General features: G+C 48.3%; 2 protein-coding genes, 1 long non-coding RNA gene and 1 pseudogene across 15 annotated transcripts; all 4 read left to right on the top strand.

Annotated features, from left to right (window-relative positions):
• Positions 1 to 5,872: 5,872 nt before the first annotated feature.
• LOC144175488 (uncharacterized) lies at positions 5,873 to 8,030 on the top strand (annotated as a pseudogene).
• A 23,545-nt stretch (positions 8,031 to 31,575) lies between these two features.
• On the top strand, positions 31,576 to 47,261 carry LOC144175150 (uncharacterized). 3 transcript variants are annotated; one of them, XM_077704236.1, is made up of 12 exons: positions 31,576 to 31,805; positions 31,920 to 32,028; positions 32,362 to 32,467; positions 33,625 to 33,802; positions 35,377 to 35,427; positions 35,667 to 35,735; positions 37,001 to 37,133; positions 38,371 to 38,606; positions 40,692 to 40,734; positions 42,827 to 42,970; positions 45,171 to 45,260; positions 46,466 to 47,261. In XM_077704236.1, exons 2-12 carry the CDS (start codon positions 31,941 to 31,943, stop codon positions 46,543 to 46,545), a joined length of 1,218 nt encoding a protein of 405 aa, XP_077560362.1. In that variant the 5' UTR covers positions 31,576 to 31,805; positions 31,920 to 31,940; the 3' UTR covers positions 46,546 to 47,261. The 3 variants fall into 3 exon arrangements, with proteins under 3 accessions (XP_077560362.1, XP_077560363.1, XP_077560361.1); XM_077704237.1 differs by having other exon boundaries at positions 31,577 to 31,769; positions 42,827 to 42,887; XM_077704235.1 differs by having other exon boundaries at positions 31,577 to 31,769.
• Positions 47,262 to 54,729: 7,468 nt separating this feature from the next.
• LOC144175148 (uncharacterized) lies at positions 54,730 to 126,521 on the top strand. 10 transcript variants are annotated; one of them, XM_077704227.1, is made up of 23 exons: positions 54,730 to 54,884; positions 55,284 to 55,392; positions 55,486 to 55,611; positions 61,494 to 61,599; positions 62,346 to 62,448; positions 66,166 to 66,274; positions 72,016 to 72,209; positions 73,328 to 73,754; positions 79,082 to 79,813; positions 81,695 to 81,949; positions 83,289 to 83,365; positions 91,134 to 91,264; positions 94,918 to 94,996; positions 96,646 to 96,813; positions 99,822 to 99,986; positions 105,361 to 105,456; positions 109,164 to 109,276; positions 113,445 to 113,673; positions 114,073 to 114,192; positions 116,456 to 116,560; positions 117,632 to 117,745; positions 121,503 to 121,692; positions 125,483 to 126,521. In XM_077704227.1, exons 3-22 carry the CDS (start codon positions 55,521 to 55,523, stop codon positions 121,659 to 121,661), a joined length of 3,573 nt encoding a protein of 1,190 aa, XP_077560353.1. In that variant the 5' UTR covers positions 54,730 to 54,884; positions 55,284 to 55,392; positions 55,486 to 55,520; the 3' UTR covers positions 121,662 to 121,692; positions 125,483 to 126,521. The 10 variants fall into 10 exon arrangements, with proteins under 10 accessions (XP_077560353.1, XP_077560360.1, XP_077560359.1 ...); XM_077704234.1 differs by having other exon boundaries at positions 55,284 to 55,397; positions 73,328 to 73,625; XM_077704233.1 differs by having other exon boundaries at positions 55,284 to 55,397; positions 94,942 to 94,996.
• A 6,602-nt stretch (positions 126,522 to 133,123) lies between these two features.
• LOC144173476 (uncharacterized) lies at positions 133,124 to 133,760 on the top strand. Of its 2 annotated transcripts, XR_013323288.1 has the most exons (3): positions 133,124 to 133,344; positions 133,450 to 133,528; positions 133,641 to 133,760. It is a non-coding gene; the product is annotated as an uncharacterized LOC144173476 (long non-coding RNA). The 2 variants fall into 2 exon arrangements; XR_013323287.1 differs by lacking the exon at positions 133,124 to 133,344 and having other exon boundaries at positions 133,363 to 133,528.
• Positions 133,761 to 142,578: the final 8,818 nt, after the last annotated feature.

Genomic DNA, 142,578 nt, shown 5'->3' with positions numbered 1-142,578 from the left:
GGTAGAGACCACAGTGCTTATATGTTGAACCAAGTTTACAGGGACTCCGGAAAAAAATGGGAATTTTGCCTAAAGTTTTGATATCTAGTTATACTTTGTACATCAGGGCATGAGCTGCGTCACAAATATTATCATGTGCCTATGCATAACTGTTTTGTGTGCTGGAATTTGCTTTTTTTTACTGATGTTCGCATGGTTTCTGTAGATACACGATTGTACTCTACCAGTAATACTTAGTTGCACTTGTTCCTGTCATCCTTTGTCTCTTGTCAAAATTTTGCCTGTATATATGCGAGTGTATCTTACCAATAAATCCTGGTTGGAAGTAGCACTTGGTCATGTCATTCTTCTTTGTCTCATCCAAATTTTGCACTTTACAAGTGTGAAGTCGCCCAAAAGTTCACGTCGGTCAGCTACGTGAGAGATCGAGTACATCACCCACTAAAAGTCTGCATGGCTTCACCTAATAATTAGGCCGTAAGCTACAAGTTAGACTAACACTAGCCATTCAGAGTTAACATCTACGGAGAAAAAGCGAGTAATATAATGCAAAAAAGAAATTGGAAAATATACGAGGCTGTTTGGGCACAACTTTTTATTGCAATTGAATTTCCTGGAAAAAAAGTCAGTGTTGGGTGCAACAGGGCCTCAGAACACAAGTTGGCTTCAATGTTTGTTTCAGTGAAACTTTTTCAGAGCCGACATCACAAGCACAGAGTTAGGTAACGGCACTGTATATCAAAACTATCATGCATGGTGGTGTGGCTCCTATACTCACTAAAGTGCAAAGGCTTTATTAGAAGACAAAAACTGCATGCAGTGCCCGTAGAGAAAGTAAATATCTTCATTCAGTGGCTTCTGCTTCATCTAATGGGAATGCACTGTCCCCTTATAACTGCTGAAGGTGGCACAAAAACAATTCAGCTATTACCAACACACCCACTGAAAAGAAAGTGCTGGTTATCCCTTTTACATTCCTGTGTCTGGCGTGTTTGAGGTGTTTGCAGCACATTGTGGCACATTTTAATTTTTGTCCCCAGTGCAAATTACAAAAGGCACAAATTGCGGCTCGTTGAATGCTATGTGGTACTTTTGAATGGACTATGTATTAGGGGTGGGCGATTGATCGATCAACTTTCGATTAATGCTTTAGTTGCGATTAATTTTTTAGTCGGTAAAAGTCATGTAAGCAAACCGAAACAGGAGTGCCGCGTTGAAAGTGTGTGCATGCCGAGGACCATATTTGCGTTCAAATAACCGGCCTGACGTTACAACAGAAAACAATGCAAGTATGCTCAGAGATGATAGCAATTAAAACTGTTGGGACAGAGAAGCATTTTATTATTATTATTATTGTTGTATGGATTCTATTAAAATACTATTGGTCCTTTTGGTCATTTTTCTTTCGAAACCAACACTACCGAATAATTGATTAATTAACAGATTAAATCTAGCCAGTTAATCGGATTAAAACTTTTAACCGACGCCCAGCCCTACTATGTATGCAACCTACATCTTGGCTTTATTCAAAAGGTCAGACAGTGTACATCATTACTACAATATTGTTACTACACTACCACCACACAGGAATTAGAATACCCACGGGTAGATTTCACAAACAGGCAGCGATAATGCAAAGGAAGCCAAGTAAACCAGGGGAGGCCATCCACTTATTAAACAGCTATCGGTTCCGTTCTTGTGCAAGATGGATAAAACCTGCCACTTGACCTTACTTCAACTGTGGTATCAAAACAGCTTGTCCGAGTTACTGCTGCTGCTTCCTTTTTTACTGCCATGCTATAGGCACTCGGTACGAAATGAAATATTTGCTACCACTACAAAATGTCGGAACTAAAAGTCCGCAACCCTCCTAGTTGTATTTCTTATAGGAGCTTCTGTAGAGACCAGGGCTGCGAGGATATGAAATTCTGCTTTTAAAGCTGTTTTATTGGAATAGTTTTTAACAGGAACAAATATTTTTAAATAAAGTGCTCTCCTAAAGCACCTTTCTCTTCGAAACGTGTTTTGGTTGAGTTGGTCTATGATATTGACAAATTAAAATAAAAAAATTATTACCGCTACAATAACAGCGTATGAAAAGAACGGACGACAAATATGCCAGCTGCTTGCCTTTCTCGTCCGTTGTTCTTGTAGCGCTCATATTTTTTCAACTCCTTCCTTCTGTCCTTCAGCCGCACGTCACAGGTGCATTGCGGCAAAGCCTGTCGGCGCTAGCGGTGAAAGCGGCGCTAGTTAACGGTGGTCGATCGGTCATCCAAACTTTTTATGGGCCTGGTACTGGTACTACAGCGGAGTTATGGTGGAGTCAGTGACTGTCAAACAGGCAACATGAGCTACACGCTTAAAGCAGATACGCGGCACGTTCATCAACCAACAGCTCGACGCTACACTTGACAATATATCATGTAAGCAACCGTCAACGACGGTGACCCGCGGCTACGTTGACACATCTCAGGCACAAACTTGACACAAACTCGGGCACAAACTTGCACCACTCCTGCTTGGGCTTCATGCCTGCAGTATTTTGTAAATAAAATAAAAATAAATAAATAAACGCCAAAGCGAACCTACCGCTGCGGAATGGCGCATGTATACCTGCGCAATAGTGATAAAAAAAAACACCTTACCGCAGTGCATAGCTTCTTGATGCTATGCGCAGTGCCTTCGCGATAAAAGTAAAAAAAAAAGCCCATGGTCCAGGAAGTGACGAAAATGACTTTATCACGTGACTTTTGGCTGTGACGTCATGACCTCAATCTGTTGTTGGCCAGACCATATGGGCCGGACAGAGCGTCCCTACTATAGTGAACTAGAATACTTCTAGTTCACTCTAGTCCCTACGCTGGACTCTAGTCCCTACGCTGGATTCCTGCGATGTCGCTAACGTTGCTGCTGCTGCTGCTGTTGCTTTGCTTGCTGTGCGTTTCTTCATTGTGAAGTGAAGCGAAATTCTTCTCAGCTAAGACGTAGCGCCCACCGCCGTGCTGTACGGACCCAAACACTGCTCCCGTCGTCTGCGTTCGCTTTCGCGAGCCGCCTGTATCGCGAAGCTGTTATCAAACCGGAAACAGCAAAGGATGATGGGAAAGAGTGCTGGGCTCAGTGGGCTCAAGTCATGGCGGGACTCGGCCACTCGGCTTCACAAATGTGACGGCAGGGCCCCTCCTAACCTTTTCTTTCCTCCATAGTCGGGACCAACGTTTGTCGGGACAGTTGTAGCGGTTGTTGTCTTTCTTTCGTTGAGTGAGGTACTACGCCACCTATGAAAAAGTGCTTGTTTAACCCGGACTGGGTTAACGCCGAAGTTTCCGAGTACGCGTCGTGGATTAGAGCAGTGGCGAACGACGCAGGTAGGCCAGGCGCAGCAAAAGAGACGAGGACTGGTCTTCTTATCTTGATTACGCCAAATTTTGTAAGAAACTTATTGAAGAAGCCAAAAATAGATTCTTAACTTATTGAAGAAGCCAAAAATAGATTATTTAATGTTAACCTGTCCAATTTTATAAAAACCAACCCCAAAAAATTCTGGAAAGTTATTTCTCCGTCGCCCTTGGAGGAAATGCCTCAGCTTGTCTCGGAATCGGGTTCGGATCGTCGACAAGTGTCTGAGGCTTTCAATTCCTATTTTTGTAGTGTTTTTGAACAAGAGAGTCCAATGCCATCTATAACCGTTTCCACTACCCTTGACTCCCTCATGCCTTGTATTGTGTTAAACTCCGAGGGAATCATGAAAGCTATCGAGCGATTGCCCTGATGATTGGAAACTAGCCCATGTAGTTCAGATATTCAAATCAGGCGATAAAAACAAGTTCAGCAACTACAGACCAATACCCTTAAAGGAGCCATGAAGACAAAATACAAGTTGGGTTTATTAGAAAGACTGCTTAGTCCCGATAACAATGATGCCAATATCATCGCAATCTTCGAACAAATAGCGGAGATATCGAAGAAAACGTGTGCAGCAGTCGCGACCCCCTAGCCAATTTCCCGCAACTTTTCTATGACGTCACGGAACCTTGTTTGTGCGATTGGCGGCCGCCTAACTGACCTGTCGCGACGACACATGACTGGACGTCTGTAATGGGGCCTCTAGTTCCATTTGGCCGCATCACTTGAATGCTAATGTGCAGTTAACGCACTGAAAATTATTTTTTATTGTTGGCCCGTATGACGTCATTCTTGCTCATAACACGTCACTGTGGCGCAAAATTTGAAAGTTTTTAAATTCTTCTTGCTTTTTTTGTTAAAAAAAAACATCTTTTGGGGCTGTAATGGAGCTGAGTGAGATACTGAATCCTAGTTCTTTCAAATTACACCAAGTTGTATTTTCTCTTCATGGCTCCTTTAACTTCCGTCGTATGTAAGCTTTTTGAACACATTCTGTCATCACAATTAAATAATGAAATACCTAACGAGTAACAACATTTTATACCCAAATCAACATGGTTTCCAGCGCGGCACTTTTGCGAGACTCAACTGTTCGAGCTAACAACTGTTATTCACGACTCTACACAAACTTCAACAGGTTGATGCTATTTTTATGGATTTTGCCAAAACGTTCGATCGTGTACTTCATAATCGCCTTATACAGAAAATGGAAAATATTAAGATAGAAAGGCATGTTATCAGGTGGGTTAAGGAATACCTAACTAATAGACACCAAGCAGTTATTATAGATGACGTACAGTCCTCATTCTAAGTAGTAAAATCTGGGGTTCCTCAAGGGTCAGCGCTTGGCCCCACTCTCTTTTTTAATTTACATAAATGGCATAGCTGTTGACATTAATTCATCTGTTAGGTTATTCGCAGATGACTGTGTACTTTACCGGCTTGGAACTAACCAGTATAGTTGTATTGAACTTCAAAATGACCTACGTAAATGGGAAAAGTGGTGTGCTGACTGACAAATGTGTATTAATACTAAAAAACTAAAGTTATGCGCTTTACCACGCGAAATGAAGTAATATTGTTCAACTATACCCTTAATAGCATAAACATTGAGCCTGTAAATTCATTTAAATACTTAGGGGTTCACCTTACCAGCAACCTTTCCTGGAAAACGCACATTGACTTTATTTTAGCAGATACCTACAGAACACTTGGTTTTCTCCGTCTTTCTTCACGCCACGCCAATAAGGACACTAAACTGATCGCATACACGTCCATTGCAAGATCAAAAGTTGAATATTGCGCAATAATTTGGGACCTTTATCAATCATACTTGACCAAAAAGCTTGGACCATTGCAAAACAAGAGTGCTCGGTTCATATCAGGTCAGTACACACCACATTCAAGCATTACATTGATAAAAAGTAACCTCGGCCTCCAACTTCTGGAAACAAGGCGCAAAATTTCCCGGCTTATATTCTTCCATAAACTTTATCACAACCCTAATCATTTTACTGTCTCAAGAATAAAACCCGCACAACACATATCTCTGCGTATCGACCACCCCAACAAAGTGTAGCCGGAATTTTCCCGTACTGACCTACCCCACCTTTCCTTTCTGCCTTCAACAATTAGTGACTGGAATGCCCTCCCAAAACATATTGCTGTCATCACAAACCCTGAAAAATTTGCCGGAGAACTTACAAAATTGTTTTTGTGAGTGTAACAAAAAGATGGTAGTATGTGCCTGCGGTATATTGGTAGAACCTATGTAATCTTATTTTTGTGGCTAACTTTGTGTTGTTTGGTTATTAATGTGGTGTTCTGCTGTTTTTACTGCACTGTATTTTGCACACGGAGTTTTCTGTTTCATTGTAACATTTTGTTTAAATTCAATCTAAACAGATATTTAGCATCTGTATTTTTTCTGGACACTTAAGTGTACCATGTGATTTTCTTCCGAATGCCCGGAAGGGCCTTTAGGGTAATAAAAATTAAAAAAGAAAAAAGTGCACCTGCCAAGCCCGTGGTTGTTGTGCCTGACGGAAAGGCATCTTTGAGTGGTTTTCTTGTGAAAAAAGGTGCCACAAAGGCAGAAATTCTTTGGCATGTATCATTTCGTTCAGCAGCAGCGTCAGCAGCCCTTTTTCCAATCATGTTTGCCACGCGTGATATCGCGAAGAAGTTGCAACTTGAAAAGGACAAAGACGGCTACACAATTTGTTACAGTACTGCCCCGTACTTCCGAAGCAGGCTGCTGACAAAGCTAGGTGGTGTGCCACACGTGGTCGTGGCTCTTGACGAGTCTCTGAACAAAATTGCCCAGAAAGAGCAAATGGGCGTTTTGATCAGGTTTTGGGACCCTGAAGACGACGTGAAAACGCGCTACCTGACGTCGTGTTTTTTTGGGCCATACTCTCGCAGAAGATTTAGCTGCTTCACTCAGAAAGGCTACAGAGAATATTGAGCAGGCCAAGATGCTACAAATTTCTATGGAAGGCCCCAACGTCTTGAAGCTGTTGAGATCCTTGAAGCAGGAGTTTGCTGCATCTGATGGCCTTGTTGAGAAATGCTTGAGATAGGAAGCTGTGTATTGCACGCTGTGAACGGTGCACTTAAAACAGGCCACAATGTGACAAACTGGCACACTGTAGTGTTTCTTCGAAGCATCTACAACTTGTTCAAGAATGTTCCCGCACGTCGAGCCGATCACGTCAGCTTCACTGGAAGCAAACTTTTTCCACTTACCTTCTGCTCAGTGTGTTGGCTGCAGAATAGCAAGGGCTCTTCAAGTTCTTCAAGATCTTCAGGCTCTTCAAGATCTAGGGCTCTTCAAGTTCTCCCTAACTTGGTCACATATGTTGACCACTCAGTAATCTGCAGCAGTTATGCCGCTCTCAAGAAAGCTGTGGCTGACCAGATGCTGCCAGTGAAGCTGGCCTTTATGCTTTCAGTTTCGGAAGAACTCGAACAGTTTTTGGCTGAGTTCCAGTCAGAAAAACCAATGCTTCCTTTTCTTGCATCAGCACTGGATTGCCTGTTGCGCTCCCTGCTGAGTCGGATAGTATTGAAAGAAAAGCTGAACGCTGCTGACACGTCCTCGAAACTATTGAACATTGACCTTGACAACTCCGACAACATGATTGCTGTAGCTGCCTTCGACATAGGACAATTGCTGCAAAAAGTGTGCTTCCAAAGTTGCCTAAACCATCGTACATTGCGGTGGTGAATTTCAAGAGAGAATGTATTTCGTTTGTTAAGGCGTGTTCAAAAAAGATAATTGAAAGGTCACCTTTAAAGTACAAGCTGACTAGGGGCACCAACTGCTTGAACCCTGCGGTTTGTGCTACATCAGTTGGAGCTGGCCAGAGCAGCTTAACATTGCACTTGAAGTGCTTATAGAGCACGGGTGGCTCTCAGGGCTATAAGCGGAGAGGGCCACCGCACAGGCTCTCATGCAAAACTTTGATCGCACAAGGCAGCGCCTGGAAACGCTATGGGTTGAACTCTGCGCAAGTGCTCACAACGAACTACAGCAGGATGGAAAGTTGGGCGAGTTGGTAGGTCGACATGATGTAAAAACAGCGCGGTAGGACGAAATACACTGTTTTTACGTCATCATCGACCTACCAACTCGCCCAACTTTCCATCCTGCTTCAGCGCTCGTCCTGTCTGGTTCCTTTCCTCGTGTATTTCGTCCTACCGCGCTGTTTTTACATCATGACAAAGAACTACTTCTGTTTGTTAAGATTGTGCTTTGCCTTTCGCTTGGCAATTCTTCTGTGGAGCGCAGATTTTCAGTGAACAAGGAATGTCTCGTGGCAAACATGAAGGAAGGGTCGCTTGTAGTGCACAGGTTAGTCTATGATGAAGTGTCCGCAGCAGGAGGTGTTGCAAAAGTTGATGTAACAGACAACATGGTCCGTTCAGCTAACATCAGATGGAAAGAAGAATTAGAAGGGAAGAAGCACGAGTGGTTGCAGTTGTCGGATGTTGAGAGAAAGAAGAAAAGAACTGCTGCTTTTGTGAAGAAACTCCAACTGAAGGAGCAAAAGATCATGCAAGATGCTGAACATCGGGCTTCAATGCTGCAACAAGAAATTGAATCGCTGAAAAAGTGAAAGGTGCTCGGTTTTTAACCCTTTGAGGGTCGAATTTTTCCGCCAAATGCAACCCCCCAGGGTCGATTTTTGTTATTTCTGATTTAAATTCTTCAGATAAATCTATTTCGAGAAAAAAATTTTTAGGGTGACCATAAAGTGACAAAAAAATCGTGTTTGTTGTTAAATGTGGTTTATTTATGAGCAACACAAGAAAAATTCTAAATAAAAACCTTATACTACTTTTACAAAATGATGCATTGTGCATCGATACATCGAAATCAGATAGACATCAGTTTTGAGGGTGCGAAAAGCGAGAAGCGCCCGGAGGACGATACCGAAACCGGCCGTTGCGCGTGCGAGCGCAGCCGGATGTGCGAGCGATAGACGGCGCACCTGTCCTATTAAATACAAAAAAGCAGAAAAGAGCCTCATCAGTTTCGCAGGCACCCGGTAGGCGATACCCAGCGCGCCCCCTCGTTACCGGATGCGCAAGCGATAGCCGGAGCGCCGCTGAAGTAAATCATTAAAAAATGGAAAGAAGAGCCATCGGCGCAAGAAAATAATTTGACATATTTCCGCAGTGTGGCAGCACATGCGAAGCAAAAGAAGTTAGCGAAAAAGGCGCGCTTTTTAAACATACATACATACATACATACATACATACATACATACATACATACATACATACATACATACATACATACATACATACATACATACATACATACATACATACATATGCATCCCATGCGCAAGATGGGACGTTGCTCACACTGCAAAAGTGTATTGCCTCAACATTACAGCCAAGATCCCACCGCCTACTACCCAGACGCTGCCGCACAAAGCACACACTTTTCACACGGCATCACAAGATAGCAGCACCCCTACAGATGTCATACTATACGTAATTGACGATTTTGAAGGTGTTTACAGAGGACGTATATGTACGTCCGTGACCCTGAAATGGGGGTTAAATGCACAAAAATTATTGTGTATTTTTTATATTGCATAATCTAAAATAATCTTTTCAGATGATGGGTCGTGTAGAGGTCGCCACCTTTCAGCCCTTTACTTAGGCTGCCACTAGCGTGTGGCACCACTTATTTTGTATATATTCTGCCCCCAATAAAGTGTGGGGCTTCTTTTACCAGCTGATCAGCTGTCATGAGCATCGGCTCTTTCTGCGGGCTCGGACCGCTCGTGCTCCCGCACGCTCGAGCGGCACCAGCCACGGGACAGGTTGTTATAAAGGAGTTTCTTTTTGCAGTTGTGCAAGTGCCCTGTCTTTTTTACCGCTAGATGTTTCACTTTCTGTGCACAGTGTCTGCTAAACAGGCCTGTAAGTCAGGGAATATGCTTAGAATAGTCAGGGAAAACCTGGAAAAGTCAGCAAATTTCGAGAAGTAGAATTGATAGACACCATGAATTTATTGCCACCAGCACTCGATGTCCAGGCCGTAGTAAGAAGTCCGTAATCAGTGCTTGACGTTTTTTGGCCAGGGTGGGCTTTACGTGGCGCTCGTATGTTGACAGCGCTACCAAGGATTCTTCTAAACGTTCGCCTGCACAACGCTGTGCCTCCGCAGAACGTCAATGGCATCCATCACTGAAATGGCTGTCGATGTCACCGGCACTGATTGCATTTGACTTTCACTGATCGCACTGATCGCATTTAACTTTGTGTTTGCACCAAATTTTGTGTTTCATCCTGTGCACCACCGCTATGCCACCATACCACCGCTTAAGGCCATTGGCTGTTGGTGGGCACGTAGAAAAAAAGATGATGATGATGATGATGCATTAAAGTGTCCGTGCTGCTTACAAGACTCACCTAATGATGCACGAACAAAATAATAATGTGGTTATCAGCGAGCACAACCTGAGCAGCGGCACCATATTGTCACGGGAAAAATGAAACAGGAGAGTTTAATGGTGTAGACACACCGGAAGAAAACACACTAGGCCGCGATGCAGTAGCACTGGCAAAACAGGCAGAACGCGTCTCGATCCTCTTCCTCGTCTTCCTTTCAGTCCTTTCATGCCGGCGCTATGACGCATACCCCGATGGGGGGATTGCACTGCGGCATTGCCCCCTCCCCTGAAAGGCATCGTCCCGATGCTTTAAAAACAGGTCCTATAGAAGGAAAAACAAGAGAAATGACAGTTTTACGCAACACCACAGTTGTCCGAGGTTGAGTTCAACGAGCGTGATAAGGTTTCATCCGTGCAACATGGACAACCTCAGCTCGCATAGGGGCCCGCGGGGGAACGCACTGTTCCTTCAGGAATAACCTCATAATTCACGTCACTCACCCGGTGCAAGACTGTGTATGGTCCGAAGTAGCGTCGCAGTAACTTCTCGGAGTGGCCTCGTCGACGAACCGGGGTCCACACCCACACTTGTTCTCCTGGCCGGTAAGTGACTTCTCTGTGCCGGAGGTTGTACCGCCGCGCATCATGGGTTTGCTGGTGTCGAATGCGCTGACGTGCTAGCTGGCGTGAGGCTTCTGCGCGCTGAACGATTTCTTCAGCACCACAAGTGACATTGGCGCACCCTTCAGGAAGAAGCATCGAGTCGAGCATTGTGATGACATCCCGACCATATACTAAGCGGAAAGGAGAAAAGCGCGTAGTTTCTTGTTCCGCCGTATTGTAGGCGAACGTCACATATGGAAGGATGTCATCCCAGTTACGGTGGTCTATGTCTACGTACATTGAAAGCATATCTGCTAGTGTCTTGTTTAACCGTTCTGTAAGACCATTAGACTGAGGGTGGTACGCAGTTGTTTTACGGTGGCTGGTGCAGCTAAGCTTCAGGACTTCGTCAAGCAGTTGCGCAGTGAAAGCAGTTCCTCTGTCTGTGATGACTACCGTCGGGGCACCATGGCGAAGTACTATGTTTTCAACGAAGAACTTCGCAACCTCTGTGGCAGTGCCCCGGGAAATAGCTTTGGTCTCACAATAACGAGTCAAATAATCAGTGGCAACAATGATCCACTTGTTGCCAGACGAGGACAGAGGAAAAGGACCCAAAAGGTCCATCCCCACTTGTTGGAAGGGTACTTCTGGGGGATCTATGGGCTGCAGAAATCCCGCTGGCTTTGTCGGTGGCATCTTGCGCCTCTGACATTCACGACAGGTTCTAACATACCGCTTCACGCTCTCAGTCAGCTTCGGCCAGTAATACTTGAGGCGTATGCGCGCCAAGGTGCGGGAGAAGCCGAGATGACCGGAGGACGGCTCGTCGTGACAGGCTTCGAGGATCTCCTCGCGGAGTGTTTTGGGAGCGACGAGTAGGTACGTTGTTTGCGTGGGACCAAAATTCTTCTTGTACAGGACGTTGTTGAGGAGACTAAACGATGTACGGCAGCGTGCGAAAATCGGAGGTAACCGAGAGGTTTGCCCTTCGAGGTAATCAATTAGGGGACTGAGCTCTGAATCATCTCGCTGCTCTTGAGCCAGAGCCATTGGGTTTATGGCACCGAGGAAGCCGCCATCATCGTCTGCATCGGTTGAGTCCTGAGCAACAGGGGCCCGAGACAAGCAGTCTGCGTCGCTGTGCTTGCGGCCCGACTTGTACACTATCGTGACGTCGAACTCCTGTAATCGGAGGCTCCAGCGGGCTAGACGCCCTCAAGGATCTTTCAGGTTCGCCAGCCAACACAGGGATTGATGATCTGTTGCCACTTTGAAAGGTCGCCCGTATAAATATGGCCGGAATTTGGTGACCGCCCACACGACTGCCAAGCATTCTTTCTCTGTTGGGGAGTAGTTGCCTTCGGCGCGTGAAAGAGTTCGGCTGGCGTATGCTATTACACGCTCGACACCATCTTGCCACTGTACAAGTACCGCTCCTAGGCCGATATTGCTTGCATCGGTGTGTATTTCCGTTTCTGCATCTTCATCTAAGTGGCCAAGGACAGGCGCGCTCTGTAACCGATTTTTGAGTTCGCCAAATGCTCCGGACTCCTCCGGGCCCCAACTGAAGGGGACGTCATTTCTCGTCAAACGGGTTAAAGGCTCCGCTATTTTAGAAAAATTCGGCACAAAGCGCCGATAGTATGCACAGAGGCCCAAAAAGCGGCGGACAGCTTCTTTGTCAGTAGGAACGGCAAATGCGGCTACGGCAGCTGTTTTCTCTGGATCGGGGCGGATGCCTTCACCACTGACAACATGGCCTAAAAATTTCAGTTCCTTGTACCCAAAGTGGCACTTTTCTGGTTTGAGAGAAAGTTGCGCAGAACGAATGGCTTTCGGAACTGAACGGAGTCGCGCTAAGTGCTCTTCGAAAGTTTCAGAAAACACCACCACGTCGTCTAGATAGACAAAGCATGTCTGCCATTTGAGGCCGGCTAAAACAGCGTCCATCATCCTCTGGAACGTGGCAGGAGCGGTACACAAGCCGAATGGGAGCATTCGTAGAGCCCGTCTGGAGTAATGAATGCGGTTTTCTCGCGGTCTCGTTCGTCAACCTCGATTTGCCAATATCCACTGCGTAAGTCAATCGATGAGAAGAACGTAGCATGGCGGAGGCGATCTAAAGAGTCGTCGATACGCGGGAGAGGGTACACATCTTTTTTTGTCACCTTGTTCAGTTTCCTGCAATCCACACAGAAACGGAGCGTACCGTCTTTCTTTTCTACGAGGACCACAGGTGATGCCCACGGACTCGTTGATGGTTGTATTACGTCGTCGGCGAGCATTTCTTTCACCTGCCGGCGAATAGCATCCTGTTCCTTTGCCGAAACTCGGTAAGGGCGCTGGTGTATGGGTCGCTCGTTTTCGTCGGTAATGATACGATGTTTTGTTATGCTGGTCTGCCGCACTTTTGATGACGTAGCAAAGCAATCGCTAAAAGAGTCTACAATCTCGAGAAGCTGCCGCTGTTGTTGTGCTGTCAGGTTGGGGTTCACGTCAACCTTTGTAGTTCTTGAGACATGAGTTGAGGTGGATGACTCCGCTAAACTGTGCAGCTTGGGACCGTCGCTGACTTCTTCGAAGTAGGCGACGGCTGTATGGAATGGCAGATGCTGGTGTTCTGCGCAGAAATTCGTCAAGAGAATTTCGGTTCGCCCGTTAATAAGGTCAACCAGGCCACGGGCGGCGCAAACTTGCCGAGCGAGGAGAAACGAAACGTTTTGCTCCACGATGCCACAATTTGCCGGTGCCCGCTGGCATTCAACGGTGACAAACATGCTGGCTTGAGGCGACAGCGTCACGTTGTCTTCGCAGATGCGGAGTGCCGATCTTGACTGAGCCTTCTCGTCGTACCGTGTTTGTGGGGCGGAAAATGTCACGACCAGCTCCCGTAGGTTTATTATTGCGCCGTACTCGCGAAGGAAGTCCAGGCCGAGTATAAGCTGCTTTGAGCATTCATGCAGCACAACGAAACAACCGGTAAAGGTCACACCGTGAATTTCGATCCTCGCAGTACACATGCCAATGGGCACCACGAGGTGGCCGCCCGCTGTACGGATTGGCGAGCCATTCCAGGGTGTTGTAACCTTCCGAAGCTTTGCTGCGAGGGAGCCATTTATGACGGAATAATCGGCACCAGTATCGACTAGAGCGGTTACTGGGTGATTATCGACGAATACTGGAATGTCGGCGGAAATTATTTCGTTTTCATCAAAGTTCGTTATCTGGGTCGGGTGAGCTAAAGGAGTTCGTCGCGTCGATGGAGGCTCTGGACCTTGATACGCAGCGGCCTTGCCCCCGGAGGTCGCAGGCTTCAGTTTCCCCGACGTGGGCTCGGGGACCTGTTCCGAGTATGGTCAGAACTGAGGGGACGGCCAGGTGAGGAGTAGCGTCGGGGTGAGGGAGACCTGGATTGGTGCACTACTCGAGGTGTTGAGGGTAGCTCGTTCACGGCCAGGAACTCCTGAATTTCTCGTGGTCGTTCTCCATAGCGCGGTCGCGGCGCATCCGGCGAAAACCCACGGAGCCCCATTCGGCGATAAGGGCAGTGGCGGACTACATGACCGTCTTCTCTACAATGGTAGCACAGGGGCCGGTTGTCAGAAGTGCGCCACAAGGCCGCTTTACGTTCCAGGCGTCTTGGTTCGTAGCGGGTCGCAGGGTTCAAGACGCGCTGAAATGGCTGTGGGGCAGCAGGCCGAAACACAGGCGCTGCAGGAGCAGGAGTGCGGACCACATCAGTATAAGCTGACACTGGACGTGTCACGGGAGCTGCGGTGCGCAGCACATCCGTGTAAGTTGGAACCGACCGTTCGACTTCAGATGTTGGTGGTTCCACCGCTCGGCGCACTTCTTCACGGATAACATCGGCAATGGTAGCGACGGTTGGCTGGTTGCGTCCTCCCTGTAGCAGCTGCAGTTCTTCGCGAAGAACGCTACGCACAAGTTCCCGGAGGGATCTCATGTCGTCAAATGGTGATCCGCAAGCGGCAATATTCACTTGACGTCCATACTGCGTGGCGCGTTGCCGCAGCGAGCGTTCCATTGTGGATGCCTCTCGTACGAATTCGGTTACTGTCGTAGGAGGGCTTCGAGCAAGTTGGCTAGGGGGCCGCATGATGCGAAGGCATTCCTCATCGGCTCCGCTTTTGGACCCCTGTCTTGCCGTTTGACACCTATTCACGCTGCCAGTTTGTGCACCACGTGAACCGGCAAGTCACAAGGATTCCGAGGACACCAACATCCTGGCCGTAAGCCACCCCAACGGTCAGTTACAAACATTCGGAAATCCGCCACGCTACCTGCTTCGCTAGGCCTGACAGGCCTAGGGAAGTCGCCATCGCTGCCGGCGCAACACCTGCAAGCGGCCGCGCCAGCTTCGGCGCATCGCCGCTCAGCGCAATAACCAGCATGGAAAACGCCGTAGAAGGAGTGGATATCGACCCCGAGGAACTACAGCAGCCTGGCTGGGCTACAGTTCGTCACCGGCAACACGCCTTGCACGACCAAGCACGTGCGTCGGCTGTAGCCACGAGCACCTCGAGCGCCGCGCGTGCACCGAAGCAAGAGAAACGTTCCCCGCGTCGCCCGCCACCGGCTTCGCCTTTACCAGAGAGAGAGAGAGAGAGAAAACTTTATTTTATACATTCTGGGTTACTGAGGTGTGGTGACCGACAGCTGTATCTTGCCGGTGACCTCGGCCGCTCGTTCCGTTAGATTCTTCTGAACCTGCAGGTCTGAGCTGCCCAGCGCCTCCTCCCAGTGCTCGCCAGTGGGTATTAAGGGAAAAGGGTCTTTGGGGCAATTCCACATAAGATGTGTGATGGTCTCGTGTGCACCACATGCAGGGCAATTGGGTGAGGGGTACACAGTAGGGTAAATTAAATTCAGCCTGGCTCGACATGACAAAGTGTTAGTTTGCATGAGGCGCCAGAGTCGCTCCTCGGCGTTAGTTCCGGGTGAGCAGGCGGGTATCGACGGCGGGTGAGGCGGTAATGCGCAGTGACATCGTGGTAGCTCAATAGGCTGTCGCGAGCCGACTGGGCTCCATGGAGGGGGACAAGAGTAGGTCCTGCTCGGATGGTAAGCTCTCGAGCTGCTGTGTGGACCGCTTCATTGCCCCCCAGCCCTGTGTGGGCAGGAGTCCAGATCAGCTCCACCTGGGAGGTTGGAGGATTTTGAAGGAGAATTTTGAGCGCCAGGGGAGAAATATTCCCCTTGGCAAAATTTTTGATGGCCGTTTTCGAATCAGAAATTATAATTGCCGGGGTCGGCCGATGTGATATAGCCAGCGCAATAGCCGCCTCTTCCGCCGATGACGCGTGGCGCGTACGTATGGTGAGAGAATTGAGGGGGGGTGCCATGGGGTCATATATAGCCGTCACTGCATATGCTGTAACTAGCAGCGTCTACATATACCGTATTTGGCCTGATGGGGTACTTTTTAGCCAATGCCCGTGCACGCTGTTCTCTCCGCTTCTGATTGTGCACTGGGTGCATATTGCGCGGGAGTGGGCGCACACGTAGCAATCCGTGAATTTCTTGGGGAATGGGGACACGCGCGTCACTTATTATTGGGGCTTTGATGCCTATCCTGTTCATAATGTGTCGGCCGGTAGGTGTTTCCGACAGGCGAGAGTACTGGCTAAGCAGGTGAGCTTCGATTAGCTCTTCCGCGGTATTATAGACTCCGAGCTGTTCCAGTCGGGCAGTGGAAGTACTATGAGGTATCTGGAGAGCAGTTTTATAAATTTTCCGAATCAGACAATTGATTTTAGATAATTCACATGGAGAGGGATTAAGATATGGCAAGGAGTAAGTAATGCGGCTAATTACAAAAGCTTGAATTAGCTGTATTCGCTCGGCCTCTTTTAGCCCCTTGTTGCGGACAGTAATGCGGCGTATGAGGCCTATCGTTTGGTTGACCTGAGAAGTTAGTTGTGCTATGTAACGAGTGTTGGCTCGGTTACTCTGTATAGTGAGCCCTAGGATTTTTATGCTCGGTACTGACGGTACGTTTGTGTGGCTCATAAGGATTTTTATTGAGGTGTTTGACGGAGAAGTTCGTTTCGCTGGAAGTACAAGAAGTTCGGACTTTTCTGGGGAGCATTCAAGGCCTGCCTTAGTGGCTTCTGCAATTACTATGTCAGCCCCGGTTTGAAGAACATCTTCTATTTGTGCGTCGCTGCCTCCCGACGTCCAAAGGGTTATGTCATCAGCATAAATACTATGCTGAAGATGAGGAATCCGAGCAAGCTGCTGAGGAAGATTGGGCAGGGTCAAGTTAAAAAGCAGGGGGGAGAGTACAGCCCCTTGAGGAGTGCCTATTGAAGGAAGGGGTATGGTGTCGGTTACAATATCCTCAATTTGTAGCACTGCAGTGCGGGCGGTTAAGAAGTTCTTTACATAGTTGTACGTGCGTTGGCCTGGAGCTATTGATTCTAAATTTTGGAAATTTTGGAGTATGGTTGTATGGGATACTCGGTCGAAAGCTTTTTTGAGATCAAGTGCAAGAATGGCTGCCGCGTCCACTTTGGAGGGAGGTGTGATGACCTCGTGTTGTAGTTGTAGAAGTATGTCTTGGGTAGATAACCCATGCCGGAATCCTATCATAGTATGCGGAAATGCCCCGGTTCGATCAATATATTTTACCAGACGCGCGTGGACAACGTGCTCCAAGACTTTTCCCACACATGACGTAATAGAAATTGGACGAAGGTGTTCAAGGCTGAGCGGTTTTCCAGGCTTAGGTATTAGGGAAATTTTGGCGTGTTTCCACGTAGGAGGTAGGATTCCATTGGTCCAGTAGTAATTATAGTATTGGGTCAATACTGTGATGGAGTTGTCATCAAGGTTGCGGAGCAGTTTGTTTGTTACGCCATCCAGACCTGGTGCTGACCCAGGCCGGATGGTAAGGAGTGCCGCTCTGACCTCGGCTTCGGTTATATCTTTATCGAGCTCCTCGTTGTCCGTTCCTTGATAAGGCGGAAGCGATATCGTGCTCCCCTGGGCTATGTATAGTGCTTGGAGGCGTTCTAGAAGTTCTTGGTTAGTTCCAGGGAATGTCTGGATTATTTTTGTGAGGCGATGGTTGTTGGCTGTTCGGGAGTGACCGGGATCGAGCATATGGCGCAATATGGCCCAAGTGCGACGCATGCCAAGGTTGCCTTTCATCTGGTCACAAAACTGCCCCCATTGCGCGCGGGTCAACTCGGCTGTGTATGCTTCTATTGCTTTACTAACGTTTGCTAGCTTAAGGCGAAGGCGTCTATTATGTTTCTGGTGCCTCCATCTGCGCTGTAAGCTTTTGTACGCGTCCCACAGGTGCTGTAGGCGAGTGTCCACCGTTTCAGCGGGAATATCTGGGTCTATTAGCTGATCGTACTGCCGTTTTGTGTCTATCAGTTCGTTAACCCACTCCTGAAGTGTAGCGGCATTGACCTCGGGGGGAGAGTTCTGCTCGCAAGCACGTCTGAAGGCGTCCCAATCGGTGAGATATTGTTGTCGAAGGCGTGGTGTTAACGTGGAAGCAAACTGAATGTCAAGTTGAATGATAAAGTGGTCGCTGCCCAAAGTGTGGGTCGTGCAGCTCCATTTTGCCACATCTATCCGGCGTGTAAAAGAGAGGTCTGGCGAAGTGTCCTTTTGTGCACTATTACCTATCCGCGTGGGGATTGAAGGATCTGACTCAACAGTGAGCCGTTGAGATTGTACCAATTCCCATAAGAGGCGGCCTTTTCGTGTGGATTGGCTGTAGCCCCACGCCGTGTGAGGGGCATTGAAATCACCTAGCACAACTAGTGGGTGCTGTTGCGCGGCTCGTGAGGCAAGAGCGAATAGTTGAGTAAAGCTGTGGGCGTGTTCTCGAGGGCTGCTATACACATTCAGTATATAAAGTCGGGAGGCAGCGCGTTTTGGAGGATATAATACGACAAAATCATGAGGTATGTCGATGCTATCGAATTGCTGACGTTCCGCGGGGATGTTTCGTTGCACTAGCGTAGCTGTATACGGATTATTGCTAGACTGAAATGTTTGGTACCCTGTGAGTTTTACCTTGAGGCCAGGTTCCTGTAAGGCTATAATTGAAGGTGTTTCTGATTCCGTTGAAAGAAGCATCTCCAGGTTGGGGCGTTTTCGGATAAAGCCCCTGCAATTCCACTGCCAGACTTTAATTGGCTTATGACGCTTGTCCATTGGCGGGATTGAAAGGTGGGATGGGAATATTTTGTGCAAGGATTGGGGCAGTATTGCTGGCTACCAGTCCTTGTATGAAGTTATGCATTTCAGCACGTAGCGCTTCAATGTTAGCTTGCATCGTGGATTGGTTAGTTAAGAGGATTTGATGAAGATTAATATATTCCTCTTTTTGTTCAGCCAGTGCATTTCTGCATGCATTTTCGATGGATGCAAGTCGTTCTTCCAAAATGGGGGAAATAGTTGTAGGAGTGGCGTCGGCCGAGACTGCTTTTCGTTTTGGCGGTGGTTCGAGGGGAGTTCCGTTATCATTTTCAGTATCAGGGCTATTTTGTGAAGGTTCCACAGGTCGAGAGTTCATCTGCTGTCTTAAGGCATTATTTTCGCGTTTCAACGCCGCGTTCTCCTGACGTAACATAGTGATTTCTGAACGGATAGCTTGTAGTTCTTTAAAAACATCAAGGTGAGGGGTAGATGTCAAAGAAGGGTGGTTCGGGGATTGAGGCGAGCTACTGGATGGCGCGCTTGGGCAGCTCACCTGGTTTCCGACTGGGTCTTCTTTTCTGGGCTTGCCGCGTTGTGGCATGCTCTTGGAAGGAATATTCTTGTTGGGGGGTGAGTTTGAGGACTCTTGCTGCTCGTTGCCCGGCAAGGGAGGGAAGTCTTCTTTTGTCGGTGTCGTGTTCTGGGTCGCCGCCTGCGCGTATGACTTCGGGTGGCGGCGTGGTTGGTACCGTTTAGGGCATTCCACAGTTCCGGTAAGATGGGGACCTCCACAGACAATGCACTTTGGTACACACGGGTGGTCCTCGGGAGCAGTCACCAGTCCGCAGGTGGGGCATCTTGGAGGTGCTTGTGCGTTGGGGCAAACGTCCCGGCGATGTCCAGGTTGCCAGCATGCCGTACATGCTTCAGATTTCCTGCGGAAAGGCTTACAACGGTAAGTTGCAGCCCGGTATCGGATCCAATAGGGAACTTTGGTTCCATCAAAAAGGATTTGTGCAATATTAGAGGAATTGAGCCGCTTGGCGTCCAGTATTCGGAGGCCAGGGTTGTATTGACAAACACTGTTGAGGATTTGTTCTGGTGTGTCATCCTCGGGAATGTTAAAAATCACTCCCGTCACAGTGTTTGCTGGGGCCGACACGTGCGTGGAGATTTCGTATTGATGGCCTTTCAGCACAAGAGAAGTGATTTTTTCATATTGTCGAGCGCGAGCTTCCGAGGGTGTGCTCACGACGATGAAATTCGATGTAGCTTGAATACGGACCTGATCGGCGCTGTAGACGGACCTGATCAGACGGACCTGATCGGACCTGATCAAGACCCGCTTGTTTTTGAACATTGTCTGCTAGCGTGGCTAGAGAGATGGCCGTGAGCGCCAGGCCACCATGCGGGCGCAGGATTATCTTAATGTCATCTTCTGGTAGAGGCTCAGCGGGAGGCTTGCGCTTTGCAGTGCGACGCGCACTCTTGCGTGGGGGATTATTGGTGTGGTGTTTTCCACTTGCCTGAAGGGCAGCTTGTTCCGCTGCCTTGAGAGCTTGTTGCTTTCGGCGGACTTCGGCCCAACCTGGGCGGGCGAGCTCCGCCGGGTCGATGTCTTCGCCTTCGACGATAGTTTCCATCGGGCTTACGTGGCAGTTCCGACGAACCGCAGCTGGCGGGCCGGCGGTGCCGGCGTCGGGGTGGGTCGGTGGCGTGCTATGCCTGGTTAGGCCTAGAATCTGATGTCAAAATCGTCCTGCGCCCCCGAGGAGGACTTGCACTTTCGTCGGTAGCACAAGCCACCCTGGCCGACGCAATACAGGCCCAAGCGGGAGTGGCGCCTAACCGTGAAGATCAGATTAGGATACATAACGTGGCGAATTATCTCCTTATAAGCACACCTTCAGAAGACCGTGCGACCCGATACGCCGAAATGAAGTTTCTTGTTCTTCGAGGTCAACGTTACGAAATAGCTGCCCATGTGTCCGCGCCAGCTAATACCACCACAGGAGTCATCTTCAATGTTCCCGAGGACGACAGCCCGGAACAAGTGTTGGACAGTATTTTCAGTTACAACCCGGGATTACCAATTCTTGACGCTAAACGTCTCAACACCTCCAATATGGTTCAAATCTTGTTTGATGGCCACCGAGTCCCTTTCTGGGTGCGATACAGGGCAGCGACGTACCGGTGCAAGCCTTTCCGTCGCAAGACGGAGGCATGCGCGGTCTGCTGGCAAGTCGGGCACCGGCAAGATGTATGCCCGAACATCAGGACCCCACCGCGGTGCTCCAGCTGCGGCGCGACGAATCCTGCTGAGAACCACCCGTGCACCCCCCGGTGCATAGTGTGCGAGGGCCCTCACGTCACGGGATCCGCGGACTGCCCCCGACGCTTCCAGCCCCGCAAGCGACCCCCCTCGTACGCTCAGGTTGCTTCAGAAGAAAGAAAACTGTCCAAGGCTCCGGACGACGGGCCCCCCGATTTTCCTGGACTCCATCACACAACCAGCCCCGACCACTCCGAGCGCCAGGCTCGGGGCTCAAAGGATCGAGGGAAGCCATCCCGTGATGCAGGGGAACCGGCGAAGACCCGTGCCGAACCCAAGCCTCGGAAGCAGCAGCCCCAGGGCAACGAGCACAAGGTGAGCTACTCGAGCGCCCTCTCACGCTGCTCGTCGCAACCCCCCTCCCCGCCTTTTGTCCCCTCCCCCGACATTCTTAAAGAACTATCCGCCATTCGAGCTTAAATTACCCTTCTTCGCCAAGAAAATGCGACTCTCCGCCAGGAAAATAAATCGCTGAGGCTCCAGATCGCTACACTCGCTGGCGAGCCCTCGTCCGCAAACCCTCCGCCGCCGAAGCGTAAAGCCACATCCGAAGACCCCCATGCGCCACCCTCTAGCGTGGAAGAACAGGCCGAACAGCAATTAGCAAACATCGAAATTAATTGCCAGAAAGCACTGCTGGAGCAAAAATCTGAATACACCAATTTACATCAAATGCTACAGGCTAGCCTAACCGCTCTACAGGCAAACATTGAGGCTGTTCGCTCTGAAATGCGTTCTTCTATTCAAGAAATTGTCCGCAATATAACCAATCCCATCGCATTTGCCCCCACCATGAATCCGCACTATGAATCGCCCATCGAGTAAAGACGCTGAGGTCATTCGCATCTGGCAGTGGAACTGCAGGGGCTACCGCCAGAAACGTGCAAACTTGCAGATGCACACTCAATCGCAGGATACATCGCCGGAAGTTATAGCCCTGCAGGAAACCGGCACGATGGTTAAGCTCCCTGGGTATAAAGCATTTCAAAGTTCTAATGATCCCAAGACGGCAGTCCTAATTCAACGTAATATCCCCGCCGAAAGAATCCAATTCGACAGTGTAGACATCCCACATGATCTAGTTGCTTTATACCCCCCTAAACGAACTGACACTCGACTTTACATTCTCAATGTTTACAGCAGTCCTAAGGCGCACGGACACAATTTCAATCACCTTTTCTCTCTTACCAAAAAGGAAATCGGACACCATGCACTCATCATTGTAGGAGATTTTAATGCACCTCACACAGCGTGGGGCTACTCGCATTGCACAAAAAAGGGCAGACTCCTCTGGGATCAGGTGCAGTCTCATCGACTTACGCTCGAAACAGATCCCCTTACACCCACCAGGGTTGGCAATAGCGTCCAGCGGGACTCCACTCCCGATCTAACCTTCACTTTTAATATCAGAAACGCTCATTGGCACTGCACTGACAATTCACTGGGAAGCGATCACTACCTCATCCAACTTGACCTCACTCTCATCCCCTCCATGAAGCCGCGCCCTAGGCAATCATACATTACTGATTGGGATGACTTTAGACAGATTCGAGAACAGGACACGGCCCTATCTCCCACCGTAAGTGAAGGCAGTCTCCAAGACTGTGTTCATAATATATTATCAGACGCGCGCTCAGCCACTAAGGCGATAGACCCAGATCTTCCCTCGGACACTGCTGACTCGCGCCTACAACATATGTGGGCTGCTTACAAAGGCATACAACGCCGGTGGAGAAAAAACAAACGCAATCGCAAGCTTCGCCGCAAATTAGCCGATTTAGAAACTGCCATACAGGAACACGCCATTCGCCTGTCGTGCGATCAATGGAATCAGGTGTGTGATCAAATGCACGGGAACTTAAGCATGAAAAGAACCTGGTCCCTCTTGAAACACCTGCTAGACCCCAGCCGGTCAAAAACCGAGCAAAATAATCGTCTCACCTCCATCGTTCACAATTTTCCGGGCACGAATGAGGAGTTAATAGACAAACTCAGTTTCCTTTACATCCCCACGGGAGCCAACTATTCTCTCCCACCGTACAAAGGTCCCAAGAACGTAGACCTCGACGCTGACATCACAGAGGCGGAAGAGGAGCCCTCCTCAGACTTCGCCCTGGGTCAGCGCCAGGGCCAGATGGAGTAACAAACAAAATGCTCCGAAATCTTGATGATAATTCTATTTCGACTCTAACAGCGTATTTTAACTACTTCTGGCAGCGCGGCTCATTGCCCTCGTCCTGGAAGTACGCCAAAATTACCCTGATTCCCAAGCCCGGAAAACCAATGTCCATCGAGCACCTCAGACCCATTTCCTTAACTTCATGCATGGGGAAAGTCTTGGAACACATCCTACTATCTCGCCTCACGTCTCATCTAAATTCATCATGCGCACTACCGCATTCCATGATAGGCTTCCGACCTGGACTATCGACCCAAGACATCCTCCTTCAATTATCCCGGGAAATTATAACTCCTCCTCATGCATTAGACACAGCAGCGATCCTGGCCCTTGACTTAACCAAGGCGTTCGACAGGGTCTCGCACACAGCAATACTTCAGGGGTTAGCATCTATCAATCCAGGCGAACGCATGTACAACTACGTCTGTGATTTCTTGACAGATCGCAAGGCTTTCATTCAGATTGGTGATGTTACATGAAATATAATCTCTCTTTCATCCATAGGAACACCACAAGGTGCGGTGCTATCACCATTGCTTTTCAATCTTGCCATAATGAACATTCCGAGAAAGCTCGAACAGATCCCCCACCTGAAATTCAGTCTATACGCGGACGATATTACCCTCTGGGTCGCAGGAGGTAGTGACGCTCTCATTGAAGAAACCCTCCAACTTGGAGCCCAGACAGTCGCGGACGAAGCCAAGCTTGCTGGACTGACCTGTTCGCCTACCAAATCAGAACTACTACTCATGCCACCAAAACGTGGCACTAAAACACCACCCAATATTAGAATCTCCATTGATAATTACCCGATCCCAGAGGTACACACTCTAAAGATACTCGGACTGCTCATACAACAAAATAGGGCAAACACACAATTCCTCACGCAGCTTAGCAAGCACGTCACACAGACTATCGGACTGATAAGACGTATAGCGACTCGGCGTCAGGGCTTACGAGAAAATGAGAGGATACGCTTGATCCAAGCCTTCGTCGTGAGCAGGATCACGTACTCTCTGCCGTACCTCCACGTCAGCGCTACTGAACTTGAAAAAATCAACTGCCTCATTCGAAAAGCTTACAAAGCGGCACTTCAACTGCCCCTGCACACATCCACTGCCAGATTCGAACATCTAGGGGTGCACAACACGGCAGAAGAGCTAGTAGAAGCGCACCTTTCTGCTCAAATAGCCCGTCTAGCGACTACCCCTACAGGATTGCACATTCTTGAAAGAGTTGGCCTTAATATCCCGGCAGGCTTAGACCGGAAAGTCTCCATTCCGCATACCACCCACGCTCAACTCATAGTTCGGCCACTACCCCGCAATATGCATCCAACATATAACGTGGGCCGAAGAACACAAAGGGCACGAGCACTCGAGAGGCGTCTTCCAATCCGCCAAGATATCCACTACGTGGACGCTGCTGAATATCGCCACCATGACGCATATGCGATAGCCGTGATCAACAGGCCCGACTCCCCTCCCATTAACTCCCTCACGGTGAACACCCCTCATCCCGGAGAGGCGGAAGAGGCGGCAATAGCGCTAGCGCTGTCACACAGGCCGACCCCCGCAATTATAATCTCAGATTCCCAAACGGCCGTTCGAAATTTCGCTCGTGGCCTTATTTCGCCACTCGCCCTCAAAATTCTGGCTCAAAATTCCCCAACCTCCCCGGTAGAACAAATTTGGACCCCGGCTCATGCCGGCCTCGGAGGAAATGAGGCAGCCCACGTCGTCGCTCGAGGACTTACAATCCGAGCGGGCCCCAGCCTCGTTCCCTACCATGGGGCCAGATCCGCCAGGGACAGACTGACTACTTACCACGACATTGTCAGTAATTACCGCCTCGCCCGCCGCAAATACCCCCCTGCCCATTCCCAGCTCACCCACGCGCAGGAACGCACATGGCGACTCCTCCAGACTCACACTCTCCCTTGCCGAGCCGTACTTCACCACATCCACCCCTCCCTTTACCCTTCCCCCAATTGTCCTGCCTGTGGCACACGCTCCACTGTACCCCACTCCATGTGGGGCTGCCCTAAAGACCCTTTCCCTCTAATTTCCTCCGACGAGCAGTGGGAGGGGGCTCTGGGTAGCTCTGACCTAGGGACACAACTCTCCCTCGTGGACAGGGCTACGCTAGTCGCCGCCAGGCTGGAGCCTGCGGCCACCCCGACCCCTTAAACCTACTGCAAATAATAAAGTTTTCTCTCTCTCTCTCTCTCGAGCAAGTTCAGCGAAAAGCTGTTCCTTGACACCACGCATGAGGTGGCGCACCTTCACTGCTTCACTCATTTCGGGGTCGGCGCGCCTGAACAAAAACGACATGTCTTCCACAAACATGGCCACGCTCTCATTTGGCTTCTGAGCTTGGGACTGAAGAGCCTGCTCTGCCTTCTCTTTCCGCTCCTCGCTGCCGTAGGTCTTCAGCACCCTACGCCGGAACTCTGGCCAGCTAGTCATCTTGCGCTCATTATTTACGAACCATATTCGAGCGGACTCTTCCAGCGAAAAGTAAACGTGGCGGAGCTTGCGATTGTCGTCCCAGTCGTTAAACTCGGCTGCACGATTGAAATCGTCCAGCCAGTCCTCCACGTCCTCATAGGGTTCTCCGTGAAACGGCCGTGGTGTGCGTGGTGTGTGAAAAACCACCGGCGAGGTGGAACCGCTGCGTTGGGTGGTTTGGCTGGCGGTGCTGGTCATGACGGCCCTTGTTCGAGTTGTAAGACAGCCGAACTCGGGTTCAAGGCCTCGCAGGCGGCGGCTCACCTTGTGGACGGGTGTTGTGTCCACTCCGCTTGGTTTGAAGGCGACGGTTTCTTCGGGGTCGAAGTGCATGGGTTGGTACCCCGCACACTCCACCAAAAATGTCACGGGAAAAATGAAACAGGAGAGTTTAATGGTGTAGACACACCGGAAGAAAACACACTAGGCCGCGATGCAGTAGCACTGGCGGTGGTGGTGGTGGTGGCCCGAAAAATGGCGCATACCCACTTAGGGGGATTGGCCAAGAAGAGTTATGTATTCATTACAATCAATCAAGGCAAAATAATGGAGCAGAAGAAAGAATTTGGTCTAGGTTAACGAGAGAGAGAGAGAGGGAAAACACTGGCAAAACAGGCAGAACGCGTCTCGATCCTCTTCCTCGTCTTCCTTTCAGTCCTTTCATGCCGGCGCTATGACGCATACCCCGATGGGGGGGATTGCACTGCGGCAATATGAGCAAGGAGGCATAGAAAAAAAACGTGAAGTAGGCTTCGGCAGCCTAAGCATTGAAGGTGCTGGCGTAGGCAACGATGGAGACGTCAAAATGGTGGACGCGTTATTTAGCCATCTATGACCGCTGGCAGTTTTAGCAGTTTTTTTTCATTGCTTTTAATTGTTGTCAACCGCAGCTTCCACCATTTTTCTTTCATTTTAGCTATTTAAGAGTTAGTGCGAGTGCTGAATCTTTTCAATGTAGGCTCTGAGAGGCAAAATAAAACGTCCTCGACCGGAATCTCGTTCTTGCTTTCCTGCCGTGACTTCATTAAATCGGAAGTGCCGCACGAAATGACTTCGTAAAATCGAGATAAAAATACACGCATTTAGCGAAATTTTGATAGAAAACTAGGAAAAAATTGTTATATCGTGAATTTCATTAAATTGGGGTTCGTACAATATCGAGGTTCAGCTGTAGTACGTCTTTCCTCAAAGAAAGAACCTTTATCCTTTTCTTTTTAGCGTTGGCTGTGGAGTTAGGCTTAGTTTCACTGTGCTATGCTTAGTTAGCTATGAAGTTAGGCTTAGGTTTAGTTTGGCTTGCAGTGAAGCCAACTTTTCGCCGTGTGTTAATGATTCCCTTGATCTGGTTTTACACAGCGCAGCTCAAGAGGAGGCGAACACCCTAGTCTTTTCCAACCTAGCAGTTTGGCCTGTCTTGGCCTCCTGCCCAGTGCAGCTGGCCCTTCATCCTTGCTGGTGCAAAGTGTGGCCCCTGTTCTGCTGAGATCGCATTGCGTAAACCGATACTGTCATCAGCACAAGTGACCCATTCCATTTTTAAATTTTTTTTATTGAGCCTGATTACCTTTATTACGTCCTTGCTGTTCCTTTCTTAATTTGCTTCATTTAAATTTACGCACCTTTATCTCACCAGCTGGTGCATTTAAACTTGGCTGTTTAAAGTTCCTATTCTCAGGGCGAATTTGTCGGGCGTGTGGAACTTCTGCAAGTGCCAGCTTTGAGTTGGCAGGAATTTTTTCCTGTGGGGTGTGAAGGGGGAAGTAAAGATGGTTGTGTAGTTCGTTTCCCCGAAGTCCGGTGTCGATCGGGAACCCAATCGCCCGGGCTCCGGTTGATTTGGCAGGAGGCTGGCAGGGCGATGGTGTTGAACTTCTTGGAGATGGTGGTCGAATTGACGAACTCGAGGCATTGAGGTTGATTAAATGAACGAAGAGTTTATATACAGCTATATTTACAGTAGAAAAACTGGGTACATGAGTAATGAAAAGAAAAACTTCAAACTTCAGCTAGACGCTAGCTCCAAGTGCGCACAAATCACTTGAGCTTCTCAACTTCGTCTAACTCTCCTATTCTGGAAACGTACACAAACCGCTCGAGAAACGACGGCCGAGACCCTGTCTCGCAGGATCCGTCTAGTTACCCGGTACGGCGCTGCACCCTAAACTTCCGACGCGATCCTAACCTTTATCCTAGGGGGCTCACAAATCCCAACCTAGCTTCAACGGTCGAGACTCCTTGCGCCGCGGGGAACTGCCCAGCTCAGCGCTCAGACAAGAACGATTTCCGACGGCCAAGTTCGGCCTTATAAAACCTCGAGATCACCCTCTCTCGGGAACGCCCCTGTGGCGTTCGTACACGCGCAAGGGAGTGCCCCAATTCACGTAGACAGCTGTCACTCAGCACGCCACGGAATATTCAATGAGGCGCTGCCACCTTTGGGTCAACGGCACGCTCGCAGACGAGCAGGTGCGTGCGACCCCGCGGGCTGAGAGCGAAAGACGGCGACAGTGCACTGTGCCGGCCGCGGCGCGTTAACAACGGTGTCTAGCGCGGCGCGCGCTTCGACGCCGGTAATCCCACCACCTCCACGCGTCGCGCAGCCGGTTCCCGGAATCCGGCGGCGCTGTCTGCTTTCTCAATGGGGGATTATCCCTGTGGTATGCGGTGGGCCAGACGATCCGTCTCCCGTGCGCGCCGTGACGAATTGGCGACGGCTGCAGCGCAGTGTTGGCAGTGCTACATCGCTAGACAGAGTGGCGGGTTCTCACGTACAGCCTGCGCGCCTGGCCACTGACCGCATAAGTGGACCTTACAGGGCACATTGCAAAAGCTAGAACACTGCCTCCTCACACTGTGTGATAATTTAACACTTGTAATATGTTTTTTCAATGGCTTAATTTAAGTATTTGCTTTTGTAGAAATAACCACGCAGAGAAGCCTCAATTAATTCGCAGGTGTTTTCCTTTTTCGTCAGTTTCTCCTCCGATCTTCTTACATTGCACAGATGTGACCAAAGCATGAAGGTTGCTGCGGTACGAGATTTCCTACAAGGTGTCTGGGGTATTGTTGCAGAGTGCAGGCAGCTTTGCATTTGTCCTTTTTTTTGTGTGTGCGGGATGCTAAACTTTGTCGACCATCGTTCCTTAAGCTGTCTTTTACTCACTGTTTTAACTTTATACCTCCTACCTAGTCACACGGCTGTGTTGTGCACTGCAGTGGTGCAAAGTAATACTGTTGCTTTTTTTGTCTTTTGCAAGCTGTACTATATGAGGACAAAGTGAAGATCAAATTCCTTGGCAAAGATCATGTAACAGAACCTGTGTAATTTCAAAGAGCTTTTTTCATTCTTTTGCCAAGATCATTTTCGTAAAAAATTTTAAGGATTGAATGGACGTAACTTACCGTTTGGTGTGCTTTCAAACATTTTTGTACACAAAAGCCAAATGCCTTGTCACAAAACATAGTACCACAAGACCTGAAGCTGTTTTTTAGGTGCTTTTAAATAATTTTTTTTTGCCTTTGACAACACTTTCAGTGTATTGGAGATAATGCTGTTGTGGTTACAAGATTGCAGTTCAGCCGTTTAGCATTCACCCTGTATAGCTGCAAATCTTTTCTAGTTGGTCCCTAGTTTTTTAAAAAAGAATGATGACACCTGAGATCTGAAATATCTTAGTGCCTCTTGAGACATCTTAGTGCCTGTGTGTTGTACTATTTGTGTATTTCTTTTTATTCTCCTTTTTTTGGCGGCTGAGTAATTTATCGTACAAAAACAGCTAATCCATCAGTATTTGATGGATGGTTCTTGGCGTTGAACCTTCCGTTCGAACCTGCTGTTACATTCCTTTTTTACAACAACATTCGACGCCTGGTGCTCTGTACTCTCTCACAGAGGTTGTTGATGAAGCTAGTTGTGTGATTGTGCAAGGACTTCACTTGCACTCTGGCTTGTTACTACTGCATTGCACAGTCTGTTCAAAGAAGAAATAAAGAAATGTTACTGATCTACATATCATAGCATCAACTAGAAGAGTACGCGTGTACTTTATTGCTACAAATAATAAAAGTATATACATTGTTCAAGCTCAGAGTGGCTTATTCTTTCTCTTTTTATTGTTTATGTTGATTCTTGAATTGCACCACTTGGCGTGCTTTAACATTACAAGTGCACAACCTGCAAGTGTTGCATCAGACTTGTGCACCATTATGCAAGTTCGCGTCCTGTGTGTTTCTCGTTAATGTTCCTGTCTTGCTCAAGTGTTTCAGTGTGTAACACACTTGGCTACAATGGTGAGTTGTATTACAACTGGCATGTACCAATAAAGCCTAGGTGCTACGGGTAAGAAACTACCAATTTTATAGACTTTTTATTTCTAGAAAGGGCTCAATTTGCAAGGTTATGGGCATGAGCTTTGGTTTTTCTTTAAGGGGCATGGATTCTAGGATGGTGTGTATGCGGACGCAGGTCGGGCACGAAAAAAAAGAACTGACACGAAGCAATCAATAATTTAATTCCACGCGCTGACTGCTTCATGGTGCAGGTAGATGGATAATCATATTCGGCAACACATAACAACTGATTTCGCTGGAATATCGTAAACTGTTAACAAATGGTCAGAAATTTGACTGTGGTGAACCTTCATGATTAGCTGATCACAGGCAAACACGGAGGTAATGAGACTTTTCAAGGGTATTTAAAAAAAATTACAATTTCTTGGAGAGTCATCGGAGACCAGACCATCTTGGCCCGCCTGGCGTGAAGGGGGGGAGGGGGCTGTCGATACGGGCCCTTGATTAAGGGCCCCTCCTATCTGTACGTCTCCTAATCTCTATCATCCGCCTGCCCTTTGTTCCCTTCACTAGAGTGTAATCTCTCTCCCAACCTCGAATAGTCACGCCGCACACGTCAAGTCACGCGTCTCATATGTAAGCATGTTAGGACAGGACGTGTTTTAAATGCGAATGCATTTCTTAGCCGCAGGTTGTCTTGCGTCGTTGAGCGGCGTGCGCCTAGCAACCGGAGCAGGTGCGGAGTAGCGGAGGGCAAGGGGAGAAGAGGAGCGCGCTCTGCGTGTGCGGGCGCTCGCATCGCGGAGCTCGGGGCGGAGAGAGAGCTCGCGCGCGGGCTGGCGCGGGTCTCTCCAACACCACCTAGACTTGGTCTCTCTCTCCTCTCCGCGTACCCCAGGGAGGGCGCTCGCATCGCGGAGCTCGGGCGGAGTAGCGGAGAGTGAGTGGAGAGGAGGAGCGCGCTCGGCGTGTGAGGGCGCTCGCATCGCGGAGCTCGGGGCGGAGAGAGAGCTCGCGCGCGGGCTGGCGCGGGTCTCTCTCTCCTCTCCGCGTACCCCTCTCCGCTCGCTGCGCATATAAATGCAGGGAGCGCGCGCCTCTCTCCGTGAATCCTCCCTGTTCTGTGCCGTGACTGCTTGCCGACTGGCGCCTTGATAGCGATGGAAGTCGGTGAAGTCGAATCCCTCGCGGCAACGATACCGCAAAGAATTCGGTGCACCCAATGCATTCGCATTCCCCCACGATCCCCTTCGGGGAGGTGGGGAGATTTTTTTGTTTTTAGACAGGCGTATGCTATCGTAATGTTGTTGTAGCAAGTTTGCAAACTCCCATTTACTGGAGGAGGCAAATGGTTTTTAAACCGCTGCCCTGCCCCAGTGTAACACCTCAGAGAGGTGTCCCTCTAAGATAAAAAAAGATGCAGGTAGGCTCTCATCATCATCATCATCGACAAAACTGAGACAAACTGAATGAGGAGCAGCAGCGATTCCTGGTCGTTCTCCACCTTTTAAACTGCATTCAAATTTATTCATTTTATATAAAAGTTACGTAGCAATCAGTAACAATGGCAATTTCGTACATTGGCTTCAATAACCTTTGGTTCCTTCAGCTTTAGCGATCTAGTATACTTTGTCATTTTCATACCTCCATTATTCCCAGTGGTCAGCTTGGCCAGTCACGTGTTCTGTTTTGAGACAAACGCGCGAGTGGCGCGAGCGTACTGTTCTGTGAGCGTACTTCGCGCGGTGCAGTGCTCGCTCATTACCGCTGATAAATTTGCATCGTTACGAGCTGGTTATATCAGCAGTGAAGAGGCTTCCACCCGTCAGCGGCGTTTGTTACCACAGGTTGGTTCTCTCCTCGGCTACACCTCCTAAGCTAAGGTCTTCCTAGGCTTTGTTCCTGCGAAGAAGGCGTTTGCATTAACCGCTACCTAATTTAGGTTGGCTCAGTGCGTTGCAAGCTCGTTTTTTGCTGACGGGTATTTTCATCCCTAGCTCGACGCTTCCCCTGGAGGCATGTCCACCGACCGTGACGACGTGGAAGCAGTCATCGGCTCCATTCTCGCTACGGAGCGGGAAGGACTTTCCTTGCAACGCCTGGACGGTGAGAGCACGGCACGAAGCCTGGGAGTCACGAGTCTGGGCTCTGCGCGGTTATTCTGCCTTTTTTAACCACGAAGCACCACCTCACGATGACAGGGGAATGTCTATTTGACGCTGGTTGGTAGGCCCTTACCTCGACGGCCACTACTCCTATCCGGCCTTTTCCTGCAAGCCTTGTAGTGCTTCAAATGTTTAGCTCGCTTTTAGTTGGTTGATCGGAAAACGCAAACGGCGTGTCGTCAGCGGCGGTTGACCCTAGTCGCTGTGGTAAAAGGCGTAGGCTGCGTCGGTTTTGCGAGCTGTTCATTATCGATTCTTGTTATCGTTTTAACAGGCGAGTACCGGTCGATAGTTGGATACCAGATACCGTTCGGGAGACTGGGACACACCTCGTTGACGGCCTTTCTCAAAAGCATCCCCAATGTCGTTGCCTTACACAGGTAAGTATACGGTTGGCACTCTCTTGCTTAGCTTGTTCCCGGGCCGTAAAATGCGAAATTTTTTTAGGTTGTTGGTGTGGAGGTTTATGCCGATGCTGAAAACAGCTGATTGTCTGTTCCCCAATACATCGGCTCAATGATATATAAATATAATATAGTGACTCTAGACAGCACTTATCCGCTAAGGTGTTGTTCTGCTGATTCCAAGGACATGGTTTCAATCCCGGCCGCAGTGGCTACTTTTATGATGTAGGCGAAAAGCGAAAACACCCGTGTGTTTGAGATTTTGGCGCATGTTAAAGATCCCCAGGTGGTCAAAGTAATCCGGAGCCCTCCACTGCGGCGCGCATCGTAGCGCACGTGTAGCGTCGACGCGTTAAACCTCATAGCCAATCAACCACCAAAACGTTAAAGAATTTCTAGTAAAACCACTCATGCAGAGTGCATTTGTGTTTCGGGGACAGCAAGTGAGATGCTACAGCTGAACGTCGTTATAATGAACACTCGTATCGCAAATTATCGACTATAGCCAGCCAAATGCGAACTTTGGTTGGTCACGCTTCACTCCAGTGACACTTGTTCTTTTATAATGAAACTGAAATTGTGAGATATCGGATATAACGAAGAAATGTTTGACCAGTAGGCTGAGAAGCTACTTGGAATGGAAAAACCCTCCCGTATCCAAAACTGCAGAAGTATAAAGGCCCTTTTGTAGAACGCCACTGCGGAAAACTCCATCCTGCTCAGTGCTGTGAGTAGCCGCCAGCTGAAGATCACATCCTTCCTCAAATAAATACACGCAAGCCTGTTTTGTCAAGTGAACTTTGTTCTGCAGTAATTTCACGTTCTCATGTTCCGGGTCATTGAGCTTGATGGGCAACAATGAGAAAGGTAAGGGTTACCATGTTTATTGTGGTCTCGAAGCCTAAAAAATGCTTTTTTGTATCGAGTATTTTTGCGCGAGCCAGATTGTAGATTAGTTAGAGCCAGTTTTTAGCTCTACCATTGCAACAACTATTAGATATAACAAACTAATTTGCTGTCCTGAGAATCCTTTTTTATAACCAGGTTTGACCGTACGAGTATTCGTCCCAGGTTGAGCAAATGTCCCAGAGCACTTTAACAGTGGTGTCGTCATGTACTCCTCTTGAACCCAGGCATTTGGATGGCACTGTCACGGCGTACGGGGCCCACAACGCTGCCACGGCGCACGTCACAAAGCTGGTGGCCCAACAGAAGCCGAGCAAGAACCGTCGTGGTGCAGGCCCCATGAGGGGTCGCCAGTCTCAGCACGCTCAGCGGCCGTGCCACTGGCAGGTGCATCCGTACCGCAAGGTGTGTTAAGGCGAGCGCTTTCAGTGCCCCAGCCTTGGAAAGCAGCGCCTTTGTTGTCCAGTCAAGAAAATGGCCGCCATTATGAAGAGTGACAACGCTCTACCAACTGTGCTACCCCAACTAGTTGCGAGCAGTAGAACAAAAGTTAGTCGTCGTTCCTTTCTTTGTGGCACATATTTTGCTTGGACGATTGGCCCAGAATCAGAAGGGAGCTTTGAGGGGACATTGTACCCGCTTCACAAAACTGTAAATTGGAAATGTAAAAGTTGTAGAACGGTGTATACTATGTGAGCAGACCAAGTGCGCACCAGCCGCACAGAACCCCGATTCTAGGGAAGCTGTGGCGTGTGCCGGTCGGCTTGCTGACATAGCTTGCGCAGTAAGACGAAGCAACGAAAGCGATGGAAGAGACGCAAATACAATGTAGCAGTAACGAAGCTGGTAACGAGTGTCGCCAGTCTTTCGCCTTCAAAGCACGTAAGCGCGCTTCTGATGCAAAATAATCCTTCTAAGTTCCAAATAAAATAGCGAATTATCATATGCAGCACGATGACGGACAGGTCCTATGCCCTCTCTCTGCATCCTGTTTGCTACTGTGGTGTTCATGACATTTCGCAATGACAGCAGCCAACTAGGCCTATCTTAGCACATCAGCATTGATAGAACAGAGATAGTGTGGAAAGGGTGAGGCTTGAAATACATGTACAGTCGAACCTCATCATTTCGAACTCTAAGGGGATAGAAAATCTGTTAAAATTAGCCGGGATTCGAACTAGCGGTGGTCCCTTGGATTGGCGGTACAGCGCGTGCTACCAGTATCAGAAATGCATGCGCGATAGAGCAGACGGTATTGAATGTCTTTCGGAGTGCACTTTCACTAATTGTGCGCTGCAAAAGTACAAAAAAAAAAAAAGGCAACAAAAAGGACCACGCCTCCACAAGCGTGCAAAGCGAGGCGGCCTGGTTTATGCCAGCTGCCTCAACGTATGCGGTTACAGGATTGGGAGGCTGCGGAGGCCAGTGACGCATCGAACTTTGGCCTTGGGCTTCGAATATCACCTAAAGTAATCTGTGTGGTCAGGAAATATTGTTTGAAATAATTGTGGCACGTGTTTCAGGTTTCAATTAGCGAGAGCTTTCCCCCATTCAAATACACGTCACTTTGCCGGGACCAATGGGCCAGTTTGAATTATCCGTTGGCTCGAATTATGCGACTTCGAATTTGTGAGGTTCGACTGTATGTTGCTGTGTTTGGACAGCGTGGGTGCATCTGTTTTTATGCCCTGTATTATAAAGGTTCACACTTACCGGAAGTGGTGTTGGCAGTGCATGTGTCCCTCATGATCAAACTTTGCGAAGACTTGGTGCAAGGAAGCAATAAGCATCCTGAAAAATTACATTTTAAGGTCGTTACAGGGCTCGCCAAGAAGCTAGGTATACAGGGAGTTGATATGTGTAGGTTGGAACTGCTGTGGTGCCATTCTTGCGGCATTCTTATTGTGCACACTTCATAACCTAATTGAGTTTTTTTCTTTCTTTCTTTCTTTCTTTCTTTCTTCCTTCCTTTGTTCAAGACTGGGCAGCAGAACAGGAACAACTGGAATGCCCAAGGAGCCCAACGCACTGTGAGTTTATACGCTCATTACAGTGTGGAGTGAGCGTTACTCTGTAAAACGGCTGTGCACATCACCACACCAGCTGTTATGGCACATTTCTTGCTCAATTGTACAAGCCTTTAGAAGCTGTTGGGAAAAGTAGTTTTAAACGCAAATTTTTGTGTAGTTCAAGACGACAGATCTATTTGTGCATGTGTTTATATACACTGTCTTCTTTCTTGTTGATGTTATCCATTCTTTTGGTACAGAATTACCAGGTGGGCGCCAACAACCCTCCAGCACTAGCACCTAAAGGGGGTCCCAAGGCATCAGCAAGGGTGAGTCTGAAATGATTGTTTCTCTATCCTCTCCTGCTTCTAACTGTGAGCTCGTCCACCACAGTGGCTCAGTGGTTAAAGTGTCGGGGTAGCTGTGAACGAGGATTCAGGTAAAGTTTCCGACCAATGAGTGGATGATTATTTATTTACTTTTGGATTGAGGCGGAGAACAAGTCCTCTCTACTATTGTGCACATCGTAGTGCAGCTGTAGCCGCAGTGCATAGAGCACCAGTTTGATTCTGTTAAACCTAGTGATTCTTTTGGGCACACCAATGGTCCCAACGTGGCTAGCTAGCTTACTAAGCAACAAAGTACACGGGATTGGACCATAATGGGCTGCAGCGCCATTATTCGCTCACTGCTGCCACCCAATGCAATTCAAATTTCCCGCCTTCGCACTGCTCGCACACCCCCTGCCTGAAACTGCGCCAGCAGGAGTTCTGTTCTTTTTGTGCTTGCTTTTCCTCCTGCACATGCCGGTGTTGCACTGCCACTTTTTTTCGCTTACTATCGTAAAAACCAACCCAACGGGCGTTCCTAACTAAATAAACGCAGGTGCTGCCAGTTAACTACGTATATTTTACCTCAAATTTTCCTGCAGTTTTCTTTGTGCTAAACAACAGGGAGATGTATGACAAGTGCCACTGGTTCACGAGCTTCGAACGCTTGTGACTATATAAACCACTTGGCTTTCGAAGCCTCTGCGGGACGCCACGATGACAGAACGACGTATGGCGCTACTTGGGTCTAGTGAGCGAGCTACGGCGACAAGGCTAGCCCCTAAAGTGCTCTGCGCTTCATACACCCTTGCCGTTTTTTAGGCACTCTTGCAGCTTCACTCCAAGTGTGTACAGGTGGCCAATAAAGCTGTCTGTTGTGTGCACCAGTCAAGGTGGCGGGGTTACTTGTGTGACGAGGAAAGAAGAAATGAAGGAACGAGAAAGAACGGGTGATGCAGGGTGGCGCAGTAGTGGCGTTCTTATTCACTTTCAAAAAAAGTAAAACTCGATTGAAACGCAGCCTAACCAAATTTTCAAAAAGTTTTCTGACTCTCTAGGCTTTCAGGCCCACTGCTGCAATGCGGCATACGAAGCAAATTTCACTGTGCTTTGAACATGGGCAGTATTAAATTGGGGAGAGAATAGAAAGAGTGTACGGATAGACGTGCAAAGAAGGGCAGCTGCTCTTCAGTGTTTGGCTCAAAATGTTCGGGCTGGCTTCTAACTTTGGGCTTGGCTTGGCTTGGATTGTTGTTCCTTTGCAGGCACCACTGCGGGAACTCCCGAGCAACTTCCAAATCCAGGGCAACCCCCTGAGCACCAACACACCGGCCCGCCACCAGGGATTCCAGCCATGCCCTGGGCGTCCCTTTGCCACCAGTTCCGAGCAAGAGCTTGGTAAGTCTCAGGGTTCCATGATACATACCAGTTGCAAAACTCCACTCCAGGTTCAGGGTCCTGCCTGCACCCCTTCTTCACAGTAAATGAACAGCATGTGTACTGGCACACCACCTAAGGGACAAAAAGTGAACTTAGCTGGACGTTTACTTTTGAAAAGGCAACTTGTCTCCAGCAGTACCTGCTGTTCAAACTGGGAAACATTGAGTTAAGGCCCAGGGGTTCTCAAGCATGTTGGTCCCAGGATACCCTGCTAAGCTCTGTTAAGTGCCCAGGAACCGGAACTCCCCACCCCCCCCCCCCCCCGCACTCGCCATTTTTCATTCCATTCACGCTACATTCACGTGCAATAAATTCAAAAGGAAGCAAGCTTGCTTGCTTTTGAATTTATTGCACGTGAATGTCGACTTCACATGAGCGCGTACGCTAGCGGCACCTATCTCCAAACAGGAGAAATGCACTAGGGGGTAATATAAGGCTGAGATTCAAGTGCAATAGCTTAACCACGCGGCCCGTTTTCGGAGTCTGGCTGGCTACAATCTGCTGGCGGGATTTATTGAGCAGCTCGCGCTTTTCTGTTATGCGCTGAGATGTGCTTACTGACAGTCGGGCATGAGTAATGGAGGTTTCTCAGATCGATCGCACCTAGGGTTCGCCATCTAAGTTACTAGGCGCGTTTGGAACCAGGGAAAATTTATCAGTGGCTCGCGGAACCCCGAGGAGGGGCCTGCAGAACCCCTAGGTTCCGTGGAACCCACTTTGAGGAACCACGAATTAAGCAATAACTGTCTTTAGGCCGTGCCCATAATATGTCACTCCTGCTCATATTACATCCCTCTAGCGTGAAATTCGAAAGTTCTTCGATATTTGCTGTGTTTTTACGGTTAAAAACCACCTTTTGTGGCTGGCGTGGAGCTGTGTGAGCTACGCGAGGCTAGTTCTTGTACAGTAAAACGGCGATGATATGTTCTCGGTTCATATGATTTCCCAGTTAGTACTATGCTCTCAAATGCTAACACTAAAAATTTACCACAGTACGTTTCTTACTGCGTAGTACGTTTTCCCACATTGTGTGTTTCTCCCTCGCTTTTTTTTTTTACGTGTCAACGAGGTTCTGCTGTATTTTGTCTTTGTGGCTCCTTCGAACAGGGGTCGTCGTTTCGCCATTGAACTGTGCATTGTGCTTGGCAAAACTGGTAGTTGGGGTAGTTGGCAAGACACTCGGACGATTGCGCAGGCATCCAGCGACCGGATCTGCGCACGTGGCTGACCTTCTTGGCGGGGACCGGGCTGGCTGCATTCAAGGTGCCCATCTACGCCGAAATGCTGCTCCGGCAGGGGGTGGACCCAGGCTGCCTGTGGCTCTTCACGGCCCAGGACATCCGCAGGATGGGCATTGTCGATGCCCAGGATGTGCGTCTCCTGCAGGATCGGGCGCATGCCGTACGCACCGTCCTCGGCCCGGCCGCTGCCGTGAGTTGACGTCATCCCCTCCTCATTTTCTGACCCGCTGTGGTGGCTAAGGCGCTGTGCTGCTGAGCCCAGGGACGCGCCTGCGGCCGCAGTGGCTGCTTTTCTGATGAAGGCGAAAAGCGAAAGCACCTGTGTGCCGAAGGTTTAGCACACGGTTGTTTTCACGGATGTGCTGAGATTTCATTTGTGCTTGGAGAGTAGTCAGGGTGTCTAGCAACTGGGGTAACCGGGAATTGTCAGGGAAATGTTATCTACACGAAAAACCGAGGAATCATCAGAGAATGTTGTCAAAATGCTAACCCAGTCAGGGAAAATGACCAGAAAACTTGATAGAGTTAGAAATAAATAAATTCTACCTAGAGTGGAGCGCAGACTCTGCTCACCCGAATCGATGCAAAGGGAGCAGCCAATGCAGACAAATCCAATCCAAGCCAGTGGGGCAGGTAGGAGCGCCAGAGTTGACAAATTTGGCCCCGGAAAAGTTTGTCCTGAGACCTCATTTGTCTGGCAAACCTTCAGCAGTGTGCGCTGGATATGGTGGGTATACGCGTTTGTTGTTTTTGTGCTCAGTCTTCTGTCTTAACCGTGTTACCTTCCCTCGGTGTTGCGTTTGCATTGTGCTTCCACAAGTGAAGTCTCTTCAGTGACGATGTCAGTGGCAAAAAAGTGCTCCTTTAATCGGGACTGGGCGAACTTAAACGGATTAAGAAGACAGAAATGCAGGTTGAGTCAGATGTTGAGAAAAACAAGAACAGTGTGGCTGCTGTTGTCAAAAGACTAGAAGAAAAGAAGCGAAGGCTGCTTAGATAATCACTAACAGAAGCCAGTCTCCCGCAAAAACTGACACTCTTTAAGGAGTAGTGACGCAAAATTTAAAACCTGAGATAACTCTGTAAAATGCTTCCTTTTTATCCGGAGATACCTGCCAGCAAGTTTCAACAGTAGCCGTTCAGCATAACTTATTTTAAATCCATTTTAATCTCTGCCCGCACGAGAAAGCCCCGAGCGGGCCAGCATGACATCATCTGCTACTTGCCCCAAACTGCCGACGTCAGGGCTCGCGCGACGTAGCTGACGCACTGGCTGCAGCTGGCGTGCGCTGTTGCACCATGTGTACACGCCATGGTTTTGGGACTGACGTAATGCTGCACAGGCGCGCAGGGATGGTGAAGACTACGGCTGGTCTGGGCGCGCGCGTCCAGACTGGCTGCGGTGCGACAAGAATGGTGATGTCACGTGCTACCTCCTGTCATGGCGGCCGCTTGGCGTTTATTTTGTCGAAACCGAAACTAACGCAAATCAACGACGCCGTAAATGATTGTTTACACTGCGATCGACCGTCTAATGTGCCATTCTATGATTAGTGGGATAATAGGCACCCGTAGCAGCGAAAAAAACGTGACACGAAAATTTCGTGTCCGTACTCCTTTAAAAAAGTAAGATGTGTGCTTCGAGAACCCTTGTGAAATGGCTGACGCTCTTATACAGGAAGAACAGATTTGCGTTCGCACAGACCTTGTGCAATGATAGACACTCATGTCAGCAGCTGTAATCTGTGGTGAATAATTTGTGCTTGCGCCCTGTAAATAAAACAATGCTTTGCGTTTTGTGCTAATGGTCTAGAAAATGTCTCCACCTCTACTGCAGTCAGGGAATTTTACCTGAAATTGTCGGGGAAAACCTGGAAAAGTCAGAGAATAATAATTTGCTAGACTCCCTGGTAGTGTAGTGTACTGACGCTAGGACGATGGAAGTTTTGGCAAAGAACTTGGCAATGTTGTCACCAGGCTGTTTGGGCCATGTTTCTAGCAACAGAAGGCAAGAAACAAGGCAGGCTGTGCTTCTTGCATTTTATGATTTGTGAAAGAGTACCATGTCTCCGAGTCTCGTCAGGAGGGTAAAGCATTGCTGGCTGTACTTTTCATAGAACTGCACTGCAAGTTTCGCAACTGCTAGCACACTAGTACATTTTAAAGCAAGGTGCCGTAATTTGTGGGAAAGTAAAATTACTTGATCCAGAATTACTTTATTTGCTTTGGGGTTGCATGTGGAGGTTGTGTGACAGCAGTCTGATTTCCTTTCCAGGACAACCCCTTAGGTGACCCCCCATGTGGAGCCCCCAGTGAGAGTGAGTGCTGTTGCGTTGCTTCTCTGCCCCAGTGGCACAGGGGGGGAGGAGAGCTGCTGTCTCTGCACTTCAGATCGTGACTTTCTTTATAAGAACTAAGTTATATTGTGCCACACGTATCTGAAAAATGACAACTGAGTGCTTAATGCTGTAAGTTTTAATGCCGTTAATTCGCTGCTACGCGCAAAAATCTAATACCATTCGCTCAAATGTCATTTTTGGTTTAAAGGAGTTCCGCACAACTCATTCGCCTTCACGAACACCTTACATCTGCCTACTCTCGAACGCAGTGAGCACCAAATATAATACTAACCAAACTCTCAGCACCAGATTGTTGATGCGGAAAAGTAGCTGAACTTTGAAATAAGATTATTTTTTGTGCACTCTTGGTGCCAAAGTGCTGAAGAAGACGAAGGTCTTTAAAACAGCAGCCAAAGGCAAAACATTGTGTTACCCCCCGTCGTTTTTGAATTTTTCGTATTTAGCCACCACTGGCAGGCGACGGCAGCTGCTGAAGCCACTTTTAGAGATGGCTCACACCGTTTTTTAAAAACCACTATTCCTTAGAATGTTTTCTTTCACAAAAAAAAAACATTTTTAATCCTCGTAAGACATTTTCCTCTACGCTGAAAACGTCTAAAATATGAGTGCATTTCTCTTTTTGGTCATGATCACCATCATGCCCAATGCATTTAATGCCTTTGCGTTTTCACTTGTAGCACGGCCGGCCTAAATAATGTCATTCGGTATTTTAAGGCCTTAAACACATAATGTCAATTTTTCATGTACGCGTGGCGCACGTACAGTTGAAGCTCGTTATAAGAGACACTGATGTAAGAGACAAATGGGTATAAGAGACACTATTCGCCCACATGGTTGGCTGCCCTATCTTTCCCATTAAATTGACCTCTTTTATAACAGACATCGGATGTAGAAGACAGTTGGTTATAAGGGACAAGTCATCCTTGAACTTCAATCAATAATCTCGCTTGTAACAGACATTTTAACTTCAGATGCAGTGCCACCAGTCACTAATTGCAGTTGCTTCCATTGTGGAAACACAGGTGGACGGCAGACACCTTCAGTCAGCTATGAAATGACACTGAGAAGCCCTGCCAATGGGAATGCAACTTACAGAAGTGATTGAAGCTTGCTGCCATCCATTGGAGCGCGACTGCACGTGCGGACTCTCCCACTCGCGTAGCTCCCAATCAAGAAGCATCACAGATGTTGAGTCCTGCCAGCGTAATGAATAGCCTGAGCACACAGCGGAAGAAGCTGCGCACTCTGGCTATTCATCAGGCTTGTGAACTCAACATCTACGATTCATCTTCCACAAACAGTGAAAGGAAAGAAAGCTTGTAGAATCGGTTGTAAAAAACAGTGTAAATACAGTCATGAAGCAAATAAAGATTCAGAACTGTTTCATAAATTCTGGGGGCCAAACATGAATTATAATGAATCTTTTGCAACATGCTACAGCATTCTTTTGAGCTTATTTTAGTCATACGGTGCCCACATTGAACTAGGGTCAGATTAGTAAGTGAAAACATGGTTCCCTGCTTATAAGAGACATCTCGTATAAGAGACAGAAACTGCTCCCCGGTACGTGTCTCTTATAAAGGGGTTCAACTGTATTACTTTCACCTTGCTTTGGTTTGCACTGCAGTATAAGCGTCCAGAGTGGTTTCTTCCTTTGGGCGGGAAAAGTGTATTGGTAAATTTCGAGCAGCACTGTCAATTTCCATTACTACACAAGACAAAATGTAAGTTAGCGTGCACGTCGACTTGAAAAGTTCAAGGGAAGCTAGTAATTTGCCGCACAGCCAACTTTGAGATAGAACAGTCTCGCACACGAGTTTCGCATGTCTCTGAAGGGGCTCGTATGCATGCCAAACAACAAAGTGTTACAGTTCAGTCGTGCAACACATCATGCATTGGTGGGATTAACGTAACTGCGTGTGTAACAAATAAAACTGGAAGGATTGAGCGCGTTGGGGAGCCCAAAGCCAGATTGAGCAGGATAAAAGTCCCCAACCATTGAGGCACATCCTTGCTAAAAAGTCTAGTCGCTTTTGTTGCTCCTTTGCAGGGTGGCAGGGCAACGTTCACGTCGGTAACGTCAACCAGTGGCCAGAACAGCCCAACCAAAGGCAAGTCAGCCATGACCCGCATGCGACTGTCCGCAGTGGATGCTCTTACGGCCAGCCTGGCTGGGGTCGCCACGACCACACAGGTACTAACTAGTAACTTTGTTGTTTAGTGCATGGCTTGCCTAACCAATAGCCAGCACGGTGGCACCGCACAACTATAGTTGTCGGCTGAGCTCGGCCCGAGGAATTTTTGCTAGGCGGTAGACTTTGTTAGGCTGCTCAAATGCAAAAATTCAGTTTCAGTTTATTTTGCATTTCTTACACAGCACGAAAAATATGCAGGGAGAGGGGACAGAAAGCTGATGCTATATCAGCTTGGCGGGGTCCCATCTCCCCTTACAAGGCAGTGAGCTAGGCAGAGTGCAGCTCTTAATGGAATGAAAAAAACACTTTGTTTGGTAGAGTAGCAGACTGTGTAACGTTACTGAAAACAGCAATGATAGAAAATGTCAACTACAGGAATGCAGAAAAAACACGATAAAAACACTGCTAACTTGCATATTTCTAAAAAAAATTACTGCAGTGACACAATTTAGGAGAGAAAGAAAGAAATCAAGTATGCAAAAAAAAAAGAAAAATGAACTAGCCCAAAAATATTGAAACATAAGACAACACTATAATGTGCAAAATACGAACCGTATCATGTTCAACGAGAAATAATGTGACAGCAGCCTACGACTCAGTCAAGTAAAGCTATGAATTGGAAATGGAAAACCGAGCAAAAACACAACAAAATTAGAGCACATACATTTATTCACGTGTCACTATGCTTTTAACCACAATGTTTATGTACAATTCAAGAATGGAAATTTATAAAATAATGCTTTAATGCGGATATGGAAATACTGTCTATGTTAACACTTTCTACAATCATGTCATTTAATAGTCGCGATATACGGTTATCAATGTTATCTAGCCCATGATTGGTTCTAGAGGAAGGAACCGCCCAAGTGGCTTCATTTCAATTGTGGTCTGTCTGCACGTCTGACTGTCCTGCGATTCAGCATCCCGGCCAAAAGTTGAAACAACTTGTCAAGAAAACGTAGGTATTAATACGCAGAACTGTTTGAAACTCCTGAAGTTGCTGGAATCAGTCAAACATGTACCCGTTATGTATCACAAAGGAAACCTCGGGCACATTCGAGGCAAAATGTAAGTTCTTAACCTGTAGTCCCCGCATTCCTTTATTTGGCAATACACGTGGATTGGTTTTTACAAAAGCAAAGAGAGGAAAAATGATGCGTTAGGAAGATGAAAGGAAGCACAAAAAGGACACAACCCTCGCTTGTGCTGTTCCAGGAAGAAGAAACAAAGTCAAGAAAAAGATGAGTGCTGTCCCAACGGAGTGTGTGCGAGCAGTGCAAACGCAGGAATGTTGAATTGCATTCAAGAAACCTTGATTCACTTTGTCATGAGAGTAGCAACTCGAGAGAGGAAAAGTGCGAGGGGCGGGCAGCAGACGATTATTGTCTTTCAATGCCATTTGCAATGAAGCAAGCAGATACACGACTTTTTTTCTATTCTAAACTGTTCATAATTGCAGCATCATCAGGGACTGTAAAAAACAAGATTGACAATGTCCGACGTACACACCAGCAAACGCAATAACTTTGAAACTTTGAAACTTTATTTCAGCTTTTCCACAACAGAAACAAGTTGGAAAAACTGGGGCAGCGGGAAAAAAGCAGTGTTAAGCCACCGCTTGACAGGCCTTGCCACCCGTTTTGTCGGAAGTGGTCACAATTAACAACCAAACTTCGGTACATTAACAAAAAAAAAATATTTAGCATAATCAATAGAAAAAGATACACACATATATACCTAACAGGCACATGTTTTTGAGGGGTGTAACAATGCATCAAGAATCACGAATGAAATGACTACGGAGCATAGAAAAAGGCATATTGGGCAAATCATGACAAAACGCAGTGTTCAGAAATTTAGGCAAAACATATCTTAGCATATACAACCCATAATTCGTTCTACATCGGGGCACCCCGAAAGTGTGGGGATTTCTTGTGGCATAAGGTGTGTCATGTGGCTGGAGTGCAACAAGGCTGGAAAAAAAATTATCATTTTTTTGCGTAGCTCTTTTACAGAAACATGCGAACCTGTAATCTAGAAACCGGTGAACAGGTACAATATTATATTTTAGATAAATTGGCCGTACTATAGTAATATAGTAACCGTACCCAGCATAGCCTCTTTCTTGTTTCAATGGGGACGTCTTGCATTTCCCAATGTTGCTCGTTGTTCATGCCGCACCATGCCATCATGTTTCAGATCTGAACGAGAGCCAGGAGTGGTTGGAGGACGACCGGCTGCATTTGACCCCACCTCTGAGGCGTTCGCGCGCTTTGAGGATCAGGCACGGTATGGCCGAATGGCAGATTGCAGTGCGCGCCTCGTTTCAGTAGTTGGGCTGTTGAAGCATCGTCACTTCTCAGATTGCAGGCTCGGTGCATTGTTGGCTGTTCCACAAAGCTCACAGAAGGAGTACCTTTGTAGTGGCTTTTAAAATGGCTGAGGCTGCAGGGATTTGTTGAATTTACCTCGTGAAGCAATAGTCACTCTTGAAAACGGGCATCGAAAGCTGACAAGATAGCACGGTGTGGGAGCAAGTTGTTAACAATCTGTAGTACCTTAGCATACTGATTTCACAATCATCATTGTGCGTTAGCAGCTGGCATAATTCTAAAAACAAATAGCCACTCTTAAGCTAGCTTAATTAAGCTAAGACAGGCAGAGGAGCTCATCAACGCGAAACATCTATAGGCGAGGCTGTTTGAAGCTGCTGAAGCTGCCGCCATGGTTCATAAACGTCTACATTATTGAAGGCAAAGGAATCCTCAGTTATTCAAGGCGAAGTAAGAGTACTGCACAATTGAGAGTATCAGCGTCCTTTTAATTGAAAAAACAAGTTGGGTTTGTTTTTAGAGCAAGTAGCAAATGGAAAAAAAACAACTCTGAGAAGATGTGAGGGAGTGGTAAGACAAAAGCAACAGAAATGAACAGAAACAGATGGTGCGTGAGTGGTGTGAATGCGAGAAAATTGAATTGAGCAAATCTTCATTGCATATATTGCATGAAGAGTGATATGGGAGGAAAAGAGGGTGAAGGGAGGGCGGAGAGGACAGGCAGTTAGTACATGGTCAAGGCGACAGAAGACAGTCATTTTTCAATGACATCTGGAGCACGGCAGGAAATGTGTGGCCAATTTTTTTTTAGGGGCAAAGCCGCTTAGGGCCTGGGGCTGTTGGCGGCTCCTGTCGTCATCGTAATCATCGTTTCATGTTGTCACAGTACTAAAACACCGGGACGCTCGTTTGCGCCTTGCGCTAAAGAGCTTTGTGCATCAAAGGCAAGAGACTGTTACAGCAAAGCTGTATACCTCTACCCCCACCCCTTTCATCTCCATTGGCAAAAAGTCCAAGGTGCCAAGAATGCACTTTTACACTGCATGCTTCGCCCCTCCCTAGGTTTCATGTTAGTGGAGATGGCCCGGGACTTTTAATAACTGAGGATGTAGTGAGGGCGGCGCAAGTTGCAGATACTAAATGTCGTCCCCCTGTCCACAGGCCTGCAGGTCACTCCTCTGCACCTGACCTCTGTGGTGGAACGAGTGTCAGTGAAGGAGAGGCTCGGTTGGCGGTGCTGAACATGGCGGCCTGGCATCTCGCACAGTCCTCGTTCCTCATGAGCCGCTTAAACAACAAGCCTTGAGCCACACCAGAGACATCTGACTGTCATTTGTGCTTTTAGAAAAAACCTGCACATTAGTAGACGTAGCGATGTTTTATCCTCGTGGATGTTTTACCCTTTTCCTGCTTTTACCTGTTTGTGTGAGTCAGTGTGCCGTTTCCAGGGCCCTTTCCTGTGTTTTAAATAGTGGCGGAGTTTTTTTTTAGCTAAGTCCGGGTAGAATGGCTTTTAGAAAGGCAGCAAGGGCCACTCTTGTGGGAGACATTCTTTTACTTTTTCCACCGATGTGTGGTGCAAGTGCCCTGGTGACAACAGTCAAATGCTATTTTGACCACTTTGGCAGGGACCTGTTAGAAGTTCTAATTTATTGCAAGACAGGGTTGAAAGAAACGAGCGCTTGTTGCCAAGCTAGAGTTTGCAAGGCGTTAGCATCAGTGCCTCCAATGCAGCTTTCAGTGTTACAATGGCTAAGCAAAGAGCTCGCATTGGCTGCCTCTTCCATTGCCATGTTTTGGTGATTGGAGGAACGATTTTATTTCCTTTTCCTTTTAAATTGAAGATAGAGTGTCGCATGTCTTGATGCTGATGAATGCCATGTAAACTTGTATGACGACTACACATTTTTTTTAGAAATAAAGGCACCGCCTTTTGCGGTGCGGCCTATGCACGAAACAGCACCTTTTTTTTTCTCAAGTAGGTGAAAAACTTGCGTTAAACCCTTGTTGCAACAAAGTGTGTGGATGGTGAAAGAATTTGTTATAAGGCAATGATTCAATACACTCTACTGCTGCGTAAGAGCTCAGTAAGTATAGCCGAATTATCTATGACGAATTTGCAGAAGTGGGAAGTGCCAGGTATTCAGTGAAACAAACCCATATTGGGGTACAAGGAAGGCAGTAAGGTGGGGTGATACGTATTCCATTCCAAGCTAGCTACAAGCCAGGCACTTATGGTGTGGTGCAGAACATTGTGTTGCTATCAAGTGCCCAATCTCTAAGCCAATTTAAAAGACACCAAACCACCCTTGTTTACAAAAAGAATGCGTACAATTGACCCCAGAGGACATTTTAGAATAAAAAAAAGTAGTGGGTCTTTAAAAAACATTACTAAGCATTGGTTTTCTACCCTCTAGGCCATTGAGGCTGAACAGTGGAGTTCATTTAGCAGTTAAAAACTGTTTCAGTAGGTGGTGCTGGGTGTACACAGGAAGTGTGTGACTTGTACCCACAGGAAAACAATGTCTTGGGGTCTGTCAGGTGTTTCGGGCTGGAGTGAGGATTAGTGGCTGCTCCAATTTGTCAAGGCACAGCACGAGGTTGTGGGCACCACTCGGGCGCGCTCTACTTTCACAACAGATGGGGGCTCTCCTGTGTCTGTGCCACAGTTTGTATTCGTCAAGGCCCTTGCGAATGATTGGAGGTTGCCGTTTGCCTCTTCGCCGACAATTGTGCGCACACCATCATAGAGCCCTTAAGAGGAGGTGTTTTTTCTCCCTCTTGCACTACCGTGTTGTTGCGCATATAACTCGCACCCCCACTTTCAGCTCACCGGAAAAGAAAAAAAAAATCCTCACATATTGCCCGCGCATTTGATACAGGAAAGGCTGCACCAAAGCTACTGCTCAAGCAACACATCACACGCTATGTAGACATAAAAAGCGTGTATTTAGCCAGTAGAATACACTGACTGCAAGGCGGAAGTCGCAATTCTCTCGGTGTCACTGCTCCCGCTAGAGCAGTCACTTGAGCCGCAGTCCTCGCTGATGTACACAAGGTCATCTTCACGGCACAACACACATTGCCGCGAAGCTGCACTAAAGGAAACACTTCGCGTATTATCTGCACCCCTACTTTGCCACTGAAATTTTGGCATTATTGGTGCAGGTTATACACGCGAAAATACGGTTTATCCTGCCTTGGCACAGCGAGTTATCGGGTCGGAAGCCCTGGGAAAAACAGAAGTGGACATCTATCAAAGAACTTAACAAAACATGGCAACTGTTTGGAAGTTTTTAAGATTGTGAAAGTGAAAGCCTCGTTGGACTTTCTGTTGATCAGCTGTTGAACTTCCTGCTTAAACTTTGTGGCTTTTCGCTTTCTAGGATCTCTGTTTCATGATAAAACAGAGATCCGAGGCTTCCGGCTTCAAATTTAATAGTTGCAAAGTTTTTGAGTTGAAGGGGCTATGATGACGTAATAGTACAAGTTTAGTTCCTTCCAAACATCAAGTTGACCCAGTAACAATGACGTAAACTTTAACGAACTTCCAACAGCTAAGCTGTACATTGGGTGAAACAGCTGAAGCGGGGGCAACTCGCTAATTACTTTCTCGTTGGATCCCTATGATGTTGCAGGGATCTGCACAATTGGCAGCCACTGACCAAACCACCTCAATGCTAACAGGCTGTTAACACGCGGAGAACTCTGTTCCGTGTATTTGCACTATTACATTGCTGCTGAAGACGTGCGAAATTTGGAAGTTCAATATTTCTCGCCTTTTCCTGGCTAAAATATGTCTTTCAAGGCTTTTGTCTTTCTGGCCTCTTTAATTAACCCTTTGATGGACACAACAAGAGAAGAAACGTTATGTTCAAAACCTTCTAGGTTAGCTATTTATCGCTTCTTGATTATAACAAAACAAAAATTCAAAACCTAAGACGCGTTTTATTGCCGAGGAAAAGTGGGACCCGTATGTACCACTGTCCAGTTGGTTCACTTTGCTGAACTGGGACCCAGTTGTGCCGCTGTAATTGGTTGGATTAAACTCGCACACAGTGGGACATTGCATGCTTTCAATGTGTAGTGAGCGTGGACTTCTTTTTGCTGGTTGAGCACTAGCGCCACCACCAGGAGGTTAAGCTCTGATTCATGGGCGCAGGCATGCTAAGGGTCGACGTATTCCAGGGCAGTTCTTCCAGTTACGGTGCTTCTTCAGCGGGGAGATATTTCTCCTTACCCTCATACAAAAATAACATTGCTGCGGTAACAACGGTAAAAATAACAACTCGCAAAATGTAGCTATTTGTGGTTTGTAAGTAGTTACTGTAGTGCAAGAAAGGCAATATTTGCTTACCGGAAATTTTTTTCCTGCTTGGTCGTAGTTCAGAAAAGCGGTAAGAAATTGAAAAAATGGACACGAAAAACCAAAGAATTCTGCTTGTCTTGCAGCGTGCTTCCATTCAGCGGCAACGTTACGAAAGTGCATGTGGAATGCTTTGCTGTAGTCGCTACGTGTAATTAGTGACCCGTACGCAATGACGCGAGGTCTGTCACGGAGCAACAGGGCTGAGAACGTGAAATAGAAAGTGGGACGTATATGTCCTGCTGTCCAACAAAGGGTTAAAAGAATTTGGTGCTTTCACATGGATCCTACAGAAACGATCAAAACTCAAGATACGTTGATGCGGCAGTGTATCCAAGACAAATAAATAAACGAGCCCATACAGTAAGCGTTGTAGACTTCAAAAGTTCCCACCTATCGTCGGCAACAATCAAGACGGGAGACACGGACTCGGCGGAGGAGGCAGCGGTTGCGCTTGCTGTCACCACAGCGCCGGAAACCAAAGAGCGAATCACAGTGCTCACGGACTCGCAAGCGGCGTGCAGGAATTACCAAAAAGGACGAATTTCTACAACGGTGCTTCGAATATTATCCAAGACTTTCCAAGCACGCCGAAACCCAATAGACACATACATCGTGTGGACACCGGGGCACGAGTCCCTAGAGCAGCGGCCGACGCCGTAGCCCGAGACCTTTCACTCCGGGCAGTTGCCTTGGCGGGAACACACATATTGCCCGGGATGCCACACAGCCATCCCATTGCCAAACAAAGCAAAGACATCTTGGAACACCTCAGGCTTACAAGAAGGAAATACCCACCTCCACATCCAAAGCTCACTAGAGAAGAATCAACACAACTACGAAGACTTCAGAAAAATTCTTTTCAACATGCCACACAATTGCATATGATTTACCCCACACTATACAGCTTCGAATGCCAGTTCTGCAGCGGAACGCCCAACACCCTATACCACATGGTGTGGGAGTGTAAGGGCGTCAAGGAACTACCGGAGGTCCTGGCGCCATCACCGGAGCAGTGGGAGGCCGTGCTGACCAGCGTGGTCCTGGAGAACCAGCGTGGTCTGGTGAACCGGGCTCTTCGTGCTGCGGCAGGCCATGGCATCCCGGACTAGGGACGCCAACCAAAGGGGGCGATCACCTCAAGACCAACGCAGGAGATCATCCTCCGCTCCTTTACCATTTGTGGCCAATAAACGTTTATACTACTACAATAGTGGACAAAAGCTATAGCGTTTGAGGAAACTGAAATCCTGGTTTATCAAAATGTCTCCACGTTTATAAATACGTGCACTGCGAGCGTTATGTGTTTTGTCTACGGGCTCGGGTGCCTGTGCTTTTCGGAAAACAAAAATTCATTTCTCTTTGAAAGAAAATTTTTAATTGCCTAACGACCAATTGTCGTGCCTGTAAATTAACAAATAGTTTTACTATCAGCTCAATTTTTTGTTTGTAAACCTATTTGTAAATGCTAAACTATGGGAAAACATAGCAAAACAATTTTTGCACGAAACAAAAATTGCAGGGCTGAAAGAATCCGTAGGGCTTTTTTTCCCCAGCATTGTGTTTGTGCATATTAGCAGAGTCCTTCAATGCTTTGACGGACTCTGATATTAGTGAAGGCAGCTAATCGACAATTCCTACTTCGGAGTTATTGCGATTTATTTATTTCGTGTGGATTACGCTGCGCCTTGATAAGACTTCTTTGAAGACTCTAAGTTGCGCGATTGCAGATGAATCTAGTGAGGACAACTGCTGTTATGAAGTACCAGTTAACTACTAGCAGAGACATAATAAGCTTGTGGAACGTTTGTCACAGAGTCCAAATGAAGTTGGTGCAAGTACAGCCCTTAGCTGTATGCCTGTGCAAGCAGTGATAGCGAAAAGCGTCTGCTTTTATTTTTTCGATACGAACAGTTATATTAGTGATGATGATAAGAAAATAAAAGTAAAATCGCTAACATGCCATCGCGCGAGCCTGCGCAGATTAGGAGGTAAGTAATTCACGTGTTTTGCGCAGAGTTTCGGTCTTCGTTGAGGTAAATATGTCCGATTTATCATTTACTGCAGTTTGATAATAAAACATTCCATATAGGGCAGCCTTCTTGATACCTTTCTACCCTCCCCAAGCTGGTGTTCCTAAATTTCTGCGCAAATGAACTTTGCTTGAAACCTGCAAAAAATATAAGCGAGAAATAAAGAAAGGTGCATTCATTCCTGGCCACTGTTCTCCCCTTTTTAGTGCTGCTACATTCAGTTATGTGTGCCAGAGTTTTTGTAATGTCTTGGTTGCACTCATTGACCTCCACTAAATCAGCTATTGGTTGCTCTGCAGCGGATTCACTCTCGAGCCACCCTCGAAAACAGACGGACCTACTCGAAATCCCTGCTCACAAGTCAACTGGATTTAACAGGTATTCGCCCCGAGCGCGAACAGAGTCGGCCCCTGGCGGCGGCGGGACGAACCGCTCCTAGTGTGGATGGCGCTCTCGCGTCGTCTGCTTTTTCACGTTGCGTGCGGCGCAAGACGCGTGCTGCACACGACAAAACAACCAATATGTGTGCTCGTTTGGCAGTAAGCAATGACATAGTTACCTCTGCTTGCGCATTTCCTCTAGAAACGCAATAATCAGCGGCCGTTGTGGGTTAATGCACTGGTTTAATTCCACGAAACATCTTCGCCGTGGTCACCGCTTGAGTGTGAACATTGCTTCCACACATTGCACTTTTCCTATTGTTGAGTGCAGTCGTCTGCCGTTTCGGGAACGTCGAAGGGTGCTTTTTGAAGGTGGCGTGGTGATTATTTAAAGCCTAAAAGTTTAGTACGCGAAACGGGTAAGAAGCGACAAGACCTGCGTACGCGTGCAAATTCCACACCCTTGTAAAACTGCGCTGTGTCCTTATAGAAAGAAGAAACAAACAAAAACATTTACACTGCACACGACCCCTGAGCTATCGCCCATACATTACCGGACACGTATTTTACACCAGCAAGCGCCTGTATGATCGTGTCCTTCCCGTATATTTCTAACATAAATACCATTTTTGGACAGTCGTTGTTTATACTCAGGAGGAGGAATAAACATTTATTCAGCTGTGTTAAGTTGCTAATTTTACGTATTATTTAAAATACGTTTCGGATGCGCAAGAGTATTTAGGGGGGATTTTTCGGTAAATTAAATTAAGCAGTTGTGAGTTTGCGTCTGTCATGTGGCATTTCGTGTCATTTTCATATATTTCAAATCCGACATGAATCACCTTGTCCAGAAACGTGTCTCTCTCAGCATAACGAAATGCCCAGTATGGTCACGTCTTAACCTCTTAAGGTGGACCTAAGTTTAAAGAAAGAGGAGAAAACGCGTAATATAATGCACGTTGTTGCCCACATGTGTGAGGGGCGTGTGTGCCTTCACTCGCTGATTTTTTTTTTTAATTTTTTTCCCACAATGCTTGCTTTCAATACATTTTTGAAAAAGGCGAGCCACAATTCCTGGACAATCTCGGATCAAAGGGGGGTTAATTAATTTTGAAAATACGTGTTAAAGTACTGCTTTTTCACCGCTACAGAACACAACGCCTAGTGAAGTTTCGATTATAAGTAATACTGATAACCATAGTTTGGCTTTTCGCGTTACGTGCGTTCTGTTCTCTCTGCTCTTGCACCGTTGGCAGGACCTCCCCCCTCTTCACGAAAAAAAAAGGAAATGCACAGAATTTCATTTTTTAACCAATCCTCAAGAAATAAAAGACAAAGGCGATATTCAGTTTACAAAACAAAGTAGTTACCGGGAACCCGTTGCGCTGATTCGCAACGAGAAATAAAAAGGAAATGTTTTACTACATCTGCAACAGCGCAACTTCATTTATTGCCATCTTTAGGGTTCGTAAGCGACCTTATACGCAAGAATGCAAACACATCTCAGTGTTGCAGGCACCTGTTAGGTTTTAAAAGGAACGCAATTGGTCAACAGAGCAGCCGTAACAGAAAATTTGTGCTCACTGTGAGGTCCCAGAAGCTTGGTTTGCACACTGTAAACCTGCTTGTCACTTTGCTAAAACCTAGCTAAACATGAGATGTTGATTGTACTGCGTGCGTTGACAATTCAATTCGCAAGTTCACTTGCGACGAAAGCCGTAAATAAGTGATCCGAAACCGTTATTCATCAAACCTTCCTTCAGAGTCGCTAAAATTTCATTTAAATAACCCGTTAGAGCGGTTACATTTATATCTCTGCGCTGATCAAAATTCAGTAATTTTATGTTGCCTTTTGAACACACAAAAAATATCGTAAGCTCTTAGAAAGAATTTCGGGGCAGTTAAGTAGTGTTACCATTTCAGGGCATCCCACAAATGCAAGAATGCGTCATGCTACCAGTGAAAGCGATTGAGATTGCCGTTGTAAACTGAATTTCAAAGATCGAGGCTTCCTGATTTGTTTCTATTTATGCTGTTATTGAAGGCTCAAAGCCATAGTCGGGAAAGATCGAGCTTGCTACGAGCCACAGCGTACAAGTTCATTGTCACAATTACGGCCATTCTGAGATTCCCGATGAGCCGTCGCTTTTTTTGGCGTAGTAATAAAAACTGACTGCCGCTTCCATGCTATACATTGAACGTTGAGGAACCGAACTACAGCATACCACTCTTGTTTGCACCTTTCGTGCGCTCATACTGCGAGAAAAAAGCACGAAGCGCGCCCACAGTGTGCATTCCTACGGGCCGCTCTGCGGAGCATCCACACTAGCAGCGCGACGGTGGCGCCACCTACATGTCGAGCTCGCGGCGAATACATCCTCTATTAGTGTTTTTCGACTACCCAGAACTTTGAGATTGCTCAAGCGCTCTCTTCTTGTTTTTTTCCTAAATATTTTTCATTGTGACAGTGCCGTGGATTCAAAACTGTTTAGGACTGGCAAACTGAGGATGACTCGCAGCGTCGGGCTTTCCTTTTAAAACTACTATAATTTTAGCGGCTTAATAATGGGTGTTAAGTTTGGGAGGCGATGGTTTGGGCAACGACAAAGATGTGCGTGTCACGTTCGCGTATCACCGATGCGTCGGGCCACCTCGCAGTTTCGATTTCGAATCACCGGCGGCGCTCTGGATCGAGAGTAACTGTGGGCAGCAGCCATTGCTGTTTATTGTATTGTCAAGTCCTTTAAACTGTGGCATGTCCAAGGGGTTGGACGGTACGCAAAGTGGGAACTACTAAAATCGTGAGTTCATTCTCTTCCTGAGTGCCGGTGTATCTTCTTCAATATCGCATGCCACTTTAGGACGCAAGTGGGCGCTTCGGGCGCGTTGAACGATTAGAACGAGGAAGCGAATCGGCATTGGGAGGGTAAGGAGAACGTGTCGGCCGAAGGACCGTGTTTCCCGCCTTTTGTGCGTCCTCTTCGGCTCGCCGCGTGAACCGTTAATTCGTATAGCAGAACTCCCGGAGACTTTATAACAACCGAGATTTTGGAGGGGTTGGCAGGAGCGGTATGTGGGGAGGTTCAGCTGCGTGCTTTTGAGCTGGCGAGCTGGCCACACCGGCCTGTCATTGAACGCTGCTCCGCCGTGCGCGCGGCTCGTTCTCAAACATTGCGTTCGTTCGCTGGGACGCCTTTCAGGTTGCCGCTCCATTCTACCTCCCTGCGTAGCCGTTGGAGAGCGACACCTGTAGGAAGCTGCTTATTTCGTCTGCTCCTGCAAAAGCCTTCGAGAGCGCGGTTACCCACCGTACGGTAATTGTGCGCCAAGTGTTTCGTGTGTTCTGAAGGAGTGTCGTGCCCAGTGCGTCGTCCTCTAGCCCAGTGCTGCAATTTCTCGCAGTGCTCTTTCTGCGGCCGCTCCCCGACTCCGCCAAGATGGGGACCGAATCGCTGGCCGAGGTCGGGACCATCTTGCGTTCCATCTTGACCAGCGAGAAGAACGGCATCCCGCTGCGGAAACTCGACGGTATGTTTTGGCTCCGCACGTAGATTTAAACCCAAAGTCAGCCTCGTTCGGAGCTGGCCTTGCCTTTGTCCGCCCATCAACCGACGCGCACTACGCGTGCGCACCGCTTCAATCGGGCTACATTGTTCCTGCGAAAATGATTGAATTGTGCCGATCGTCAATTTCCCAGTAGCCTGGCGAGACGCCGGGGAGATTGGCGAATGGCGTCCTAGGTAGGCGTCCTTGTGGCTTGCAGTGTGCATAGTTTAGGCGCGTAGTTTAGGTTTTAATCCGGGCACTGCACCTTCCCCTAACCCCCGAATTAGAAAGAAAGGGGAACTGTTGGGTAAGGTAAGTGTGGCGGCGAGCAAGTTGACATAGACTGATAGGATAGATGGTGCAGCATAGCTGTTATGTCTAGTTTAGCCAGAAACAAACTTGCCTAACGTTTTTCAATTCGAATTTCCCGAATAAGAACCTGCTTTTGAAGAATGGTAACTGTAGCACCCTATCTAAGACATAGAATGCACGAAACAAGGGCTTTTTTGTTTTGCTGCTTGTGTGTAGTCGTCGTCTGGGCGCTGCGTCAAGTCTTTTGTTGCGTTTTGTTTCCTCGTATTTTTACAAGTGCGTAAAGAGGTGTTTTCAGGGCAAGTTGACGGAAGGGGAGCTGAATGCTCTTTAGTTTCTTTTCTAATAAGGTAGCTGTGTAGCGATTTAGGAGGTCTTCACTGGCAAACCTTATCACCATCCTGCACTAGAAGTTTGTAGTCTAATCTGTCAAGAAACTGGGTGTGAAGTACAGTCCAAAGCTTTATGAGAGTAACGCAGGAGCGCGTTCCACTCGCTACGTGCAGAGCGGTCTAGCAACGGTCTGCCACACTCCGTTTGTACGTTTAGTGGACACACTCCCTGATAGCGCTTGATCGCATGGCTGTCTGTTGCAGTAGTTACGTCACGATATCTTTGAAACGATTGCAGGAAAGCCGCATGCTGATCAGGCGCTTTTTAGGTAGCCGCAAAAGACAGTAAACATTTACAAATGTTTTGTTTTTTGCTGGCCGATTGGGCCATGAGTGGTCTATTCTCCTCAAGTGCTGATATTTCCATATGCCTTGACAAAACTACCACTGCAGACAATTGCGCAATCCAGTTTTTATTTATTTTTTTTCCCGCCGTGGAGTCTGTTTGCCACATATATGAACTGAGTGTCCCAGCCTCTCACTCTGCACGTACGGAGTGGCACGCACTCCCGTGGTTACCCTTTGATGCCCAAAAGTTTTTTTGCTTAGGATTGTGAAAACATTTCTTATAATCTAATAAAAGAACTTCCAGCATCACAAATATGAAGTAAGAAAAAAAATTTGTTCGTTAATACGGACGCTGCAAACCACTGGGCACTGGCTGCCCATATATCAGTTAAGCAAGGAAGCTACCTCGGTCAGCACGATTTATGGTTCAAGTGAAGACATCGATGTAAAGTTTGTGTTGCTATCATTGGTAATAACAACGAAATTGCACAATTTCTCTTACCTGTCACTAGCCCATCGAGTCCCCTGGCTCGATGCGAGTTAATGTGCATAAACAAAGCTTTTTCTTTAGCACACAGAAGTACGTGCTGCCCTCTGTTTCTTAATTTTTGAAGGCCCGGGAAACTTTGTCTGTTAACAGATGGTGTTAAATGTCGAAAAAACCGCAGTGCGAGAAGAATAATTGTTTGAGTTGTTGCTTTTGAGAAACATTGAACATCAAAGGGTTAACTATCATGAAGTTTTCAATTATACTCGCTAGGTTCCGGTACAAGTGCATTAATGTCATCAGTCCAGACGTCTTGCATGCACTGTTTTCTGTTGTGGCTGGAGAGGCTTGCAGTGTATGAAAGGGTGCTGTGGAGCGGTTGCCGGATCAAGTGAAGCCTTTTGACTTTACCGTTCTATTTGTGGGTGGTAAAGACACAGTGGGAAAAGCAAGTGTGTTACAGTAAAATCTCATTAAAAGAGGCACTCAAGGGACCCAAGGAACGTCTCTTGTAACCAAGGTCTCTTGTATGCAATGTTGCTAACATGGCGAACATACGAAAACCAACCAAACCGCTTTCATTCGAATGTCTCTTCTAACCAAGTGTCTCTTGTAATGAGGTTGTACTGTAGTGGGAAATGTTCTTAGGCTAGCATCCGAACATTGATTGGGGTGGTGAAGCAGCAGAGAAAAAAATATGAGGGATACCACAAGCAACGTTGTTTGTCCAGTGTGTTAACACTCACTGCACATGCGAGCGGAACCATCTAGCTATTGTATCGCGTTCCTAGACTTTTTCACATTGCGGTTCTTGTATCAGAGGGCAGCACTGATCGAAATGTTTTTGTTGGCAACTATCAACATTTTAGTTTGCCATACATTTGGAAAAAAAAAATGGAAAAGGCACATTTTTTCAAACCTTCACATACATCTATACTGAGACGAAGTATTTGTTTCTATTGGAGAAAGTGTGTGCATGTAGATTTTGTGATTAAGTTGGTTGCTTGTTGCTGAAAATCTGCCACTGGTGGCTTGGGTATCTTTGTAGTCTCCAGGGCCGTACCCAGAAATTTTTTTCGGGTGGAGGGGGGGTTATGAATTTAGGGAAGGGGGTAGTTTTGCTGAAAGCAACAGTAAGTATTGCTTACGTGCTGCCTGGAAAAGATTTCGGGAGGGGTTCGAACCCCCAAACCCCCCTCTGGGTACGGCCCTGGTAGCCTCCTAGTAGGAATAAAAGTTGGATGATTAGAATACATAGCTTGCTCATGACGTCATCAGGACTTTTTAGTGCTCCGAAAGATAAGAGCATGAGATAAGTGTGCAGCCTTTCGCCGTGCTTGTGGGTCATAAGTATGGCAGCTACGGTGACGTCAGTGCAAGCCATCTACAGTTAAACCTCTGTGTAACGAATTCCTGGATTCAACAAAGTTTTTCAATTCCCCATTGCCAATACCATAGAAGCCCATGTGTTTCCAATTTCTACGTAACGAAGGCGTACGGGCGTGCAACCTTGAAGTAACGAACTCGCTAAGTTGATCCGTCATTGTTTTTTTTTTTTTGCTCTTTTATTGAAAAATCAGCCGGAAAAATGCACTAGTTTACCGAGTACTAGCCCTACTTTAAGGAGCCAGTAGCTACGAAAACATACAGAATTGTCAAAATCAAAATCTGTCACGATGATAGCGATGAAAGGGGCGGCTAGCGCCATCCTGTGGCTAATGTTGCACGAAGTTAAGGTTTTGCTACGCCTCATTCCTTTTTCGCCCATACCGCAAACTGTTGGTTCGAGACTTAAGTTTTCAGCTGCTAGGCCTTCCTTTGGGCATGCAGTTGCGCGCCTTTACTGCCATTTGTGGTGTCGGTTTTGGCGGTGATGAGTTCTGCTGTTAAAAAACGAAGTGTCCTCTTTTCAAGACAAGCTCACATTTTTAAATGCCGTTGCCGCCCAGTAAAGTATCCCAGCTACCACCCTCTCAACAATTTTCAGTAGGAAAAAGAGCATCAAGATGGCAAAAAGGCGCCCTTTGACCTTAAGTTAGTTTCCAAATGCGTTTCAAGAAAACCAAAGTGTCAAAAGGAAAACGGGATACTTGAGTTGCGTTCGTGTATACGGGGACAAGTGACCTCGCTTCATTGAAGCACTGTGTAGTGCGTACGCTCGTGCAAAAGCAACAGGTGCAAATCATGCAGTTTTTTTACTGTGAAATATATCCTTGAGGGGTGAGTTCCCCTTCACTGATGCTTAGCATTCTGGTTTTGTTTCTGCTTTGTTCACACGAGCCTTAGCTCGAAACCTGCGTGTAACGAAAACCTGTGTGTAACGAAAAATTGCAAACTTTTTTCAACTTAGTTACATAACTCTATTGACTATGAGCGTTCAATAAGTTGTGGCCGGTGTAAAGCTGGTGGTTGTGGCTGTTCTTTAGATCCGGGCAGGTTCAAGGGATTTTTTTTAAAACATGGGCAAGTTTCTGCTTTTGTGGTGTTTGCGAGGTCGAAAATGTTGGACGGTGGATTTGGGGGGACAAACCTCTCAACACTCAACTTTTTGGTCTTTGTTCTGCCAGGGGTGCAACATCTTTCAGTGGGTGGTTCTTGCATTAGCTGCCTGGTCTGTGTTGTTTTATGATGCCTCGCTTTGTGTCGCAAAAAAAAAAAAAAAAATGGAGGTAGGGAAATAAGAATCCTGCTTCTCGGTTACTTTACGCCAAGGGGCACGTTTTGTAGCTGAATATTCAAATGCCGAGGAGCCTGTAGCATGTCAAACCCATGTGTCGAAGCAGCTTCTTCATGTCTTCAAAATTCTTTCACCTGGAGGTGGTGGCTCGTGTATTTTATTTATTTTTATTTATTTTCAATACTGCCAGTCTCGGGCGAGACCATAGCAGGTGGGCATTCGTACAATTTCAGCAGGAGCAACAGCGATGGGCCTAACATTGGCCAACAAGCAAAAACAACAATAAACCGTACAATAAAAGGGTATCACACACTTTCACTTCACGTGCAGAACCGCTGAGTTGTGCAGCATCGTCAATGTTGAGGTTACCCTCAGGGAGCCCTTGCGGGGTGTTACATAAGGGGAAGGTAAAAACAATGGTATAGACGCAACAATGGTGTAGACACAAGTATACAGACAACAATACGGACGTACAGACATGTAAACAATGTAAAGACATAGACATACAAAGTCTTCGCGCACTGTAGACCACCGAAGTTTAGTTACGAAAAGCATCAAATTCCCTCCACCCCGACATCCAGTTCACGCTTCAAAGCGAACGCGATGGCTCCCTTCCCCCCCCCTCCTTCTTATTTGATGTCCAAGTGACGAGTAGACCGAAAGGCCTCAGGTGTGTCCTCCCTATTCCCAGAGCGGCGACTGTGTGTTTCCCGTATTATGCCCGCAAAGAGAGCAGAATCGGGTAATTTCGGACCCAACAACAAGAAAGAAGAAAAAGAGAACCACTCTAAAGGTTTATCTTTTCCGTGTCCGCCGCCGTAAGCAAGAAAGGGCGGCTAACTGCGAGGGGGCATCGACCGTCGGAGCCCTGGAACGCCGAAGCCGGCGCCCGGCGTGCCATGAGCAAGCGAGGCGCCAGACGGCTTATTCAGAAAAGAGGGGTGCAAATCGTCCATAACCATCAACGGTGACGGGCTACCCGATCCCGGCCCCAAAGAGAGCGCCCGGAAGGCAGAAACGAAGTCGGCGGACAGAAGAAAGGACGCAGCGCCGTCGACGAACAATGCGGGACAGGATACCAGGAAGTTGACCTTGCCGGAACGGCCGTCCTCGAAAGGGGAACGAACTGGGGGAAGCAGCCCCTCCCTTTGTTGCCCCACCGGGCCTGAATCATTCGGCTTAGCCCTTAGTAGCAGTCCACGGTGGCCACCTGAAGGAACACTGAGGGGAAACTTGTGTGTTTTTGTGCTTGTGCCACTGTTGGCCCATAAGCCACAAGATGTCTTTTTTTTTATGAACGAACGAATCGGTAGTGATGGATTGCAGGAATGTGCATTGTAATTAGCTTTGTATTTGGCCTTATGAAAAGAATACACAATTGGTTGTTTTGGTGGCAGGTTGTGGGGCTCTAATATTTGTTTTTGCCTTTAACTTGGTGTGTTCCAGCAGGACAGTGCAGCTTGCAAAATTGCTGAGTTACCTATTTTTATTCACTTTTTTTATAAATGTACCAATTAATCAATCCGCGATTCCCGTGGTACATGCCATGCTGACAATCCAAATGCCAACTCTTCCTCAGAGTTTTTTTGCGGTGTTGTGCTGCTTGACTAATTGTTCTGATACCCTGTCAGAAAGGTGCTTTCACACCGGTACAACGTCCAGTCCGTCCTTGGTAACTGGGTTGCACCTCTTCTTGCTCTGTGTGCAGGCGAGTACCGGATGCTTACGGGGAACCGCATCCCCTACCGCCAGTTTGGCTTCAACACCATGGAGGAGTACCTGGAAAGCATACCGGACACCGTGCGCCTGGCCAGGTCAGTGCTGTCTGAGGCGCCAACCTAATTGAAGGGGGCAAAAGCTTGGATCTCGTGGCTGGCATGTGCGATCGAGGCATTCACTTGTGTTCTTTAGGCAAGTGGTTGGGGCACCAGCCAACTCTTGGGTCGGCCTCTGAAGTTCCCCTGCATGTGCTGTGCGGGGGGATGTTAGTTGGGCTGTGGATGTCATCGTGTTTGTGTTTTGGTGCCGTGCCCCGCCAGGTGCCAAAAGGCAATGTTGTTTTCTCTCTGTGTTTGGTCCCCTTGTGTCCTCCTGTTTGGAGCACCAGAGTTACTCAGTTACTCCAACTGTGAAACTCCCCATGGACCCCGTGTATCAAAAACCAGTCTGCGGTTGGCTCCTCCTTCGCTACGGGGCAGGCATGGGGCAAGTTCACTAGCCTGCCATCCGTCGACACAAAGTTGTAGCAGCACACAGGTGCTTGTGGCTGCTGCCGCAAATCACAAGAGGAAAAAACTGTGGAAACATTGGTAGACACTCACTAATTTAATGTTTCCTAATTTGAAAAGCAAGCTCAGCTTCAATGAAGCAGGTGTGCTTGCGGCGCCTGTATTCTTAAGGGGAGTTTCGTGGAAGAACTCTGCTTGGCGCAAGGTGTGGTTACACCTGTGGTGAGAATGAGTCTGAGCTTGTGGGAGTTTGCGGAAAACAGTTGAGGAAGGGAAGGTCGGCATCTTTGGTGCAAACACTCGTGCGTCTCGATGATGGTGTCCGTGTGCAGGGGCTACGATGGTGAGGTGCTGGTGCACGTGGTGGTGACGGAGTCCACCGCGCACGTGGCCCAAATGGTCCGCGGCCAGAAGTCCACCAAGCCCAAGCCAATGGTGAGTGGGCCTTATCCGGAAGGGAGCCGCCCCGGGCGTCGGGCGTAGAGTTCCTCGCAGAAACGTGCTAGACAGGGAGCCGGCGTTGCAGCTGTGCATTATGGTGAGAAGAGTAGGTTTCTACTTGCTTCGTAATTGGCTTGACTTGGCTTGTAAAGAAACGAAGATAAAGATGAAGGAGATGGCACAGGCGGAGGTCTTATCTTTGGCAGTCATGAACCAACTAGCCAGCAGCCAACTCTTTTTGTGGTGTTTTTCTTGCATGGCTATGAAATGAAAATTCACTGGAGCACAGAGAGTGAAATGGTATGCCTGTTCTTACGTTTTCTGTTTTTATAAATAGCACAAGGTGAACTGGAACATTTACTGTGTACAGTCCGTCTTGTGTTTCTGACGGTCAAACCAGCCACTGCAACTTTTAGCTTTTGCAATACCCCCCGAAAACACGCAACACCATTTTTTTTTAGCAATGAAATCATGGGAGCAGTCTGTAAAACTTGTATACATGCCAAGAAACATCTGTGCCTCAGTGGAGCTGTCACTGGCCAGTTGTCCAGTCAGTTCCTAATGCTGGAGAAACTGCATTGGGTGGGCTTGTTTTGATCGCGTCGGGATGGTCTGTAAACCTGTGAATATTTGTACTGCCTGCTGTCAGCGGCTCCTAATTGCGCTGAGCAATATTCCGTGACGTCCTGGAGAAATTGCCCGAAAGTGGCTGGGGACCGTTGCTGCTTTGTTCGTTTCCCTTAATGTGTGCTGTTTGATTAAAATTTGGTATAAAATTGTATCGTTATCAGGACACGGCAGTCTTTGTGGGTGCTGCTTTAAGAATACAGTTTCTGAAGACCCTAGTAAAATAGCCACGTGACACAGTGGAGACAAAATGTTTGGGGTATGCTGGCTGTGTTTAGATGCGTTTGGCGGTCTTGCTGGAGCAAGTGTGTGTATGAGTAGCCACCTGGATCTTCAGTTTGGCTCATCTTTATTGGGGCTGCTGTAAGGAATTTGATTTTCACCTACCGGTGTCTTCCAAATTGGGGCTCGCTCCTGTCGGCGGCTACTCTGCCCCAATAGGGCCGTTTAGCTGCTCTAAATCGTGTCCTTCAAAAGAATGTTTTGTTGAGTGCCTACAGTTAAATTTCTGCGTAAAACGAGTGTGTATCAGAAGCGGAACCTGGTATAAGTGCCTCTGCAAGTCGCACTGTCTGATATTGTTCACTCTTTTTTTTTTCTTTTTAGAGAGAGAGAGAGAGAGAGCATGTAGCTGTTCTAAACAGCGATGTCCATAATCTAAAGATATCGGCTTTGCAAGCCTTCGCACATTAATAGGTTAGTTCCTCTGCGGAAGCGAGCATCACTTGCATTTCATTTGCCGGGCTGTAGTCCCTAGAAATTGGACTAGCCTGCCGTCAAGAGGCCTGCAGCAGGGCCCTTTTCGTGATGACAGCCTCGGACTGACAGCGCACTGGCCGGTTGCAGCGCCTTCTGTGTTTCGGCGCTTTTCACTTCTGAGACATTTTTCTAAAGGCTAAATTGCTTTGGTAGCTTCTCCTGGTGTTGTTATTTCTTTCACCCATTTTCCTTTTTTTTTTCTTCAAAATTTTAAAACTCCGAACAGTACCGTGCCTGCCTCTTATCGTCTGCTCACTGCCAAGTGCAGGCGACCACGGCTAAAAGCAGCAAGCAAGCAGACATCGCTAATGTTTTGCTAGTAAAAATTCTGCAGAAATTCAGAGAATTATGTACTAATGCTTGGCATTCTTATGCCTCTTGCCTTGAGTGTGAGTTTTCTACAGCCACATTTTTTTGGTTTTTCTGAATCCTGTCCGACCAGTTATCTCCATTTGCGCTATTAAAACGATTACAGGTGGAACTTTTGCGATATCTTCATTTTTGTGGAAATGCAGGGCATTACACGGTCCTGGCTGTAGGGGTACTCGGCACAGAATGCTATGCATTAAAATGATTGAGGCAAGAAAAAGTACCAGTATAAATAACTTTACAATAAAGAAGTTATTAGAATAGCACTTTAATTATCAAGGATGTCTCACAGTGGCAAACGCTGTGGGGGTGCTGCGGTCGACCAGTGGGCTGGTTTTCGCGCGCGCTTTCGTCGCTGTGATGACACACCGTTGTTATCCAAAACTAGATGGCATACTAGCCAAATTTCTAGGGGCTACACCAGCACTTTTCACTCCTTTCGTGCTCACCGTCGTCGAAAGGTGACTCTGCATCAGCACAAGCGTGCATGCAAGGTCACTGCCGGCTACGGTGCTTAAAGGAGCCATGAAGACAAAATAGAAAGACTGCCTAGTCCCGATAACAATGATACCAATATCATTGCAATCTTCGAACACATAACGGAGATATGAAAGAAAACGTGTGAAGCAAGTTGCGACCCCCTAGCCAATTTCCCGCAACTTTTCTATGACGTCACGGAACCTTGTTTGTGCGATTGGCGGCCGTCTAACTGACCTGTCGCGATAACACATGACTGGACGTCTGTAATGAGGCCTCTAGTTCCATTTGACCGCATTACTTGAATGCTAACGTGCAGTTAACGCACTGAAATTTGTTGGATTGTTGGCCCGTATGACGTCATTCTTGCTCATAACACGTCACTGTGGCGAAAAATTTGAAAGTTTTTAAATACTTCTTGCTTTTTTTTTTTCGTTAAAAAACATCTCTTGTGGCTGTAATGGAGCTGAGTGAGATACTGAATCCTAGTTCTTTCAAATTAAACGAAGTTGTATTTTCTCTTCATGGCTCCTTTAACAATCCCGTCGTCGAGCCACGACTCTTGATTCATCTTGAACTACCTAGATGCTTTTCGTTAACAACACGTACACTGCAGTGTAGCGGACTAGCGTGTCCATCTTGTATTGAACCCGCCGCAGTGGCTAAGGTGTTGTGCTGCTGAGCCCAAAGGACGAGGGTTCGATCCCGCCTGCGGTGGCTTCATTTCAGACAGAGGCGAAAAGTGAAAACGCCCGTGTGTTGGGATTTCAGCGCTTGTTAAACATTTCTGGGTGGTCGAAGTTAATCCAGAGCCCTCCTCTATGACACGCCTCATAGCCTTGGGTGTGGTTTTGGCACTGTAAACCCCCAAAATCTGAATCCATCTTGTATTTAGATCAGTATGCCCCATTACACATCCAAGCCAGTCTGCATAGTGCCATCTATCAAATGCACCCAGGAGGGAGGGAGGGAGGGAGGGGGAGAGAGATTTATTGGGACAATAGGAAAGGGGTAGGGGATATAAAGCAATGGGCAGTGGGTAGCCATCCTATTTTGGTAGGCACTGTTGCTGCAGCTGCCACCCTCGCCCAAGAGATCAGTGCCTTCCACTCTTTGAGCTGGCATCTTCACAGCACACACTCCCACTGCTCAAGGGAAAAAAAAAAAAAAAATTGATGCTCTCGAGGCTATTGAATCACCGGCTTTAGCCAGTTGAGTATACTGCCGGCTTTGAAATTTTACAGTGAACGAGTTATTAACAGATGAGCTCGCAGCGTCTCGTGAAAGGGTGGTACACGTGGGCTTGTTTCGGAAGTAGCCGTCCCATTTCTCTTGTTTTTGAGGCTGGATGGGCCGCTCAGTTCCACTTGGCTCCTCTTTGGAGGTTGTCATTTGGAGGAAGCACTGGGTTCTTGGAGGTGGCCTCCTCTTGTGTTGCTGTTTGGGGGGCTCACTTTGCGTTTTGTGGTGTGGCTGCAGCGAACAACGTACCGGCGGCCGGTGATGCACCACCAGTCCGGGTACCGGCCGAACCGCATTCTCACCAAGTACTCCTCCACCTACAAGACACCGCCATCAGCCTCGGACGGTGAGTTGCTTTTTTCCCCTCACCTATGAGTTTTGTTTGTCAACAGTTTGCTGCTGGCCAACATTCATTGTGTCAACGCAAATTGGTAGCACAATTGGAACCCCACTGCCAGTAGAAAATCTGTTTAAATGATTTTATTGCCTGTCAGTTCTTTTCTCTCGAGTCACAGTTATCCGGAAAACTGTGGACGTTTGGATTACCGTTCAAATCAATTTAATGTAAATGCTGTTCATCCGTTTTAAAGATGATAGTCTTTCTTGGGCTACTTGAAACCAGAAAATTTGGTATGTCTGTCTGTGACTGAAAGTGAAATGAGGTATGCAGAATAGTCTTATATTCTCAGTCAAATCTGAACGTCTATGTCCGGTTTATATGTTTATACTTGTCAACATTGTTGAACAAGAACAAGACATTACGCAAATGTAAGACAGAAAATTAATACGCAAGTGATATTTGCAGGGTTCCTTTATTTAAAAAATCATGGATGCTTGATTTTTGCAAAATGAAAAAAAAAAAAAAAATCACACTCACTCGCGTCACTAAACCTTCTAGTGGCATTTTAGAAATTCAAGCGGCAACAGTTGCGGATGGTTCCACTAGATATGTTTCATGTTCTTCTTAACGCACGTGGACTAGGGCAGCGCAGGTCTATAAACGTTGAAGTAGGGCGCCTCGATTCACGCGTGTCTCTGCCGTACGGCAGTGCTGGCATCGAGGCACCCGGCCTGGAGCAGTGGAACGCGGTAAACTTAGAATGATTTAAGCAAAACCTTCGGCGTGTTTATCTTGGGATGAGCGCGCCGCAAGAGGGACAACATAAGAGGTGAGCGGCAAAGCGAAGGGAGCCATTTACTTGGCATATGCCGGCAAACACTATCGTCTTTTGTCGACACTTGCGAAGAAAGGAGCAGATACACTGACATTTTTTTTTGACTGCAGAATTTTTTAAACTGAAGTCAGTCAAGCAGTCGAGAAGGAAAGAATCTTTGTGCGCGCCGAGCTGTGCCTGCGCATAGCAAATTGAAAAGCTTTATAATAACTCACTCAGAAATCGGCACTGTTGTTTATCTGTCACATTTTCTGGTTGGATGGAGGGGAGTGTGTGCTTTGCTCATTTGTGCTCCATTTTTTCCACTATGCAGTCTACCGTGTATTTCGTAAGTATTGGCAGTTTTCTTCCCTTTCAAATTGCTTGTTCTACAAAGGGGAAAATAAATTGTGGCTGAAGTAGTATGGCATGTGGTAGGGTTTTCTTTGAGTACGCTGGACTGACTGCTTGTTGAGTGCTGGAAGCACTCAACAAGCAGTCATGTCCAACACGTTTTTACACGTCGCTGGGGTGTCAGAATTTCAGCAAGGGCTAAAAGAACCCTCATTAAACCTGGTATTATTCGTAGCAACCCTCATACAATCAAGTGGGAGAATATCGTTAATATGCACCGCTTGACTTTTGGGTGTTGAGGAAAAAAAAAAAAAAAACATCAACTTTGTGGGGGAACCTTTGCTGTGTCGGGATCCGAGCTTCTGCCATTGACCCAACAATTTCTCTAACAAACTGCACTGCAACCTTACACAAAGTAGGGCTAGTAAAAATTAACTTCAAAAAAGTGAAAGTGGCGCTTTAACTGGATGAATATGCACCATGTTCGAGCGCAACAAACAATGTGCGAGATATAAACATAATTCAGCCAGCTGTTCAGTGCTTCAAAGTGCAGTAATTTTGGGGGACCCAGAGGGCAATCGTCCATCATTGTTCTAAAAATTGCGACATCCTTTATGTTTGCTGCTTCTATTTTGTCTCTGTTGTTGGGAACGTAGTAGTCAGACTGACCAGTTGCTGTGTTGCATTTGCATGGTTGTGTTTGCTGGTGTCGACCGCTGTGCCACAATCAATGCAAAATGGCCAGAAGTAAAATGTTTGTCTCATGGCAAACATAGAATAATATCCGCATGACAGGTTGTATTTTATTGGAGGCATGGAGGAAAGAATACTCAGGAAAAGCCCCGTAGCACCCCAATGCATTGCGAAAAGTGTGGAAGAAGTCGCGTGATTTTTCTTGAGCCCATAGACAATGTTGCTTACTTGTTTACAACTGCGGCGGCCCAATTGGGGCGAATAGAACAGACAAATTTTTAAGGCGCTTGGTATGTGGCTGCCTCGCTACGCTTGCAAACCAGCGCAGTCGCTACGACAAATGTTTTTAGATTAGGCCAGTTTGAAAACTCCGCCGTCGGAGGCGGCCTTAACTCGTACCCCGTCCGCAGCGGCGCTTATGTCGCGTCGAGATTGGCGGAGCGAGCCGCTGCCGCCGCCGGCGACCAGCCGGGAAAATCCTCTTCGCTCAGCGTTGGCGAGAGCCACAGTTCGTTCTTTGCTCACTTTGTGTTTCTTCGTTGTGAAGTGAAGTGAAATTTATCGCTGCTGTGACGTAGCGCGCAAAGACCGCAGTGATGTATCACCCCAAACAATGCTCCCGTCGTCTGCGCTCGCCATCCAGCGAGCCTGTTGCTATGACGACAACAAATGCTACTTTGCCGGTCTTAAGAGCTGAAAAATCGTCCTTCTATCTAAAAAACGAAAGCTGTTTTTCGATTGAAACTTTGGGTGAGGGTTAGAATGGGCAAATTGAAGGCGAAATCAACAGCTTAGAACATGACATCGCACCGAGGAATTAGCGACGAAGCTGTTTTCGCTTCGAAGCGGGAGGGCAGGGCGACGCCATGTTAGTCAAATCAAATCGGAGACAGCAAAGGATGATGGGATAGAGTGCTGGGCTCCGTGGGCTCAAGTCATGGCGGGACTCGGCTTCACAAATGTGACGTCAGGGCCTCTCCTCACCTTTTCTTTCCTCCATGATTGGAGGGGAACATCAATTTAGTTGGCCATTTTTGGCAATCCTAGCTTTGCTGCCTGCAACATTTTCGCCTGTGAATTCCAAACGGAAAAAAAATGAAACTTGAAATGAACTCCCTGTGAAACGAAGGAAAGGCTGGTGGCCTTTTTTTTTCCTTCCCTCCGTTATAAATAACAATTAAATTTCCCTTCAATTCAACTCAGCTTTGGGGTTAGCTTTGCCTAGTGGAGCGTTGTCCAACATTAATTGTGCCTTCTGACGCGCTTTAGTCACGTATAGTCTGCGGCATAATTTCGTCCACTCTCGCAACCCTGTGACAGACAGACAAAGCTGTGTTCAGCTTTTGCACGCACTGAAACCGCTGTTTTATAGAAAAAATGCGAGCAAACGCCTTGTTTTAGGGAATGCCACCGTGGGTTCGAATAACCACTGTCATTTACCGGGCTCGAAGGAAGTCCTGTAATCTGATCTCTTTCAACTCTGCGTGTGAGGTTTGATCTTCGAACGGTAATAACGCAGCGTACTTGCTGGGTAGATAACTCCGCATTTTGTAAACCTCTGGATATAGTACAAGAACTGCATTCTTAGTTCATAGTAGGTTCTACTGCTGGGTAGAACGCCTGAGATAGTAGACAGATAAAAGGAATACTTGGCAGGGATTTGCACAGTGCCATGTAGGGAGATTAGGGAGGCACCATAATGCTGTGAAATGGTGTTACATCTGCTCCACATGGCATTTTTGGCTGCTCCAAACCTGCTCCAGAAATGCCTTTCTGGCTGCTCCAAGCCTGCTACACTTCTGCCTGCACCCAGGACTGCTCCCAAATGTATGGACCCTGTTCCACCCCTGTTATAGTAGGTGTTTTCCTGAAATGAACAGTGCCTAAGTGGTTGAGCCTGTGAAAAGAATGTAAATCAAAGCTTTCCATGAGCTGGCATAGTTTAAAAAACACAGGCAACAGCTTTTTACACTGCAAGGCAGGATGCTTTCCTCACTATTCAGTCGGCCATCATGCTTTCAGTTTTGTTTTCGAAAAGCACTGGAGCGCATTAAGCAAAATCAATAACCTGGCAGTGATGCTACCGCTGCGCCAATTGCGCCAAACTGCGCCCAAGTGCTCTGGCTGCTACATCCTGCTACATTTCCTCTAAATTTGGCGATTCTGCGCCCAACCTGCGCCGAAGGGTGCACGCCGACTTTCAGAAACGAAACTAACTACTTGAGGTTCCCCATTGGAAGCGACATCGCGATGCACCTGTTTTCAGGGCACAATCCGAGCCAAGCCAAGGCAAACTGGCCCTTGTTGCCATAACGGCGATGATGCGTTTTGCGGCTGGCGCCTCGTAGGCGTTGTGAAATCTCCCCCCTCCCCCCTACCATCCCACCCGAGTCTGTTAATTCCGTGCAGTGCGCTTCGCAACTACTGCGCTCGCGAGACTAGCTGCCGCCGTCGCGACCGTCCGCCTCGCGGTCTTCGGGCCGCGATATGCGTCGCGATATGCGTGCCGTACTAGCTCGCCAACGCGCCCCGACAGCGTACGCGTCGACCGGGTACTGGCGGAGTTGTGCTGGAAGAAAATTAGGCAAGAAATGAGGACGCAGGAGTTGTAGTTACAGTGGAATCTCGATGATACGATTCGGGATGATACAAATTTCTTATAAGTTCCGGCGAAATTGCATTGTTTGAAATGGGAAAAATTTGGGCTCTTACGAACGGACCTGCGATGCCCCGCGGATGATAAGAACGAGCCGGCGAGGCGCCCGACTGCTGAGCGAGCAAGCTACGGCGACGTACGGGCTCTCTGCCCTCTTTGTCGCTCTTTTTTCCAGGAACGGCCGGGCTGTTGTTTCCTGCTCGCGAAAATGCACTGTGCACTCCACAAGCTCGCTGACGCCGCCGCGAAACCACCCGCACGCTGCGCGGGGCGCGGCCGGCCGCGGCAACATGGCGGCGGTTTCGGTCGCGAAGTGGTGCGGGGCGCTCAAAAGACCGCTTCTAATCGCTCTTTAAAATGCCGCTCTAAGCACACACGAAGTTTCTTGTGCAGTAAACGAGCTAATAATGTGAGCGAAAACGGTGCTATAAAACGTCATCCGCACCGCTAGTGAAAGCGCCCATGAAATATCTGTCGGGGTGCTAAGCCTAAACATCCCTGGCGGAGCCAGCCGGCTGTCTCGAGAGCTTCGTAACTACCGTCATGAGGCGCACGCCTTCCCATTGGCGCAAGTCGTCAAGCTCCTCCCACTACCGCGCGCGCGTCGCCACGATTTTCTGACCGCGGGCGCCGAATCGCCGACGCGGGCGTGAAAATATAGCGTGCACAACGCAGTGAGTGAACACCCGAGATTCTGCTGGAAATATCCCTGGCAGGAAGCGGCTAAAGTCCCTTCATTTGAAGTGGCAAAACGAACAAGATGCACTCCTGGTGACCTGCCCGAGCTTCCAGTCTCCCACTCTTTGCACACAGATGTTGCTATCGATAAAGCATGTCCTCGCCCGTAAAAGGTACAGAACTTACTGCCGCAGTTTAGCTGACCGATCCGACCTTGCGCTCTTTGATAATCCTTAAAGCGTACGTCGCTCTCCCCTTATGTTTGGGCCAGGGGGAGAGCAGGAAATGACGAATGGCTCCTAAAGCTGATTCGCACAGGTCAGTTTGACCTAGTTTCAGCACACAAAGCTCGCAGGGCCCAATGCAAGGGTTGAGAGAAGAAGCACCGATGGTGAAATTGCACGCACGTGCAATGTGGTGGCTGGGAAACTGCAGTGTCTGCACATCCCAAGCAGCCTGAGCTCTTCCCGCCCCCATTGTGCACCCCCTAGTGTGGTGGTGTCACAGCTGCCCCCCCCCCCCCCCCCCCCCCCCCCTTGTTCCTGTTTGCAGAGAGGCGGCGTCCGGGGTACCAGATCTACCACCCACCTGCCCAGCGCGCTGCTGCGTCACAGGGGCCTCCTCATCCCACGTACTCTGCCCCGCAGCAGCAGCAGCAGCACGGCTCCTCCTCTTCTGCCTTCGGCTGGCCCAAGAAGGGGCCCGCGCTCAGGAGCAGCGTGGGCGCCGCCAAGGTGGAGAGGAAGGTGGGGCCCCGACATCGCATCACTGTTGTGGCAGGCGGTTTCGTTTTATGGCTTCTGCAAAAAGACCAAAAGAGGTTTTTTTTTTTTTTTTTTTAAGCCGCATGTTTGGCGTTGTTTTGTGCTGTGCACATTTGCTGAGTTTCTGTGCCATACATTGTCACAAGGTGCCAAGGGTGTCGCAGCACGTAAGCAATTAAGTTTTGAGACTTACCACTTAAGTGTCGCAACTCTTATCTGCAGTAGTGAACAACAAAAGAAAACGGTGATTTTTGAAGTATCTCTGTAGGAGCTCCCCTGGGCGCACGGCCATCTGATATCCTTATATCGGTGCAGTCGTTGCCTTTGGTTTACCGGCCTCCTCTTTTACCATCGTTCACTATCAAATGCGTGGACGCAAGAAAAGAAGATGGTGAAATCAAGCAATCCGTTGATTCTAAGGCATGATTGGCTCTCTGGGTAAGCATGCTAAAATGGTCATCCTGGTTGGGCTTTCGTGGCCTGAAAGTGGCTGCAATGTAGACCATGTTCATTTTGCTGCCTCAGACAGCTGACCTCCTGTTCAATCATTTTATTTACTGAAGTTACAAAAACGGACATTATTGCGATGCGGATGCCCTAGATGGGGAGCCAGATTATGAGAAGTTATGCGGTTTGACAGAGAGAGTTCATAGTGCAGCAGCTATCCCTGGAGAGTGAAGCGCAGTTTGTGGATCTATAATTGGGGCCCGTTCAGTGAACATTTAGAGTCGTTTCAACGTTACTAGGCGCCGAGTTATTCTCGTGTCTGACAGCAGGTCTTGCGAGCCTTTGGAGATACAACAGTGGATGCATCAAAAGTGCATGCTGCATTCCTGCAACACGTTGGGGCACTGGGTGGTTGCGGAAACAGTCAAGACTGAACGGTATAACTGGTGCCTGTGGGGGGATTTAACGTTGAAAGCAACAGGACGAAGCATGGTACGGTTACCCAAGTTACAGGATGTTGTAATTGTGTTCCGGGACGATAGAACTGGTTGAAGGCGTGCTTTGCTTGCGCAAAACTCGCTACTCTGGCTCCTCTCAGTTGCCCCAAGTGATGGCAGTCTGCGTCCTTCCCGCGTCTTTCCCGCCTTGTGCAGCCACCTGCCAGTGGCAGCTTCAGTTCCTTTGCGGGTGGCTTCCAGCGCTCCTCGTCCTTCGAGAAGCCTCCGCGCTTCCTCAAGCCCTCACAGCGGAGCAGCAGCAGCAGCAGCATCAGCAGCGGCGGCCTCAGCAACGAAGAGCCACCGCCGGGGGCCAGGATGCAGCCGCAGCAGCAGCAGGAGCCGGTCCCCCGGCCGCCGGCTCCGGTGCCACCGGTGGAGAACAGCAGCACCACCGGCTGGCGCCAGCTCGACAGCAGCTGGTCTCGGAGCGCACCTGCGGCGGCTCCAGCAGGTGCGGGTCGCACTACCCGGGGTGACACTGGTGGTGGCGGGGGCGATGCGACCGCCGCCGCAGATGGTTGGGGCGCTGCCGCCTCCAAGAAACCCGCTGCCGCGGAGACGGGCACGATCACCGCTGCAGGTATCGTTGTGCTGGGAGGAAGGGTGGGGGTTCATCGGTGGCGCTAGCTTGGTTCTCGGAATGCAGTGTCTAGAGCGCAGCATTTGCATTTTTGCAGCCAGACTGGTGGAACAGGGCAGAACTATTGCGGGATAGAAGTTGCAGGGGTGAGACAGCTGCGCATATTGCGCCTTTTTGATACAATTCCATTTTCCTGCGCCAAGCTGCTCCAAAAGCATGAAAATTGCGAAAATTGCGCCAAACTGCTGAAAGGCACGGATTTTGATGCTCATGTCAGTTCCGGTGGGGACGAAAGCCTCCCGCATCCCAGTGACCGCTTTTATTGGCGGTCAATTGCAAACACAGAAATGGCAAAAATAGAAAGACTGAAGAAATGAAGCAAACGATAGCTTCTAAAACACGATTGGCTTTCTGTCCGGGTTCGCTGAAACGGCCTTCCCGATTAGGCATCGCTGTGGCTACAAACATGGCCGCCGCCTGATCTGCCTGCTACTGCGCTCACTGCGCATCGCCGATATTTTCCCTGGTTTATTTTACGCTATCAGCTGGGTTCCAGTCTATTCATTCTATCAACTGTGGCCCTGAACAGTGACGTTAACGCGGGGACATGGTTTGAGATTGGTGCGAGATTGCGAGAAGTTGCGCGGCTCGTAAAAAAAGTTTTGAAATGTGGGGCCTACGACTTCGGCGTGGTTTGTCCTTGAGTGCGAAACGCGGTGCGTGCGTCTAAATTCGGGTTCGTGAATTCAACTTTTTGGCTCGTTGTGGTGTTATAAAATGCTGAGGTGTTGCTATGCTTCGAAGCGCGATCGCGAGCCTCGGCCCGGGAGGGAACGGTCGGCACGAAAGTTGCGGGCGGCGCTGCGGCGCCGCGACCTGTCCAGGCAGCTCCCAATAGCTGCAGGACTGCATGGTTGCCATAGCACGCGACTAATAACACTTGATGTATGCGAAGTGAAATTTAATGCCCAGAACTAGGTGGCTAAACAGTAACGCTACTTAAATGATCACCGGGTGGACGTGCGCCCCACGGACTGCAACGGAGAGGCATGCGACCGTTAGCTCGAAGTTGCTCAACTGTTGCCGTGACTACACTCGTTCGTACAACGCAGCCTGGGATTACAAAAATAATAATTTTAGCATTGAAACGGTAAAAAACACGCCACAATTGCAGAGCCCTTAAATTTGATAATGTTAACGGCAGTTTTGTTGTCAGTGTTGCGTACAGCCACAACACGATCTCACCAGTTAGGAAAAAGGTAGTGCAGTTAGAACTTTGTGATACTCTTTAAAAATTCTTTCGCGTAAGGCTGTTTCAGTGTACGTGTATTCAAAACTGATTGGAATGTGTACTTGACCCTTCAAATTGCTGAAATTGTGATTTTTTAAGCTCACAAGACGATGTATTAAATGTCCCTACCTGCTCCAAATCAAGCTGCTTCTGCTCCAAAATCGAAATTTTGCTGCTCTGAAAACTGCTCCCAAATCTCTTTGGGCTGTCTCACCCCTGAAGTTGTGTCTTGGCCTCCTGATACTGTGGTCTGTGGTTCATTCCTAACTCTTGCTTCCTTTCTGTTCCTCGGGTTGTTAGAGCGTGTTACATCGCATTAGGGAGAGCGAAGTAATGCCGGCCGCAGCATTTGTCTTGTGAAATACCGGTGCACGTTGCTTTAGTAGGGCGCTTTTGCTACCATGGCACGGCACTCTGGGTGCAGCCTTTTCGGAAAGGGCTTCTGTCGAATACGAGCGGTAACTGCTGGCAGTCCAGCGGCTCGAGGCTGCTCTGGCCCGGCAAAGGCGAAAAGGTGACCCTCCTTCGAGAGGGGACTCGCCGAGTAGCCTGAACCGGTGCCCAGGCATAGCTTCGGGGTCTGCTTAGTACAGACAGGGGGTGGCGAAGCCCTGCGTGGCCTGACCGGCCTCCCCGCCGGAAATTTTCAATAAATGTCATTTTCTCTCTCTCTCTCTCTCTCTCTCTGTCAAATCCCGCTGCAACAAAGTCTGCTTCAGTGAAGCTCCCTCTGAAGTGAAAGATTTCCCATTTTTCATTCGTAAAAACAGCACCAGACATCTCCGCAACTGCTGTATGAAGGAGCTCACTTGCCTTCCAGTTACAGCGTATGGCCTGAGGCATCTCCAGAACGGCATATCAGCTGCTGGCGAAAGCCCCCACTTCTCTGTAGCGATGCTGATTTGCAGTGTCCCACAGCAACACCAAAAAAAGGAAAAACGAAAGGAAAATGCGAGTGGGTGGTAACTAACATTCGTGGTAGGCGTGGGCTTTGCTGATGCTGCGGCGCTCCTTATTTTCCAACGCATTAGCTGACATTCTCTGCCCTTTACTTGCTGGCATAACGTTGCCCCGCCAGAGGCAACGGCATTTTTGTACAGGTGCCATGAAAAGTAATTGGAACACGGTCTCCTAAATTGACAGGAATGTCTTCTTCCGGAAACTGCCTGACTGCATTGTTGTGCGTTTAAAGGAGTCCTCCATAATAGAAAAAGCTTCCTGTAAACACATAATGGCTGTCACTAGGCCAGTAAGAGAAATATTTTGGTTATCACACGAGTACAAACTGAACGTGAACTAAAGGGTGCCTTTTTTTTTGCGTGGGCGTCGAAGTTAGAGGAGAGCAGGGAGCGCGCACTGGGTCGAATAGCTGTTTTCTTCCTTTCTCTTTATTTTTTTTTCCTTCTTGTGGTTATAAAATGATGCCCCAGGAGCACTGGTCGATCAGCAGGCTTGCGGAAACAACGCACTATAAATGGTGTTGTGCTTCGGCCAACCTCGTTTTAAGCGGCATGCTTATGCGTTGAGAGAAAACTGGTGAGAGGGAACTGGTGGTCAGAAGGACCCACGTTATATCCCGTCCCGCACTATACGTGGCTACATTATATGTACACTGCATTATGCTGTGAGCTCTGCCTTGCAGCAGCTTCGCAGCTCAGCTCTCAGTTTACAAGAAGTGGTTCTCTGCCAGTCATCATTGTGCATGCCTAAGAATGACCAAATCATGCTGATCGCATCCAAAACATCCTGTGGGTTTGCGCATTTTTCTTCTTGGTCCTCAGCACCGAGCATGCCAGTAAGTCCAGCTGCTTTTGTTGACAAACTTTGCTAGACAGCGGCACCTCGTTAGTCCAAATGCCGTTCACAAAACCAAATGATCGTCACTGCTTTGGTGACGTCTGGAAAGGCCACAGCCGTGACTGTTTTTTGTTGTGTTGTGCACGTGGGCCATTAAAGGGTGCGTCCTTGCTTTTCAAAATAGTAGAGTGAGCTGCAGGCGGTTCCAAACTTGTTGGTGCTATCCTCCCTTCCTCTTCCACTTGGGCCACTTGCTTGGGCAATGATGACTGCCTTATCTCGTTGCGATAAAAACTTCTACTTTCGGGCCACTTTCGGGCTGGCAGAGGCATCTTATTGGGAACAAACGTGCCACTTGCCACGTGCACAACGAGTGCGGGCATGCTGTTGAGCGGTAGCCAACGTGCCTAGCCCAAGCCATGCCGCGAGTCACCCTGACCTTCCATGAGCTCACAATTCAGAGGGGCGGAGAATAAGTTGTGTCGCTCCCTGGTGGTGTCACTGCGACGCTGCTTCCATGGCTACCTGCTGCACAGTCTTCTAACAGCAGAGCTGTTTATATGCTTAAGCCTGGTCCATCTGCATTCACAAAAAAAAAAAAAAAAAAAAAAAAAAAAAAAGCACCGAGCGTATGTGAGCGTAGGAGCACCAGCGTAGGCCAGCTCGACCTTTGAGAACAATCTGCCCAGCATTCATTGTGTGATTTCTCGCGTGCTCTTCTACTCGCCAGTTCACGCGCGTTCGCACCTGAAGAGGGAAGCGCAGATGGCAAATTTGCAAAGCCGGTTGCCGCGGGTTCTGGCACGTGCTAACGCTTTGGGAGAGATGTGAAAGCTGCATAAAAAATGATCCGGGCCTGCCAGTCGTGGAGAACTTTCAGCAGCAAGTTCTCGAAAATCCTTGTGAGGTACCCAGGCCTTCGACAAAGGGGGAGGGGTCTGCTTTTTCTCCAGCCTTACACCAGGAGTGCAAGCTGTGCCAATTTTTTTTGTAAACAAATATGGCGATGGCCATGCAAGCGCGCTGTAGCAGAGGTTTATTCAATTTGAGTCCGCAAAAAAATGCATTCCAACGATTTTTGTATGCTGTGGTTAGCTTCAAATGGGTAGACAACATGGCGACTGGACTTCCAGTGAATTTCGTTAATGTGCGATCGCTGTCCAAGAACGTTTTGGGGCCAAGACATACGAAATACATGGGCTTCTATGGATGTTTGCCGGGGATCCGGAAATATTTCATTGCCGCTGGAATTCTGTAATCGTGATATTTTGTTTTCGCGGGGTTTGACTGTAGCGGCATTTGGCTGCTGTCACTTTTTGGCTCCCGAGGGCTTGCAGTGAAGGCATTTGAGGAGCCCACAAAGCCTGTGATCGTATGTCATGGTGACTTTAGCAGTTGTAGAGTTTGTTGAACCTCCGCGCCGTCCAGAATTGAGTCCTAACCTGTGCCTAAGGCATTTTACATAACGTCAAAGCATATTGTAGTACACAGTAAGGTTCAAGTAGCGTTTCTAACACCCACAAGGCTTGGGGAAACGGGATGGGGAATGCACATCGAAAACTTCTGCTTGCAAAAAAAAAAAAAAGGAAGAAGGAAAGATAGCTTTACACAAACAAATTTACTTTTTTTTTTCTCATTAATTTTTATTTTGTTTTTACATAATAATGTTCTGATGAGGAGTGTGAGCAGTGTCGACGAAATAGAAGGTCAAGATGCAGAGGGGACAGAAGGGGAACGCACCGCTCAGAAAATTATTTCAGGGGGTAATCTAACACTGAAACGTCCCCCCTGGCTACAGCCCTGGTGGGAGGACAGTTGTAAGTGTGCCCTTAACGGGCATATGAGTCATTGTGTGGATATGCATGGAAGGAAACCATGATCTTACCAGGCAGTTTTCGCCTTCCTTCCCCTCTTTCTTCTGTTCATTGGCTTCCTCCTTTATTGTTCTGCAAGAAGCGAAGCACCTGTTAAATCTTTGTGTCTGTCCCATTGTCCAAAGCAGTTCAGAGAGAGAAGTTTAATTGTATTTGGCCTTCCCCCTTCTCTCCCCTCCCCCCACCCCCTTGGGGTTAGCACACATTCAAATTGCGGCACTATCTCGAGAGATGAAAAGCATTGCAGAGGCGCAAGGTGAAGGGAATTTCAGTCTGCAGCTCTAAATTGGGTCCCCCTCCCCTCTCAGTGAATTGCCAGCGTGTGGCTGTCATTTTGTGGGCTGACCATTGCTCACTCTCCCCAGGGGACACCGGCTGGCACGACGACCGGCTGGCTACTGATGGCTGGGGCGATCCCGCCCAGCCCGTGGCCACCAGCACAGCCGCCAAGAGCCTGCTCGGCTGGAACGGCCCCCAGCCAGCGGCCAAGCCAGCCACTCCCGTGCAGCGCAAGCCGGTGGCAGCCATCGAACCCGGCCAGCCTAGGGTGGACCCGTTCCGGCCACCGGGCGGCCACCGAATGCCCTGGATGGAGCCGCCAGCAACGACGACGACCTCTCAGCCAGCTGTGGATCCGGCGCCCGTCAAGTTGGCCGGGATCGAGCCGGGGCAGCAGCGGTGCGATCCGTTCGCATCGATCGCACCGGCGCCGCGGCCAGCAAATGCGACCACGTTGGCTGCACTGATGGAGCAGCTGCTGCCGACCAATTCCAATAAGCTTGCGCTGTCAGCAGCCAAGGAGAAGCCACTTGAGGAACCACCGGAGAGGTTTGACCCATTCAGGAGTGGCCTGTGGACGGAACACATCCCGCCGGAGCCGACAAAAGCAGAGGCCCCCAAGCCTCAACTGGGCCTCAACCTGGCCTCGGCACGTGCAGCAGCAGCGCCACAGTCGCCAGTCCTGGCTTCTCCAACAACGCCCGTGGCTGCACCGGCCCTGCAGGCCACTGCCACCACATTCGTACCGCAGTTCTTTCCCGCACGGGTAAAAGAGGAGCGGCCAGAGCCCGTTGATCCTTCAGACAAGCCCACAATACGTGAGTCAGCCCTTCCCCCTCCCCTTTTGGGTGCCAGGAGTTGCTCGATATTTGCCAGTTGCGAAACTTCCCATGGGCATCGTGTATAAAATCCGCTAGCAAGTTCAGTGGCGCCACTGAAGTGCTTGCGGCTGCTGCCGTATGTCTTGTGAGGAAAACCATAACAACATAATAAACATTACTTAATTTAAGGGGAGATGCGGGTCTTAACAATCTCGAAATTTGGCCAAAAGATCGATTTTTTAAAATTGCCATTTTTGGAAAGTAGAGCAGTTTTTCTCCCGGTAAGCCAAATATCCAGACCCAGGAGTACGTAGTTGAGCCATGATAATCAATTTAAGCACCAACGACAGCTAAAATCGGCCAAGATTCGACGCGAAAATAGCATTTTTTTCGACGACTCGCTGCTCGGGTTCTACAGGCACTATGGTGTCCATTTTGGTTTCATTCATAAGTGCATCTCTTCGTTTTCAATTCCCCGCCAGAACCGCTCCGTTTCGTCCGTTGATTGCGAGTAAAACCGGGGTAGAAAAGAGACGGAACGTGCTGCCCAATAATTGGCTACTGACTGCACGTGACCGTAGATCGCAATCTCATTGGCTGGGTGCCATGGGTCGTCTGCTCGGCACACTCATCACAGTGCTACGGCTCGTGTACTCGTCTATGCAAGGACCGGCAAAAGCCCCGCATGGCGTAAAAACAAAGTAAATTAGTCTGACTGCATATCTGAGCAAATTGAATACTATGTGAAAATTTTATACTCGACTGACTTTACCCAGAATGTATGTATACTATAGTGACCGTCGTCTTTATTGTTGTGACAATTGTTTTGTAGGTCTTTTTGGGGGGACACTCCGTCAGAGCCCTGGTTTTTGTGTTTCATATCTTCAAATTCAACATCGAACCACGGAAGCCTCTCATCGTCACTTTAAACGAAACAGTGCCAGATTTGCCACCCTGCTCTCATTTTCCACCCCGTTGAGAAGGTCATGCCAGAAGGCAACGTTTTTAGTTCTTTTCTCTTTTTCCTTTTTCTTTTTCTTTCTCCTTTTTTTTTGCAAGTACAATTGTTGAGCCATAATGGGATTTTTGAGCGATATTAACTTGAACGGCGAGACAGCTTGAGCTCCTAGGCAAGTCAAACTACGTTGGTCAAGCTTAAAATACACCCGTTTTTGAATTGCGCTTAAGGATAGTTTCAAATAATTTAGCGTAATAAATGCCACCAGTAATAGTTTTATTTCAGAGCGTATACCTAAGAGAATTCTTAAACCCAATTCGCATTTCAAGAGGTATTTTCCTAAACGCCGTGTGGCCACTAAAGGGCTGCTGAAGCGGCGGCGGCATCGCAGCCATCTTAAACCACAATTACGATTTACTGACAGCATTCCATGAGATCACGTTTTTAGATTCCAGAGTCATCTTCCCGGTCACTGGTTATAGTATTACTTTCCATACTGGCAAAACAGGACGTTAGTTGAAGCTGCTTTCATGCGTGATGATCCCGGCAGCTCCGAAGGCACTCCGAAGTGGGAGCCGGGTGAGCCGTCACCGATGCGGGACACCCCCGCCGAAAGTACAGGCCGCAACTGGAAACTCCCCAGTCATGCGCTCGCCCATTGCCGACGCACGATTCGGCAGGCCGAACCTTGTTTCCATCGGGCGGCCGTGGTTGAACTGTCGGAGTCGAAGGAAATGGTACGATATATTGGTTATCTACAAACAGTCTTACTTGAGAAGATAACGAGTTGGGCAGGTCACTAACGTAGACAAGAAAAAGTAGAGGACCAAGGACGCTTCCCTGGGGAGTTTCCATCGGTGTTCAGTTTGTGCCACGAGCCAACTAGTCCATCCACGTGCAAACCCTCCCTCCCTTTCCAGAGGAGTACCCCCTCGTGGCACCCACCACCCCCAACTGCCTGCTGGTGCTGGCGTATGCGCGGTGCCGGGGCCTGGAGCCCCTGTACTCAACCAAGCCGCACCGGAGCAAGCGGCGGCCGGACGCGCCCCCCATGTGGCTGTGCACCCTGCGGCTGGGGGACCACAAGTTCCCCTCCTACCCCAACGACCGGCCCACCCCCGAGGAGGCCCACGAGGCAGCCGCCGCCCGCGCTGTCGCCGACCTGCGCATACAGGGTACGGGTGGCGATAAATATCTAATCTCGATTCGATGAGGTAGGTGTTGGCAGGAATTCGTTACAACAAAGTGTCAGAACTGACACAGCTGACCCAGACCCGCCACAAATGGCTCAATGGCTGAGACATTCCGCTGCTGAGTCGTGGGTTCGAACCCGGCTGCGGTGCTCTGCTTTTCTGATAAAGGCGAAAAAAACCTGCATGAATATTTCGGCACATGTTTTGGAAAGAGCACCCCAGGTGGTTGAAATGAATCCAGAGCCCTCCACTACAGCACGCCTCCTAGGTTAAACCCCACAGTCAGTGGAGAAAACTGACCTGGGAGGACTGTCTCACCGTGATTAGGGATGGGCCAGTTGAAAGAGCAGTCCTACAAACACAGCACAGTCTCAAATTTAGACATGAATCAGCAGCATGAAGTCCTGAATTACTTCCAGAGTTTCTTTTCAAGGAGTGCTTAAAACTGGAAATTTGATTTGTATTGTTTGCGCCCGCTGCGTATGAATTTTCATTTGAACGAACTTTATATCTTGTTGAAAAGAGGTGCGGGAAAGGCGTTGACCATGAAAAGAAATACACAGGACGACGCGTGTCGTCCTGTGTATTTCTTTTCATGGTCAACGCCTTTTCCGCGCCTGTTGTCAAGATGAGTCAACACCAACTCGCCCAACTTTCCATTCTGTGTAACTTTATATGACGAAGTAGAAGGCCAATTTTAACTACTCATTATGCAGAGGTCCAAGAAATCTGTTCTGGTGCGAAAGCACTATGGTCTTGTGTTGGCCAATTTTGCGGATGTGTAGATAATCGTTTGCTCCGTTAAGCACCCCTTACTCTGCAAATAACTTGCTTGTGCAACGGTTGATGTGTAGCAGAGGAAGGGGTTGATGTGGAAACGTTGCATCGAAATTGCCGAATCGGTTTTTTGTGTTTGCCGTTTGGCCCAACTTCATGGGGGCTTCTTTCACCTCTCTGGTTTTCACCTGCGTGCACTTTGCTGATTCCTTCTTTTTTATTGGGCGATCCTGTTGAATACCTTCAAGTCAGTGATTGCTTTTTTAGGATTGAGGGGTTGGGAGTGGGTGAATTGCCACATGCCTAGTTAGGCCAGAGAATGCAGGGTTTTGGCAAACTTTTTAGTGAAAAATCTTGACCTATACTCCGACTTATACGGTAGTAACTTTCAAATTAAATATTGAATCCAGCCTCGCTATGTGGGAGGTGTTTTGCTGTTCCCCCAGGGCATGGCAGCACAAGAGGGCCGTGTGTCTGTCTGTGTGGGAGGCCTGGCCCCCGCCGTGTGAGGCTTGACTGTTGCGTGCTCTTGCCCTCCTTGCAGCCACGCCTCCTGCCCGCCCAGTGACGCCGGCGAGCACCCCAGATGAAATATCCATCCTGGTCGCGAGGATAGTTCAGGTGAGGGAGTGTTCGGCATACCGTATTCATTGGGGGCGTGCGAATACCAAATACCAGTTAAAGTCAGAATATAGGTCGAGCCGGAATATAGGTCGCCCCCTTTACCTTGTGGCCAAGAAATAGGAAAAACATTATGCCAATGACCGGTATATAGGTCGAGGGGTGACTTTTTGGCAAACTTTGTAGTGAAAAATCTCGACCTATACTCAAACTTGTATGGTAGTAACTTTCAAATTAAATATTGACTCGAATTTGGAAAAAAAAGCCAAATATACCATATTTACTCGCATAATCCTCGCAACTTTTTTTTTTTTTTCGGAAAAGTCAATGCGAAGTTAAAGGTGCGAAAATTATGCGGGGAAAAAAAATACGGTGCACAGTGTTGCCAATTTGCCTTCTGCCAATCCCGCTAAATGTAGCAGTCGTTTTTTGTATATGCAAGCTCAGTGTTGCCAACAGCAGCTATTTCTTTTTATTTTATAATTTACAACGTAAACAGTATCCCGTCGATCAGCGATCATGAAATTGCCGCCTTTGCTTTCTGGCGCGCGCCCTATCTCGTCATCGTCATGTGTGTGCCCTACTTGTGAAGCTCGACAGTAACGCACGTTGAAAGTTGAAGTAAGGCAACTTTCGCCGCTGCAAAGTTGGGGGTGCGAGGATTATGCGAGGAACCAAAAAATCCAAGTTTTGGTGGCTCACATTAGGGGTGAGAGGATTACGCGAGTGCGAGGATTACGCGAGTAAATACGGTAACTGAAAATATCAAATTGAATATGGATTTTTTTTTTTTTTTTTTCGGGCTTCGATTTCCTAAAGGCTTTTTGTACAAAAACAGGGGCTACTTCGCATGTTTGGTGCGGACGCAAAATGCATTTGGAAAAGAAAAAAGAGTTGCACTGGAGTTTCTGTTCTGCAATCATAGGCAATGACTACACAGCACCTTGTGATTCGTGAATATAACGCGTAAACATGGCCGCACGACCAGAATCATGGGCTGTGATGAGGCACTTCTTTGGAAGCACATGGGGAGCGTGAACGATACGTTGGGGAAGGAAATCTTTCCCTACACTCGCCGTGTATGTGCCTGTGGTATCCGTGGTGGTCTAAAAAAAAAAAAAAAAAGGGCAGTAAACATACACCGACTGCCTTAAAGGAGTACTGACACGAAATTTCAAAGCTGAGATAATTATGTAAAACGCTTCCTTATTATCAGGAGATATCTCCCACCAAGTTTCAGCAGCAACCGTTCAGCGAAACATATTTAAAATCCATTTTAATCTTCGCCCGCACGAGAAAGCCCAGAGCGGACGACATGACATCATGTGCTACTTGCCCCAAACTGCCGATGTCGGGGCTCCCGTGGCGAAGCCGACGCGCTGGCTGTGGTTGGCGCGCGCTGTACACGTCATGGTTTTGGGATTGACGTCATGCTGCCCGGGCCTGTGGGGACGGCGAAGACCTCGGCTGGTCTGGGCGCGCGGGTGCGCTCGCTCGCGCGCGCTTCCAGAGAGGCAGCAATACGGCAAGAATGGTGACGTCACGTGATACATCCTGTCATGGCGGCCGCTCGGCGTTTTTTTTGTCGAAACCGAAACTGGCACGAATAAACGACGCTGTAAATGAATGTTTACGCTGCGCTCGACCGTCTCCGTCTCATCTGTCATTCTATGATTAGTGGGCTGGTAGGCACGCATAGCAGCGAAAAAAATGTAACACGAAAATTTCGTGTCAGTACTCCTTTAACTCTTTCACTACGGCGCCATAGGCCATCGGACGCCGGTGTCCGATGATTTCAAACACCCCGCGAAAGCTAAAAACGGCGCCTGGTGGACAACTAATGCCATCTGGCATATTTATTGACGACTCATTTTTCGATTTTATTATGTTTTGTTGATATTTCGCGTGCAGAGACCGCGCCAAGAGTGAAATTTGAACCTGCTATAGTGGCGAGTTGTGTGAAAATGGTGTCCATCGGACACGCAGTTCCGATGGTTTCAAACATCCCGCGAAAGCAAAAATTGGCGCCTGTCGGACAACTAACGCCATCTGGCGTATTTATTGACAACTCATTTTTCGATTTTCGTATGTTTTGTTGATATTTCGCGTGCAGAGACTGCGCCAAGAGTGAAATTTGAACCCGCGGTAGATGCGAGTTGTGTGAAAACGGTGTCCCGCTGTATTTATAAACAAAACGGGCTTCTTATCTGACGACTGCGGCTTTACATTGATGTGGAGGGTCTGGACAACGTACGGTAGGGATATTTTGACAAATGCGCCGCGTCATATCGCGTTATTACCTTCATGATAGCCTGGCGCTCGTGTCAGATTACCGCTACGGAGTGGCGCGCGACACTTCTCAAGAGCGCTGGATTTTTTTTCTAGTTTTTTACCACTAAAGTGAAAAGGATTTTGTGTCAGAACACAAAAAAGTGTGCTTGGATGCATGACCGACTTACACTCGAGTGGCTTCGAGGAGTGGCGCAGCCGTCAGTTTCGCTAGTTTGACGGGCCCACAAAAATACAAAACTTGGTGGGTGTACAGTGTTGATATATTTATTGAATCATAGCCAGGAAATGTAGGAACAATTTGTATATCTTAGAATTCATAAAATAATTTTTAGGCTCATTACAATCGCCTATATACATTGCGTGTATACTTTTTTGTGCATTTTTTTGTGATTATTTGACTAATAAAATGTAAGTAATTGTACCTTTCACAAAACTGCTGGTATGTGTTTGTATATGAGCTACAATCTATAAGCTACAATTACATGCATTGCAATGCTAAATGTCCACTAGCTCAAGAGAAAAAAATAGTTTTGTGGAAGCACTCAAAATCGTCCGTTTTTCCGCCGTAGCGAAAGAGTTAACGGGGCAGATGGGTCTTTTGGGGCCGCAAAGCGGTCAGAAAATTGTTTCCTGAAAAATGGCCTTTTCGGCATCCACAGCCATTCTTCTATCAGTCTGCAAACATCCTCATCAAAAGGCACCATATGTTATTGTAAATAGCATTTTAAAGTGCACTCTACAGCTCAGTTCACGCATAATTCGATGGTGAAACAACACTTTTCTTGCGACGCTAAGCTAGCATTTTGCCCTCGGATATCTTGGCACCCAGAGCAGGTACAACTAATTTTTTTTGCTTATGATACCTAAATGTGTGGAGCATACAATGTTGGAAACAAGTTTTTCAAATGGAAGCTTTGGAGAATTATTATTGCGTTCAGTTGACGCCACCTGTGAGCCATTTCTGGCAGAGCACGGGAGGGATGAAGTTCAGTGTGTTGTAAAATGACCAGAAATAGCTAGATCAAAAAAGTTCCTCCGACATTGTATTCTTTAGTCATTTGTCTGCCTACCCATGTACCCATGGCCATTCTGTATGAAGTAGTTATATTCTAATTGTGACCCAAAATAATGGCAATTAATCATTAATTGTCTAAAAAATAATCAACTTAGAAAAATCTAATTGCAGATTTGAAATCACCGTAAAAACTCCATATTGCTGTGCAGTTTCATTTAAATTGGTTAGTAAATAAAACAATAGCTCCAAGACCAGTCTGCCCCTTAAAAACAGCCAGAACCGCTATTCATTTTGAAAAAACGGAGGCACTGTTGAAACAACAAAAGCGGTGGCGGCTGTCTTTACCGGAAGCTGCCCTAACATGTAAACATCCGGTCGCAGAATTCACGATGGCGTACAGACTCGGCGGCTATGGCACAAGGAAAAGATCTTAATTGGCGCAATCGCAAATTGCTGTATGCAGTGGGATAAAATTTACGGCCTCTCCAACGTGCGCTCGCTGAAGTCGCGATTTGGATGAAACTTGCCGAGCAAACAGTGTAGCAGCAGTGCGTTAGCGTGTGCTGGCATCTTTCGCTTCGCAGAGTCTGACACATTTGAAAAATCCACTCGACAATTCGAAAAATCGAATATTATATATTCGATTCACGAATCTAATTATTCCTGGGCGTACTATTCGATTTGTATTCAAGTATCCACACACCCCTAATATTTATTGGAATATAAGGTTGGGTTTATTTCTGAAAACCGTGGCCTCATAGTGTACCTGGGTACAGCATTATATTCAACGTAAACAGAATGAGTGTATACAGTTCCCTTTTGCGCCTTTTGAAGGCGGGGATTAAATTTTTCAACTGGTTCTTTTGCCTTATACTAGTGTGAAAACTAGGGGTGTGCGAATATTCGAAACTTCGAATATTCGATTAGAATTTTTTGGTATTCGATTCGATTCGATTCGAATGACACTTTTATTGTTCGAAATATTCGAACCACCCAAAACTAAAAAAAAAATAAATTCAGAGCGTGTCTCAGCAGCAAAGTCGCGAAGCATATACACGGCGAACGGTACGTGCTTTCGCAGACTGTATCGGTGTTTATTCATAGTTACACTGGACTCTCGATGATACGATTCTGGGGGTGCGAATTTCGGGATGATACGAATTTCTGAAAAGTCCCGGCGAAAGTGCATTGATTGCAATGGGAAAAATTTCGGCTGTTAGGAACGGACCTGCGCGGCCCGGCGGCAGATACGAACGAGCCGGCGAGGCACCCGACTGCCGAACGAGCAAGTGACGGCTCTCGCTCCCCTGTTTGTCACTCTTTCTCCAGAAACGGCCGGGCTTTTTCTGCTCGCGAAAACGCTCTGCGCACGCCCAACGCGCGCTGACACCGCCGCGAAACCACACCCACGCTATACATCCTCCCTGTTCTGTGACCATACCCACGCTGCGCGCGGCGCGGCCGGCGGCGTCAACATGGCGTCTGCTCCAGCCGCGAAGTGGCGCGGGCGCTCGAGCGACCGCTTCTAACCGCTCTTTAAAATGCCGCTCAAGGGAGACACGAAGTTGATTGTGCGGTAAAGGAGCTGATAATGCATGCGAAAACGGTACTATAAAACATCATCCGCGCCGCTAGTGAAAGCGCCCATAAAATATTTGTCGGGGTGCTAAGCCTAACCATCTCCGGTGGAGCCAAGCCGGCTGTCTTGATCTCAACGCTACAGTGCCTAGAATATACTATTCTAGGCACTATATCATCGCAAGTAGTCAGGCTCCTCCATTCTGCCGCGCGCGTCGTGCGTCATTTTCTGACCGAGGTAGGCGCTACCGTGGGCGCGAAATCGTCGATGCGGGCGTGAAAATACAGCGCTCGCAGAGCCGAGGCGAGCGAATCGCGTGCAAAAACGCACCATGCGGTTCACGCTTGACTGTTGCGGCCTGTAGCGAGCTTGCGCACAGCGAATGAGGAGACGAGCGCGAAGCTTTACGTGCTCCAGAAAGGACTGCTTTGCGACATGGGGGTTAAAAAAAGCAGAAAAAATCACGAATTTCTTCACGCGAAAGTAAGAAAAGAAATAAACGAAAACTTTTTCCAGCGCCAAATTTTTTGGTCTGTGTTGGTTAATACGAATTTCGGATGATACGAATATTTTTCGCGGTCCCGCGAGATTAACATCATCGAGGTTTTACTGTATGAGCGCGCGGCAATGTGCACGGGCTCGGGCATGCCAGCCACTAGTGTCTCAAGTGAGCGGCTGTTTTCGGTATCTGGTGGAGTCGTGACGAGCAGGAGGTTGTCACTGCTCCCCGAACATGTCGAGCAGTTAACCTTTCTCCATGTTAACATTTAAGTGAGTGCAGACCTTAACCTGTTGAGTGCAATGGTATTGTGTAATTCCTAATTTTACTTTGTGTGATTTGTTGTGCAATAAAGTGCAGTTTTTGTGTTTCTAGATGGTGAAAACTTTAATTTTACAAAAAACAATAAGTATTCGTATTCGAAAAATATTCGAAAAATATTCGATTCGATTCGAACTTTGTTTTTATTATTCGAATTCGATTCCAAATTAAAAAATTGATATTCGCACACCCCTAGTGAAAACCTTTCTTTTTCTTGGATCCTTCAACTTCCCTCTCATTTGATAATTGTGACCATCCCATAATTGAACAAGTACAGTAGTTTAGAGCATGGCTTGGGCTAGGATCACCATTGTTTGCGGAGTTGAGGTACCTCTGAGGCATATGTGTAGACTGTAACCAGAAAGTGCAACTTGAAGTGTGGGCACGAGTTTTGTTCGCAAAAGGGGAGAAGCCTCTGGAGATGCGCTGTGCAGCTTTATTTGGATGTGAGAGAGGACCATCTGTACAGTACTAGCATGCACAGTTAGGTTTTGCTTGGGTGTGTGTTGTGAACGGTTGACGTGTGTTCGCAGTCGTGCTATCTTCGGGCTGACTGCAACGTTTTAGTGGGTTAGTGTGTGCTTGAACTGTATTGGGCACCACACACATCGCATGAGAGCATGGAGGTAGGTTAGAGCTTTACATGACACCTTGTGTGCTGCTCTTGTGGTGGGGTAAAATCTGCGCTAACTTCCGTACTGGAGTGGAGTGCATTATAGTACAGTCGAACCCCGCCACAATGAACTCCGCTTCAATGAAATTTCCACTATAACGAAATATTTCCAATTTCCCCGTCAGCTGCCCATAGAAGTCAATGCAACAGAGCCCTCACCGCAACGAACCATTTGTCAGGCTTGTTTTCGCTTCAATAAAATTTCCACTCGGTGGGGCTGGGGTCGAACGTTTACTTTACAATAAAATTAGCATAATGCCAGCCATCTAACTTTTTATACATTCAGTTCGCCTAGTTTCACCGGAAACGTGCGCCGTGGGCCCACACCACCACCTATAAACAAAAACAAACTCGTACATGGATGCTGTCGTTTGGTGGTGATAACGATGTGGCTGGCCGTCTTTACACGAGGCGCAGGGCCAGTTTGCTACGCCAGACCTGCAGCCAATTCATATCCACACACCGCACGAATGCCGTTTCTGGCGTTTCGCCGTCATGTGTGTGTCGTGAGTAGCTGTCATTGCAGTTTTTCTTCTACCATACTTCAAAGTCAAAAGCAAAAATAATGTTCGTGCATTTAGTCTTGAACCCGTGATATCTTATTTTAGCCGCAAGCGCGCGGTCACGATAAATTCAAGCGCGTGGCTTGCCTGCCTAGTGAGATGCGGTGTGCTCAGTCAGAGGATAAGATAATGGATGCTGCTCCTGCCACCAGTGAGAGGGGGGCAGGCTTGTCACGGCCTAGCAGCTATCTGGAAGTAATCAGCTCGGTAGATGCGCCGTGTTGTAGCAGCAGTGTTTTGCGACTGCATTATTTCTGCCCCCCACCCACCCACCACCGTAACGCGCTCTTTACATCCAAGTAAAACAACAGATGACTGTTGGTACGTTTGTTATCGAATAAATGCGGCATAATTGCACGTCACACCTTTTTCTAACCATTGCATTATGCGGTCAATGATGTGGATAATATATACCGGGCTTTTTTTCTTGCCCTTCCGTGGTACGTCGGGCAGATCTCGCCTCAACGAATTTCCGCTTCAACAAAATTTTTCACATGCCCCGTCAGTTTCATTGTTGCGGAATTCAACTGTAATGCCCGTGTAAGAACCAGCTCGCAATGAGGCTTCAGCCTGACATGTCAGCAGATTGAGACCATGGCAATTCTTACAAACACTGGTAAAGCACAGGGGGAGGGGATCTGTGTGAAGAACGCACTCATCCGATTGCGACGTGTGCCCTCTTGTAACGTGCGTTTTGGTGACCTGAAGAAGAAAACAGAGCTGCTACTGAACAGCAATTGGGCGGGATTTTTTGTTTGCAGTGCTCCAACCGTTTTATTTTTCTCTCCTTCGCTCCTTTTCCCCCTCTCCTCTTTGTCCGCCTCAGCTGGTCCAGAGCAAGCCCAACGGGATCCTGAAGGAAGGCATGGGTGCGGCGTATGAAGAGAAATTTGAGGAACGCCTGCCCCCTTACTGGCTGGAGCACGTCGCCAAGTCGGAGCTGCTCCACATTGAGAGGTGGGTCTCTTTCTTTTTCGTGCGCGGGGGCCTGTAGCAATGCTTTTTTCTTTTGGCTGTATGCGTGAACGGTGTTTTGGCTGGCTGACTTTGGTAGGCAGGACTTTCCCTGGAAATAACCAAACGTGCTCGCTGCCTGAACTAGGGCATTACCGTATCTATTTGATTATGAGGCAGTCGCGATTATGAGGCGGTGTTGCAGTTTGGAGAGTCAAAAACAATCCACATATATATATATATTAATATATATATATATATGTATATGTATACTGAGATTCGAATAACAGGCGGGGTATGACTGAGACTACGGATTTTGGAGAACCTCACCTTGCATTCGAATAAATACAGTGGTTAAGGGCACCACAGCACTGTATGTCATGCGGAATTACATCTTGCCGATTTCTCTTGCTGCCTCGCCACCTTTCAAAGGAAAAGAGAAGAAAAGGCCCTCCTTAGGGCCACTCAGTGAATCCGAGAAGTTTCCTTTGAAACTTGTGTTGAGGTGGGAAGCAGCTTTCCACTTCGTGACCGAAACATCATTTTATTGAAAGCCACATATTCGGGTTGTATGTTTTCCATTCTGTGCGTTTGCAAAGTTTTTCCACCGAAAACTGTCTCAATGTCTCAAAGTTGCATAAAAAAAGTGCTTTTGCCAGCCGCGGTGACAAAATATCAGCGCAAAAGGGCGAAAAAAAAAAAAAGCTGCAATTTTCGGAGTGCTGTTTCTCCACAACGGTGCAAATGGGCACGGCCATTTCGGTACCAATGGATTGGCCGAGCAATTTTCTCTCTGGTTTCAGTTGTCCCTATTCGTTCATTCACAATCTCACAAACAACAGAAAAAAAAAAAAACGCAACTGGCTTTCTTGTTGGAGTGCGCTAAAACGACCTTCCTGATTGGGCATCGCTGCGGCAATGCAAGATGGCGGCCGCCTGAAGTGCATAGTGGGCGTTTCTGAGTTCATTTTCGCTGCTTCACTCGGCCAAGTTTCTGTTCGGTCATTTCTTCTGCTCTGGTATTCAACACGGACATTATTGTGATGGGAATGGCTGAGATCACAAGCCAGATTGCGGGAAGTTGCGTGGCTTGAAAGGCGGAGGTCAACGAACCCTTTGTGGTGCACGTGACTTTGCCCCAGAGGGGGAAACTTGGTGCGCGCGCTTGTGACAGTGGTCCTCAAAGGAAACCTTTAGTCTGATTTGCGATTTTTATTGTTCATTTATTGCTATGTTTGACAGTAGGCTCGCTAGCCTTGGGGAAGAAACTGCTGACACGTCCAAAGCTACAGCATGCACGGCATAGCTGCTGCACATTAGAGCATCACGTGACTATGCAATTGGTTACGTCTGAATGCCTGTAGTTGTAATTAATGCCTGTGACGTTATATTTAATGTTAAAAGTGACCTGACGAGCCATGTCAGGGATAATCAAAGTACGATATGTTGTGGTAACGTGCGCGACGACGCGCGTGAGCCATACTGCCTTGTGTGCGCAAAATTTTCCGTGCACTTCTAGTGATCATGGAAACAGGTCTCAGCTGGGAATAAAAACCTGTTCACGATGTTAAAAGTGTACCTTACGGTCGCAGCATTTTTTTAAAGGAAATTATTAATGGCGCTCTTTGCCTTTGTCAGCCTTGCACCACTAAACCTGAAATTATTAAGGAAATTGTTAATACCAATGCATACGTGTGTAGTTTCCAGGTTTACTCGCTGTAAATTTTTTATTCAAGTAGTCATTCACAGTCCACATGCCTGTTCCACATTCACCTGAAAAAAAAAAAAAAACTGGGAACAAAAAAAATTGTGTTTTAAATTAAAAAAATACCCAAGAATGTCACAACCTTGTTGTCCATTCATATGGGAAAGAAATGCACTTCGAACAGTTTTATGTTTTATAATCCACTCAAGCTTGGTACAAGGTGACCAGAAAGAAAATTTTATAAATAAAGAAGTTTTCAAAATACAGTGGAATCTCGGTGATACGAATTCGGTTGATACGAATTTCGTTGTGATACGAATTTTTAAAATTCCCCGGCGAAAATGCATTGTATGCAGTAAAAAAATTCGGATGATCTGTACGCATTTACCACTCCGGTGCGGGTGATACGAACACGCGAGCCGCGAGCAGACGACTGCGGCGTAAACGGGAGGCGGGAGTGTTGGTGCGGCCGTGCGGCCTTGGTTGCGTGCGGGCACAAAAGCATTGAGCGTGAACCGTATGGAGCGTTTTCTGCTCGCGAAAACGCGCCGCGCACGCCACAGGCGCGCTGACCCTGCCGCGGCGTAACCACCTGCGCGCGCCACGGCCGGCGGCGGCAACATGGTGGCGGCTTCGGCCGCGAAGTGGTGTCGGGAGCTCGAGCGACCGCTTCTAAAATATCGCTCAAGGCACGCACGAAGTTGCTTGAGCGGTAAAGGAGCTTATAATGTAGGTGAAAACGGTACTATAAAACATCATCCACGTCGCTAGTGAAAGCACCCATCCAATATCTGCTGGGGTGTTAGGCTTAAGCATCTCCGGGCTGTCCGGAGCGTTTTCAAACTGCCGCCATGAAGAGCGCACCTCGCCATTGGCGCAAGTCAACAGGCTCCTGTCCACTGCCGTGCGCGTCGGGCGTCATTTTCCGAGCTTGGTAGCATCTGTCGCGGGGGCGAAATCGTCAACGCGGGCGTGAAAATAATGCGCGCGCAACGCCGACGCGCACGAATCGCATGCGGTTCGCGTGCGCACGTTGCGTCGAAGGTGAGCACGCGTTCTTTTGACTCCCGCATTGACGATTCGGGCCGGCACCCCGGCGCCAGCCTCTGCTGGGGTGGTACCTCTGCCCACGGCCGAGCTAGAGCGGCGGCGTGCGCGCGTTGGTATCGACAAAGCGCGCGCCTCCCGCCGCCCTGAGCACGGGCTCGGCCGTGCTCAGCCTCAGTTGCCGCCAACGTTGCCGCGAACGGCAGTGGGAGGAGCCTCATGACTTGTGCCAATGGGGAGACGTGTGCCTCATGGCGGCAATTTCGAAGCGCTCGCAGCAGCTGGCTGGGCCACCTCCGTGGCGCATATTTGGCGCGGATGATATTTTATAGCGCAGTTTTCTCCCACTTTATGAGCTTTTCCCCGCATGAGCAATTTAGTTTACACCTTGAGCTGCGTTTTTACAAAAGGTTACAAGCGGTCGCTGAAGCTACTTGCACCTCTTCGTGGCAACAGCCGACGCCATGTTGCCGCCGCCTGTCACATGCGCTGCACTATTCCATTTTTTCTCGTTTTCTGATGATACGAATTTTCGGGTGATACGAATATTTTTGCCTCCCCTTGAGATTCGTATGACCGAGATTCCACTGTATTACTTTGAAATTTTTACGGTGCTATCACAGAAGCATTTCCAGTTGCTGTGCCGATTTTCATCAAAATTTCTTAAATTGTAATCACGTCCTGGGGTATTGCACAGCATGCCTCCAGGGTCTTCTTTTCAACGAAAGTGTTCTACATTCAACCAGCGAACAGGGGTGTTCGGCACATTTTGATGTGCTCTCGTCAGAAGCCAGGGCAAGCCTTCCGTAGCACTGGTTCGTCTACAGAGCACCGTTTTTGTCCCTGCACCCCATTGTCGTTCGGTTCCCTTGATGCCCTGCTGAGGTTTGCCGTGTTACTGCAGTGCGCGTTCTCTGCCGGTTTGCAGCGGCCGCCAGTGCATCCTGTACCCGCCCCAGCCTGAAAACGGAATCCCCTCTCGGGTGAGGCATTGCTTCGACTTTTTTGTCTTCGTGCTTGCTTCGGTGGCCGTTCTCTGTTGTGCGCTCTTCATGGTGAAGCAACAGCAGAGTGGTGCATTTTCTGATGAGCCTAGAAAGCACGAACATCGGACTGCACTTAGCCTTAAGGGACGTGCGGGTCGAAAATTTTTTTTCGGAATTTGTAGATTTTATTGTTTTCACTTTCATCGTCATCTTTGACTATCCTTCTTTCGCGGGGAAAGAAAAATAAAAATGAAATACAAATGAGAACTTAGTAAAAATTGTGTCTGAAGGACTCGTGGTGACTCAAGAAATCGCGCTATCAAGCCGAATTTTGGCCATATTTGACAGCTTTTGCCACCATTTCGGTCACTTGAGAGAGGTAGACCAAGCCCTCTCTCAATCGAGCCGCTCGTCAGCTTCGTATCTCTGTGTACAAAAAATTTCAAAACAGGCTGGAAGAAATATTTTTTAGAGCTCCTACTGGGTTTCGAAATTGCATAACGCGAAAGTGGAACTGCCATTGGCTGCCGTCACTTGGGAACCGTGTGCATCGTCTTGTTCGCCAGCTTCGCACGTCGCATCAGCCTAGAGCTAACTTTTCTATTTTTTATCTGGAGTTTATCATGAATGGTGAGAAGCGTGACTGTCATTGCCGCAAGTCCCAAGCTTCACGCCCATATTAGGGAAAGCACAAGCAGCGCAGGATTGTCGCGACCACAGCCAATGCTGGTACGACTGACACTGCGAGGCCTAACGGCGATATGCAATCAAGCATTGCGAGCGCTGCTCAACCAGGCCTATGGCGCCGTCGTGACAGAGTTAAGCAAGGACACTGCTGTTAACACAGCTTCCTTTAATTTTGAAGTAAACTCTGTGAAACTTGTCAGCTGCACTGCTTTTTTTCTGCTGATCTCAAATATGCAATTGTTTTTTCTGTAGGTCAGTTAGTTCTTAAGGTAATTGGAGATAATTAGCCATTTTTGGAGGAACAATAGAGAAAACAGTGTTTAGTCATAAAACTGTGATCTTTATATTGTCCAATACTGTGAACCCTGGTGAATGCAATAAGTGCAGCGGTCTTTTTATGCACCGCTTGGAACTAATTTTACAGCTCATTAAAGTTTGGTGACACCAGTGGCAAAGAACCATTTTGAGTGCCCATGTAAAATACCACAGTAAAATGAGCTGTAAAACTAGTTCCAAGCAGCGCATCAAGAAACTAGTTCTCTTATTGCATTCACCAGAGTTCAAAGTATTGTAATATATAAAGATCACAGTTTTAGGACTGAACACTGTTTTCTCTATTGTTCCTCCAAAAAATGGCTAATTATCTCCAATTACCTTAAGAACTAACTGACCTACTCAAAAAACAATTGCATATTTGAGATTAGTGGGGGAAAAGCAGCAAGGCTGACACGTTTCACCGAGTTTACTTTAAAATTAAAGGCAGCTGCTTCAAGAGCAGTGTTCTTCCATAACAAGTCAGAGCTGCTCTTGAAATGCAGATGTGAACTGCCCGTCACCGGGTAGACCTGAGGTTAGTTTCCAAGCCTTTTCACGTGCATTTTAGCAGGTATTGAAGTGAGGTTTCACAGTGAGGCATGTGCGTGCAGTTGTTTGGCCAACCTCGACTTGTGTTTCTGCAGCGGCACCGTGCTGTGTCGAGCGACAAGGAAGACAGGACCGACAAGAACAGCTCCATGAGCAACTCCTCGGGCGAGCCATCCCAGGAGAGTGCCATCGACTACGTGGACGTGTTCGTGTCCAGCGTGAAGAACACCAAGAACGTGGCCTTCCGCTTTGTGGAGTACGATGTGAGTAGTGGCCATCCGGTTGACCAACTGATTGTGGTTTGGGGGGGGAGACTTCCGAGGTTTTTTGATTGCATGGCGTTCGACTAGGACACCTTTTACAATGGCTTACTGTTTATAAAATGCATGCACACGGGTTAAAACGAGCTGACAAATTCAAGTCTGATGTCCCCCACCTCGGTATGCACAGAGGCCTTTGAAAATGTCACTGTCTTGTAAGCAATGCATGCATCTTGCTTGTTGCATTCAAAACAAATCGAATTAACACATTGAGTTAACATTGGACACTAATGTTTTGATGCTGGTCTTTTGGAACTTTCTTGGCACCTTTATTCACCTCTATTGGCTGCTTTTTTTTTTTTGGCGGTGAGAATTCCTTTCGCAGCATTTTTATTCTTCTGATTGGCCTGTAGCATCAGTACAAAGCATTTTGTAGGTGTCTTTACAGAAGTACCGAAAATGGGTAGTCCTTCAATTTTATTTTAGGCCTTTTTGAAAGTGCTCTGTAGTTGCAACTAGGTTGTGTGAATGCTTACCTTTGCCAGAACAACCATGTTTTTCATATTTGGTGTTCATTTTGCGGACACCTGGTTGGTCATGACTATCACAAGGCAATTTGTGGCTTTGATGCAAGTGGAGGTATTGGGCTCTGTAAAAGAAGCTGCAGTTTGGTGTCTAGCCTAATTTAAGCATGTTCTTTTAGCCTTTTTTATTTATTGCAGGACAGGCAAGCTTGTTTTCAGGGGACAATTGGCTTCAGTTTTCAGGGTTGGTCATTTGAACAAACAGCGGAAGGACACGGACGAAAGAGCGGAAAAAAATGGAAAAAAGACAGTACCAGTGCTTTGTTCAAATGTTCAAATTGTTCAAATGATGTATAGCCAACTAGCCCACCGGTTAGTTTCAGGGTTGAAATTTCCCACCGAGCTCTCTCGTACTGCCTTGCACGAAGTCAGAAAGTTAGGCTGCAGTCAGGCGGCGAGGCCATACGGGGCGACCAGAGTGTTTCTGTGCCTCACCTTCACAATCCAAAGAGTTCCGCGTGTCGAGGTTTCGGCGCACGTTAAAGGCGCCTTCCGTTGCAGCGCACCGCATAGCCCAGGTGTGGTTTAAGTGCGTTAAATCAGGCAATCCAGAAAAAAATGAAGGAAGCTCACACTAACACAATCTTCACAACCACCACGAAGGTCCACGATTGCAGCCGATTTGGTTCTTTTTCGCTGCCGCAACGACCTTTGCTCCATCATTGGTGCTACAAGTGGGAGCTCATTTCACTTCTTTGGAAGTGGTAATCATTGGGCATCACTTTGGAGGGGCGTACACTCTGTGACGTGTCTTTCTCGTTCCGAGTGAGTGTTGCCACGATTACGCGGAACTCTGCATTTGGCCAATCTTGGCCAATCGTCCTAAGTGGGTGTGCCTGGCTTGACAAGCATGTGGGCCGGGGACGCTGGGCGGTCGTCAGGAGGTGCGTACACACACGCGCTCAACAATTCTTTTGTATTTTTAACTGCAGGCACGAAAAATTAGATTTGGTAAACAGCTTCTGTGTTAAAATATGTTCCCAGCTTGATTGAATTGAATTGAATTGAATTGAAAATAAGCTTTATTACAACCAACATGACATGGGTAGGAGGTCCCGACGTTATGAAAACCGTGAGCGGGACCTCCTACACAAATTAGCAAAATGACTATAGAACAAAATTACAATGAGAACACTGGTAAACAAAATAGAAAAGTACTGCACAAATGTTCAAAAAATCAGCTGTGACAATAGGAAGAAAACTGCAATTTGACGCATCACATCACTGTAGTGAAGACAATAGGTAAAGTTTCCGTTTTTTGCCAAGGGTATGACAGATTGAGAAGTTTTAATGTCGTGGTTTAAGGTATTCCACAAGTGCAAGCACGAGAACTGAATAGTTTGTTTACCGAAGTTAGTTTTTACTTAGGGAAGTAGAAAGTTGCTGCGAGAGGAGAACCGAGTGGAGCTTGGGTGAGAGATAGTGCTAAGTGGGAAAATAAATATCAGGAGTCCACAACGCAATACTTTGAAGAACAAAGTGTCGATATTTAGCTGGAAAAGACAGGGGAGGGGCAAAATAGCAAGTTCAATGAACAGAGGAGTAGAAGAAGATAGACGGGAAGAAAAAGTAATGATTCTTAAAGCTTGTTTTTGGAATTTTTGAAGAGGCCAGAGATGATTACAATACGCGCTGCCCCAAGACAATATACAATAATTCAAATTACTGTGAATAGATGCATAATACATAATTACTACTGTTTTTATATCAAAGTAGGATCGAGCCCTGAGCAGGGCACGGTTTCCATATGAAACCTTTCCATAAATTGAATTTACATGGTGATGAAATTTGAGATGGCTATCCACAATAATACCAAGAAAACACACGCAATCAGCAGACGGAATTCAGTCTGCGTTGATGTATTAGAGACGTGAAATAGGTGTTTTTGAGGGGAGTGAAATGGAAGAAAACAGTTTTCTTAACATTAATAACGAGCCGATTACAAAAGCACCATGCTTGGTTGGCCAACAAGTCATTCTGCAAATTGCACGTCAAAGTATGTTAATTACGATGGGATGACACAATAGTGGTATCATCTGCATACAGAAAGCAACTGGAGTGATGAAGACACGAAGGGAGATCATTAATAAAAATTACGATTAACAAGGGGCCGAAGATGGAGCCTTGGGGGACACCTTTATTAGCAATAAAAGGGTCAGAATTGGAGTTATTGACATAGACGACTTGAGATCTATTACTCAAGAAACTCTTTAGGAGTGATAAAGGGGATCCCGAAATACCAGAAGATTCTAATTTCAGGAGCAAAATGTTATGATCATTGGTGTCAAAAGCTTTGCTGAAGTTGGTCTAAACTGCCCCAGCTGTGTCAAGATTTGGACGTTGTGAGCGTGACCGTACAGGTGTTGCGCAGTTGCCACTAGTTGTTGCAGTGATGTCGTGTGATGAGCGGTGGCCGCTTCCCTGCAGGCCGAGTACCAGGAGATGCTGCAGAAGATGGCGCTGCGCTACGGCAGTGGTGACAGCAACGCTGCCGATGTCGCCATGGAGCTCAAGGAGGGCCACTGGTACGCCACGCTCTACGACCAGATCTGGCTGCGCGTGGAGCTCACCAAGAGGCTGGAGAATGGCAAGGTGAGGGCTGGTGGCGTCGGCCTGAGTTGTGCTGCACGCTCACGTCGCTCGCAGTGAAAAGCTGAGCGGGGCCACGCTGGCCGTGGTGGTGGGGATGAGGAGCAGTGGGTGGTTGTGCTGCCCGTTTGCGCAAGTACGTATTTACTCGCGTAATCCTCGCACTCGCGTAATCCTCGCACCCCTAATGTGAGCCACCAAAACTTGGATTTTTTGGTTCCTCGCATAATCCTCGCACCCCAACTTTGCAGCGGCGAAAGTTGCCTGCTCGCGAAGCCCGCATGGCGCACGCGCTCTCCAACGCGCGCCCTCCCCCGCCGCCTCTCCGTTCGCCGGAGAGCGCCGTGTATCCAAGGCCATCCAGGCGCCCTAACAACCCTAGCAGCGTGTTAGGGCGCCTAGCTGTTAAACAGGCGCCCTAACACGCTGCTCACACTGTCCTTGAGCCGGTTTCGCGTGCGCGCAACTAGACGCCGTTCGAGCAGCCCGCTGTCGTGTCGTTGTCGTGGTCCCGTCACTCGCGTCAACGGTGGATAGCTCGCTGCCATTTTGAGAACTTTTTGATCTCTTTGTTTTGTGCTTGGTGCCGCTTTCAAACTGAAAGCGATAGAGTACGCTATCGAACACGGCAACCGCGCTGCAGGCAGGCACTTCGGCGTCACCCACTTCAATGTGCGTTACTGCAGGGGTAGGGCACGCACATGACGACTACGAGATTGGGCGCGCGCCAGAAAGCAAAGGCGGCAATTTCATGATCGCTGATCGACGAGAGACTGTTTACGTTGTAGATAATAAAATAAAAAGAAATAGCTGCTGTTGGCAACACTGAGCTTACATATACAAAAAACGACCGCTACATTTAGCGGGATTGGCAGGAGGCAGATTGGCAACACTGTGCACCGGATTTTTTTTCCCCGCATAATTCTCGCACCCCTAACTTAGCATTGACTTTTCCGAAAAAAAAGTGCGAGGATTATGCGAGTAAATACGGTAGCTAGTTGGGTCCCTTTGCTCACAGAGGACAGCGGTATGTTAACCAGGGTAATGAGCACGGGAAATGCGACTTCTTCCATTTTCGAGGGCAACATTCAGTGTGCATTTTTGGTTTAAGTCCCATTCCGGAGTGGCAAATTTGATAGGGAGGGGGGTAGTGTGTGCGGATCAACTCAGCATGTTGTTGGGCTAGTCGATGTTAATATTTTTAACAAGAGAAACTGCGCGTAAACGACTGGACTGAGGTGAGACACAGGATGGGTGCAGAGTCGCAACTAAATTGTATTGGGAAGACGAACATGAATATGGTGTACACCATTTATAACGTAACCACTTGTGGTGTGGGACCGGATGTAACTAAGGTTTTTGTGACCGCCGGTTTGCCTCTAATAGAACTCGATGCATAAGCATACCGCTTAATTAAAACGAGGTTGGCCAAATCACAATAACGTTTAGAGTGCGGTTTTTAACAGGTCCACTAATCGACCGGTGCGGATGGGGCATCGTTTTAGGGTCGCGCGAAAGGAAAAAAAAAAAAAAAGACTGAATCAGTCATCTGACACAGTCCGTGCTCGCTCCTCTTCTCTAATTTCGACATAGAAAAAAAAAAAAAAAGGCCAATGTTTTGTTCGTGTTTGGTTTCTACCCGTGTGATAACAACTGCCTTTGCTTGACGCACCCCAGGTTGTTGCGATCAGAACGTCATGCAGATAATCAACCGCCCTTTTCCTTTTCGAAAATCTGGAGATGGCGAGCTGCGTCGCTGGATGTTTCCATTACATGTACGCTATGCTGAGAGCCAACCCCTTCAACATCGCTGACGCGCGTTGTCTCGCCGCCATCAGCGGGGCTTTTTCCTTCCCTGTGGCATCCGCACCTCTAGACGGTAAAAAACAAGTCCTTCAAAACATAAATACAAAGTATAAAATCCGTGCCCGTAGTTTGCTCCCGGCACGTTTTTCTGCAGCACCGTCTGACGGGGGGGAAAAACAAAATGAAATAAAGACCAGGCTTCGGTTTTGAAGTGGTGTTCGTTTGAGCAACTATGAACAAAGAATGATTGAAAGGTAGCTTGTGATGTGGTTGGGTAAAGTGCGGTACCGCTTATAGTGTGGATTTTCGCGTCTCCCGCGGCATACTTTACAAGCAGTCTACTCATACTTTACAAGGGACATACTTCATTTTATAACCAGTTGTTTATGCGAAGTTTCTCTTCTTAAAAGTAGTCTTGAGGATCGAAAATTTGTCAAAAAATCAATTTCCTGTATAAATTTTATTTGCAGTCTACAGGCCCCAAAGAATGTGCCTGCAAAATATCATAGCTGTATCATAAGTATTCACAAAGCTGTTGCCCTTTAAAGTCGCCTTAATGACCATTTTTGCCTATGTTTCCAAACTTTGTGCCCTGTTTTCTCGGAGCCAATTTTTTTTCCCAGAGGGTCAGCTGTCGGTACAATATCTTGGGGTGTACTGGTTCGATTTGTGTCGTTTTTGCTGCATCCGAAAGCTTATGAACTGAACAGTGCAATAAAACCACAAAAGTGTAGAATTTCTTTTTGCTGGCACAAGATTTTATGCAGTTAGTTTTACAAAAACATTGGTAATTGATGACCTTGCATTTACGAAGTTTACAGCATTTGCAGAAACGAGGCTAAAATTACTGCTGTGGTATAGTTGCACTCCCTGGTCCTTCTAGAGCAGAAAGGGATGAAAGCTGTTTGAGTATTTCATAGGTAGATAATGAAAATATTGCCTGAAACGGAGTGGCATAACATGTTGCACAACTCTAAACTTGCACCCCAAAGACGAAAACTGACTGCATATTTGTGCTCAGGGTGTAGAAATACACTCAATGTGTAAATCTCAAGCACATAGGTTAAAAAATAACAAAAATGTCCTCAAGAGCAGTGTCCCCATTTAAGGGGGGACGCGGCTTTCAACTTCGGAAAAATGACCAAAACATCGTTTTTTTTGAAACCCACATATTCGGGTTCTATGTTTCCTATTCTGTGCGTCTGCAAAGTTTTTACGCTGAAAAGCGTCGCAAAGTGGCATAAAAAAATACTTTTGTCAGGCGCGGTGACAAACTATCAGCGCAAAAGGGCGAAAAAACGGCAATTTTCGGAGCGCTCTATCTCCGCAACGGTGCCACCGGGCGCGGCCATTTTGATATGGTTAATCGGCCGAGCGATCGTCTTTCCAGTTCCGCTCGTCTCTTGTATCTTCGTTCATTCACAAACGCACAAACGGCAGAAAAGAAGCGACGCACAAACGAAGCTAGAAATAGTTGCTGAAGCGCTATTGGTCCTCCGGTCGGGGCGCAGAACAACGACCCTCCTGATTGGATGTCGCGGGCGCACCGCAAGATGGCGGCCGCCTGAGCTGCGTAGCGAGCGGATTGAATTCATTTTCGCCGCTTCGCTCGGCCGAGTTTCTGTTCAATCTGTGGTATTCAACACGCACGTTATCGCGATGGGAATGCCAGAGATAACGAGCCAGATTACGGGAAGTTGTGTGGCTCGAAAGGCGGAGGTCATCGAACGCTTCGTGGTGCGCGTGACTCTACCGTCGCCAGACCTTGGAGGGTGACGCGGTGTGCGCGCTTGTGATAGCGGTTCGTGAAGTGAACTTTTAGTCGGATTTGCGATGTTTACACGCTTAGTTATTGCTGTGTTTTGCCTGTGGGCTCGCTAGCCTTGAGAAAGAAACGGTTGACGCGTCAAACGCTGCGGCGCGCACGGCATAGCCGACGCGCATTGGAGCATCACATGACTGGGCAACCGGTTACGATTGAACGCCAGTAGTTGTAATTAATGCCTGCGACGTTAGATTTAATCTTAAAAGCGACCTGACCAGCCATATCAGGTATAATCAAAGTTCGATATGTCGCGGTAAGCGTGCGCTGCGATGCGCGCGAGCCATATCGCCTTTCTTGCGCTACGTTTCCCGTTAACTTGTAATTTTCATGCAAACAGGTTTGAGTTAGTAATATAGGAATAAAAATATGCTCTCTGCGTTAAAAATGTACGGTACTGTGGCAGCATTTAACAGTGATTTTTTTAGGGAAATTATTGATACCATTGCTTAGGGCATACTGGCTGTGCTGCGAGAAATATTGGATGCCTTGAATGTCAAAAGTAGTAAAAAAATATGCTCTTGCATTGAAGTTGGGAGTTATGCAGAATACTCTACCAAGCTTCAAAGTAGCTCATTTTCATCCTTGTGGTATGCAAACTTTTGGCAATGAACACCTGCACGTATGAGTACTAAGTTGCTGTGCCAGGCAAGATAAAACAAAAAAAGCCAAAAATGTTCAAATTTAAGTAAAAAAAAATGCTTAACTTGTTGCCATGGTGACAACACTGCAAAAGGAGGTTGTCCAGTGCGATACAGCCAACCAGCTAACCTACTTTGCATTGAAAGCCCATTGAAACCCATCTTCCCCTCCGTTTGGTTTGCAAAGGGGGTATGTACTCTTCACGGAGGAGCTGAAAATGATGTTTTCTGGAAAGAGAAAGGCTGTAAAAGGCACTCCAATTTCAAGGCAAAGCCTTCCAGAAGCCCCATGTTCAAAAGGACATGAAAGGCTGCAACCGTGGCGACTTTTGATAAGTGAAACCTATGTTGCAACTTCGGAAGCCGTTTTCTCAAAACAGTTTTTTTTGCCACCTATGTCGCTTGTACCAGGGATTTCTTCGTGACCATTGGGTCTATTTTGATTCCGTTTCTTGCATTACATTCCTTGATGAACAGTTCAGGTCGTGACACTTTTGGTTTTCCAGATTTGTTTTTTGTGACTTTTTTATTCAAATAGTCGTTCACAGTCGACATGCCTGTTGCACATTAACCTCTAAAAAAATGAAAACTAAAAAATATTGTTTTGTAAAAAAAAAATTCTAAAACTGTCACGACCTCGCCCATTCATTTGGGAATGCAAAGCACTTTGAACAAGTTTTCTATCGTGTTTTATAAGTCGCTCAAGCTCGTTACAAGCGGAACAGAAAGAAAATTTAATAAATAAAAAAGTTATCAAAATATTATCTTGAAATTTTTATGGTGTTATCACAGAAGCATTTCCAGTTTCTGTGCCAATTTTCATCAAAATCCACTCAGAAATAAAGAAGTTGATTTTGAAAGCCACGTCCCCCCTTAAAAAAGGGGGGGGGGGTGTGCCTTTGTTCGTGGCTGGGTGAGTACACGCCTGCCACCGTTCGTCATTGGAAGACAAGTGAACCTGGAATGGTACCATGTAATCTGCCTTTGTTGAAACTAGGCACAGGCTTTTTTTTCTTTTTGTAAATAACCGATTGCAGTTTCAAGGACTGCGCTTGTTAGACGTCGTGTGATTGAAGCCTGCGCTTCCTCCTTTCGGCTTCTGTTGCAGGCGGAGGTCTACTTTGTCGATGAGGGCAACACGTGGACGCTTGACGAGACAGCCCTGTTGGATCTGGAAGAGGAGTTTGCGGCGCTGCCCATGCAGGTGGGTGCTGCACTTGCGTGTCTAGCATGTGCAGCTGGCATGCATCGATCTCTGCAAGCCTACAAAGATATCGGGGATGGTGCAGTAGCCACTGCGGGATCTCGGGTAGGCATGGCGTGGCTGTGCAGGGACTCGTCGACGTCCGATGGCATATCTGTAGGGGTGTGCGAATACTGGGATATTCGAAAATGAATCGAATAGTACCTCCGCAAATAATGCAATTCGCAAATCGAATAGCTACTATTCGATTTTTTTTTTTGGATAGTCGAGTGGAGTTTCCGAACATTCCTGGCTTTGCGGAAGCGAGAGACGTCGGCGCACGCCAACGCCCTGCTGCTACACCGTCTGCTCGGCAAGTTTCATCCAAATCGCGCTTTCGACAAGCGCGCCTTGCAGAGGCCATAAATTTTATCCTGCTGCACGAAGTAATCTGCGATTGCTTCGATGAGATCTATTTTTCGAGCCCTCTCCATCGACTCTGGTCGCCATTTCGAATTCTGCGCCCGGATGTTTACATGTTAGGGCAGCTGCGGGTAAAGCAATAACCGCCGTTTTGACAGCACCTCTGTTAAAATCAAAAGCGGATCGGGCTGTTTTTAATGCAGTTAGTGTATGGTTACTGTGTGTTGTCGACCGCAGTGGATAGTGCAGGCTTGTCAGTGGCGACTGTGGTGCGAGCCTTCTTTCCGCTACGTACTATTCACGCTTCACGCTGCCCATGTGCTTCAGAAGTGCCTCATCGTGGTCCATGATTGTGGTTGTGCCATGTTTACGGGTGATATTCATGCCTGCAAAGTGCGTGCTTCTGAGTTACAAGGCGCTATCTAGTCGTTGCCTGTGATTGCAGTACAGCAACTCCAGTGCAAGTGCCCGCTCCGGATTCCGGGAGTACTGCCGACACGAGTTGATAACAGCTACCGCTCAGCAGTGTGCATGTGCGTTCGGCACGTTTGCTCTCGACGAGAAGAACAGTGCCAATGAGTTTTGGAACCGCTTGCAGCTCACTCTGCACCATTCTTGAGAAGTGAGGCCGCCGAAACAAAACAGTGACTGCGGCATTTTCAGACTTGAGCAAAGCGGTGCTCATTTCGCTTTGTGATTAGTGCTGAGGTGCCACTGTCCGCCTGATTGGGCCGACAGGAGAAGTTGGACTTGCCTGCAATGCTCAGCGCCGGAGACATAGGAGCAAAACGTGCCGAGAAGGCAAACCCGCGGCATTCCCTGTTCCCCTGTCTATCCACTGCTTATCGTGAGGTATCTGACCCACGAGCAGCAGGCATTTTGTGCAGGTTGTCGGCGCACTTCACATTCTCTTCAGCGTGCCACATGTGGGGCTTCTTGGAAAATGGCACTCAAATGTCACCTCGGCAAAACAATTTATTTTGAGCTAGCACTACGTACCACCAAGCCAACCGGGACATGACGTGTGGAGTGCATTGTTAGTCAGTTAGAAACGTTTGAAATAGCTCCGTCGCACCTGCTGCTGGGTCGCACAAACGGCCATGAAGTTTTCTGGCTACCGTATAAACTGGTACATAATACGGTCGAGTTTGTTTCCAAAAAAATCCGCACAAAAGTCACCCCTCGTCTTATATAGAGGTCATGGAAGAATGTAAATTGTTGTCTGCCGACAATGTGCAAGCGTTGTTCGTCGCCATAGCCCATTGTGTCGGACTGCTCTCTCTCACTATCAGGCCTTTATTTGCTTTTCTCTTTTCTCTTGTTTTTCGTCTTTTACTTGTCTTGTGTGCGTGCGTGCATTTCTGTACGTGTCTGCTCCGAGATGAGCGGCGGAAGTTGACGCCAGTTCACCGCTGCGTTTAAGCTGAAGGCGATTGAGTCGCCGAGCAGAATGGGAATATTGCAGCACAACGCCAGTTTGGAGTTTCGGAGAAAAGTGTGCGGTACTGGTGGAGCCAGAAAGCTAAGCTGTGTGCGTGCGACCCCCGGAACAGATCGTTCCGTGGACGTCAAGCGGTGCACCCCGTGTTGGAGAACAAAGTGGCGGACTTCGTTCAGGAACTCCGCTCGCGATCGCTTCCGGTTAAGTGGAGGCCATCCACAGACTGGCTCCGCGAGCTGTACGATGAGTGGATAGCTGGCAACAACGAAAAGACATCTACGGGCCGGCTGCGAAGACCATCCCTCGCAACCGTGTCAAGCTGGGTGTCCTCCTCTTGGCAGTCGCTGACACGGTTGCACAAGCGTTTAGTAAGTGCTCCATCAGCAACGCGCTCGACGGCACTGAAGATGACAGTGAGAAGCAGTCATCCTCGGACGACTCTGACAGCTCGGACGAGTGACTTCGGCAGGCGTAGTGGGTGGCAGTGATGGACGGGCATCGAAAATAAATATAGACATTGTCTGTGCACTTCTGTGCCGATTTTTCTTTTTTGTTTTTGTCAACTTTTCCCACCTCAAGCTAGGGGGTCGAACTACCGTATAAACCGGAATATAGGTCGAGTTTTTTTTCCAAAAAAATCCGCACAAAAGTCACCCCTCGTCTTATATAGCGGTCATTGGCAGAATGTAAATCGTTGTCTGGCTACAATGTGCAAGCGTAGTCCGTCGCCAATCGCCATTCGTGTCGGACTGCTCTCTCGCTCTATCAGGCCTTTATTTGATTTCACTTTTCTCTAGGTTTTCATCTTTTACTCGTCTATTACGCGTGCGTGCGTACATTTCTGTACGTCTCTGTTCCGAGATGAGTGGCGGCAGTCGACACCAGTTCACCGCGGCGTTTAAGCTAATGGCGATTGCGTCACCGAGCAGAATGGGAATATGGTGGCGTAACGCCAGTTAGGCGTTTCAGAGAAAAGTGTGCGGTACTGGCGGAGCCAGAAAGCTAAGCTGTGCGCGTGCAACCCCCGAAACTGATCGTTCTGTGGACGTCAAGCGGTGCACCCCGAGTTAGAGAACAAAGTGGCGGACTTCGTCCGGGAACTTCGCTCACGATCGCTCCGGAGGCCATGCGCGGATCGGCTCCGCGAACTGTAAAATGAGTGGATAGCCGGAAACAACAAAAAGACTTATACGGGCCGGTTGCGACCGTGTCAAGCTGGGTGTCCTTCTCTGGGCAGTCGCTGCCCGACGACATGGGTACACGAGCGTTCAGGAAGTGCTCCATCAGCAACGCGCCTGATGGCATGGAAGATGACAGTGTGAAGCAGTCATCCTCGGACGACTCTGAGAGCTCGGACGAGTGACTTCGGCAGGCATAGTGAGTGGCAGTGACAGACGGGCGTCGAAAATATAGACATTGTGAGTGCGCTTCTGTGCCAAATTATTTTTTTGTCAACTTTTCCCACCTCAAGGTAGGGGGTCGACCTATATACCGGGTTGACCTATAATCCGGTTTATACGGTATATACCGGGTCGACCTATATTCCGGTCTAAATGGAGGCTGTTCTCCGAGGGCTGTTGCATGTTGCGTGCAGGCGTGCTCCAACCGCTCCAATTGCTCGCTCATGGTGGCCGCAGTCTTCTAAATTTTGGTTTCAAAATTGCCAATTTTTGCTGGTCGTTTACGCCGTGTACGCATGCATTTCACCCGCCATATTTTGTATCGCAGTCTTTTTAGGCTGATTATACAGAAGTCAGAACTTCCACTGCAGTTGGCCTCTCTGGGGCTGCTGTTGAAGTGCGCTGCTGTGCAACTGGAGCTGATGCTCGTTTCCCGCCCTGCCGCCTTTCTTCTCCCCTGGCAGGCCATCCAGTGCCAGCTGGACGGCCTGGCGAAGCACGCCGACAGCGAAGGGGCCACGCAAATCCTCGGCGACCTCCTCCTTGGCAAGTCGCTTGTGGCCGAAGTCATCAGCAGGTCAGGAGAGGAAGAGGCTCTGCCTTTCTTTGGCTTGGGGTGGGGGGGCATGTGCTGCTTTTTGGTGACAGCAGTGTCCGTCCGCTGGTCAAAACATTCTGGCAACAATTTTGCCTCTGGCATTGCATGTGGATTGGAAAGAGTTGCCTTTCACTTAAATTTCTTAAAGCGAAGCTTTCTGTGCCTCCCTGATGGCATTCGGCGCACGGGGGAAAAAATGCACTACAGGAACGCCAGCTTTACACAAGCACCTCAGTAAAAAAAAATTCTTCCCGTTGTTGAATAGAGTTTGGGTACTTCACGTTGTGAAGCTGTCCACCCGATTGTGCCGTTGTGACAGTCAAGTCATTTTCAGTTATTAAAGTAAAGCTTTCTTTCTTTCTTTTCTTTTTTTTTTTTTTTTTTTTCCCGCACAAACACAGACTCCACAGGAAAGCAGACTTTCTCTAATGATAATGATGTTGTTTGATGATTGTGGGTGAACTGAAATACTGTTTAAATGCGAAGCTTCCTCTGGTTTGAAGCCAATGTCTTCAAAGTGCAAAGTCAGTCGAAAATCCAAATCGCTAAGCCTAAAACGCGCCGCAAGGAAAGCCAGCTTACACAGTGGGCTCCCACAAAGGCACACAAAGTGCAGGTGCACAGTCAATAGTTTATCCCTGGCCAATTCCCCTGAGTGCGTGTCAAGCACTTCAAGGGCATCATCGTCAGTCCAAACTCAGACAACAAACAAATCCCTCATAGGATTGGCTTTGATTCGACTGTTTGTGGCCGAAGAAAGCTTTGCGTTTCAACCATCCTTGCTGGACAGGATGCACACTGTCCATGCTCCTGGGGTTTTTTTTAGTCACACTTCCAAAGTTTCACGTTTGTTTCTTTCGGTAAAATATACTGTGAAACTGGGTTTCTCGCAGCCCCATATTTTCATGTTGTAGCAGTTACAGAAGTTCAAATCTCTTGCCCTACAAGGTAGCAATTATTATAATTCCTTTTCATGAGGGATTTCAAGTCACTACATGGGCAACAGGACCAAGATAAAGGGGTTAGCTTTACAATAAACTCCACAAAAAAATTTGTCTGAAATACCAAATCATGTATTACATTTCAAATGTAACATGCAATAACTTTTGTTCGGGTTGGTGGAGAACATTTATTCTTGTTTTGTTGCACTCCCTTATCACAACTGATCATTTTGATATGCCAGATGTGCGTGTCAACTGCTTGAAAAAGTTCTGAAACATTTTTCCTCGTTTTATCAAATCTGCAATTTTCCTGGTACAGTAGAATCTCGATGATACGATTCTGGGTGATACGAATTTCGGGATGATACGAATTTCTGAAAAGTCCCGGCAAAATTGCATTGTTTGCAATGGGAAAAATTTCGGCTGTTACGAACGGACCTGCGCGGCCCGGCGGATGATACGAACGAGCCGGCGAGGCGCCCGACTGCCGAACAAGCAAGTGACGGCTCTCTCTCCCCATTTGTCACTCTTCTTTCTCCAGAAACGGCCGGGCTGTTGTTTTCTGCTCGCGAAAAAGCACCCCGCACGCCCCATGCGCGCCGCGAAACCTCTCCCACGCTGCGCGCGCCGCGGCCGGCGGCGGCAACATGGCGGTGGCTTCGGCCGCGCAGTGGCACAGCCGCTTGAGCGACGTACTGCTTCTAGCCGCTCTTTAAAATGCCGCTCAAGGCAGACACGAAGTTTCTTGTGCAGTAAAGGAGCTGATAACGTTGGCGAAAACGGTACTATAAAACACCATCCGCGCCGCTAGTGAAAGCGCCCATAAAATATCTGCCGGAGTGCTAAGCCTAAACATCTCGGGCGGAGCCGGGGTGCTGTCTCGAGCGTTTCGCAAGTCCTCAGCGTCTTTTTCTGACCGAGGTAGGAGATACCGCGGGCGCGAAATCGTCAATGCGGCCTTGAAAATACAGCGCGCGCAAAGCCGATGCGTGCGAATCGCGTGCAAAAACGCACCATGCGGTTCACGCTTAACTGTTGCGGCGTGTAGCCGGGAGTGAGGAGACAAGCGCGAAGCTAGGCGAAGCGTTGCGCACTCCAGAAAGGACTGCTTTGTGACGTGGGGGTTTAAAAAAAGCAGAAAAAATCATGGATTTGTTCACGCGAAAATAAGAAAAGAAATAAACGAAAACTTTTTCCAGCGCTCAATTTTTTGGTCTGTGTTGGTTCATACGAATTTCGGATGATACGAATATTTGTCGCGGTCCCGCGAGATTCGTATCATCGAGATTCTACTGTAGTGCGATTTCAGTCCTACATTCAAGTCGACTTACAATCATGTAAATACGGTAATTACAACATGAACAGAAACTTTAGCCATAAAAGATAACCTGCAGCGCCACTGATGACAAAATGGTCGACTTACAATCGTGTAAATACGGTATATAACTAGAGAAAAAGGGACTGGCCATGTGACCCACTAGCTCCTTACCCGCAACAGAACCTATGATGTGATTTGCCCAGCTGTGCGATTTGCCGGCAAAAGCAAACGCAAAGTAGGCTTGGCTTATAAGCTTGCCGGACGAGCTGTTAGCGCTTAAATGGAAAGCAAATTCATTTAAAGCAGTAAGAATGGAGAGGTGAACAATTAGTTAGGAGTGAACACATAAACACCAAAGCAATTAGTGCAGCACGTTGCCAGGTGACACTGCCTAACACAGCCGTTGGATGCATTCGACTTGTCCGACGCAACATGACCAACTGATATAAGCGGCACGGTCACTTCCATGACCTTGTTGGTCGAGCCATAGCTTATGTTGCAGGAGACGATTAGTATGAACCTTAACTTAATAGAAATACGGCAAGTATAGAAGTCCGACCAGAAGCAAGGTGCGAACACCGGTACTTCAGCGGTATTGCAGTGCCATCTATGAAAGTGGGCGATAAGCAAGATAACCAAAATGCTGTAGGTAAGAAGGTAGCAGCCCTGGTCAGCAGGCTGTCTTTAGTTTTAAGGCCCTGCTCTGGATACGTCAGTCAAGGTCATGAAAACGAACAATTTAGCAGGAGAATTGAAATTTTGGCTTAAAATGTTTGATTTCTCAGTGAATACGGCATTGTTTGCTGCCATTCAAGCGCTGAGGGCACTATAAAACACTACAGCTTTCGAATAGAATAAGCTTGTGTTTTGTCTGCATGGTCCAAAACCGTTTCCCTGATGGGGCCCTAGAATGTTTGAAAGCGGAATTTTTCTATTGATGCTGCCAAAGCGAATGGTGGCAACCATGACAGTGAATTGTGCAGCAGCTTTTGCTGCTTTTAACTGCACGCGAGATGAAGAGAGGTACTTGAAAACTTGTCCCCATCTAAAAAAATAAAAGCATTATAAAAGGGCAGTCTTTCCCATTATTAGAGCAGTTTTTTAATCACACATTGAAACTGAAATGGAGCTGTAAGCATGCAAATAGCATTGTCCTGTTTAAACAGTACACAGCGCTACTAGACTTGTGAAAGGTTAGTGCCGAATTAAAAGTATTTCCAGCAGTTTATTAAGTGCAGAGCACTTTAGGCGCTCGCCTCGTCCTAGCTCGCTCGCTCGACCCAAGTATATAGAGCACAAAGGCGGCGTCCGAGGTTAACGCTGTTGTTCACAGCATACCACAGAGGCTTTGAAAGCCAAGCAGTTTATATAGTCATAAGCGTTCGAAACTTGTGAAACGGTGGCAATTATCATATATCTTCCCGTTGTTTGACACAAAGAAAACTATGGGCACGTTTGAGGAAAAATGTACGTAATTAACCGGCAGCGCCCGCGTTCCTTTTGTTAAAGACGCCCGTTGGGTTGGTTTTTACGATAGTAAATGCAAAATGTGGCAGTGCAACGCCGGCACGTGCAGGGAGAAAAGCACGAAACGAACAAAACTCCCGCTGGCGCAATTTCAGGCAGGGGGCGCGCGAGCACTGCGAAGGCGGGAAATTCAAATTGCATGAGGTGGTAGCAGTGAGTGGATAACAGCGGTACAGCCCATTATGGCGAATCAGTGCTCTGCACTTCCGACAGCTTTCACATTGAGGGGAATGGCTTTAATTTTCTATAAATTTCCTGCTGTTACCGTACGATACAAAGCGCAGGCTTCCTCCACATGAGCTGGAGGATGCCGGTGACTGAGCACGGTGCCAGGGACAGAGTGTGTGTGTTTCGTTCCCAGGGAGGACCCCATCACGGTGGTGATGTTCGACACGTGGGGCTCCGAGGATGTGGACCTGAACAGCGAGATCTTCCAGCGGCTGACGACGGCCCGCCTGCCGCCCAAAGGGTGCGTGGGCAAGGCCCAGCTGAGCCACGTGGGCCACGACGGCGTCCTCTGGCTGCAGACCAACGAGCCGGGCCTGAGGGAGGTCGAGGACTTCCTCGAGGGCCTCAACCAGTACTGCCAGGTGGGAGGCCCCTTTTTTCCCCCGGGGCTCCTCCCCAGTGTTGTGCACTTGTGGTTGCCAGACTCTGCGGCAGAATCCGAGTGGCACTGCGGCTTAGTGAAACGAAGCCTGTTTTTCAGATTTGGGAGCGTTAAACTATGTGGTGTTTGCTTATGTTTCCACTGCTTTTCTTTCAAACCTTGTGGCAGCAGCTGCGAGCGTTTAAGTACTGCTTTAACTTTATTCCACCAGGTGGCGGCAGGCTAGTCAACTTGCCCCTCCCTGTTTGGCCCCGGTGCACGGGGCCTACAGTGGATGAGTGTCTGACGTGTGTGGAGTGTAAGGGGGCAGTTCCGCAGCTGGTGTGTGTCGAGTGACCCCCTGCCTGTCACAACCCCCGTCTCTTCTCATGTGCCACAGAGCAACCCGGCCATGGTGGAGGAGCCCGTGATGGACAGGATGTATGCCTGCCAGTTCCGGGATGACGACAAGTTCTACCGGGCCGTGCTCCTCTCGCCCGACCCGCTGCCCTCGGGGGAGGTGGGTCTGTGGGGCCATTCCCAGTGGGCCACTTCTCGCACCAGTCCTGTCCCATACACAATGGGTGTGCCATTCGCATCGGGTTTTTGCACGGGAAAGGAAGCAGTGTTCTTTGTTGCAGGAATAAGTGGAACCGTTTTATTGTCTTAAGGGGGGTACGCGAGTCTCAGAATGGTTGAAAAACACAAGAAAATGCATTTTGGGTAAAAATACGTTTGTGAAGTTTTCATACCTTCGAGCACCTACTCTAAATGCTTCACCGCCAAATTTAATCGGGAAAAATGTGAAGTTGATTGGGAGTCGCAAAACACCGAAGTTCAAGCTAAAAAAAAAGCTTGAACTTTGCACATGTGCTGCATACGAAGCAGACTGCCAAACACCGTTTTCAAAGCTTAGCACCGGCACTTGGAAAAGGTCTAGCGCATGCGGTCAAGTGTGTAAAGACGCATGATAAGCTGAGCAAATGAAGCAAGAATATAACTAGGAGCAATTAATAACCAGCTGCAAAAATCAGTCGTGGCCATCAGAATTAGCTTGGCTCTAATAAAGCCCTTCGGGACGAGGCAGGTTTACCCAAAACCGTTAGTCAAACAAATCGGATCGCTGCCTGGCATTCCCCCAAGGCAGCTTCCACATTTTTTTATTTTAGTCTAAAACGGCTGATACGAAATAATCTGATGGACAGCTGTGAAACTGAAAGAGACCAGTTGGGCCGCGCACGGCCGCCGGCAGATTGCATACATTGGATGGGAACCAACCCCTCTACTTGAGGCATTCCTTACCTTTTTCACCGAACGGAACGGGAATGATGCATGCGTGGGAATAATAAAGACTGGACTTAACTGAACCTGAGTTCTTTATTACATAAAAAAACTGACGACGGCAGACTCGACTCCAGGTGCACCACTTCGCGCATTCGATAGCGCTGTTGTTCAATCTCAACGGAGCCGCGTTTATCGGCAGTGGCCTTGTTCTTGACGGTGGAGCGGACCGCCTGCTTAGACGAACCTGTACTTCTGGCGATGTCGGCCTGTTTTTCCCCATGTTCGACTGCGGTCTTAATTTATCCGACAGCGAAATCAGCTACCCCTGGTCGCTCGAAAAAAAAGGCCACTGGCCGGCTGCCAAACTAAAAGAAAAAGCATATTGCAAAAGTCTGCTGTAGCCGATAGTTCTAGCTGGGTGCGTTATGAGTGGAGTAGACTTTGTTTAAAATGCATGGGGACCAGACAAACCAACATACAGTGACACCTCGATATATCAAACAGCGCAGTACCCGCAAAATAGTTCGTTATAACCAGAATTCGATATATAAAATTACGTAAAAAATGCGTCATAAACTGGTACAAATCAATAAATGAACGAATTGGGCAGTAAATACTCACTTGGTGCTTCAAAGTATTTGTTCTTTTGGCTTAAAGTACTGCAGCGGGGTAGCCTGGCGTGTTATACACGACTTTCTCAACATTCCACAAGCGACAGGCCGGTGCCTTCTATAGCGCTGCTGTAGCGGTGCGGTAAGGCCAAAACCGCTGGAGCCTCGGTCGAAGTCGGCAGCAGGGCACTATCAGCGCTTGCGGGCACAACCTCGGCAGCGTCTTCGTTTGTGCGCTCAGTAGTAACCTAGCTCCGCTAGTATCTCCACATCCATCAACTCCGCCGTCGTTCCGGTGCTGTCGTCACCGCCAACAAAGTGATCAATGCACATGCTTCGTGGCTCAGCACCAACAAAGCGCTCCAGCTGGCCCCAGGTTTCTTCAAGCTCGCATTCTTCTTTTGCACAGTCCAATTCTGCTTCGGTGCAACCGATGCGCAGCAGTCGGGAACGCCCATCGCGCCCCCACTATCCTCGAGTGTACTGCGGGGTAGCTCGCAGTATACAACAGAGCGCGAGCGGTCTGGTCAGTCTGTGGTGTCGGAGTTCGATATACCCATTTCATGTCCGTCCCAGTTCGAAATAAAAAATAGAAAATGCAGGTGATTTTCCGCGTGATATAGAAAGTGTTCGCTATAGGCAATAATTCGATATACCCGTGTTCGATATATCGAGGTTTGACTGTAAATGGTCTGTTGTAACTGGAAGTTTGCTGTTGCTGGATCCACTGTAACGAGTGTAGACTGTGTCAGGATGGCAATACATATTTAGATTTTTTTTTTTTTTTCCTCTTCGTTTTACAATGTGCTTGTGGTCTTCAGCTCCGCAGGTTGTGTTTTCACCCCATCTAATGCGTTGCATTGTCCCTCGTCTTTTTATGAAATGCAGTTTGAAGTACTGTTTGTGGACTACGGCAATGAAGCGCAGGTGTTCCTCACGGAGTTCCGCAACATTGATTGCCTCGGGGATCTCGTGGTTCGCCTGCCCCGACAGGTATGTGTGCATCACACCCTTCCTCTTCTTTTTTTCCCCTAGCCAACCTCTGTGGCCTCGAGCTTGCCACGGGTGCTTATTGCAGGAGGTTCTCGTTCTTTCGAGTTCTTTAGAAAGGGGAGCGAACCGTGCCAGAGCTAACAAGTGTTCTGTGCTAGCTGTATCAGGGGCTGTCTAACAGGTCTGTCTTTCCATCTGTGACATTAGAAACTGCTGTCAGCAGCCACAAAGGGTGCCCCCTATTCGCTGTAAGGCACTACTGCCACTGCTGCTTCTACTACTGCGCAGTGTTTGGCATGTTTCAGGGTGAATTCACTCGCTACTGATCTTTTGTGGATTGCAGCAGTCTTACCCAGGGTGCCGTTGTGCGAGGTAGTAGCTAGTCTGCCTCCCCAGCGTCATTGCCCTGGGGGCATTCAGTCCTTGTGCTGCCCTTTTGTTAGATGGGGACAGCTTCAGTGTTGGCGTAGCGCCATTTCTCTCTCGACTGCAGTAGTGGGGCTACAAAATCAACACAACGCTGCCGCTATCAACACAACAGGGCAGGGCGGCATTGGATGCTCTAAAGGAGCGCGCTGCCACTGCGGGTGTGTCAGCTGCACCCTGTCCTTGAAGAGTGGCCCTGTCCACGCGGCTTGTCAGCTGAAACGGGCACCTTTGCTGCAGAAGGGGCGAGGGGGAAGAAAGGAAACAGCAGTGGGGCATAGAGGCACCCCTGGAGAATGCCGAGACAGAGCGAGGCATGCTCAACAGTGGCACAGGGCACAAGCTGCCTGCCAGCACAGTGGTAGCAGCAAGGGGGCTTGGGGTATCGCTCCATATCCCAATGCCCATTCAACTGCCACATCGCTACACCATGGCTTACGATGTTGTACGTGAATGCCCCCCACCTACCCTTCCAGTTGCTGTTCTCTTCCCCGGACTGGGTGGTGAGTGGTGGCGGTGGTGGCCCATAAAAATGGTGCATAGCCATTTGGGTGGATTGGCAAGAATTTGCATTAGTTGTTGAGTCAATTCAGAAAAGACAAAATAAGGGGGGCGGAAGAAAGGATCAAGTCTTCTGTTGTGCAGGCCGTCAAGTGCCGGCTGCGGGGCGCGACCGAGGCCAACGGGATCACCTGGACTGCGAAGGTCTCAAACAAGCTGCTGGACCTGGTCGGAGAGAAGGCCGAGTTGCTGGTCAGGGTAAGCAGGCCTCGGGAACAATGCTTTCCTGAGACAGCTACAAGCCTGGGGCTGCTGGTTCAGTGGAAAACGTTTAACTAAATGCCGTGCCCCACATCGGAACCGACCTGAAAGATACGAAACCAGTTTTATTTGCGTAAATAATGCGCAGGATTGAGCTACGGGAACATTTTACGTGAAAAAAAATATTGCTGGGCTCAAACCCAGATCGTTCACTGCAAAACACAAGATTCTACTCCTAGGCTATGGGGTCAGAACAGCAGGGTTCTTTTAGCAGTTGCATAAAAGAATAGGAGTGTTCCAACTGAAACAGTAGATGGTGCTGGTTGCGCACAAGAAATGCCGGGTTTGTACCCACAGGGAAACGGCATCTCGCCTACAGGGTTTATCTTGGCCAATAGGCATGGTGGGCTTGGATTATAACTTCAGTGTTCGCTGTACGGGCTGACACGGGAGACCGGACACGGGGCTGTTGATGGGCTTGTGCTATCCCCACTTGCAGCCTCTGCTCGCGTAGCCAAGTCAACACCAAATGATTTGTAGTGAATCTGGGGTCATCCCATGCCGCACTGGCACATGAGGAAATAAGATTGACGCAGCTTGCACTTTTGGTACGAGGCTGGTGCAACAGCAGAGCTGGCGGCGTCTCTCCCATCATTGACACCCGGCTGTTGCACTTCTCCTGTATTTCGAAACTTTCTGCTTGTCAGGGTTTATTCGGACTCTCGCTGTACACAACGCCACTCGCATGCTCGTTCACTCCGCGACTCCTCCAAGTCTCCCCGTACCACACACACAGATACGCACCACGCCCAGAGGGCCCCACCTGCTTCCCCATCCCTAATGGATGTATGCCCTCCTCACAGGCTGAAAGTTCTCCATGACTGGCAGGGTTTCGTCCGTCCCCTAAGTGGATCGCATTAGCATGCACTAGAACTGGCAGCACCCGCCGCGGTGGCTCAGTGGCTAAGGCGTTGCGCTGCTGAGCACGAGGTCGCGGGTTCGATTCCCGGCCGCGGCAGCTGCTTTTCTGATGGAGGCGAAAAGCAAAAACGCCCGTGTGTACGAGATTTCGGCGCACGTTAAAGATCCCCAGGTGGTCAAAATTAATCCGGAGCCCTCCACTACGGCGCGCCTCATCGCCTGCGTTGTGTCGGCGCGTTAAACCCTACAATCAATCGTCAATTAGAACTGGCAGCAACCAATTTTGCTAACTCGTTGTCTGGAGCGTTACCTGTTCTGAGCTGCCCACATCCAGCACAAATGCACGTGAACTGGTGAGGAGAACAGCACGCAAGAGAAATTTTTCGCACGTCTTGTCAGTTTGTCATTGCGGGATTGGACTACATTTATGAGTTGAAACGGGTCTTTGCCGAGCAAGTGTTCGTGAATTTGTGTACGCGAGTGCTCTTCAGCCTGTAAACATTGGCTGCGTATGTGCTCACTTTGCTGCAAATGTCGTTGAAAGACGATAGTTTTCTGCCGTTCCGCCCCTACTACCGCGTAAATGCCTCTCCCGCGGTGGCTGCTTTTCTGATGGAGAAGAAAAGCAAAAAAGCCCATGCGTTCAAGATTTCGGTGCACAATAAAGATCCCCAGGGGGTCAAAATTAATCCGGAGCCCTCCACTACAGCGCGCCTCATCGCCTGTGTAGCGTCAGCGCGTTAATCCCTGCAATCAATCAATCAATCAATCAATCAAATGCCTCTCTTCTCTTTCCTGCCCACCTCTTATGCTCTTCCCCTCCCTTTTTACTCCTCCCATTAAAAACACTGTGGAGGCTTACCCGAGCCAGTTCAACTTTGCTGCGTTCCACTGCTTGCGCCATTTACTGGAACCCTTTGTTATTGTTGGAGTTTTGGAATGCCATCCCCCGAAGGATCCACAAGAGATTTTGCTATTTTTGGGTCAAAACATTTTGCAAAGCGTATTTTTTTATTTGCCATAGCAAAAATGTAGCAGTCGTGTATTTTCAATTAGGAGAAGAATGCAAATATAACTTCTGTGTTGATTGTTTGCCTGAAATGGTCCTAATGTTTATTTTTTCTCAACAGTGTTGACAAGTATGAGCATTTGCCGCCAGATCTGGTAGTTTGGAAATGTTTTGCCTAAATAAACGTGTCGTTGAGAAATTCTTTTGACTTTTGGCCCGGTGGCTGAATCAAGGGACATATGGACAGGCAGACAGATGTTCATACAAATCGGAATTTTCGCATTTCAATAGCCCAAGAAAGACTGTTGTCTTTAAAAAGAAATCGTGCATCCCATCGTCTAATGACGCCGATGGTTGAATGCGAAGCTCTCTCATGGTGGATCCTTTGGTTGGCCAATCCCGCACTGCTTGTATCTGCTACTCTGGAGGTACGCACCACCACTCTTCTAGAATACCCACAGAGACTGGTGGGTGTGCAGTTCGTCGGCCTAACATGTGGGTTTGGGGTGTATGTGCTGCTTGGCATTCCCTTCGGCCATGTCGAAGTGGAGCAATTGGATAGACGCTGGCTTCACAACACATGGAACCCAGGTTCGATTCCTGCGACGAGACGAGTTTTTCCTTCTTTCACTCCACCCACGATTACAGTCGAATCCCGCTACAACGGAATCGATGAAAAGTGCAAAAAATTTCGTTGAAGCGAAAATTCGTTGAGGCGAAATCTGCCCCAACACAGCACGGAAGGGCAAGAAAAATAGCCCCGGATATTTCCGCATCATTGGCAGCATAATACAATGTTTAGAAAAAGGAGTGACGCGCAGTAACGTCGTGTTATAACAAAAATACTTATGGTTATCTGTTTTTTTACCAATATGCCAAGAGCGCAATACTGAGGAGGAGGGGAGAGTTGAAGAAATCAAAATTACTTGCAGATAGCTGCTAGGCCCCTCTCTTGTGGCAGGATTGGCCGTTATCTTATCCTCTGACTGGGCTCGGCAGCAGGCAAGCCGCGTGCCCTTGCATTTATCGCGACCGTGCGCTCGCGACTCAGATAGGATGACGTGGGTTCAAGACTAAACACGAAAACATTATTTATGCTTTTGACTTTGAAGAATTGTAGAAGCAAAATTGCAAGGACAGCTGCTCGCAACACATACATGACAGCGCGGCGCCAGCAGCAGAGCACATTTGCGCGATTTCAACTGGACACGGATTGGCTATAGCTCAGGCTTGGCGAACCTGGCTTGCGCCTCATGTAAAGACAGCCCGCTGCATCGCTATCACCATCAAACAATGGCGTCCACCTATGAGGTTGTTTTTGTTTTGGGTGGCAGTGTGGGCGCACCGCGCATGTTTTTGGTGAAACTAAGCGTCCTGAATATATAAACAGTTACAGGTAGCTGGCGCTATGCTTATTTTATTGTGAAATAATTGTTCAAACCCAGCCCAAATCATCGAAAATTTCGTTGAAGCGAAAGCAAAAGAGGCAAATGGTTCGTTGTGGCGAGGACTTTGCTGCATTGACTTCTATGGCTAGCGACGGGGAATTGGAAATATTTCGTTGCAGCAGACTTCATTGTAGTGAGATTCGAGTGTATTCATCGTCGTTGCAGAAAGTTGGCTTTCCTGTAGGGTGTATTGGCGCACAGCGGCATCAGTGAGGACACTAAGGACGCTAAGCCGTGTTGTAGTGTTCTGCCAGGAGCCGCGTGTAAACGGAGAGGCTTTCACTTGCCTGTGTTAAGCGAGAAGTCTGTGAGCCTGCCAAAGACCTGCCCGCCTTGGGCCGCCCTGGGTGATTGTCTCTGCCCCCTCCCCCCTTAGCAGGCTTCCGAGCCGGCGTCCCAGCTGGAGCCCCCCCTGGTGGAGCTGTTCAAGCGGCACGAGCAGACCCGGGAGCTGGTCTCCGTCAACGACACCCTGGTCGAGCTCCTGACCAGCAAGCCCCCTCACACGCCTCCCCCCGTGCTGCCCTGCTGCTAGCTGGCCCTCTAGTCATCTTCGGGGTGCGGTGGTGAGTGCTGCTTCCTCTTCTCTCGCGGACCCTTGTCATGCGCTGGTATTTCTGAGTCCTTCCTCCACTCGAGCCTTTAGTGGAGAGAGTCCTTGAAATGTATCTCCCCATGCATAAGCTTTGCGGAATCCTCCTCCCGGCTGAGTGTAGGGAGCAAATCGGGTGGGGGGGGGGGGGAATTCTTTTGCTCTAAAGGCCTCGTGCTACCTCCCGCAGGTGATGGTGGGGGTGGCCTGCTCTTGTAATGCAGGGGTAAGACAGCTGCGCATATTGTGCAGTTCTGAAACAAATTTGTTTTTCTGTGCCAGGCTGCTCCAAAAGCTTGAAAATTGCAAGAATTGCCCCAAACTGCTCCAAAAAAGTCCGAGAGCCAAGGATTTTAATGCTCCTGTCGGTTCCAGTGGGGAAAATGCTTACTGTGACGATATAATTTTCTAGCACCCCTGATGTGATGGTGTTTGTAAAGGTTCAGTTGATTGATCATTCAATAAAAAACCCGCATAAAATTGTCCCTGGGTTAGTTTTTTCACTAGCCCAGGGGTGAGACAGCTGCGCATATTGCGCCTTTCTGATACAATTCCATTTTCCTGCGCCAAGCTGCTCCAAAAGCACGAAAATGGCGAAAATTGCGCCAAACTGCTCCAGAAGAGCCTCAACGGCACGGATTTTGATGCTCATGTCAGTTTCGGCGGGGACGAAAGCCTCCCGCATCCCGGTCACCGCTTTTATCGTCGGTCAATCGCAAACGCAGAAATGGCTCAAATAGAAAGACTGAAACGAAGCAAGCGATAGCTTCTAAAACTCGATTCGCTTTCCGTCCGGGTTCGCAGAAACGGCCTTCTCGATTAGGCATCGCTGTGGCAACAAACATGGCCGCCGCCTGATCTGGCTGCTACCAACGTGCTCAGTGCGTATCGCCGATATTTTCCCTGGTTTATTTTACGCTATCAGCTGGGTTCCAGTCTATTCATTCTATCTGTTGTAGCTCTGAACAGTGACGTTAACGCGGGGATGTGGTTTGAGGTTGGTGCCAGATTACGGGAAGTTGGGCGGCTCGAAAAAAAGTTCATTGAAATGTGGGGCCTGTGACTTCGGCGTGGTTTGTCCTTGAGTGCGAAACGCGGTGCGCGCGTCTATAATCGGGTTCGTGAAGTGAATTTTTTGGCTGGTTGTGCTGTTGTAAAATGCTGAGGTGTTGCTTTGCTTCGAAGCGCGATTGCGAGCCTCGGGGATGGAACGGTCGACACGAAAGTTGCGGGCTTTGCTGCGGCGCCGCGACCTGTTCAGGCAGCGCCCAATAGCTGCAGGACTACACGGTTGCCATAGCACGCGACTATAACACTTTATGTATGCAAAGTGAAATTTTATGCCAAAATCTAGGTGGCTAAACAATAACGCTACTCAAATGACCATAGGGTTAACCTGTGCCCCGGAGACTGAAACGGGTAGGCTGGTTTGGCTATGCGGCCGTTAGCTCGAAGCTGTTCAACTGTTGCCGTGACTACAGTCGTTTGTACAACGCAGCCTGGGATTACAAAAATAATAACTTTAGCATTAAAACAGCAAAAAAACGCCACAATTGCGGAGCCCTTAAATTTGATAAGAGTTTTAGCAGTTCGTCTGTTCCGTCGTGTACGTAGTTACCGTGCTCACCGGGACTCGTCTGGGCACTTGGGCATTCGTAGCCGTAGGGGGATTAGTTCCGCGGACCTGCCTTCGCCTTGTCCGCGCCTCCTCGCCCTTCCGCGCGCGCAGGCGCATACCGGTCCGGTGAACCCGGTAACAAAGTAACCAACAGAACAGACGGACTGCTAAAACTCTCTAATGTGAACGGCAATTTTGTCAGTGTTGCGTGCAGGCGCAACACAATATCACCAGTTAGGAAAAAGGTAGTGCAGTTAGTACTTTGTGATACTCTTAAAAACTGTTTCAGGTAAGGCTGTTTGAGTGTTCTGTGTATTCAAAACTGATTGAAATGTGCACTTGACCCTGCAAATTGCTGAAATAATGATTTTTTAAGCTCAGAAGACGATGTATTAAATGTCCCTAACTGCTCCAAATCAAGATTCTTCTGCTCCAAAATCGAAATTTTGGTGCTCCAAAAACTGCTCCCAAATCTGTTTGGGCTGTCTCACCCCTGCTAGCCACAATGTCAGGTTGCACATGTTGTATTCTGTGAGTTTTTAAAGATTTCCCATCGAAAAACATTGCAAAGTCCTGTAGAAAAAATGCTTGTGTACTGAGGTGACAAACTATTTGTGCAAGTTGATGAAAAAACAATTTTCGGAACGCCGTATCTCCGGATCGACATCACTGGTGGCGTGTCATCCTGGAGTGGTGAAGATTGGAAAACATGGCCGCCGGGCGAAGCAGTTACTTGTGGTTCAGGCAGAGTGCTGTTCGCTGATTTCTACCGTGGGTTTGGTTATGGGGGTGGCTGGGATTACATTTCATCATTCGATCTGTTCAAGAAGTTGTGCGACTCGAAAGACGGGAGTTCATCAAAAACAACGTGATGCCCGCGAATGCGCCCTGTTTCGGACTTGAGTGTGAGGCGCGGTACGTGCTTGTGGTGAAATTTCGGACTCACTGCGGTGTTATAAAACGCCGAGTTACTGCTGCCTTTCACAGCGAGCTTGCGAGCGGCTGGAATGGGACGATCAACACTGCAGAAGTGGTGGCGCAGGCTACATCGCCACAAAATGTTCAAGCAGGGTCCGATAGCAGGAAGGGCTATTATTGCAGGCTAGTAGTAATGGTTCATCTATCTGAAGTGAAATTTAATGCCAAGAGGGAGGCGGCTAAACGTACCAATGTTACTCAAATTACGATCGTAGTGAACGTGCACCTTGGGGATTGAAATGGGAGGGCTCGTGGGGTGCGACGCCTGTCACCTCACTTTGCGCAACTTATGCCGTGGCTCTACACTTGCGCATAATAAAGCCCAGCCTGGGATTACAAAAAATAATTTTGGCATTTACATAATAAAAATGCCTTACTACTTAGTTGTTCAATTCGATATTCTCAACGGCACTCCACGCTATCTATGCATAGAGCCTAAGAATTTAAAAATGGTTTGTAAAAAGGTAGTGCAGCTCGTACGTTGTGATGCTCTGGTAGGAAAAGCTTTATTGAAAGGCTGTTTCAGTGTTATGTACATTCAAAACAGATTGCGCTGCTGAGCACGAGGTCGCGGGTTCGGTTCCCGGCCGGGGCGGCCGCTTTTCTGATGGAGGCGAAAAGCAAAAAACGCCCATGTGTGCGAGATTTCGGCGCACGTTAAAGATCCCCAGGTGGTCGAAATTAATCCGGAGCCCTCCACTACGGCGCGCCTCATCGCCCGCGTTGCGTCGGCGCGTTAAACCCTACAATCAATCAACATTCAAAACAGATTAAAAAGTACACTCCGCCCCCTTGAGTTTGCCAAAAATTTGATTTTTGAAGCTCTTAAAGTGACATAATAAATGTCGTTCTTTTGCTCAAATCAAGGTTACTCTGCTTTAGAATCGAGATTTCGCTGCTCCAAAAACTGCTCCAAAATTTGATTCAGCTGTCTCACCCCTGCTAATGAGATGACGGGCTCCCACTGCTCAAAGATGGCCGAAATTGTAGCGGAGGGGTGGCTCACTCAATTTTTTTTCCCCCCCAAGTTCTTGTTCGAATTTTGTTTTCAGTTCAATCTACAGAAAATAGCGTTTGCAGATTCTAAGAGGTGTTGTGGCAACACGGGTTTCCTCCTTGTACGGACTGACTGTTGTACGGTCTTCTTTCTTCTTTCCTCTTTTTGCAGGTCCACATGGCAGCACCTGTGAACTGGCCAAGGCAAATGGCTGCAGAGCGCCTTGGTTTATGCAATTGCATTATGCACTGCTTTTTCCTTTGGGGGGGTTGACAGGGGAGGAAGAGTTGCTCGTGTGCGAGTGCCATACATTTTTTGGAGGGCAACTGCCTCGTTTTCTTATAAAACAGACACTTACACTTTGGTCTACAGCTTTTCTCCCCGTGTGAAACTTTTTTTTTGTTCCAATGTACCTGCCAGACAAGTCAGTTCGACTGTGTTACTTTCAAGACCTCGGTTGTACTCTCCGTGTGACGACTTTTTTGACTATTTTTTTCGTGTGTACCTGTGTGCTGCACTCTGCGCTAGATTTTAAGGGTCACACAACATGCACTTACTCTTTCTACACTGCCCTGTTTTGCTATGCATCCCAAAGATGCTCTTTTCGCAGTCCCGCGTGCTTTTTCTTTGTACTCCCCTCTTTTGACCACCAGTATGATTGCGAGCACCTTCACGCGTACACGTTCATTTTGACCTAGGAAGCCATTTGATCACACTCACGCCACCCTCGTAATCACCCTCAGGAGTGGCTGGGACCTTCACCTGGTGTCTCTTCATTGTGATAATGCCAGCCACAAGCGGGTCAGGGCTCAATGCGTCGACTCATTTGAGCCTTTTGTTCAGCTGGGCATTTATGCAGATGTGATTGTAGTCATTCCCAAGCGTTTGCACACAACTAGGTATATTGCTATTATGAGATACGTTTCCTACATACACTGTTTGGTATATTATTATTATTACTTTTTGTTGCCGTTTGTGAGTGTTTTTGAGCAGCCGCAGTAACAAATTGTTTGCCAGGCACAGGGTCAAAGTGTTGCTTCAAGCTTTTCTTGTTTTCTTTTCTTGCCACTCGTGAAGAAGCAAGGAGTCTCAGATAGTGTACAAACAGTGCTGGGAGTTGACAGTGCGACGAGAGAGCTTTGTTCCCTTTTATGTTGTTTGTTGTCTATTGAGTTTGAAGAATAAAGGACTGGGCTGATGGCTGCTTACACATGCGTTGCGTGACTGAGTGCTGGGCGCAGCCGATGTGTTGTGTGCTCCAAATTGAAGTTTGTCCCTTCTTAAATTGTATGTTGTAGGGACTAGAGGGCATGGCTGGCCTTCTTTTGACTGACTCTAACAGATGCCAACCATCAGGAATTTTTTGTGGGTAGTGCTCGTTGGGTAGTGCTCGTGCCTCTTACTACCAGGCACCAATGTGTGTTCAGGTTAAGCTCTCAAAATGTCTGGCAGAGAAAAAGCATAGAGGATACCGTGGGCTGACTGTCACCTGTTCAGAAAAGATGAGTAGAATTGGTGCAGCAAACGCCCGTGTGTGCGAGATTTCGGTGCACGTTAAAGATCCCCAGGTGGTCAAAATTAATCCGGAGCCCTCCACTACAGCGCGCCTCATCGCCTGCGTTGCATCGGCGCGTTAAACCCCACAAATCAATCAATCAGAATTGGTGCAGCCTATAGGGGCCTGAACATAGGACAGGTGGCGCTGCTGGTGCCGTTCAACAGCGTCACCTGTGGGTGAAAATCGCAAAAATGGTGGAGACATGCCCCTGGCGTGTGCATGCGGAGCACGCGGGTTTCCTTGTTGTTTAACAGTGCAATCGCTCGTTACCGTGGTAATGCTATTTGACACGCACATTTTTTTTGCCAGAAATTAGGTCCGCACGACGCGCGTTCATATTGCCATTTTAGGGTAATTGTCCATTAGGCAATGGTGAAGTTAAAAGTCAAATTGCTGTCACTAGGGCTTGTGGGGTATCAAATTGAAGGTTTCGATCATAGTTTCATTTTAATATACACTAGAGGGAAATCTGGCGCCACTGTTTAGGGGAACCCGCGCTTCAAGCGTTCAGTCATGTACAGGGCAGGCACGTTCCACTTGTCCTTGGCATGGCTCATGACCCTGCTGAAAAGTTGGCTCTGGCTGCGAAAAACCGACACTGTTACTGTAGAGCCACTAAATAAGCTACGCTTACCTGATCTAGTGGCTCTATATTACTGTAGCAGCTTCATCAAAATTGCTTTGTTATAAAATTGAACACCCAAAAAGTTTAATTTGTCAGTGATTATGTATACAAGCTTCATGCACGATAACAAGAAAAAATGTTACCCTTTTTGGGTGATTTTCGCTTCGAGACAAAAAAAAAAGCTATATGGCTAGCTAAGCCAGGTAGGCGAGAGAGAGAGAAAAAATATTTTTATTTCTCCAGCAGAGGCTGATGTGCGGGTCTCGCTCCGTGGAAGGCGTCCCTAGTCCGGGATGCCTTGACTTCGGCTGGCCGTCCCTGCTCGGGTCACCAACTTAAGCTGGACATCCGGGTCCGGGCTGGCCAGGGAAGCCCTCCACTGCTTGACGGTTGGGTTGGAAAGGGGGGGCAAGTCTGGAGTTCGTTGGCACTCCCATATGATGTGGTAGAGGGTGCCAGGCTGGGGACAGTAAGCGCAGAGGGAAGGTTGTTGGGTGGGGAAGATGAGGTGGAGGCGGGTGGGATGTGGATAGGTATTTGGAGACGCTGCCAAGTTGTAGCTTCCTCTCTGGAGAGGCGCCAGTGTGGTGGTGGGAGGCTGCGGCGAGTTTGCTTGTAATGTGAAAGAATCTCTGTGTAGCCGCTCAGTGCGTGGGGTTTATCTTGAGGGGGTAGACATTGGCCACCGTCGGCAATGGCTCGGTGTACCAAATCGTGAGTCGCGGCATGAGCCGCTTCATTGCTGGGGATGGCGGAGTGTCCAGGAGCCCAGGCGAGGAACATCGCTAGCGGCAATGACGCCACCCACTGCGGCCCGCGTCTGCAGCGGCAGATTTCCCTCTAGTAGAAGTATGAAACTCTATGGTCTCGATGAGGGGAATCACGTGGGACAAATTAAGAAATGCTTCCTAGTTATAGTCATGAGATAGTCACGTGAGTCGTAGATTCGGTTAAATGTCAGTCATGAAACTAGGGCTTGTGAGGTATCACATTAAAGGACTCAGTGAGGGGAATCATGGGGGACAAATTAAAAAATGCTTCCTCGTTATAGTCATGAGATAGTCACGTGAGTCATAGATTCGGTTAAACGTCAGTCATGAAACTAGGGCTTGTGAGGTATCACAATAAAGGACTCAGTGAGGGGAATCATGGGGGACAAATTAAAATAAAAATCGCTTCCTAGTTATAGCCATGAGATGGTCACGTGAGTGATTGGGTTTAAAGTCAGTGATGCCACTAGGGCTTGTGAGGTATCAAATAGGTCTTAATGAGGAGAATCATGTGGGAGAAATTAAAAATTGCTTCCAGGTTATAGTCGTGAGATAGTCACGTGAGTCATCGATTCGGGTTAAAAGTCAAAATGATGCCACTAGGTCTTGTGAGGTATCAAAGGTCTCGATGAGGGGAATCACGTGGGGCGAATTAAAAATTGCTTTCTAGTTATAGTCATGAGGTAGTCACATGAGTCATAGATTCGGTTAAACGTCAAAGTCGCTCCATTAACTATACGCCCCAACCCCTGCTAACATACAATGACATCCTCTCTCACTACCGACTATCCCACCGACAGTTTTCTCCCCCACATAAGCAACTCACCAAGGAGCTATACTTCGCCAGATCCAAACTAGCACCTTCCCCCACAACACCCTCTGGCACAAAATATTCCCCACCCAATTCTCCCCTCAGTGCTTCTTCTGCCCCACATCAGTGTGGGAAGGCCCGAACATCCCAGACCTCCCTCCCAATCCCAACCCTACCCCTTCACAGTGGGCGGTGGCGCTGACCAGCTCCAACCCCTGCTCCCAGCTTCGGCTGGTGAATAGGGCACGGAACCGGCCACAGCCAGGGTGTCCTGGACTGAGGACACCCCTCACTAGTCCAGAGTGACTGCACTCAACGGATGGGATAAATAAAGTTTTTCCTCCTCCTCCTTCCTAGTTATAGCCATGAGATGGTGGTCAAAAGTGGTCAAAAGTAATCCAGAGTAATCCCCAGGTGGTCAAAAGTAATCCAGAGCCCTCGTGGCCCAGGTGCATGCACAGCCGCGGTGAGTTAAGCCCCCATAATTTGAATTTTCAACTGAAATAATACAAAAAAAGGCCGCGTATCTGCTTCTTTGCTGCAAATGTCATCGAAAGACAGTAGTTTTCTGCCACCCGTGCCTGTAACACCCCCTTCTCTCCCCCCCATGCTGGTCCTCTCCGCTCCCCCTTCCCCTAACCCGCGTTCGCTCCATCTGTTGAGAGCTCCTATGGCTCTTTGCCGCGAATTAACAGCGGCCCGAAAAAAAGCAACACACTAGCATCTCAAGAAAGCAAGCAGCTGTTGTTTGCTCCAAAGTAGTGCATAGGGAGCGTCGTGCCTCGCTCTAGTAGAAAAGAAACTCGAGCCACCGTCGGGAAAAGAGTTGTCAATCACGAAGCTCAGGAATTTGAAAGGCAGGTGAAGTAAAAATGTAACCTTTTCCAGCAGTCCCATGGCGGCACCTGATTGCGGTGCCAGACTTTCCTGTATACTGTGAAATTTGGTACGAACGACTTTATGCTCTAGAGAGTATGTTACAAGCCGCCGACAGGACGAGTGACGCCACAGTAACGTGATGCGCCTTTCAGGATGACTGTCACCAGAATACTCGTGGCGACGTCGCCCTTTTCACAGTGAATGCGCGGTGCAACAGCGCCGGGATGCACCCTTCAAGAAGTTTCGCAGGGTACTCGATCCTTTAAGGTAACAGCACTATACTTTTTTTCTGCTCCTTACTAGTGTAATGAATATCGACATACATGTATCTCAATATTGAGATACCGGTGTGTGTCGTCTCGGTACAACTATTCACCACTATCTGTGTACTGGCGCCACCATTTGTAAATTATTCCACCATGAAGATAAGGGAAGTTAGGGAGAGGCTGGGACCACCTTTTTTGTGCAACCGGTAACGCCATCTTAGGAGTGTTCACTTTTTCTTGTATTTTGAGCCCATTCTCCCTTTGGTTGAGAAGTGACACGAAAATTTAATGTTACACTTTTATTGCTTTTATTGATGCTTAAAAAAACCCAGAAAAGCCTTTTGTAAAAGGTACAAAAGGCCTTTATTATCGCGTAGTACCAATATAGCGATGCAATGCCGTTGGAATTATTGATCTACATTCAGTATTAGCTGCGCCAGAAGCAATTAAGTGCACCTCTCCCCCCTTGCCGATAGATTCCTCCTCCCTCTCTGCTTCTTTCAAAGCAGCTGGAAACATTGGGAATAGCCATGTGACATCGCGACGCTCGACTTCCGTTCTCTGCTAGCTACATTCCTGCGCCTAGGCACGCGTCAATCGCTGCAGACCCGCCTTTGCCTCGGGATCGCGCAGGAAGGAGGAAGAGCAACCGGAAGCCACTGGCAGTGACGTTGCCGGCGACCGACGATCGGCCGAATCAGGGGGGCGCTTCGCCGTTGCGTCAGCCGCGGTCGGCTCGCTGCGGCGGCGCGCTCATCGGCTGAGCAAGGCGATCTTCAGAAATTGTTTACAAATTATCCGTACAACGTATGAGGCTCACACTTGGCTCAAACATCCCCCGTTATGTATTCTACCACCTGAATGCATTTGATTGCCACATTCACAAAGCTTTTCTGGGTCCCTTTAGTGGTCTGGAGAACCCGAAACAGCACTTTAAATACTTCAGCGTGCGATAATTAATTACATTGAACGGCCTAAAAATCGTTTGTTTCAAATTCCCGCGCGTTCATCCCGAAAGGCTCATATGACAGAATCCCGGCGTGACCTCACCGCTTTGTGCGGACGTCAAAACATGGGGAGGCCGGTGGGGGCGCTGTTTCGACCGCGCCGCCGCCGGAGCTAAACGGCCGTCGGCTGAGCTGCCTGAAGGTGCTAGGCCTACCATTGTGGCGGAAATTCGATGACCGCTTTCAATAAAAGTCCTGATAGCGACTTCTATTGCGATCCCGGGCTATATTATCGCTTCCTTTCCCGTGTGTGTAACTTCATTTTTGCCAACAGTGCCTTTCTGGGCAGCGGTTATGCCTCTAGCTTTGGCCAACGTTACTATTCTAGTAACGTTGGCTTTGGCTACGTGCACCCGTTTGTGAATGCGCCGGCGCCCAATGCCGGCGCCCGCTTGCCGCTCGCGGGGCCGCGCGCGTGAAGTGACGTCACGAGTTTTTGATGAGCGCTGTCGCGTCACTTCAATTGGCTTTCACGGGGTGATGTCACGCTGATGTCCATTTGCTGAATGCCGCTCAGCGCGCGTCTCCGTCGGCGCGATAAATGAGATCCAATTAAAGTGTGTTCTTCGCGTTGCAGGCCGCTCAAATTTCAGCCAGGGTATTCTGTTGAGTAAAGGGAGCGAACTGTGCAATAATATTAACGCCGAAAATTGGTGTCAGTACTCCATTCGGTCGCTTCTCGCTTCGTCTTCTCCAACTGCTGTGACGTAGGTCTTCGATTGGTCGGTGCTTCACCACACCACCATTACCACAACGCCAATACTAGCGACGCCCGAGGGCGTGAAAAGAAACGCGAATACCTCCACATTTCTAGCAATACGCCGGATGGATGGGAACTCTCCTAAGCGTTTCTCGGTGAGATTTTAATAGCCTATAGCCCGTTCTGCATGGTGCGAATTCACTTGCGAATTCGCGTTTGCAGCACTGTTCGAGTGGTAAAACGACCTATTTTGTAGCTTCGGCAGCAACGAAAATCGATTGTTTGGATTGTTTTAGCTTTTGCAGCAAAACAACGTGTTATTATTATTTATTTATACTGTAAACCCTCACTTGAGGGTCATTACAGAGAGGGAAGCATAAGATATGGAAAGCAAATACAGACATTGACACTTTCAGCAACTTCGAACATAACAAAATAGCATATTCATTGCTCGGCGAAGTAAACATCAAGAGCACATTCAAATTTTTTAACGCCAGAACTTTCAACAATATGTCGCGGCAATTTGTTCCATGCTTCTATGACATCGGGAAAAAAAGATTTACGAAAGACGTCCGTGCGAGCACCGAAGGGGCGAACTGCCGCGTCATGGTTGATCCGGCTGCTGAGCTTATTCGGGGGGTGCACGTTGACGCACTAGCGACGCTGCAGCTGCGAATTTGCACGTAAAAGCTGAAAAAAAACCATTGGCCGACCCATTGGTCCAATTTGCCACCCAATGGGTCCAAATGGAATCCCAATGGGTCCAAATGGAAACCCAGTGGGTCCAATTCGCCCTATTGGAGCGATCCGAATTGTGCCCATTGACTCGATTAGGATGGCCAGTTGGCCCAATTGGACCCATTGGCTCCAACTATAAAGTTAATACTACTGACTGCTCCAACATGATGACCCAATCGGGGAGCCATTTTGAATAGTATTTGGATAGTATTCAATTACGACATCAATTGGCTGAAATTGAATTCTCTCTCTCACTCTTAATTTGAAACCTTCAGAAATGTTCAGAACTTCAACCTTTACAGATGTATATTTATGAGGCAATTAATTTTGATATTACCATCAGAAATTCAAGATAAAGTCCTTAAAAAAACATAACAAACAAACAATAATGAAAACTTTCCAACACGAGTAGCAAAATTGTTTTGAAATAAAACCCCGATCCAATCCATAGACGGACAGTGGAAGAGTGGTATTCAACGTGGTGTTGGCGGTGTAGGTTGTAGGCGTGTTGGTCGGTTGCACACGCAGTCTTCTCTGACTGCATTGGAAATGTAAGGTGGTCTGCAAGAGTGTAAGAAGTGGCGACGATGATCGCACACCCATAGCAGGGTGTTTCAAGATGCATCTTTACGCTGATCGCCGTTAAGCCTCGCACCGAAGGAAGCGTGTCTCTGTTTATGTGAGTATATATACTGTTTATATGCGAGTTTTCCTTGCCATTTTCACTCCTCATAGCGTGAGCGGTGTTATTAAGAATTAATTTGTCTGCCTAAATATATTTCAGGGCTGTTCATGTTACGACTGACGGGTTCGCGACATCGCCGCCCAACGCAGTTCGCCATGCACGGGACGTTGTTGAAGAGGTACGTGAGCTCACGCCACTCAACATTTCAGTGCCTTGTTGTTTTAATGCGCGAAACTGCGGTTAATTATAAAGTTAACCCATTGTTCGCTTTTGCCACTCACTTTGTGAAGGTCCAGCAAGCCTGCGGCGAGCGGAGCACGGCATGGACAATGGCCTGTGAAAAATTGCTTAAACGACGAACTGTCTGCATGCTGTGTATACAAACAGAGCAATAAAGATATTCATTCATTCCAAGAGTTCTTGTATTTGTGATACAGGTAACCAGCGCACTGCAGCGGCAGCTCAGATGGAGTGGCTGCGGCAGTGGGATGAGCCAACTAAAAGTGCAACAAGTTGGCGGCCAATGGGAAGACCTATTGGCGTTCCAATGGGTCGGCCAATAGGTCGCCCAATTGGCCGGCCAATGGGTACGCCAATGGGTGCCTAAAACATTATTGGCCGACCAATTGGTCAACCAATTGGCCGACCATTTGGCCGACCTATTGGAACGCCAATGGGTCGGCCAATGGTTTTTTTCGGCTGGGAGCGGGCTTATGGCACCCTACTTGCATTTACGCAAAGGTAATCGATCAATTATTGCCACATGTGCGGTTCCAGAACGTGAATACTCATCCTCCCACTTTCATTCCAATACCGCGTATGAATTCGACAAAGAAATGGTTATGATTATCATTGTGACGATCGTTCTTCTGCAGCTCATTAGCTAGACATCTTGTATTTCATCACATGTATTTGAGGCTCACTTCTTTCGACCGTTGCAGTATATGTATCCGAACCCGACTTCCTTTTTTTTTTTTGGCTGAAAAAAAAAACCAGCCCATATTTAGAAATTACCCGTAGAAATATTTTCGGGGTGGACGGAGAGCGACACATGTGAGGCTCTCACTGTGTTCCTAATCGCCCTTGTGTTACTTTACCATCGCGCCGCGCGTGGGCCAACTACACTACGTAAGCGGCGAGCGCGAACGTTGTGCAAGCCATGTATTGGCATGGAGTATTCTACGAAGGCCGCATTACCTTGAGTACACAAGCGGCTACCTGACGTTCAGGAACGGTGGACGAGCATTACTGCGCATGCGTGAACTAGACATCAAAAAACAAAGAAAGCGACCTTTTCTTTTTGCCGGATGTGACGTGATGGTTCAAGAAAAATGGCCGCTGTTGTGCGGTGATTTCGCTACGCTCTTCTCGTAGTGATTTTTGTCTGCCGTTGCAGCGGTGCATAGGTGTTTGGCTTGCGATTGTGATGAGGGTGCTCTCAAAGAACTTCTGGAGGGCACTTGCGGTGGTGTGCAACGTATGATTGGGACGCTGAGTGTGTGCGACTGCCTAATTTGCGCGTAGTACGTTGCGACGGTGAACACGGGCGCTCTGCATCAGTTCTGCCGCCTCTATTTGCGAGAGTAGTGCGTTCCCGACGAACGTCTTCGCCGTGTTTTATTGGAGCGCCGTGTTGAGGCTGCTGGGCGTTTCGTCGCCTAAGTGCCGTGGCGAGAGTCATTAACGCCGGTCACACGAGGGCACTGGGATGGCGCATGACCACTCCCATCGTAATTAAGCTAGCCACTGCAAACGATTCTGCGCGCATAACTTATTTCGCACCGGACTGCTACGTAGACCACAGGCATGTGTTTTATAACGGAGTTAACCTGTGCGACGTAAGGTATAATTGTGTGTTCGGAGTCGTGAGGCAGGCAGGTAATGCTCACCATTGCGGTGGTGTAGTAACTACCATGCTGAATAATCTGTCTGCTAATCACTTCGTTGGTCTGAAACCTTAAACCAGCTGATAATGGGACATGCAGCCCGGTGCGAGGTACGGCTGCGCACAGGACAAAGGTTTGTTGTTGTTGTTACCAGCTGTAGGAACCAAGCCTTAAAGGGACACTGAAGTGAATTTGTCAAGCTCCCGTTTTTGCTTGCACTGTGTAGACTGGCTCAAATTAGCACACTTTTCATCGTTTATCTGGTTGGCAAATCGGTAATTATTTTACAAAGCGCGAAAGAAGAAAAACTACCATGCGCGGTTTGCGGCGGCCGCACAAACTAAGCTGTGACGTTAGGAGGAGGGGGCGCCGTGATTGGACAATGCCCAAGGTTGGCAATCAAACAAGTTTTGGTTTCGTTTTCGGTCTGTAAAACAACATGTTTGACATTCGATGGCGTCGTTGGATGGGCATTCTCAATATCCCAGTTATCGTAGTACCGCGCTTCTGCCATGTTGTCGGCTGTAAAATGCATAAGATAAGCCTCCCAGGACGGCTTGGAATCGTAGCATTCATTATCTGAGGCCTACGCAGTGCATGAACGCCCTCCGCGTCCCCGCAGACGCTCAAATGCATGCGCTTTTCCCCCATATTTGGAGCTTGCCTCGCTCATGCCTGTATCGTAAAAAGCGTGTTCGCACCAGGCCAAGGGTCTGTTGATTCTGGGCTGTGCCCACTGCCCGCAAGCAGTCGGTGCTTATGGCAACAGCACGCCAACGAGAACTCGCTAGCGCGCCAGTGCCAGCCTGCGCGAGTTCTGTGGACTAGTTCGTGGAGCAATGAACGTTGCGGCCCCAAAAAAGGTGAACTCAGTATAGAAAACATCGGCGAAAAACGAAAAAGTTACCTCATAAAAAAAAAAAGCATGTGCCCGCGGCGATTCGAACTTGTGACTGGCAAAACACTTGGGTTGACATACCTAGACTTAGCGCCCCAGACCACTAGGCCACGATACCTTTTTTTTTTCTTTACTGCATGGAAAACTACCCTTAATACAGCCTACAAAAGTTATGAGTCATCCAAGAAGATGCATATCACAGCAGCTAAAATTAGCCGTTCGTTAAAACTCTGGCAGGCAGACGCACGCGTCCAACAGATGCAGCCATTCTGGTGGGTCACTTTGCGCCGCATAAATGCTCCGCACCAACGCAGTTTGCTCCCGAAAAATGGACTTCGTTGGGCGAGGGGGTTCCGCGTGCCTGTCCGTCATGCGGCACTTCCACAAGCTATACAATCCGATCACAACAAATATATCATAGGGCACTCCAGTAACATCTCTAAAAGGCAAGAACCGAATTGTATAAGGGGTAATGTCTATGTCCTTTTTAAGAGTTCGTTGCAACACATCCCAGAAAAACACCGCATCCCGGCACAAAACAAAACAATGATCAATGGTTTCAGGTTGATTGCATAAACGGCAATTGTCAGACCAAGGAATAGACATTCCTTTCTCGCGCAACCATGTTTTCACTGGTAGTGTTGCTGTATGCAGCTTAAAGAAAAACGTTTTTGCATTTGGAGGAAGACACATACGTGTGACCCGCTTCAAAACACTGTCCTTATGGTGGCCAATGTAAGGCTGGCGATAAACCGGCACTGGGAACAGACTCTCTAATAAAGTGTTCGTCAAAGCCTTCCTGGAAAGGGTAAACAGATATTGCAGGGAAAACCACGATACCGGCTCAGCTGACCTTGGTAATATAAGGTATATATTGTACAACATGTTTACACTTTTATTTAGTTTTGGCATTTCAAGCAGCTTAGGTGACTATTTGTTGTATTGCGCTCGTGCAGTAAGCGTACCCTGAGTTTCCACAATAGCTCACGTCTAGCAATTGCATTTCGTAGACGGAAAAGCGTTCGCAGATGCGTAGTCGTGCTGCTGACCGCTGTGCTTGTTCGCCCAGCGCAAAAAAGTGCTTCCCGCACCCTAGTTTTACGCTGTACGGTAAAAATATCAGTTGATTTTATTTCCTTAATACCTATATTGACTTCGCTCACTCTTCTCCCCCTTCAAGAGGCCTTATATTTTCCTACTGGCGTACCAGTCAGCGAAGCGTCGCATGTGCGCTTGTACAGCGCTTGAGTGAAGCGACCTTGACTTGGAGCTAGATACAGAGTACAAACTAACGAAGTAAAGAAAGGCGCATTCTTCCATTCCCAAACGTGTTGTGGCTTAGGTTCAACTGATCGAGCGAATTGCGACGACCCGTCGGCGGCGCGGACTAAACGGTGGGCCGACTGACTCGGTCGCGGAAGGTCGGCGAGCCGGCCGTGCAGTAGCGCAGCCAATTGTCAGCTCCTCTCCTGCTGACGTCACACGAAAACGCCACAGAAAATGGGCGATCGTAAAGAGAGGAGGACAGCATTTTCGAATTGATTTTTCTACTAAATAAATTCGCGTAAACGCACACAGAGTGGTCGAAATAGCTAGGGCCCAGGGACTCCGGACTACAGTTTGCGCTCGTAATCCCGCATTGTTTACAAATCACTTCAGTGTCCCTTTAATAATACACATCCAGGCCTCAAGTAGTGAATAAGAAAATGCTAACTAGTTGCACTTAGCCCTGGTGCCAAGCATTTTTATTTATGTGGGCCCTCTCAAGTTACTTTTTTTTTTAAATTATCCCTTCTGGGGCACGTTCAAGCTGGTATAATGCCATGCATTCAACAGATGCTGAACAGTTCACGTGTGCTGTCACATGCCGCAGGACAATATTGTACTTCAGTTGGTACTTTTAGCAACAGATCTTATGATGTGCAATGCTTCAAATCCATTTCTTCTGTGTTTAGCAAGACTGAGGACTTGTCTGCAGCAACCTTACCACAAATAAGTTATTGATTGTCAAACAGCACAAAAGTACTACTACAACTTAGAACTGAAATTAGGTAGGGATGAGGCTTTGCTTGTCAGTTTTCTCTCTCCAGCAGTGATGGCAATGGCAGCTGAGTGTTTTTTGTCGGTACAAGAAGAGAGAGAGAGAGAGAATGGTTGGAGCCGTTCTGCATCATTTCGAACGCGCCATTTTTTTTTCTTGCGGGGCTGGCCAGCCGCGCCTTTATGCGGCTGGCCTTTATGCGGCTGAGCCTTTATGCGGCATTAATCGAACGCACCCGCCGCGGTATCTCAGTAATAATAATAAAAAAAAAAAGCCGCGGTGGCTCAGGGGCTAAGGCGTTGCGCTGCTGAGCACGACGTCGCGGGTTCGATTCCCGGCCGCGGCTGCCGCTTTTCTGATGGAGGCGAAAAGCAAAAACGCGCGTGTGTACGAGATTTCGGCGCACTTTAAAGATCCCCAGGTGTTCAAAATTAATCCGGAGCCCTCCACTACGGCGCGCCTCATCGCCTGCGTTGCGTCGGCGCGTTAAACCCGACAATCAATCAATCAGATCATTTCGAACGCGCCATTTTTTCCTTGCGCGGCCGCTTTTTCCGCTTACTATCGTAAAAACCAACCAAACGAGCGTTCCTAACTAAATGAACGTGGGGGCTGCTGGTTATAAACACAGATTTTGCCTGAAATGTACAGCAGTTTTCTTCGCGCTAAGCAACGGAGAGATGTAAGACAAGCGCCAGCGGTTCACGAGGTTCGAACGGTTAATACTTTCAAACCGCGTGGTTTTCGAAGCCTCAGCGTGACCCCCTGACGACGGTACATCAGGCTGTACTTGGGTCCGTTATCTCGCTGCGCCCCCTGATTCCGGCAGTCGCATCGACCATTGGAGAGCTACGACAAGGCGAGCCCATAAAGTGGTCTGCGCTTAAAATCGGTTGCCTTGGCAACCAGGCACAAGCTGCTCTGGAATTCAGTTGGGGTCTTAAGCTCGGGGCCTCACCTTGCGACATATGGGTACTGCAGGCGTACCACTCTCTCCCATTGGGAAGCGGGCGATGCGTGTGGCATTGTAAAATACGGGAGCTGGTGGTTCAGTCAGCCACATCGATAGCAACCGAGTAGCGACGCGGCGGCGGGCGTCGTGTCTTCCCTACATTCCTGCCCGACGGACATACGGCGTCCTGCCGCGGCAGATTTGGCGCCGCGCGAACTTCGTCAGGCTCGGCTTAGTGCGCTCCGTGTAGCACTCAAAATAAGCACGTAGTACTCACGTAATGCCTTAAAGTGGTTTAAAAGTTTACAAATATCCACTGTTTGAATCCCAAATATCTGGAATTACTGCAAAAAAATACTTTTTGTTGCTTCACGCTGGGCGGTAACCCAGTTCGGCGCCAGGCGGTGTTCCCAGTCAAAGTTAGGTATACGGTCCGATAGCATGTCCGGCAGTAACGGTCTGCTATATAACTCTCAAAACGTGCCTTCCCGGTACTGTCCAGTAACGGGTACCGCGTACCGTACCGGAACAGTTTTTCCGATCTGATATAACTCTAATAACGATTTTCGACGATCACCGGCCACCCCTTGACTCCTAGTGTTGGCCAGGAGCGACCTCAAGTGAAGCGGTTCAAAGTGTTGCAACGCCTTGGCTTCCCGCGAATGGACTGGCTCTTCGTTCAAACGCCACGAGTGCGTCCGCGTGGATGAACATGCACTTCTCTTCCCGCATGTCACCGGAGCGTCCGTTTCTACAGCTAGCCGCTTACGCGCCTGTGTGATTAGGGAACGGTAGTTTGGCGCCGAGCCGCGGTCTTGCTCTATGTCTAATCCCTCTTGTGTGTATGCTTCATAAATTCATTGAGGTCTCCATCGCCAGCAGGAACGAGTGGTAGCCCTAAAGTGGCATGTCATCGTCTTTTGGCCGCCCACGCTTTGGCCTCGCGGCGGAGTACCTGCAGTTGCATGCCGCCATCATCATCACCATCAGTTTGCACGCGCAGCCACCGAGGAAGGAGAAGCAGCAAAGCAGGTTTCTTCCATGGAGCTTGCCAGCCCCTTATCACCGCCGAAGAATGTCGGGGCCAAGAACCTTCGGACAATAGACGACCCGTTCTTCGACGACGACGACGCCCTGAATGCCGTCCTGGGCGGCGGAGGAGGTGCGCTTGCAATCAAAGGCGGCGGCGGCCTCGGTGGTCTCCCCGCTGGTAGCCCTCCTGGTGGCCCGCCTAGCGGTCGGGCAGCTGCCGGTCGCTGCGGCCGTGGAGGCGCTGCACCCGCCGTCGCCGGCGACCTGAAAACCGGTCGCGTCCCCCAGGACCAGACAGCGCTCCTCAAGTCCGGGCTAGGCACGCAGTCGCGGGAAGAGCACAACGCCGAGCACGCCAGGCAGCGCCGCCTCAACGTGCTCGTCGGCGCGGTAATCCTCGGAGTCGTCATAGCTGTCCTGTTCTTCCTCGCTCTCGCTGTCTTCTCGGGGTCGCGTGGAAACGGCGGCAACGTCACAGTGGTGACGGTCCATGGGTCCAGCGACCCGAACGGGACCGACTACGACTATGGCGACGGGAAGGTGCAGCACCGCGCGAAGCACGAGACCACGCCGGAAGAGTACGAGTACGAGAACAACGAGGTCACCACATCTGGACAGGTAGGAGGAAGTAGTAGGGTCAATGAAAACGGGGAGGCGCGCAGAACTTTCCTCCATGCCCCGGAAAAGCGAGCGCTGAAGCCTCGAGGGGGGGGGGGGAGTTGGCGGCATCGTAACCACTACCCGGGCCGAACCGACTCTTTCTTTGTCGAAAGCGTTTACCAACAAGACCCGAACTCAGGGGTACAGTAGAGGCAAAAGTGCACAAAAACGAGAGGTAATCCGCAGCATCTGGAAAAAGTCACAAAACACGTCTACGTATCCGCAACGAGAAAAAACAAACGATACCCTCAGAAAATCGGAAGATTATTTAGAAAGGGCTGCATCTTCGAGGAATTGCCGTGCGCGTTGCAAAACGCGGCTGGCGTTTCTGCTCGAGCAGTTGAACCCGAAGTACAGCCCGTGCGACAACCTGTACGAGCACGTGTGTTCAAACTGGCAGACAAGATATTCTACGCTTGCAGACCATCGGGGGAGCTACTCCGTGGACGAGAGCATATTGGACAAATTTCAAGCCAGCCTTGCACGTCACCTCCTCACGACCGACGAAGTGCCGTTCCAGGAAAGCCGCCAGTTTTTCGCAGACTGTGTCAGCGGTACGCTGGTGACCGAAGGCCACACAAAGCTCCTCGGTTATGTAAAGACAGGCCACTCTGCAAGCTCGGCCGAAGCGTTGGCGGAGACAATCGTGCGAGCGTCCCTCGTTGGCGTGTCTCCTTTCTTTGACGTCGCAGTCAAGAAGACAGGCAATGACTTCTCCTTAACGTTACTCCCGCCAAGCTTCGAATCGAGAAATCAAGACCTCGAGCACAGCACAGAAAACTTCAACTGGACGCAGACGGAGGGTTACAAGAACGGTGACCGTGGGGTAACTTCTGGCGCAGACATCGTTGCTCCAAAAGCGTTCCTTCAAGCTCTCGAGCGTCAGCTGTGCCGCGTCGTCGTTCGCGAACACGGTTCAGGAGCGAACTGCTCTTTGTCCCCCGATTCCGACTTAACGCCCCCCTGGAACTACGAGTGGTACAAGTCAAGCGGTCTCAGGCTGCTAGCCTTACAAGCAGAGTCTTTCCTTTGGCCCGTCTTAGCCGCTCCCGCAGTCAACGAAACGGAGAACGAGCACTCATTTGCCGATTCTAGATTTCAAATTTCAAACCACTCGATACGCGTAGACGCCTGCCTACGTCTCCTTGAAAGATGCGACCCGGATGTGGTCATGCACTCGGCGTTGGCAGTAGCGGGAAATGAATCCGTAAAACGTGGCGAAAATCTTCTGGCGAGTCTAAAAAGAATACTGGAGCAAAGAATACAGGATGCGTTTAATATTTCATTGAATTTCGGCTCGCCTGTTGAGTTGACGAGCCACTCCCCACTGCTCAACCACACAAGTGACCATGGCGGAGGCTTGGAAAAGTACCTATTGGCGGCAACCTGGAAGCGATGGACGCAAGGAATTCGAAGACCGCACGAAGTGTTCTCCGTTAACCCTACGGTATATACAGCCACTTCCACAGTTTACGTACCGTTACCAATGTTTGACCTTACTAGCTCCGTCCAGGACCGCTGGCTCTGGCATCTGAGCAGCTTCGCTCGGGTCGGGCCGCGTTTTCTGAAACCGTTCCTGCTGTCGGTACCATCAAAGCGAGCGAATGAGAGTGAACTGCTCCATTGCTTAGAGAATCAGTCGATAGGAAAGAGTGAGGTGAAGTTGAAGCTCGCAAGTCTTGATGTGGAAGAAGTTGTATCGTTCGCCTACTCGCTGGAAGCCTTTCATTCGCTGACCGCGGGAGAAGCGACCGCTACC

This window comes from Haemaphysalis longicornis, unplaced genomic scaffold, assembly GCF_048455015.1.
Source record: "Haemaphysalis longicornis isolate Haplotype H1 unplaced genomic scaffold, Haemaphysalis longicornis Haplotype H1 scaffold_3, whole genome shotgun sequence".
NCBI classification, from domain to species: Eukaryota; Metazoa; Arthropoda; class Arachnida; order Ixodida; family Ixodidae; genus Haemaphysalis; species Haemaphysalis longicornis.
Note: the sequence above shows the minus strand (reverse complement) of the source record. Positions and strands in the feature narration are given on the sequence as shown.

What these genes read in the sequence shown, in the direction of transcription:
- LOC144175150 (XM_077704236.1), top strand. Translation starts at nt 31,941, where the DNA reads ATGTCCACCGACCGTGACGACGTGGAAGCAGTCATCGGCTCCATTCTC. An exon ending in AGGTGCATCCGTACCGCAAG is followed by an intron (nt 33,803 to 35,376) that starts GTGTGTTAAGGC and finishes CCTTTGTTCAAG; the next exon opens with ACTGGGCAGCAGAACAGGAA. An exon ending in GGGTCGCCACGACCACACAG is followed by an intron (nt 42,971 to 45,170) that starts GTACTAACTAGT and finishes ATCATGTTTCAG; the next exon opens with ATCTGAACGAGAGCCAGGAG.
- LOC144175148 (XM_077704227.1), top strand. Translation starts at nt 55,521, where the DNA reads ATGGGGACCGAATCGCTGGCCGAGGTCGGGACCATCTTGCGTTCCATC. An exon ending in AAAACGGAATCCCCTCTCGG is followed by an intron (nt 94,997 to 96,645) that starts GTGAGGCATTGC and finishes GTGTTTCTGCAG; the next exon opens with CGGCACCGTGCTGTGTCGAG. An exon ending in TTGCGGCGCTGCCCATGCAG is followed by an intron (nt 105,457 to 109,163) that starts GTGGGTGCTGCA and finishes CTCCCCTGGCAG; the next exon opens with GCCATCCAGTGCCAGCTGGA.